The sequence below is a fragment of the Coffea arabica genome, chromosome 5c (genome assembly GCF_036785885.1).
Source record: "Coffea arabica cultivar ET-39 chromosome 5c, Coffea Arabica ET-39 HiFi, whole genome shotgun sequence".
Classification (NCBI taxonomy): domain Eukaryota; kingdom Viridiplantae; phylum Streptophyta; class Magnoliopsida; order Gentianales; family Rubiaceae; genus Coffea; species Coffea arabica.
This window is the reverse complement of record NC_092319.1, coordinates 43,459,995-43,563,761: the sequence shown is the minus strand read 5'-3', so window position 1 is coordinate 43,563,761 and position 103,767 is coordinate 43,459,995. Positions and strand designations below refer to the sequence as shown.

General features: G+C 36.6%; 13 protein-coding genes across 39 annotated transcripts; 6 read left to right on the top strand and 7 right to left on the bottom strand.

The window, feature by feature from the left end:
- Positions 1 to 4,229: 4,229 nt before the first annotated feature.
- On the bottom strand, positions 4,230 to 5,659 carry LOC140007775 (uncharacterized). The gene is made up of 4 exons (XM_072051039.1): positions 5,514 to 5,659; positions 5,267 to 5,424; positions 5,072 to 5,192; positions 4,230 to 4,976 (listed from the first exon to the last, which is right to left on the bottom strand). Exons 1-4 carry the CDS (start codon positions 5,637 to 5,639, stop codon positions 4,605 to 4,607), a joined length of 777 nt encoding a protein of 258 aa, XP_071907140.1. The 5' UTR covers positions 5,640 to 5,659; the 3' UTR covers positions 4,230 to 4,604.
- A 76-nt stretch (positions 5,660 to 5,735) lies between these two features.
- Positions 5,736 to 20,716, bottom strand: LOC113690469 (replication protein A 70 kDa DNA-binding subunit B-like). The gene is made up of 6 exons (XM_027208385.2): positions 20,581 to 20,716; positions 6,665 to 6,808; positions 6,310 to 6,580; positions 6,142 to 6,226; positions 5,909 to 6,033; positions 5,736 to 5,815 (listed from the first exon to the last, which is right to left on the bottom strand). The coding sequence occupies exons 1-6, from the start codon at positions 20,584 to 20,586 to the stop codon at positions 5,736 to 5,738; spliced, it is 711 nt and encodes a 236-aa protein (XP_027064186.2). The 5' UTR covers positions 20,587 to 20,716.
- On the bottom strand, positions 17,466 to 20,809 carry LOC113690471 (uncharacterized). 2 transcript variants are annotated; one of them, XM_072051037.1, is made up of 9 exons: positions 20,710 to 20,809; positions 20,058 to 20,629; positions 19,825 to 19,977; positions 19,665 to 19,727; positions 19,468 to 19,530; positions 19,295 to 19,372; positions 19,138 to 19,200; positions 18,133 to 19,044; positions 17,466 to 18,045 (listed from the first exon to the last, which is right to left on the bottom strand). In XM_072051037.1, the coding sequence occupies exons 2-9, from the start codon at positions 20,410 to 20,412 to the stop codon at positions 17,507 to 17,509; spliced, it is 2,226 nt and encodes a 741-aa protein (XP_071907138.1). In that variant the 5' UTR covers positions 20,413 to 20,629; positions 20,710 to 20,809; the 3' UTR covers positions 17,466 to 17,506. The 2 variants fall into 2 exon arrangements, with proteins under 2 accessions (XP_071907138.1, XP_071907139.1); XM_072051038.1 differs by lacking the exon at positions 20,710 to 20,809 and having other exon boundaries at positions 19,825 to 19,883; positions 20,058 to 20,197.
- A 5,595-nt stretch (positions 20,810 to 26,404) lies between these two features.
- Positions 26,405 to 28,841, top strand: LOC113689016 (transcription factor bHLH30-like). Of its 2 annotated transcripts, none has more exons than XM_027206848.2 (2): positions 26,405 to 27,159; positions 28,144 to 28,841. In XM_027206848.2, the coding sequence occupies exons 1-2, from the start codon at positions 26,890 to 26,892 to the stop codon at positions 28,594 to 28,596; spliced, it is 723 nt and encodes a 240-aa protein (XP_027062649.1). In that variant the 5' UTR covers positions 26,405 to 26,889; the 3' UTR covers positions 28,597 to 28,841. The 2 variants fall into 2 exon arrangements, with proteins under 2 accessions (XP_027062649.1, XP_027062648.1); XM_027206847.2 differs by having other exon boundaries at positions 26,415 to 27,159; positions 28,099 to 28,841.
- Positions 28,842 to 31,662: 2,821 nt separating this feature from the next.
- On the bottom strand, positions 31,663 to 33,542 carry LOC113690229 (ABC transporter G family member 10-like). The gene has a single exon (XM_027208065.2). It carries the CDS (start codon positions 33,540 to 33,542, stop codon positions 31,725 to 31,727), a length of 1,818 nt encoding a protein of 605 aa, XP_027063866.1. The 3' UTR covers positions 31,663 to 31,724.
- Positions 33,543 to 35,890: 2,348 nt separating this feature from the next.
- Positions 35,891 to 36,623, top strand: LOC113689527 (ABC transporter G family member 10). Its single transcript, XM_027207291.1, has 2 exons — positions 35,891 to 36,313; positions 36,384 to 36,623. The coding sequence occupies exons 1-2, from the start codon at positions 35,891 to 35,893 to the stop codon at positions 36,621 to 36,623; spliced, it is 663 nt and encodes a 220-aa protein (XP_027063092.1).
- A 913-nt stretch (positions 36,624 to 37,536) lies between these two features.
- LOC113690215 (putative disease resistance protein RGA3) lies at positions 37,537 to 51,874 on the top strand. 9 transcript variants are annotated; one of them, XM_027208045.2, is made up of 16 exons: positions 38,029 to 41,488; positions 42,105 to 43,347; positions 43,476 to 43,588; positions 43,977 to 44,026; positions 44,202 to 44,435; positions 44,699 to 44,851; positions 45,297 to 45,392; positions 45,479 to 45,503; positions 47,454 to 47,557; positions 48,758 to 48,789; positions 49,455 to 49,555; positions 49,662 to 49,734; positions 50,087 to 50,118; positions 51,020 to 51,110; positions 51,272 to 51,383; positions 51,474 to 51,874. In XM_027208045.2, the coding sequence occupies exons 2-16, from the start codon at positions 43,013 to 43,015 to the stop codon at positions 51,777 to 51,779; spliced, it is 1,857 nt and encodes a 618-aa protein (XP_027063846.2). In that variant the 5' UTR covers positions 38,029 to 41,488; positions 42,105 to 43,012; the 3' UTR covers positions 51,780 to 51,874. The 9 variants fall into 9 exon arrangements, 7 of the variants coding, with proteins under 7 accessions (XP_027063843.2, XP_071907137.1, XP_027063845.2 ...); XR_003448347.2 differs by lacking the exons at positions 43,476 to 43,588; positions 43,977 to 44,026; positions 44,202 to 44,435; ... (9 more) ...; positions 51,272 to 51,383; positions 51,474 to 51,874 and adding an exon at positions 41,666 to 41,982 and having other exon boundaries at positions 37,538 to 41,488; positions 42,105 to 42,539; XR_003448346.2 differs by lacking the exons at positions 43,476 to 43,588; positions 43,977 to 44,026; positions 44,202 to 44,435; ... (9 more) ...; positions 51,272 to 51,383; positions 51,474 to 51,874 and adding an exon at positions 41,666 to 41,982 and having other exon boundaries at positions 37,538 to 41,488; positions 42,077 to 42,539.
- A 1,510-nt stretch (positions 51,875 to 53,384) lies between these two features.
- On the top strand, positions 53,385 to 58,515 carry LOC113690962 (uncharacterized). Of its 8 annotated transcripts, none has more exons than XM_072051033.1 (7): positions 53,385 to 53,541; positions 55,854 to 55,979; positions 56,237 to 56,474; positions 56,583 to 56,963; positions 57,051 to 57,161; positions 57,809 to 57,981; positions 58,070 to 58,515. In XM_072051033.1, the coding sequence occupies exons 2-7, from the start codon at positions 55,890 to 55,892 to the stop codon at positions 58,259 to 58,261; spliced, it is 1,185 nt and encodes a 394-aa protein (XP_071907134.1). In that variant the 5' UTR covers positions 53,385 to 53,541; positions 55,854 to 55,889; the 3' UTR covers positions 58,262 to 58,515. The 8 variants fall into 8 exon arrangements, with proteins under 8 accessions (XP_071907134.1, XP_027064919.2, XP_027064918.2 ...); XM_027209118.2 differs by having other exon boundaries at positions 53,388 to 53,593; positions 56,264 to 56,474; XM_027209117.2 differs by having other exon boundaries at positions 53,389 to 53,597; positions 56,264 to 56,474.
- Positions 58,516 to 64,303: 5,788 nt separating this feature from the next.
- LOC113690269 (protein trichome birefringence-like 39) lies at positions 64,304 to 69,946 on the top strand. Its single transcript, XM_027208106.2, has 5 exons — positions 64,304 to 64,743; positions 64,843 to 65,014; positions 68,340 to 68,515; positions 68,619 to 68,777; positions 69,371 to 69,946. The coding sequence occupies exons 1-5, from the start codon at positions 64,433 to 64,435 to the stop codon at positions 69,657 to 69,659; spliced, it is 1,107 nt and encodes a 368-aa protein (XP_027063907.2). The 5' UTR covers positions 64,304 to 64,432; the 3' UTR covers positions 69,660 to 69,946.
- A 1,271-nt stretch (positions 69,947 to 71,217) lies between these two features.
- Positions 71,218 to 73,229, top strand: LOC113689248 (uncharacterized). Its single transcript, XM_027207048.2, has 2 exons — positions 71,218 to 72,391; positions 72,740 to 73,229. Exons 1-2 carry the CDS (start codon positions 71,441 to 71,443, stop codon positions 72,992 to 72,994), a joined length of 1,206 nt encoding a protein of 401 aa, XP_027062849.2. The 5' UTR covers positions 71,218 to 71,440; the 3' UTR covers positions 72,995 to 73,229.
- A 109-nt stretch (positions 73,230 to 73,338) lies between these two features.
- LOC113689250 (signaling peptide TAXIMIN 1-like) lies at positions 73,339 to 73,845 on the bottom strand. Its single transcript, XM_027207050.2, has 2 exons — positions 73,736 to 73,845; positions 73,339 to 73,587 (listed from the first exon to the last, which is right to left on the bottom strand). The coding sequence occupies exons 1-2, from the start codon at positions 73,843 to 73,845 to the stop codon at positions 73,464 to 73,466; spliced, it is 234 nt and encodes a 77-aa protein (XP_027062851.1). The 3' UTR covers positions 73,339 to 73,463.
- On the bottom strand, positions 73,339 to 77,568 carry LOC113689247 (uncharacterized). The gene is made up of 8 exons (XM_027207047.2): positions 76,855 to 77,568; positions 76,180 to 76,421; positions 75,972 to 76,068; positions 75,159 to 75,342; positions 75,001 to 75,082; positions 74,869 to 74,920; positions 73,736 to 74,768; positions 73,339 to 73,587 (listed from the first exon to the last, which is right to left on the bottom strand). Exons 1-7 carry the CDS (start codon positions 77,347 to 77,349, stop codon positions 74,697 to 74,699), a joined length of 1,224 nt encoding a protein of 407 aa, XP_027062848.1. The 5' UTR covers positions 77,350 to 77,568; the 3' UTR covers positions 73,339 to 73,587; positions 73,736 to 74,696.
- Positions 77,569 to 78,968: 1,400 nt separating this feature from the next.
- On the bottom strand, positions 78,969 to 83,970 carry LOC113690584 (transcription factor GTE4). 10 transcript variants are annotated; one of them, XR_003448464.2, is made up of 6 exons: positions 81,535 to 83,969; positions 81,408 to 81,453; positions 81,205 to 81,315; positions 81,020 to 81,092; positions 80,401 to 80,498; positions 78,969 to 79,418 (listed from the first exon to the last, which is right to left on the bottom strand). XR_003448464.2 is itself a non-coding variant. In XM_072051032.1 (6 exons), the coding sequence occupies exons 2-5, from the start codon at positions 83,116 to 83,118 to the stop codon at positions 81,052 to 81,054; spliced, it is 1,782 nt and encodes a 593-aa protein (XP_071907133.1). In that variant the 5' UTR covers positions 83,119 to 83,164; positions 83,503 to 83,969; the 3' UTR covers positions 78,969 to 79,418; positions 81,020 to 81,051. The 10 variants fall into 10 exon arrangements, 6 of the variants coding, with proteins under 6 accessions (XP_071907133.1, XP_027064361.1, XP_027064360.1 ...); XR_003448466.2 differs by having other exon boundaries at positions 78,969 to 79,351; XR_003448465.2 differs by having other exon boundaries at positions 80,401 to 80,495.
- Between the last annotated feature and the right edge of the window lie 19,797 nt (positions 83,971 to 103,767).

The following is a 103,767-nucleotide window of genomic DNA, read 5'->3' as shown; positions in this document are numbered from 1 at the left end:
TTAATTAAACTTTTTTCTATAAAATATAAGATCATGGTCTCTACAAATGAATCTTGTAAATAAACTATAGTCTCTCATATTTGTAATGCAATTTGTTCAATAAAATTACTTATTTAGTTCTTATTATTTTATAGTGTGTGTATAAAAATAAAAATAAAAAAATATATATATATGCGGGGCGGATCGGGTACCCGCGGACTTTTAATTATGTGACCCTAATCCGCTCCACATCTTAGCGGGTACTTGACCCTCTTTCGACCCGATCAAATAATAAAAATCGAATATCCTAATTTTCGAATCAGATCAGATCGGATATGACGGGTTTTTAGGTTAGGGGATAATTTTACCTACCCCTATTTGGAGCAACTAAAACCGTATGGTAGCACTACGCTTAGCCAAGTTTTGCACGTTTTTAGTGTTGAGGTGCCTTTACAAAAGCAAAAATGTTTTTAAGCATTAAAGTATTTTTAGAGTGTTTGGCAACTTCAGACGGATTTACACCTTTAAGGCTTCAAAATTCAAATTGATAATACACACATGAAGTTACCTTTCTTGCTATGGAGTTATTAGGAAGTACAATGGACTTTATTTCTGAAAAGAATTACTTGGACTGTTCACTTTTGCCCTGCCGTGCTCGTGTCCGACTATTCATTTTGCATTGTCAGCAGAATTTGGTACTTGAGTCTGAGTAACATGGAAAAGAAATGAAACGGACTCTTACCCTATATTGCCCCAAGCAGGGGTGCATTCGAGTCGAGGTCCGACTCGAGGTAAAATAACTAAATTCGAGATTGAGATTGAACTCATCAATTTTTAGAATTCGAGCTTGAGTTTGAATTCGATTTCAATTTATGTTACTCGAGTTCGAACTTGATTTTAATTTAAGTTACTCTAGTTCGAATTTAATTAAATCTAATCAATTCAAATCAAGTTTAATCGAGCTTCGAGCTCAATCAAGTCTAAGCAAGCTCACATAATAAAATTTAATATTTTATATATAATTTTAAATAAAAGATATTATTGATATTTCACAATAATAAATTAAAATATTAAAATATATATTATAAAAAACTCAATTACACTCGTTGAACCTTCGAATGCAAAATATTGAATCTCAACTCGATTCGCTACTTCATCAAGCAGCTCGAGCTTGAATTAAGCTACTCGGTCCAGCATCAACCTTAGCCTCGAGTTGTTGATGGCTTTGAGGTAAAAGAAATGAACCTGTAAGCATTACTGTAGCAAAGCTAGTTTTCCCCTCCTAAATATAACACCAGTCCCAATCAGAATTACTTTACAGCTGCACATGTATCATAGATTCGGATTCGTGATGGACTCTAGCTTTAGTAGGAACCAGAAAAGGAGAGGATTTAAGAATTGAAACAAGGATTTTACTTACATCACCTGATTAACATCTCGTACGAATTGAGTTGGATTTTTAGCACACAACCATAGATTGTATATAGCATAGGAATCTTTTGGAATAAAACTCCGCTTATCAAATGAGTTTTTTTTAGGTGTCTGTTAAAATTTTACTATAATTTACAATAAATTTTGTAAAAAAATGTTTTTGAAGTGTGTAAAAATTTTCTTTTTTCTTTTTCTTTCCTCTTATCTTTTTCTCCCCCATCCCATGACTGTTTTTTCTCTTCCCTTTCTTTTCACCATTCCTTTCCACTTCAGTGACAGCATCGATAATCTCTCTATTTGTTCTTCTCTCTCTCTTCTCTTCTCTTCCCTTCTCTTCCCTTCCCTCCTCCTTCATCTTTTTCTCTTCTTCCTCTCTCCGTCCCTCTCTTTCATTTTTCTTTTTCCTCCTCTCTTCTTTCTCTTTCCTAGGCTTACAAATGAATCGAATCACTCGCGATTTGATCCGAACTGAGTCAACATCGAATTCGAATCGAGTTCGAGTTGACCAAGTCAGACTCGAGTTCAAAAATACTATGTTCGTTAGCTTTCAAGTCCGTTCGAACTCGATTATATATATTTTATATTTTATTTTAATAGTAAATCTACATATATATTTCTAATATTTTATTATTTATCAAGAAAAATTATTATTTTATTTATTCTTTAAAAATAAAAATAATTTTTTATTTTTATTTTTTAAACTCGAGTTTTACATTTTGAACTCGCCGAGGTTGAGCTCGAGTTTGAATTTCATAAATCTAAGTTAAGACTTGACTCGATTAAGTCAAATCACGACTCGATTCGATTCTTTTACACCCCTACTCTCTTCTCTCTCCTACTCCGCCATCCTTCCCCTCCCTCTCCTCCCTAATTGGGCGATCAGGGGGAACTAGGAAAAGAAAGGATTTAAAAATAGAATCAAGAATCTTACATAACCTAATTAATATCTTATACGAATTGAGTTGGACTTTTAGGACCTAGCCATAGGTTGCATATAACATAGGAGCCTTTTGGAATAAAGGCCCCATTTGACAAATAAATTTTTTTCATGTTTGTTAAAATTTTACTGTAAAATTTATAAAAAAGAAAAATGGCCGTCTTGCCAATTGAGCCACTTGTGAAGAAGAGTGCCTCTTCTGCACAGGCTAGGGAGTGATATGACCACATCTGACATTTCCGTGTATTAGGCATTAAAATCTAGTCTCAGGAACTCTTGGATTAAAATAATTTTTTTCTGGACCTACAAAAGTGTTGGCCTAACTTATTCTGTAGAGTGGGCCGTGGAGGGGTCATCTCTCTCGTATACTGAGACTAGGTGCGTTTTTCCGCGCAATGCGCGGGCGGCAGGTTAGTGTGGTTCAGTACTGGTTAGTCTTAGTATTTAAAATCTGCGCCGATGCTTAAAATGTACAGTGGGCTGTATTTAATGCTTAGTATTTTTTTCATGTTTGCAGTTGTTGAATTTGATTTGGTTAGTATTTTTTATTGTCTTTATTAACTAATAGTGTATTGTTTTCATTAATAGGTAAATAATACTTCTAGCCAAATTTTTTTGGTCTGAGTTTGTTATCCTTTCATTTGTTTATTTTAAGTGTACGTCACATTCTTTAGGAGCAGAGTAATTTTTTCTGCTATTCACATGCGCACAGTTCGTATTTGTTTGAAAGTGAGATGTGGAGTATAAGTATGAGCTGGTTTGCTGAGTTTAAGTTGTTGGTTCTTTAGCAGCAGAGTAATTTTTTCTGCTATTCACATGCGCACAGTTCGTATTTGTTTGAAAGTGAGACGTGGAGTATAAGTATGAGCTAGTTTGCTGAGTTTAAGTTGTTGGTTTACGAGATTTTGTTTTCGTGACAGGTGAAATAATGGCGGTGAACGATGAAGTATTTTCAACACTTCAAGATTGTAGTGCTGTACAGATTTTGAAGTTTTCTTTATCAGATGCATAGAGTTTATAGATAGTTCACGTGAGCAGTGTGTAATAAATGGTTTTGTCTCATTGAGTTCAGATGCATGTGATTTTTTTTCAGGGGTGCATAAATGTTGGCTTTGGGAATCTTTGGGATCAGGCATGCAAACTCACTGTCTATTTTGTGTATATATATATGAGCATAGGATGTAGATGTTTTTTTCGTGGTTTAGAGATGGAGTATACTCATAATCGTTTTGCAGTATTACGTGATTTGCATCCTGATGTTGAAGTCATGTTCAATCGATTGTCATTAGCTGGTGTGGTGGGGTCTTTGCCTGGCCATAATGGAGATACCACCTGTTTGAATAGTTCTAACAGGGCCTTGGCAAATAATATTTTGCTGCGGAATGAGATATATGACTTGTTTAAGAGTTTTTATCGAAGATCTGAGAGGATTGCCGTGTTGGATGAAGTTTTGGGAGATATTGGAGAATTTCCTTTTCTTCAGATAATTGCTCACCGCATGCAAGTTGAGGTCGAAGAACAGAAGAAAGCTGCTGAGAGTGCTATGATTTAGTGGTTTTCTGGGCTTTTTTTGTGTTTCATATGTACTAATTATTATGTGAAGATGTTGGGGCCATTAGTTTGTGGCTTGCACTATGTTGAAGGATTTGGATCTGTGTATTTTGTTTTGGTACTTTGATATAATGTAAGTGTTTGTGTAATAAATTTACCATATTAGATGTTGTGATTGTGTTATTGAATTGGAGTTTAGATATAATGAAAGCATATGAGGTTCGTATCTAGTTACTGGTTATAAGTCTATAATCACAGGTTAATTATTTCGAGAAATGAGCTGACCATTTTTTAACAGTAACGTGAAATAGTATTCATCAATTACATGGTATTTCAAAATCATAGTTAGACATCTGATTTCATTTTCAGCACTTCAAAAGCACAGCTACATATCTGATGATGCTATACAAAATGTTCAAAAACATAATTGGAGCTGTGGTTTAGAGTAGGGTAGACTAATTCCCTGGCGTAGACCTTTTAGCAAGGCACAAACGATAGCCTATGTACATTGATGGAGATGGCAGTTCATCAGATGTTCAAAAGGTTGGTCAAAAGCTTTGATGCAGATAGTTTGGAGTAGGGTAGACTAATGCCTTGGTGTAGACCTTTTAGCAACCCACAAACGATAGCCTATGTACACTGATGGAGATGGCAGTTCATCAGATGTTCAAAAGGTTGGTCAAAAGCATAGATGCATATACTATATCTACAGCTCCATGTCAGTCGGGTCAGTGCGTTGTTTCTTAGTTGGAGTTTCTGTGATTTTGAGTGTTGTGAACAAATTGCTGTCCAAATTTGTTGCTCCCCTGTAACTTTGAGCAGTTGCATTGAGAATTGTTGAACTGGTGGTCAAGTTCGATGATTCTGGAGCTGTAAGTGGATTTGTAGAAGGAGTGGAAGTTGAAGCTGAATTTCTAGAAGTGCTTGATATTAGTTCTGCAGCATTTGCTTTGTGCACTATGATAGCTGCGTATTTTTCTGTGTCGGCAGGTCCACGATTTCCAGTCATTTTTTTCACGAAGCAGGTGAGGATACTACTCTCAATAGCCTGTTCAATAGCTGTGTAATCAAGCTGATGCTGCAATATTTGTGTTTGAGTATTAGTCTATACAATGTATATGAGTTTATGTTTAACTGGAGGTTGGTAAGTTTTGCATATGAATGTATACTGACCTTGCCTTCGAGTTCTTGAATCTGTGGCAGTGTGAAGGGCAGTAGTTGCTGTGCATCATTGTCATACAAATCAAGTGTGAGGTTTCCAGAGTAATCAGCCAGCTCTATGGTTAACCTACTCCTGTAATTGTTGTTGGTAATTAGTGAAACAATGTTTATTGAAGTAGTTTGTGAAGTTGCTGTTGTGATGGTTACCTTGGAAGAATGTTAACATTCTTGTTGCAGGAAGTGCAAATAATCTTCCATTGAGGTTTAGCTCTGAAGGATTTGTGACAGTTTGAGCATGCATTATACCATAGCCGTTGGCTTTTGTCAAGGAATCGTGGGCTTCCTTGAATCCAATAAGCTTTTTTCTGAGAAGAAATAAGACTCTAAGTTGCCTAATTTGGTAGATAAGTGAATGAGCCAAGAAGTTAGATTTCTGAAAGTTCCAGAAGCTCACCATTGGTAAATTCAGGAACTCTTTGATAGTGCAGAGCTCATCTTCTGTAGGTTGTGGTAGTAGGCTGGTTCGGTTTAGGTATGCTCTCTGTGTTATGAGGTCATTGATCTGTGTTTTGTTTTCCATAGCCCTTGTGAGCAGATATCAATTGTTAGTTATAAGAATATTGCAAATACTCTGTTATAACATATCGGAGGACAGTTTAATTGAAGCAAGCGCCTACTATTGCCTCAACATTGAACCTTGTTGTATTGGGGGGTTCACCAAAACACTTGAGCCAAACTTTGTTGAGAGATTTAGAGCTGCAGTTTTATGTAATTGAAGATGATATTAATATTCTAAGATGTGGTGAAGTATATGAATGGTGGATTTGTGATATTTTGAGCTATACTTACTGTGGTATGATGAAACTCTCAGTCGAAGGCCAACAATGAGTGGCATTGATTGAATCATGTTGGCAATTGCTTGGCCTTCATCTGTCTCGTGATCACCCCAGAGAGTTAGGATGACTGGCATGAAGCTGCAATGTATTTGATTAGATGTCTAAAATTAGTTTTTTTATATCTATCTATTGAATTTGGTGGCACAATCTATATAGACTGATTACTCTCTTTACAATAATGATTACCTTTTGTCTATGATTACAATCTCTCTAGTTGGGGTAGTGCCTTTGTGAAATCGTTGATGGACCTCTGCGACAATGCCAAGTATATCTGTTCTTTGCATTCATCAAGGAGAAATTAATTAGCAGTTTTTCAAATATGAGATAGTTATATATCTGAGTTTTGCATATTACCTATGTCTGACGTATCATCAATGTGTTGGTAGAATCTTCTGAAAGGAGTGAATCTGAAAACAGGAGGAATTTCTGGGGGATTTGGTTCATCCATTGCCTGGACAACAGTGGAGTTGTCAATATACCAAGTACATTGATTTTCACGTACACGATATTCCAGTGGAGTATATTCAACTCTTGCATTGGACAGCATGTAACGCATATACAGGCGAAAGTGGTTGCGAAAGAATTCTATGTCTGATTTGTATATCATAGCCTCCACTGTGGTGCCCTGTACAAAAGGTTTGGTTCCATTCAAATGTGAGATGTATTTTGAGGTGTAGTAAGAATTCAGGAAGTTTTGTAGTGTATTTACCTGCCCATCAATGAGTGTAAGCTTCTGATAGCGATTTCCTGCTTTTGATAGGAGCGGCTTCTGTTTGTCAAGAACCTGAACTATTGTTGTCCAATCTCGAAGTCCAGGAATAATTTCAGCAAATGCTATGACTTTTCTGTCTTCCTGTAACTTGAAAGAATAATTGGTGGATGATTTTGTGAAAAAAAATATAGAAACAGAATACAGATAATATAATAGAGTGGCACGTGTGTGAGTGAGCAAATCATTCATGTGCTAAATCGAGGACCTCTTTATACACTACATTATTTGTTATTGAGTCTTGTTCAGGATCAAATATAGGTGGTTTGATGAGCATTTTAATTGAGTTTTTATTTTTTGCTCTGGACATTGCCACATATAGCTGTCCATGTGAGAAAACTGGTTCACGTAAGTATATTCCCACAAAATCCAACGTCTGGCCTTGAGCTTTGTTAATAGTCATTGCGAAACAGGGTCGAACAGGAAACTGGATGCGTTCAAAAGATACTGGAGAGTCTGGATTGGTCTCAATTCTGAAGCATATTCGATGGAGAAAGACCTCTTTCCCAGTGAACTCTCCACAACTTATTACTGCATGTATAATGTTAGAGTTTAAAGATTTGCAGATGAGCCTCGTTCCATTGCACAATCCTTGGGGGGGATCAATGTTTCTGAGCAACATAATTGGACAATGTGGTTTGAGGAGCAGCCTGTGAGGAGGAAATCCATTGGGTGTTAAGGCATTCACGAAATCCTCCATGATTGTCTGTTCAGAATCGTCAATGCATTTGTCCCTACTGATGTATTCTTGGACCTGTCCAGGTAATTGATGTATGATTTTCTGGTTGATGTCATCAACAAATTCGTTCTTTGTTGTAAGTATAGCACGGTTCACGGCTGAAAAATCATCATGGAAGAATGCCATTAAATCCGGGAATACAGCCTTACTGAGCTCTGTGATGGAATCTTCGTCATTTGTGTATCTTATCAGCAATGCAGTATGTATTTGGATAGAGTTGTTATTGATAACAGGCTCTGTTCCATTTCCAATACGGAGTAGATATTCAATGAACTCAGGATCATGTCTTGCTCTCATATTCTCTGTCAGGTGAAGTTTATGAAGTTGTGGCCATATATATGAATTTACTATGGAAGCATCAATAAAATCCACTTTTGTGCCTTTAGTAACAACCGGTAATACCTGACGAAAATCTCCTCCAAAGACAATTACCTTTGATCCAAATAAGTCATTGCAGTCCATTAAATCTTGGAGTAATCTATCAACAGCTTCTATTGAGATTTTATTCATCATTGGAGCTTCATCCCAAATTATAAGGCTGGCTGATTTTAGAAGTTGTGCTGATGAACTTTGTTTGCTGATTCTGCAGTTGGTATTTTTGGTTGTATCTAATGGTATGTTGAATCTTGAGTGAGATGTTCTTCCACCAGGTAATATTGAAGCTGCTACTCCACATGATGTTGTAGCAAGTGCTATGAATCCTTTTGATCTCACTTCAGCTAAGAGTGCTCGATAGAGAAATGTTTTGCCTGTTCCGCCTGGGCCATCAATAAAAAAACAACCCTTCTTTATTTTGAACACTGCATCGATAATTATATCAAAAGCAATTTTTTGGTCACAGTTTAGTTGATAAATTGCTTGGAGATCAGATTCTTGGACAGTGATTGTTGTTTCTGCTGTTGTGTCTCTTGTGTTCTTGTTCATATGATTAAAGTTTAGAGCATGTGGAACCAGAGCATATGAGTTGATGTCTTTTCCCATTGATTGCAAAAAATTATTTATCTGTTCAAGTACTTTGTATCGTATTTGATCAGGTGTAAATTCTGACATTCTTATGAAATCTTCTGATAAAGAATATTCAAATTTTTTCCAAAGGTATCTACTATCTGATGGAGGAAAGTGTACCAGGAGAGTTGCAAATAGCCTTCTCAGTATGTATGGCATCTGGTACGAGCTAGCTTCTTCAAGACATTGCTCCTGCGACGTATCTGATTCAAAATAGCCTCTAAGGATAGCTGCATCACGGAATGTACTGATATATTTTCCATTGATTGTCTTGAGGTCATCGAATGATGTTGGAGCTCTAACATGTGTTAGGAGTAATCTAAGAAAGTAACGTTCTCCTTCTCCTATGCTTGCTGCGACAATTCTACCAATAGAATGCTTTTGTTTTCTGGGTTCCCATTTCTTCTTGCCAGGGTACCAAACGAAGTGTTCTGGGAATTCTTTGTACGTGCACTTAAGATGCTGAGCCAGTTTGTCCACTGAATTCATATAGAAGAATTCTGTTAACATGGTTCTTTTTGCATGCCTATTCCTCACCACATCTCGAAGGTCCTGATCGGGTGTGAAATTCATTGCTTGGAAATTTTCTAAGTGGAGCTGGAGGTGAATGACAGAAGGATGGATTTCACTTAGCTGGAATCTGAAGATTCTCCAAGTTGCCTCTACTGCACATACCCATCTAGCCGACTGGAATTCCCTTATTTCATCAATTGCAGATGGTTGGATGTTAGAATCTGGTCGATCAGAAGCATCTGAATTTACTCTAAAACGTATTCTGTCATGCCCCTTATATATATACTTGTATATATACTTCACGGCTTTCACTGTGGAGCAAATTTCTACATTTATATGACAGTCAAATTTTGCTAACAGATATCCATTGTATGGAACTACCCATCTATTATCCAACTCATGTCCGCGAACTATTATTTTCTTTCCATCTTTCCTTCTGCGATAAGTGGGATATGTATTCTCTCCATGGAAGGTTGTATCAGCAAATGGCTTTGGGTAATTATTTTTGCACTTCTTCTTCTGATTTCCTTGCATACAAACATTATCTGGATTTTGTTTTCCGCAAGGACCATGGATCATATGCTTTCGGACCATATTAAATAAATGTCGATTGGGCATCTTATCAGGAATTTCTGCACTCACAATGTTATCATAAGATTCTGTGGAGTAGAGCTTGGACCCTGCTTTCAAGATTATGAGAAAATGAGCATGGGGCAGACCACGTTTTTGAAACTCAACTACATAGGTATAGGCAGCTACTGGTCCAAAGATTTCTTTTCTGAAGAGTTCTTCTTTGAGAAGATCAAGTTTAGCATGGAAAATCCGAGCTAATAAGTCTGGTCGGGTTAATTCCACTTTGTCCCCTCAAACTTTGGGCGATTACCCACTTCAGTCCCTTAACTTCAAAATGGGACACTTAAATCCCTAAACTTATGAATTGCTCCCAGTTAAGGAAAATTGTTGACAGAATCCTGATTGCCGTTGGTGGTCGAAGTGCGTGGCAAACACTCTCCGTTAATGAAGATGGGGGAATATTGTTACTGAAAATGATAAGGACATAAACGTAAATTTGGGTCGTAAATTAAGGACAAACAAAGACAAATTCCAGAGAAGGGAAAGTGCGAAACAGTCAGAGAGTGGTCGTTTCTTTCCTCTGTCTTGGATGAAAAAATAGAGAGGAGGGGTAAAACCAAAGTGTGTAAAAATCCGAATGATTGTTGCTGAAAAACACTGAAGATTGCAAGAATGGGAAGAAAGCGAGTCAATGTGAGAGAAAAAGCGTCCGCGTCCGCAGCGAAACAATGGAAAGCAAAAGAGAAGACAAGTACTGGTATGAGAAAAATATTTTAGAGTTTTTTGTGTACTTTAATTGAATTTAATAATTGGAATTTGGGTAAGAATTTACGGTAGCAGTAGAAAAACGTTTTAAAGCCATAAGGATTGTTGAAAAGTTAGGGTTTTGGATGGTTGTGGAATGCATGTCCAAGGCATTATATATTTTTGATGGTACTGTTAGTGGGTCTGCATATTTTACTGAAAAGTGAGTGTTGTGGGAACCCTAATGTTCCTTCTGTTGAAGACATTGTGGTCCCAAATGCTAAAAATGTTGTTAATAATTAATGGGTTAATTATTAAAGATTTATTTTTTTATTTAACCAGAGTGTGGTCCAAATGACATTTTGCCCAACTCATTTTCCTTGGCGATACACCATCAGGGTGAGTTCAGAAGCTCTCCCAGCAAAGAATACGTGGGAGGAAGGGTAGACTATATAAACAACTGTAATGCTGAAAAATGGTCACTACAAGTGCTTGATGAATGTGCAGTAAGACTAGGATACCCGAAAGATGCTCGTTTTGGGTGGTATGGTAGGATTCCTGGTATGCCGCTTGAGACTGGACTATATTTTTGCATGTGTGATTGGGATTGTGATCTTCTAGTAAACACATTGCCACTGAATAGAGTGGCAGAGGTTTATCTACAAGTTGGCACTGATGATAATCCAGTGAGGTTTCAAACTCAAAAAACAGAGTATGTAGACATGCCTGAAGGCCACAAAACTTCTGCTAAGCAGGATACAAAAGATAAAGAAACATCTGAAATGGACAGTGACATAGCAATACTGGAAGAAGTTGACTTCAATGATATGGACAACAGAAGGAAAAATGTGGCTGATGACAACAGTAATGAAGTTGCTACAAACAGTCATGAGAATTTTGATTCCAAAAGTCCTAATTTGCAACAAGAAGAGGACAACAAGAGAGATAATGCAGGGGAAGAAGCACAAATGGCAACTGATAATGATATCCAAGCTGATGAGACTGATGTGCAGGCTGATAATAATGTGCAGGCTAATGATGATATGCAGGCTGACGACAAGTTCGATGATCCAGATTATACGGGGCAAGTTGAGAAGGATGTTTTATTTGATGAAGCCTTAAAGATTGGACAACAATTTGGCGTGCATAAAGGAGCTCCTGAAGTTGGACCTTCTACCAGCAAAGACAGAAGAAAGAAGAGAGCAAGTAGGGAAGGAGAAGCTGTTGACGAAGTAAATATTTGTGATGAGCCTGACATGGTTAATGTGGAGGATATGCAGTTAGAATATGAAACAGATTGTTCTAGAGAGTTGAAGAGTGAGAGTGAATCCGAAGACGAAGATGGTCGTAAGAGAAATAAGAAGCCTAAATTTTCAGTTTTTAATGAGAAAACTGAAATGAGAAGTCCAAGATTTAAGGTAGGCCAGAGGTTTTCATCAGTTGTTATTTTTAGGTTGGCTGTTAGAATCCAGGCTATTATGGAGGGAAGGGATGTCCAATTCATAAAAAATGACACATATAGGGTACGGGTGAAATGCAGAGGCTGTGAATGGCAACTTTTTGGCTCAAAAATGCAAGGTGAAAACACTTTCCAGATCAAGACACTTAGCAAGGAGCACACCTGTGGACGTGTCTTCCATAATAGAAACATGACATCAAAACTAGCTACCAGGTTGTTTGTAGATGAGGTGAGAAAAACACCATCCATGACAGTCCAGGAGCTCATGACTAGGGTGACTGAAGAATTAAATGTAGATTTCAGTCTTAAACAAGGCTATAGGACAATGAAAAAAGTAAGAGACATAATTGAAGGCAGTCATGAAAAACAGTATGCATTGTTAGAGGACTTCTGTGGTGAATTGAGGAGAGCAAATCCTGGATCGACAGTGTTCGTTGAGACGGATGAGGATGAGGATGGGATTGTCAGATTCAAAAGGCTTTACATGTGCTTAGAGCCATTGAAGAGAGGATTTCTAAAGGGCTGTAGGCATTGGATTGGGTTGGATGGGTGCTTCTTAAAGGATACATATGGTGGACAACTACTTACAGCCGTGGGTATGGATGGGGATAATAAAATGTTTCCACTAGCTTTGTCAGTTGTTAGAGTGGAAAATTATGACAATTGGAGCTGGTTTTTGGGATTGCTTGTACAAGATTTGGAAATATCAGATTCCAGTAATTGGTGTGTCATGACTGACAAGCAAAAGGTATGATAAATTGTATTAGCACTTATTTATACATCAACTTTTTATTTAATAACTCAGGTACAACTTTTTATTTAAGCCAAGTTGTATTCAAACGTGTACAGGGACTAGTTCAGGCAGTTAGAGACAAAATGCCACAAGCTGAGCACAGGTGTTGTGTGCAACATCTATACACCAATTTCAAACAGATTCATAGAGGCCTGGCCTTAAAAGAAAGACTTTGGAAATGCGCAAAAGCTTCTTATGTTACCCACTGGAAAGTCGAAATGGAACAGTTGGGGCAAGAATCTGCAGCTGCGCATTCTTGGCTTGATGAAAAAGATCCCAAAACTTGGTGTAGAGCCCATTTTAGATGTGGATTGGATTGTGATATTTTGGTGAATAATATGTGTGAGTCCTTTAATGCAGTAATTTTAAAGGCCAGGTCACTACCAATCATATCCATGCTGCAGACCATTTATTTGTACCTGCTGAAGAGGATGGAGAGGAACAGGGAAGCAATGTCCAAGCACGAAGGTTAAGACACATTTTATTTATTTACTAGTATTAAGGTCAGTTCATAATTTCTTTGAGAAATTTATGACCAATTTATTGTTTTCATTTTGTATTCAGGTCTTCTTTGTCCAGCAATATTTGAGATATTGGAAAAGGCTAAGCAAGAGCAGTGTATGTGCATAGCGTCATATGCTGGGACAATGAAGTATCAGATAAGCTGTCCATTTGGGGAGCAGTATATTGTTGACATGGCTGCCAAAACCTGTTCATGTAGAAAGTGGCAATTAAGGGGAATACCATGTGGCCATGCTGTAGCTGCCATCAACAAGAGACATGAAGCACCAGAGAAGCATGTTTCCAACACCTACTTGAAGATCACGTATCTACAAAGTTATGAACCTGTACTTAATCCAATCAATGGTCCTAATTTGTGGGAGCACATAGACCTTCCAGCAATGAAGCCTCCGACTTATAGAAGATTTGCTGGAAGGCCAAAGAAAATGAGAAAAAAGGCTTCAGAAGAAGACAGACGGGACAGCTGTGTCAATCCAACTAAACCTCACAAGGTTAGCAAGGTTGGCACCATGATGAGCTGCAGCCGCTGCAAAAAATACGGACATAACAAAAGAGGATGTCCGGATAAAAATAAGCAAACCACTGAGGGGACAACTACAAGTTCAGCAAAGGAGAACAGTGATATTGGAGATACAGGCCCATCTATGCAGCCAAGTACTAACGAGGCTTGTCCAAGTGATGTGACCGTTGACATACTTGGAGTAAGTACGCAACAGAGTCACACAGGTCCATCTCAAAATTTGGATGCCAATCAGCCAAAACAAGGGGCACAAGAACCAGTGACAAAGAAAGGAAGAAAATGCTCATTTTGTCGTAAGCATGGTCACTCAAAGAATAGTTGTAAGTTGAGGCAATGGACCTTTAGGAGCTCACTGGACATGACTGGAGACTTGGGATTCAAAACTGTAAAAATACGGTCTGATGATCTGGAAAACCCATATAATCATGCTCAAAATAGTTCTGGGCATGTGGAAAAGAATCCTACAACAACTCATGTAAGTGGTCTCCATACATCAGGTCTTTATTTATGGGTGTCATGTCTTATTGATTCATGTTATGTGCTTGTTTGCAGTTAAGCTCCAAAGCTGATGGTCGCAAACTTTATTCCCACAGCCACGGAGTAACGATGAGAGCACCACACTCATACGTGGACTTGGGGACAGCCTCTCATTCCAGCAGTGGACTTAAGCAAGCACAATTCACATGGCAAGGCAATTTGTGTGTTAACCTGTCTACATTACAGACAGCTGCGGGACATGCGAAGGAGTCACTTGGAATTGAAAATGTGCAGCTCCATGGGGATGGAAACCAATCTGTTAAGTTGGGAAAATTGCAGCAATAGGCCAAATAGCCTTCAAGCATGAACTAACTGATGCTGGACAAACCAACTCAAGAATTGTACAGGCATATAGCCTTTTTTATTTTGCAGATACAATCAAATTGGGCAGTAAAAGCCTCTGTTTTGCTAGTCCAGATGTGGCGAACTTTTGTTCAACTCATATAGTCCATTGGAACTAAGAATTTTTTTGTTAATATGGAATTTTTGTTAGCCTCTGTTTTTGGTAGCCTCTGTTGTGGAACTCATATAGCCTTTGTCTTGCTAGTCCAGATGGGTGAAATTCAGAGGCTGTTAATGTGGAATTTTTGTCATTCCTGGTATTGCTATTATGTATTGGATGATTTGTTGAATGATCAAAGGTTTTTGCTGAAAATTTTATGTTCTGAGTTGATTGCTGTTGTTAATGTGACATAGATTACTTGCAATAAACTTTACAAATTGGGACACTAAAATCCCTAAACAACAAATTCTGATTACATAGCAGGTCCAACGTTCACAATTATGGGACATAGCAGGTCCACTATATCCCTAAATTTGATACAATACATTTAAAACCCATCTACCACCACTCAGGTCATTTCACAAATACATTCATCAGACAAAGCTTTCACCAGTCACAAAAATTCAAAACAATGTGGTACATGTTCACAAGCAAGATGGTTAAAATCCCGACTGTATAATAACGCTGAAACCCGCAAGCGGGATTCTGTGTTTTTCCTACTTCAACGTTACCTCGCATGCGGGTTAATGTTATATTTTATGGCGAGAAGAAAAAATTGGTAATTAGGCTTTTTGGGCATTATAAGTAAATATTTAAATTAATGACCATTAAAAAAAAGGGTTGTATAAATTGGCAGTTAAGTTTTCAAAATGAATTTGGACGAATTTGTAAAAAGTTAGAAGAAATAGGTTGTAAACGAGTAATTGGGTTGCCAAACTCGTTTTCTGACTTGTCCATTGAACTACATTTACTCATATCGCCCAAGAATAGATGGGTATGGGAATCATAAAATTTTACTTATGGATATAAATAATTGGGTAACGCAACCGACCCAATTAACCCATCTACCACCACTCAGGTTATTTCACAAATACATTCATCAGAAAAAGCTTTCCACCTGTCACAAAAATTCAAAGCAATGTGGTACATGTTTACAAGCAAGCAGGTTAACATCCCGTCTGCATAAGAACGCTGAAACCCCCAAGCGGCATTCTGTTCCTTTCCTATTTCAACGTAAGATCGCATGTGGGTTAATGTTATATTTGATGGCGAGAAGAAAAAATTGCTAATTAGGCTTTTTGGGTATTATAAGTAAATAATTAAATTAATGACAGTTAAAAAAAAGGGTTGTATAAATTGGCAGTTAAGTTTTCAAAATGAATTTAGACGAATTTGTAAAAAATTAGAATAAATGGGTTGTAAACGAGTAATTGGGTTGCCAAACTCGTTTTCTGACTTGTCCATTGAACTACATTTACCCATACCGCCCAGGAATAGATGGGTATGGGAATCATAAAATTTTTCTTATGGATAAAAATAATTGGTTAACGCAACCGACCCAATTAACCCATCTACCACCACTCAGGTCATTTCACAAATACATTCATCAGACAAAGCTTTCGTCCTGTCACAAAAATTCAAAGCAATGTGGTACTTGTTCACAAGCAAGCAGGTTAAAATCCCGCATGCGGGTTAATGTAATATTTGATGGCGAGAAGAAAAAATTGGTAATTAAGCTTTTTGGGCATTATAAGTAAATATTTAAATTAATGACAGTTAAAAAAAAGGGTTGTATAAATTGGCAATTAAGTTTTCAAAATTAATTTAGACGAATTTGTAAAAAGTTAGAATAAATAGGTTGTAAACGAGCAATTGGGTTGTCAAACTCGTTTTTTGACATTTCCATTGAACTACATTTACCCATACCGGCCATGAATAGATGGGTATGCGAATCTTAAAATTTTACTTATGGATATAAATAATTGGGTAACGCGACCGACCCAATTAACCCATCTACCACCACTCAGGTCATTTCACAAATACATTCATCAGACAAAACTTTCACCTGTCACAAAAATTCAAAGCAATGTGGCACATGTTCACAAGCAAGATGGTTAACATCCCGACAGCATAAAACGCTGAAACCCGCAAGCGGGATTCTGAAAGTGCTGGTAATTACATAGTCAGCAAAAGCAAGAATTTCCTTCCTGCACCACTCAAAAGGTCCACTACTTAGCAATGACAGACAAAGGTGGTCCCATATTTGAGCAAACAAAACGGGCAGTCCGGCATAAGCGGTTGCTTCTTCTACAACTCATTTTGGACCTTCTCCCCCAGATTTGAAAAAAACAACCACATGACAATGGCAACCCAGTGGATAATCAAGTACATCCTTAGCTTCCTTACTTTCGATTGTTGGCACCTTGAATTTTCTTTCAACCTATCCAACTCAGCTTCCATCTTGTTCATCGACCTTAGCAGTCCAGGTATTATTTCTTTTGACCTTTGACACATCTCAGGATCAACCCAATCCCAGTATATGCAGCCTCCTTGTTCCTAGTTTGACAAGAACATTATGTTTGCAGACAAGATTAGGTGGCTGCAATTCATACAAACCCAAAATAAAAAACAAGTATAAACACAAAACCCTAATTTCCCTTACTCTGTACTTGGCACATCGACAAAACCTTCTTCCTGGGTTCATGGCAGTCCATGATGTCATCATCAATGTTTGCTTTCCACAATCACAAAATTGCCTCACCATTTCTCTTTGTTTGTTGAACCATGCGTTGGGTTCTCCTTTTCTTCTTCCTGCCCTGTGGATAGCAGAATGACAGCTTGGGTCTCTCAGCATACCGACCTGAAGTGCCCTTTTATGATTTGGATCGGGTCTACATTATCCATCTGAAGTGGGTAGCATGGAGGGAAACTTTCCCTCCATATTTCACCATTTTTTTTTAATCTATATATGTGATTTTTTGTGAATTTTCATTGTTGCCCTCAGTCAAAGGACAGTGTTTGCCACGCTCTTCAACCACCAACGGCAATCAGGATTCTGTCAACAATTTTCCTTAACTGGGAGCAATTCATAAGTTTAGGGATTTAAGTGTCCCATTTTGAAGTTAAGGGACTGAAGTGGGTAATCGCCCAAAGTTTGAGGGGACAAAGTGGAATTAACCCAGTCTGGTCTGTTATGAGCCTCATCAGTAGGAAGCATATGTTGTTTGATCTCAGGCCATGAAGGGTTGCAGGTCATTGTAATGAACAGATCTGGTTTGCCGAATTTTTGTACAAGAGCCATGGCGTCAACATATCTTCTCCTCATATCACGTGGACCACCTATAAATGAAGCTGGGAGGATTACTCGCTGCCCTACCCTTGATCCCTGGCAATGCCCTGCTACTACACTGTCCATTATACCTTGAAGCTGCTCTCTTCTTATTAATTCTTGTCGATTCTTGTAGTAATCAAGTCTCTGGGTTTCTATCTTTATATACATATCAATCACATATTGTTGTAGCAGTCTGCCAGTATTAAGTACACTTGGAGTATATTTTTCTCGCATCTGCAATTTATATGAATAATACTCACGCATTGATACAAACTCCTTATTGTTTTCCAGATCGTTACAACCTGCAATACAATTGTTCAATGTAAGCATCATAATATTTATAAGTATATACTGGAGAATATAATTCTAGATTATGATTCTATGCATACCTTGCTCCTCAGCATCTAGTAGCTCTTGTGCAGATCTGTAATTAGGAAAAGGAGTAGTGCAGCTAGCTTTTTTGTTGCATCTCTTTCTCTTCTTTGGATTTTCCATAGTTATCCTTCTTATACCAGGATGCCATCCAGTTTCTCCAAGCGGGAATAACAGTGGATACTGCAATGGATCATAGCATCCATAATAGTATTGTAACAGGTGGTCTTTACCCTCTTTTGTATAGATTTGAATATGTCTCGTGTATCCTTCTTTAAATTCCTGACCCTCCACCCATAAAGCTGCAATTTGAGATGCAGTTGGTTGGTTGAAGACCCTCTGATCATTTTCTGAATGGGATTTAAGTACTATCTGGTATGAGTCAAGATCTGGAACATGTTTTAAGCTTCGAAGAAAAGAAGCGTAAGGATTGGATTCCATCATATGCATAATTTTTTTTACTGTACTCTCTGTCAGCTTCTGTGATATAGCTAGTCTGTTTTCTAACTCATGGTCTGTGTCATGGAAATATAGCTGCAGATAGACGCCAGAACCTCCAGATGGAATCAGATCTTTGATGAAGTGATAAGTTTGTCCTTGGACTTTGAATGTGTAAATGCCATTAGTTCTTTTGCAGAGGGATTTATCATAATGCACTCCAAAAGAGGTGAAGCCAAACATGTTGTTGTATGTCCTGACATATGTTCTAAAAGAAGCAGCTTCATCAGACCGACCAGTATATAGTTCTATCAAAATATCCGGAAGTTTGTTTTGCTGGAGAACCACTTCACCATTAGAACAACAAAAATTTGGTGTTTCAGAATGGAACTTTTTTGCCTCACAGTAACTGCAATGTGGCTTTGAAGGCAACATGTCTGGTTCATCGTTAATGAATTTCAATGCTCCAATCCCATCTGGATTTGTTCTCCCTACAATACATTCAATGTAATTGTAACTATTGAACAGAAGAGTAGAGGTTTGGAACAGAACTCTACATGTACAATAAACTATATTCAAAATACCTTTTGGTCTCTTAGTTGTCTTATTAACGGTCTGAGTTTTTTCCAGCACTGATTTTGTGTTGGCTGTACATTTATTCAGAAGATTTTGTCAACGGTGAGAAGTAGACTGATGGTGTAGCAAGTATTACAATAATGAAACTTGGTGACAGAGGACAACCTAAACCTCCATTTTTGTTAGCAGTAGATCCTAGTAACTGTCGAGTAGCCTGATATCGTGTAACAAGTGATGACAGTTCTATAAAGAGGAACCCATCGTGTCACTTACAGTAAACAAACTGAATGTAATTTAAGAAGAAACAAAATATATGACGGTACTGAAGCATCAAATACCTGGAACTTGTTCAATACTCTCTGGAGAGAAGTTGTAGCAGCTCATACAGACAAATGAGTTAGCTGTAAGTTTAACATAAAGAATAAATGAATAAGTATGAAGAACCTGGTGGCCAGTTATATGTTCAAAAATACATTTCTATGGCCAATAAAATCTGGCAATATTTAATACAAAGTTAGGTAAAGTAGTGGTCCACCTGAAGTGTATGGAGTAGTATGATGTGAGCAGACATGCTTGTGGTTCGTGCCTGAAGAACTACCTGCAATTGAAGAATGTTAGAACAATACAATGGTATTTTGAAGCAACAGTTATGATAATGGTAGTAATACTTCTATAAAAGTAACAGGGATGAAGACCTTGTTCATAAGTGGAAAAGTGAGACACACTGTTCTTTAATTTTGATCCACCAGATTGACTGTTACATGCAGAGAGCTGAGGATTAGGAGAGGCAATTTTGGTGACATACGCATCAATTTTCTGAGCAGATGCATTTCCATGAAGATTTGGAGCTGCAATAGAGGGTAAACAGAAACTCAACATGCAGACAACAAAAAAAAAAGAAAGGGTGAACGAAGCTTGCGAAACATACATGTGACACATCGACCATGTTCACTTAATTCTGACATTAATATCTTCGTCCGTGGCAACAGGTTATTGCATCGGTGGAAATAGCTACCATCAGCACAGTTGTTAGAAATAGCTAGTAAACCAGAGCCTGGAGTATCTGATGGTCTGGAAATCTGCTGAGATTGTTCAGCAAGTGGCTTGGACAAGAGTTTGCTTAACTTTCTTCTGTGATACGCATCTCTATTTTTCTTTCGATGAGCTTCTTTTTCTTCTACCGACAGAGCAGCAAATCTTTCTCTCTTTTTTCTATTCTTCTCAGATTTTTTCTCACGGACATTCAGAGCATTGTTAGGTGGATGTAACTTAGAGGAACTCATGTTGTCCGTATTATAATGGAAGAGATTTTTTATAATATAATTACACAGTGAATAAAGTAGGAGCTTGTTAAGCGTGATAAGCAGAAAATACTGATAGCAACAACAGCAAAAACGACCGACATAAACTATGGACTAACAGACCTGTTAATAAATCTAGCAAAACAATACCTCCATTGGTAGCTAAGGCAGACAGCAGTGCAGCAAATTTGTTGGAGAGCTGAATAAAAGATATTAAAGCAGTAACCGTAGAATTTCTGATAAACAAAGAAACCAGAGAGACGGAAGTTCAGAGAATACCTTGCGTGGGAATTGTTGTATTCAAAAGAACCGAGAACAAGGTTTACATGGAAGTCAAAGCTGAAGTATGCAGTCGATTTTGCATGAAGACTGTTTGTATCTTACAAGTCAATGAAAGAAATGGGAAATTACAAATATAACCAAGCGGTGCCATGCAATGATGCAGAAAACAGATACTGTCCAGAAGAATTTGGTAAACAGCAAAGGTAAATGGCCGACAATTAACAAAAGCTAAGCATGAATTGTAAGCAAGAGCTGAATGATACATGACACGTATGTTTTTGAAATGATGATAATGATAAGGAACCTGTGTGTCTACATAAATTTTCGTTCAATAGTTGAGCTAAATAATACGTAAAAAATTGTAAACAATGACACGTATGTTTTTAGATGACAAGGAACCTATGCACTTACCTAAATTTTCGTTGAAGTGAGTGGATTGTTTATTTATCTTAGATATATCTCTAAATATACATATATATATGTATATACAAAATGCCTTCAGCATACACAATGGTTTTTTTTACAAACGAAAAAAAATATATATATGTATATAATATAAAGGAATATTATACGTAGGATATATATATATAACTCTCTGAATTTCTTAAAAGTCGGGGCCCATAAGTGGCAGGAGCACAAAACACAATCCAGAAAATATGCAGTGCACTTGAAGCTCCACCTCAGGTACAACAGCTCTAGCAAAGGTTTCAGCACTCAAAAGTACAACACATGGAAGCAAAGTGGCACTTGAAAATAGCTGCACCGTAGAAACACAAAGTGCTTCTTATGTATATGTAAGGAGATAATGAGATAAATTGCCTCAATTCACTTTATGAGTCTGGAAGTAGACAGGAGTCCAAGGACACTGGGGTTTTCATCGTGGGCTCCTCAGGTCGCTTTTATCACATTTTGTTTTCTCTGACTTGATACAATTGTCCGGCTAAAAACATTTTCTGCTAAAAAATAGAGAAGACTCTTCTTTTTCTCTAATCACCCATAACACTTTCTTTTTTGTGCCTTGTGTCTTGGGTATTGTTGTTGCATTTTTCTACTTGATTTAATTTGATAATTCAGTACAAAAAAAAAAAAGGCACAAATGTTCTTGCTTCAAATTTGAAATGTTGAGATATTTTTATTGTAACTTCAAATAAATTCGAAAAATTATAGTATTAGGTTTATGTGGTTGCCATGACAAATATTTCTAAAACAAAGAAGTTAAGAGTTTTTATGGCTCCCTCAAAAAACGAGAGAAAAAAAAAAAAAAGAGTTGTTATGGCCAATGGATTGTGGGTAACCAATGTGAAAGAGTGATACAGCCCACTGGATCCATAAACTGGGCAGAACTACAACCAGGATGCAAGCAGCCTCGAATGATTAACTTGTGGATTTTCATAGACAACATATGGTTTTCAGGTTAATTTCACTTTACACCCTTTAACTAAACCTAAATTTCTATTGTAGTCCTTAAACTTAAAAATGAGACACTTTAGTTCCTAAATTATAAAATTTATCCGATTTAAGTGATATCGTTAAGGATGTGAGACAGATTTTATGCTTAAGTGGGTATACTTTCCTTACTTTGGGGACTAAATTGGAATAAATTTTATCCTTTAGGAACTAAAATGAATAAATTATATATTTTAGGGATTTAAGCACAATGAATTTTATAATTTAGGAACTAAAGTATTCCATTCTGAAGTTTAACGATCAAAGTGAGAACTTGGATATAGTTTACGGGGTGCAAAGTGAAATTAACCCTATTGTTTTTTGTTTCCCAAATCCTATGTAAATATAGTTTTTTTTTTTTTTGCATTAAATAGAGTATCTAATTTTGGGGGAAAAGAAGTATCCAATTTTATGAACATGTTGACAATCATGGAAGGCGTGGATCTTATAATTTCTACCTAAGGTTTTGCCCTGCAAAGCAACAAAATAGCATCTTTGGATCCAAAATTTAGGTGATTTGAACAGAGTCAGCAACTTGACTTGAAATAATATTAAAGAAGCAGATGAAGGGAAATGGTTTATTGTCTTCTCAGGGCCAGAGTTGACTCCAAAAATATATTATGGTGGGCAGGTAATTTTGCAGGTTATTGCTGCTGTTTGCTAATAACGCCTTACTTAATCATTAGTAAAACAGAAATCTGATCCCATTTGGCTATCAATTCTAATGATGCTTTTTGTTTAATGGGATTATCCAACTAAACCGTAACTAATCACTAGGAATCCAAAGCTGGTTCTCTGTTTTTAAAGCTTTTTTTTTTTTTTTTCAATTTCCAATTATTATTAACCAAAGGGAAACCCCAATTATAGTCACTGAGTTGATAAACAGAAGATTAAAGAAAATTATGGTTGAGGTGAAACTTTGAAAACAAGATTAATACCTTCGGATTATATCAAGTTATAACTAATTCCACCGTCATTGAATTCCTAAATTAAAATGATCAAGTGCTCTTTTTTTTTTTTTTTCCTTTTTCCATAGCACAACAACGTTCTTTCTTGCAAATTTTGCTAATTGAATTTAAATATCATTTTTTTAAATTTATTTAAATTGACCAAATTTTGCATCCCAAGAGGGCCAACTATTTAGGAACTGTGGTAAGTTGACTTCAATTTGATGAAGCTCACAAATGATGAGTTGACTCCTGTGAATTATTATGTGATTAGTTGATGCTATTGTCATTCCAATTTATTTATATAAAATTTTGCATGAGCATGCAGTCATGATCTTCTAAATCATCTTTTGCCTCAACCAAACAGGCACACACATGCATATACACCTGGGTACTGCGTTTCTTCAAATTTTCTTTAATCAGAAGGGCCAGTGGATGGTAAAGTTAGATGACTAACCTTAAAATTTTGCTATCCCACTAATTTGCCTGGCTTATTTTATTTGTTCAAAGTTTTTCCAAGTCTCTGATGGGTCACCTTCTTAGTCTTTTTGTACTAATCAAGAAGATGTTCTCTTAGATTTCCACTATACATTTAAAACTACACCATGACCTATGAGCTTGTGCCTCTGTGCTGCTTCCCTTGCAGTTATTCTGAATCACGTTGGCAGGGAGGGAAAGCAAAGTCAGGACAAATCAAGCTTTAGTGATCATAAAGTTGAAGAGATCACAAATATCTTAGCCAAAGCCAAAATGAATTTGTTTTCAAAGACTAAAGGTATAAAGTTGCTCTGAAAACAAAAAAAGGGTCGCGTGAATTTGTGTGTTTGGATGGGTTCTTATTTGTCGAAAATTATTTGATTCCGTAGTAAATATGCATTTCAATCTCCTTTTCATTTTCTTAATTATTTTTTTTTGTCTCATATATATCACAATTATTTAATCGTGAGACGAATTTTTTGCCTTTTTTTTGTAGTGGGAGTGTCAAAAATTGTTCAATCAGGAGCTAAATACACAGTTGTACGAAAGCAATCTGCACATTTTTGAGATAGTGCTAGAGGTAGATCTTGATAGATAAGCAGTAAAGGCAAATAAAGGCAAAGAAGAAGACAGAATCAAGCTCAAGGGCAGATCCAAGACAAGTAAAAAGCCTCCAAAGACCAGTGAATTAGAAAGCATACAAGTAAATGGCTGAGGATTTGCAATATTTGAGCTGAAACTAATGTGTCTTTATCAGTTAAAGAGTCAAAGTAGGTAAGGGAGTGATTGGCTCAATCAAAGTGGCGATGAGCTGGTTACTTACTCTCCAGGGGCCCCTACCACAACTTAGGCTGATGGCCTACCTTTCTTGACCCTGAAATCTATTACGTGTTTAGTATAAAATTTTCCACAGACTACATACGGCCAAACAGGACTTCCAAAAGGAGTTTACAAAGAGCTGTGCAAGGTTCAAAAAGTATATCCTAGAAGACAAACATGTAATGGATGTCTACGTTGAATAATCATCCAATGGTCTCCAAAGTGCTAAAGAAAACATGTTTAGATTAATGGCACCTCCCACCCCTTTTTAGATTTTGAAGAACTTTCTTGGATTTATATGTAATTTCCTAAGTGTTGGGCAGAAAGTGCTAATTGATGACTTTAAGAAACTTAAGTCACCACTTCTTTTATGAAATGAGAAAATGCCAAATGCAAATCTGGAATCATAACCGGGCAACTTCGGCAGCTTCTTTCCTATGTTTTTTTATTTGAGGAACAAAGAGTTTGGATAGATTCGAGCTCTGGTCACCATCATATGTTAGGATATGTCTTCGGATCATAGGTCACTTACAATAATTTTTACAGATCATTCACTAATACAATTCTTATATCGACAACGGAATTCGAATCCATAACTTTTTGTGAGGAAATGATTCGTTTTTGCCAACTAAGCCAACACAAATTTTTACAGATCGTTCACTAATATAGTCCTCACATCGACAATAAAATTCAAACACACGACTTTTTGTGAAAAAGTGATCAATTTTTATTACCAACTGAGCCAACTTGTGTCGGTGATTCTTTCCTATGTGAACCATCTAAACTAAACCAAACGTCCTTTGTCGTAAGTAATTACATTAAACCAATAATTTGGTTATGTAAAATTCCAGAAGAACTTCATATACAGCAAACCAATTTTTTCACCTTTCTTTTTCTCAAAGCTCCTAGTGCAATTCATTCAATATAAGTGACCAAGATCTGATAAGTTATATATGTACAGTTAATACAGCAGTAAAATGTCGAAACACGTATGGATATTGACTCCAAATCCACCAAAAGATGTACAAGTAAAGTCCAACACTAGTGGGCAAAACCGATTACATGGATAATGCATTTGGAGAAATCCATTCTCTTTTTTGGTGCTAAGAGAAATCAATTCATATTCAGCATAAAAAAAAATCAAATCTATCACCAATCTTTCAGACGTTGTCTGAGAGCTACCCTGTAAAACAGTGCACTCATCACATCTATCATCATTTTACCATTTTACTTCAATTGAGAAAATTTCTGTAATTCTCTTGATTGCATGCATCACAGTCATTGGCTGCAGGTCTGATGAGCTGCAAGTAAGAAACTCAGTAATGAGTTTACTAATGGTGTATATATTTTTTATAAGGAGAAATATTTGTTTAAAATTTCTGTGCTATAAGGACCATGACTTCATTTTGCTTTCTGGGGCAAGTTGGTCAAGTTCTTGTGAAACTGTCCTTTTCTTCTTAACAGTAAATGGCAAAAGTTTATGAGTTTGGTGATTACTGATTAGCCGCCTCCTTTCAAAACCATTATAGCATTTTATTTTCTTTCATATTATCTCAAACTCAATACAACAGTGAATTAAACAAAGAGAAGAGACTTAAGGCCATGAAGGGAAAAAATAAAAAAAAAATTTGGATATCAAATTTTTGTAAAAAAAATATTTCGCTTGTATTATAAATATATTTTTCAATTCATTTTTTTATTTCACATGTATCACGTTATAAAAAGTGCTAAAATAATTATTTCAAGTAATATTCTATCCAAACAGTGATTTATTTGAGTATCATTTTTTCTGGTCTTAGAATCCGTGTTTAGATTCTTGCCGCCTTTTTCCCCTTTTAATAAAAATTTAAAAACCCTGAAATTCAAAAAAAAATTGTAGAAAAGATTAGTGAGATCATCCCAAACTCCAGAAAATAGACAAAAAATGGGGGAGTCAATTTCTAGAGGTATTAAACTAAAAGAAAAACTCCAAAAACTCCCTCCAAAGTGATGGCTAATCAACCCAGCTTAGGGTTTAAATACTGGGTGTGAATGCAGCAATTACTCATTTCCAATCCCACTGCTGGCTGCTAAACCAGCCAAACAACCAGCCACCCCTCCATCCCCGCCACCTTCTTCCGGCCACACCAGCCACCACTATACCTCCATTCTCACCTTCATTTTCTACCTTCTCTCTATCTGGGCTCTCCCTAGAATCTCCAGCAAATGCCTCAAACCAACCACAAAACTTAGTACTACCAGTGTCTTGTTCATGTTGAAAATACTTTTCTGTCCCCAAAGTTTCCCACTTTAACGGATGGAAGTCAATAAGACAGCTGAAAAAGTAAAGCTCAGTTCAAGAATTCTGAAATTCTCTCACCCTATGTTTTCTGTGTGGTCATCTCCAACAAACCGTCCACCTGGCTCACGCTTTTTCTGACAGAAAATAGCTTCATTTTTGCGTTGTTACTGTAAATTTTGAAGGGATTTTTTGGGGAGGGTGAAAAAGATGGAATTTTTTAATTCTTTCAATGGGTTTCCTGAGAATTATGGGTATCAAGGGACGGTGAAAAATGGGTCGGGCTCATCTTCTTCACTGATTTTGGATAATGAAAAAGGAGAGCTAGTGAGGGCTCTGTTAAGGCCAGGGCAAAAAGGGGTTAATGCAGAAAAGGCATTGGTTGCTTTGAGGAATCATAGTGAAGCTGAGAGGCGAAGAAGGGAGAGAATTAATGGTCATTTGACTTCTCTCAGGAGTCTAATTCCCGGAACAAGTAAGGTAAAGATTTTCCACTTTTGCTTTTGTTCTGTTTTCTGTTAAGAACTGCTTCCATATGTTTGTTAATTCATGTCAATCTTTTGATCTGATGTTTGAGTGTAAATTCACAATAATGGATTATTCTGAACTCGATATAGTCATGTTCCTTATGGATAAGGGATGGACCATGTATGTACTGTTGTTTATAAGTGCCACTCCAAGGAATACGTTTGCAAGAGTTGTCTGGATGATTTTGGATATACTCTTGGTGATGTTTTTATGCTTTGTTTTCTTTATACTACAAGTTATTAAGCTTGCTATTTTTGTGAGCATCACTCGTTTTATGCAAGGGAACACGGACTTATTTACACCAGCCCGTGGTTCAAAGATTGATCTGGTGCGGAAGTTCTGTTATTGATCTCCTCTTTTCTGTGGCGTAACAAATGCTATTTTGCACTATTTTAATTGGCAGCTGAAAACGGTTTGCAGTGCTTCTGTATGGAGCGGTGGTTTCAAACTCACGCTCAGAAGCTTTCACTGCACAGCTCTTGTAGGATTAAGTTGGGATCAAGCTTACTGTATTGTTTGATCTTCGAACAAAACTTGTAAAGTAATTTGGGATTCAAGTTCCGTGTGTTGTTAATTCATGAAATAGTTTTCAAAACTATCTTTTGCAATTTAGAGTTTCTTCATATGGCTAGATAATTCTTAGCTTCTAAAATTTCTACACATGGTTGAAGATTCTACAAATCCATTGTTGGTGCACTTTGTTGATTTACACTTCCAATATGCTATGGTGCGTTTGACTTTTATCATGAAACTTATACAGTTGTCAACTGGCTTCTCATTCTATAGGTCATGCTACTATTACATGTTACATGATATTAGATTGGTCAAATTTGCTTCATGTTACATGAATTATAGAAATGCTAGATTAGCTATTGTTTTGTTGATTACCAGATGGACAAGGCAGCATTACTTGCTGAAGTAATTAATCATGTGAAGGAATTGAGAAAGAAGGCAACTGAAGCTACTAAGGGTATGCTTGTGCCAACAGACACCGATGAAGTAAGAGTAGAAGAACACCAAGCAGATGCAGCTGGAGAACCTTCGTATACGATCAGGGCATTTCTTTGTTGCGATTATAAGCATGAGCTTTTCTCTGATTTGAGACAAGCTCTTGAAACCCTTCCTCTGAAAACAGTGAGTGCTGAAATTGCGACCTTAGGAAGTAGGATGGTGAATGTGTTTGAGATGACTGGTTGTGACCAACAGAATCTTGAGAATTCTGAGGGACGCGAGCTCCTTGTAAATTCAGTTCGTCAGGCTTTGAGGTCCGTACTTGATAAATTTTATGCATCAGAAGAGTTCTTGTCAAGAAATGCTCTCTCAAACAAGAGACGCAGAGTTTCTCTCTTTGATGCTTCAAGTTCATCTTCCTTAGAAAACTTCTGGTGACAAGGTGACGTTTACAGATAGGTTGGGTTGTGTTTTTTGTTTCTGCTACTGTAAGTTTTCCATTATCCAGTCGATCAGGTACAGAAAGAGACATATGCACTAGCATATACTTCTTCTGCTTTAGGTACAGAAAGAGATGTATATGCCATTGCATATGCCATCTGTTGTACGTGTATGAATCTGTTGTATTTCTTGCAATATATAGAACGAAATCATGAATCATAAGAAATATTCCTATTTATTTATTTACTCTATCATATGAAGTCATGTCCTCTGCCATGGCACTACTGATAAAACAGTCTTCAACAATCTTAACTGCACCTCTTTGTTCTTTATTGCTTTAAGAAGGGAAAAACACAGAAATTGGAGTTTAAGATATCTCCACAGCTTTGATGTAAATCAGGAACTAAAAATATATCATATTTACCATATGGAAACACAATGATGGCATCAGAAATTTACAACTTAGAAGGATAATATTCTTCTAGGATAGGAGGGGCATTAATATACTCCCACTATGATGGCTTCTGAGTGTCTGTATCATGGTCTGAGATGGCCATGATAGTGCATGGCGGGTGCCTAGAATGTGCTAATCCAGAGTGCATGGAAGTTTCGATCACGTTCATCTACTCTTATGCAACTCATAAAATATCTGAAGCAATCAGTCTATTCTATATTTTGATGGGAATAATTAACAAATTATTTGATCCATGCTCCTGTGCTTCTGAACTTCCCACGATTATCAACTCAAACCATGCAAGAGAATCTTCCCCCCGTTCTTCTTGAGCTTGTTAGAAAAGATGGATTTTATATTACCTTGGAAATCTCCGAACTCGTTTTATTGATTGTGGTAAAGTAGAGAATTTTGGATCCAGGGATTACAGTAAGAGGCTAACATGAGCAAACACGCAGTTGATCCCTTTTGTGTTGTGGAAAATTGTTAGCCAGCTCTTTTCTCTTGGACTTTTAAGTATAATCTAAGGTTCAATTATCAGTCTAGTAGTTAAAGATGTATAAAGCCACACAGTCGATTTTGTCCTCTCTCAGGCTTTGAAAGCTAAAAGGGCTAATTTAAGATTGGCCATACCGGATTGCAGGGGTCAGCACAGTACCTGCGGGAGAATTCTAATTATAATGCATTGTTATCCCTGCTACTAGACCATTGCATGTATGGTTGATGGCAAATCCAGTGTAGAATTGCTAGGCTCATCTGTGATGTTATCATCCTTCAATTTGCATGAGAATTTAACATGCATAATTTGCTTATAGACTAATTATGGTGTTGCACGAGTTATTGCATGTAACTAGTGAATTAAAAGATACAAATGTACGATGGGGAAGGGAGGCTAAACAACTTGCAGTTAATAATCATATCTTGTTGCTTACTTGCATTCTATAATTCCAGTCAATTGTCCTTTCCTCAGAGAGTTGGTACTGTTATCGTCTCAAGTATATGATTATTGCATATTGACTTCACTTCTGTAAAATAATGTGGTACTCTAGCATTCACAAATCTATGAAGAAAGCAATTGAAAATGATCCCAAATCATTGTTCTGATTCTAATATTTAGTTTGAAACTTGGCTAATGTTACATAACTGGTTAAAGAACCATTTGTAATTCTTACAAACGATAAACATAATAATTGTAACAAAGAAAGAAAGACAGTAAAATCTCCATAAATTAATACTCGACAAATTAATAACCTCTATTAAATAATAATTTTTCAGGTCCCGACTTGGACTAACGAGCTAAATTAATAATTTCGATAATAATGTTTTCAAAACTTTACCTAACTATTTGGTCTCGTTCATATTATAAATTGATAATTCACTAAAATTACATATACTATACTCATATGATGCTTTATGCATTTGATCAGTCATTTATGAACACTTTTTAATTGAGAAACCATAGTTTAACAATGAGATATGTAAGACAACTTTGTATTTATTTATTATAATAAGACTTCCTTCTCATTTATATACATAATATTGTTAAGCTGATTCATTGGACGCATTTAGTAAAATGGAATTGGAAATCTATCAGTTTGTATTTCTAACTCTTTTTGACCTTTTGATAATAGAAAAATGATAGCAGTTATGTACATTAATAGAATAAAATTATACTTGTAAATCAAGTAGATATGGATCAGTTTATATTCGATAGATTTTTAGTCTCCTTTTCTTAATAAAAGTATTAATATTTTTATAAAATAACATTGGTTGATTAAATGAGTGTGTCTTTGAATTGTAAGTATACTTGAAAAATTATTAATTTATCAATTATTAATATCTCTTTAAATTAATAGAATTTGTGTGGTCTCAAGGTTATTAGTTTTTATAGATCTTACTATAAATGTGTTATTAATTAAACATTAAGTTGCCCTTAAATGGAAATAAAAGACAAGTTAGAGAAAATGATCTCTTAATAATATATATATATATATGTCTTTATTTTTATTTTTATTTTAGTTTTTGACGTACACAAAGGGAGGAGGTCAACTTAAAATGTTAAGAAACTAATTCCCCAAAAGAAGATTTCCAAGCAATTCTTTATTAGCTCTTTAAAACCACCACGGGCCATTCTTAGATTTTTCAGAATTATCCTGGAAGGACAATACCATATCTGGCTTTCGAATTTGACCCCTAAACTAAAACTAAGTTTTGTCCCATTTTGCACTCTCACAGGGGATGATCGAGGTAATATACTAACACATGGATCTAGTTTCTGTATTAAGTAATCTGAATTCCAGATAATTTAAGGAAAAATAAATGCCAAAAAGGGATGAAGGATATGCCAAAGTTTTGAAAACGCAATTTGTTAAGTAGATTGCTGTATTTGTATTTCCAGTACCATCTTATGAGACATTCATGCCAACTCAAGTAGCAATAAACTCAGCGCTAAAAGGTGAGTTCTCAAGAATTGCTGGATTTTGTTCAAAAGATTATTTTCACTTTAACAAGCTGCTAAAATCCTAGGACCTCTTTTTTCTCTTCATTGCTGAATAACGATACAGCGGGACATCAAGAAAGAAGGAATCAGCAGTGATGATATTTGAGGTATTCACACAGGTAATGATCAAGAAACTAACAAGTTATTAGTAGTTTGAATGCTCAGATGCTACTTTTAGTTTCTGCTCCGGTAAGATCTGCAGCACAGAATCAAGAAACAGAGAAGCCTGTAGCCCAAAATGAAAGCCAACATTATAATTAAGTTATTCCATTTCTGTGATTCCTCAATGCCTTGCCTCCTCAAGAACTCATTACCATGCAGTATGCATACTCTTCCAACACTTGCCACGCATTTCCTTCGCCCCTTGTCCCCTCCAAACTGATTTATCAGAAAGCTCTCAAAAGGATATTTGAACAAGCTTAAGTAGTGCATAAAAATCCAACACTTGGGCGTATTTTCCTTGGGTATAAAGTAGCCTGAAAAGAGGAAGAATGCCCCTATAATGCCCGCAATCAAGGACATTCCTGAGATGAAGTTTGGTACTAGAGCGCTAAAACATGCTACGAAAGAATTTGACATCAAGACAACCATCCAAGCCACCAGAGAGAAATACAGAAATCCATCAATATCTCGTCTCAATCCAACTAGCCAGTAAACTGGTGTAGTAAATAGAAGAGCCACTAACAGAAGGAAGGGAAGAAACACTATAGTGTTTGCTATGATGTAAGAAGATAATCTATAGGCTCCTCTTGAGGTCTCTCTCATCAAGATTCTCCGCTCTTGCAAGAAGATTGGCAAAGCTTCTGTCGTGGATGACAACAAAAACGTCAGACTGAATGCGAAGAATCCAAATTGAGTTTGTACGTCTGATCTCTTTGGATTATTATATGCGTTTAGGAATATTGTCCCTATTAGGATCCCTGCAACCAAAGCTTGAATCGTCCTTGCAGCAAAAAGCTGCTTGGTTCTGAAGATGTTTTTGGAGAATCTCTGAGTCAGTATTAATATCTCCTTGAACATGGAATTTGAGTAAGATATGTGCTTTTCCTCCACATTGGAAATAACAGACGAATTGCTGTCAAGGTTAGTGTTATGTTCTGATTCACCAGTTTCGATATCAGTTTCTTCCACATGCAGGCTGTCTGAGACCTCAATGGCAAATTCGAGCACATTGACATGATGAGGGATGAAATGGCCTGTGGAAACGAGCCTCTCCTCTAGGCAATGCAGGGTTCCATCATGAAGACAAATGCCATTGGACAATAGAATGACCTTGTCAAATAACTCAAGAATCCGGTAGCCGGGTTGATGGATGCTTAACAAGATGGTTTTGCCTTGATTCTTAGCCATGGATTTAAGCAGCAACATCACATGAAGAGCAGAGGCAGAGTCAAGTCCTGATGTTGGTTCATCAATCAAAACTACAGCAGGATCATGAACTAAATCAACCCCAATTGATACTCTACGCTTCTCGCCACCAGAAATTCCTCTGCCGGATTCACTGCCAATTCTCACATCAGCAACATGGTCCAGTCCAAGCTCCTTCAACAGCTCTTGAACTCTTTTTTTGGCCACCTCACGCCCCACACGCAGCCTGAGACGTGCACTATACATTATAGTCTCTTCAACAGTAAGAAGTGGGAATAGAGCTTCATCTTGTGTCACATAACCAGACATTCTCCGGAAGTGTGTCACATTCAGAGGCTGATCATTCACAAGAACATGACCGCTGACTCTATTCGGGACAATGACTCCACCAAGAATTTCCAACAATGTGGTTTTTCCTGCTCCACTGGAGCCAGCAATGGCTGTTATCTCCCTCGGTTTGGCTTCGCAGTTCACATTCTTCAAAATACACCTAGGCTTCTGGTTAACGCCACAACCGAGCTGATCGTAGCTGGTTGTTGATATTTTATAAGAAAGATTTTTAGTTTTTATACTATAAAGAACTTGTTGATGACCAGAAATTGGTGTCACAGTAGGTAAATCCATGTGGAGAGAAAGAATAGGATGAAGTGTGGAGGAGGACGAACTAACTGCACCAAACTTGCCCCTCTTTATACACCTCAGCGTCCAAGCAGCTGATCATCATCATCATCATCATGTTATAAAAGCATGCATGCTAGGCTGATGCTGTTAAAGCATATCTCTGTAGACTAAAGTGATTTTTTTTTCTAGTAAAAAAAATAAAGTGTAAATTACAATGAATCAGTCAAAGGTTGGTTACAGCTATTTAATCTCAACTTGGATTTGCTCATTATACTCAAGAAGTGGGTTTTTACGTTTAGAATAAATGCAATTGAGTTTATAATCAATTGAAACGGCCACAATAGAAAGTTAATCACAAGAAGGAATAAAGGCAGAATGAATTATGAGTCTCTGACAAAGAAATAGGAGTTGTTTCCGTTAAATTGATGATATAGAACAGCCGTTACATAGGCAGTATAACCGATGCCACAGGATAAGGGGTGGAAAATTGGACAATTCATGGATGAACAATTCATGTATAAATTCTAGTGTACAGAAACAACAATTTTGCGTACAATTAATTGATCCACCCATTATTACAAAACCTTTTAGTGTTTTTTTTTTGATATAGACACAAGATCGTTACTTTTGCACACATTATTAGTGTACGTTACTCTTACTTTAAATGCAAGAAACTTGCATGTCCTGTACGTATGAACCTTTTCTCTCAACTTGGATTTTTTTTTTGGGGGCAAATTAGCACACTTGAATTTGATAGGGAAGAGAGAGATTTTCCAATTCAGTGTTTACATAATTTTCCATTTCTGTTGGATATTGCAACTCCCCTTGTTTCCTTCGTCATAATGGAGTCTTACTAATTAAGGAGAAGGAGAAGGCCAGATCAAGAGTACAAGTACGGTTTTTTACTTTCATTCTTTGTTTTTTTTTTTACCTTCTATTAATTGTTGTCCTCCTTAACCATCCAATATCAGAATATAATGCGTATGTATCAACACTAGCAAAACATAGAAAAAGCATGAAATATAAGAAAAATCACGCAATTAGTTGCTTACAACCATGTTAACTCTAAATTTCTTTTTTTTTTTTTTCTCAATACTAGAAATATCCCAATTTTGCCAGTTTCATCTCCATGCGCCTGTACACCCCGCCCCAAGGGTTAACTCTAGATATTCAGAGTTTAGCATGATGACAGAAATAACTTGCGTGTAAACAACCCTAAATGCTCCTTGATTGTCATACATTGAATACATTATTAACCACCACAAGTCATAGGTTACTTCACCAATGAAAATTCAGTTTCAATCACATGTCTAAAATTTCAATGGTTACAGCAATGAATGATATCTGTTGCAAAGCAATGGAAACTTATTTAGTTTTCATAACTGCAAGTAAATTTCAATGCCAAGATTGTTAACATATCATTTTCAAACATCTTCAAGTGGAGCTTGCAGTTTCAAACATCCTGCTTCAGTAGAAAATTTACTGTACTAAAAAAAGTTCTCCAACCATGCAAAATTTACGTCTAGATTATACTTATGACTGATGACAAAGGGGAGAAGCCAATATTTGATTAATTTAAGAGAAGAAATTTCTGAACCATTTCTAAAATATTCATTCTTACAAATTGAGGTCGAGTCCAGAAATGAACTTGTACGAGCCAAATTGACAAGTTGAGAGCTGACGCTTGTGGAACAAAGTAGATTTTTGAACCTTAAATAGTGATGGGTTAGATGCACAAGTCAACTCCACAGCCGCATCTTTGCTGAAGAAGAAGTCCCGCCGAAAATGTTGTATCAATTTAACTATTTTTGGTTGCGTTGTTTAACTTAATTAATTGCACGAGTTAGTGAAATGTCGTCATTAGAACTTTTTCATGTCTAATCCACAAAAGTTTGGGTTTTTATTTGTATTTTTTTTTTTCAAAGAAACCAGAAGCCGCTTATGCCGAGAAAGGAAAAGAGCATGTTTTGAGAGTCAATTAGGAGTCTCACTATTCATGAAATAACACTTTTATCCTTTTAAAAATGATGATCAGTTTTTGAGTGGCAAAAGCTATAGTTGTCATTGCACACGAGGTTTGCTGTAGAACTAAAATGTGTGCTTTGACGATATCATTTGCCGAGAATATCCCTTAATATAGGTTAGATTAGTGATTGTCCCCAAAAAAATTTTTTTTTTTTATTCAATAGCGCACTGGCATAAAGTGAAGAATTGTTACTAGACATAAAGTGATGCACAGTTGGCTATCCACAAATTAATTTATTTATTGAGGATTTGTCATTTGTGAAACAATCGTGATAAGCATCCATCGACCTGGTTTTCGAATTCTTGAGTTATTTGATAAAGTCATTATGTTATCTGGTGGTATCGTTCTTCATGATGGTTCCCCGGATTGCCTGGAAGAGAGGCTCAAGTCCACTGGCCGTTGCATTCCTCAGCATGTCAATATTCTTGAATATGCAATTGATGTTTCAGAAAGCCCGTCCATGGAAAAATCTGATGTTGAAAAAGGTGAAGTAAAACAGGATATGACTGATCATGTTATCAGAACTTCCATTTTGTCCAATATTCAAGAAAAAAACCTCTCTTACTCCAATTCCTCAAGAGGATCCTACAGAATATCTTCATATGCTATAGCAGACACCCTATCTCCTCTCTTTACTACTCCACTTCACTGGCTAGTTGGACTGAGACGCAAAATCGATGGATTCCTTTATTTCTGTCTGGTGGCTTGGATGGTTCTCTCAATGGCAAATTCTTTTGCAGCTGCTTCAGTGCTCTGGCACCGAATTTCACATCAGGAATGTCTTTGATTGCAGGCATCAGGAATGTCTTTGATTGCAGGCATCATGGGTGCATTCTTCTTTTTTCTCGGGGTACTTCATATCTAACAAAGAAATACCCAAGTGTTGGCTCTTCATGCACTATTTCAGCTTGATGAAGTATCCTCTTGAATGTCTTCTACTAAATGAGTTTGGAGGATACAAAGGCCGAGGGAAATGTGTAGAAGGTGTTGAAGCAGGATGTTTGATGTATGGTGATGCATTCTTGAGAAATCTAGACATAGAAGAGTCACAAAAATAGAGTAACTTAGTTGTGATGTTGGCTTTCATCGTGGGCTACAGACTTCTCTGTTATCTGACTCTTTGGAATAGACCTTGCAGGACCAGAAGTTAGAAGCAACTAATGATACCCATTGCTGATAAATTTTCTAGGGATTTTTTGGACAAGTAGAAGCAACTAATTGCTGATAAATTTCCAGGGTGACCCTTTGTATATGAAAAACATGAGGAGCAGAGTGTGTTGTTATGGATCTAAATTAGAGAAAATACGTAAGAAACCTAAGAGAAGGATATTTCTCCAGAGCTTATCCCCATATCTTGAGTTCATGTTGCAGGTTCGTGGATGGAAATTTGTTATGATCTTCCTCTTCTAGTTGATAATTGATTGTTGACAAATAAAATGAACAATTTCCGCAGTCGGTTAAATGTCAACTTACAGGTGCTGAGTATTCATGATCATGGGTGGTGCCGTGAGTCAGTAGTTGCTTTATGAAGATGTATTGGTGGAGACCACAATTTGGACGTATGGTTAGGCATTTGCATTATCTTGTCTGATAACTGGAGCCTACTTAATAATAGATATTGACCATTATGAGTATCTAGAGGTTGAAATTTCAATGTTCGGCAAAATTTTCCATTCCTTTTCTTTAAGTTTTCACACCCTTTCTCGGGGAATCTTTTACTCATCCCTTCTTTTAAGTTCCACATTGCATCCAAGGCTTTCACTAATTATTGTTATCATACGTATTTTTGCTTTAACATGTGAAGACCCTACCAAAAGCCAAGGAAAAAAACAAAAAACAAAAAAAGTACTGCTCGAAGATAATAATTCTTTCAGTGGAAGATATATGTGTGCTACTCTATTGCTTTGTTCAAGAAAGAAACAAAGCTTTTTTTTTTTCTTTTTTATGTTTTTAACACTTTTCTCCAGCTTTGGCAATGAATTATGAGAACATTAGGGCAATGAACAGATAAGTATTGTCACATGTACAAAAGGTGATTGAAAATGGATTACTCGATTGAAAGTGTGTAGAACTTGTACCCAGATGCATGAATGTTACCATGAAGAAAGAAAAAACCATAATTAGTCGTTGGTGATCCTTCCAAAACCAGCTCGTGTACTGTTTCAGCTTTCAACTAACATCTATACATTCAATTATTTCAATGGTACCCACAAGCCGTGTGGCCCTGGATTGGTCGTTGGATATCATCTCTAGTCTTTGCTTGGAGCACTACTTTTTTAAGTTTTCCCAACTTGGTAGGAAATTTCGTTTTGGAAAAAAACGAAAGATAAGTAATGGGTTCCCTACTTTGTAGCGCTAGCTGTTGAATGTTGAACATCTCTAGCTGCCAAAAATAGTCCAACTATTCAACCAAAGCATTTTACCTTCTTCTGTAAAAGAGTTTCGCTGAAAATGGCTGAAGCTGCTCTCAGTTGTGTTGGTGTAATCTTGAATAAGATACTTCCACTTGCTGCCGACGAGATCAGCCGGGTATGGGGTGTAGAGAAAGACCTTCAGAAGCTTGCGAAGAAAGTAGAGATGATGGAAGCTTTGATTTTTGATGCTAAGTGCAAGCAATCAACAAGCAAAGCCGTGCAGCTCTGGCTCAAAAGGCTCCGGTCCATAGCACGTGATGCTGAGATCGTGTTGGATGACTTCGGATATGAAGTTCTGCGGCAGAAGGTTGAGAATCGGAAGCGCGACAAGGTACGCAACTTCTTTTCTTCCTCAAATCCTATTTCCTTTCGTACAGAGATGGCTAACAAGATCAAGAATGTTAGCGCATCTCTAGAGGAAGCTTACAGAGAAGCAAATCAAATCGGGCTTCATCCAGCTCAAATACGCATGACATCTGCTGATCAAAAAGAGGATCGGTCGACTGATCCTTTTGTGGACGAGTCACAAACGGTGGGAAGGGGAGTTGAGGCATCTCAAGTTGTAAGCATGTTAATTAGCTCAGACTATAAGAAGGATTTACCTGTCATCTCAATAGTTGGGATGGGTGGCCAGGGTAAAACAACCCTTGCACAGCTGGTGCTAAAAAATGAGTGTGTAGCAAAGCACTTTGATAAAACAATATGGGTGTGTGTGTCTGATGATTTCAAAGTGGAGAGGCTGTTGAACGAGATGCTACAATCCCTTGAGGGAAAAAGTGCTGAGACGACAAACACGGAAGCACTGGTGAGGAAGCTTCAAGGAAATCTGAAAGGAAAAAATTACTTGCTTGTGCTTGATGATATTTGGAATGAGAATCGAGAGAAATGGGATGGCATGAGGGGACGTTTGTTGGCAATAGGGGGTGCTCCAGGAAGCAAAATATTGGCTACCACACGTAGTGATGAGGTAGCCACAGCAATGCAAGCATCTCGTTTACATCATCTGGACATCCTCTCAGATGATCATAGCTGGATGTTGTTTGAAAAACTAGCTTTTGCAGACGGTGGTGCAAGAAAGACTCAATATCTGGCGGACATTGGCAGAAGGATACTGAAAAAGTGTGGCGGCGTGCCATTAGCAATCAAAGTGATTGGGGGTTTGTTGTATTCCAAAAAGGATGGCTCGGAATGGTTGAAGCTTGAGAAGAGTGAAATATGGAATGAGTCTACCAACACTGAAGGTGGAGTCATGTCTGTCCTGAAGCTGAGTTACGAAAACTTACCTTCATTGTCAGTGAAACAATGCTTTGCAAGTTGTTCCATTTTCCCGAAGGACGCTGACATGAGAAAAGAAAGCTTGATACAGATTTGGATGGCCCAGGGATTGATTAATGATGCCAAGGGAGGAGGTCATTTGCAAATGGAGGATATAGGCAGCGACTGCTTCAACGTATTGCTTCGGAGTTCTTTGTTGCAAGCTGGTTATAAGAATTCCATTAACGGAATTCGGAGCTGCCGGATGCACGACCTTGTGCATGATCTTTCACTGCGAGTGTCAAATAATTGTTTCTTAAATACAGAGAATGGCATGGTGGTCAGTCATAATGATGAAGTTGTGCATTTGACCGTTGTTCTGAGTCGAGGAAAGATGTTAAAGAATATCGAAGGGATTCCTCCAAATTTGCAAACGCTTTATTATATTGGGGATGATGGTATTATGCTTGAAGACATCTTGGAAAGTTCTAAATACCTTTCTGTATTAAAAGTAGACTGCAGGGCTGTTACTCATCTCCCGAATGCAGTGGGTGATATGAAACATTTAAGACATCTTGATATCAGTCGAACTGGTATCACCGCTCTGCCAGATTCGATCACAAAGCTCTACAATTTGATGACCTTGAAAGTAAGTCGCTTGGAAGAGATACCTAAGAAGTTCAGCAATTTAATTAACTTGAGGCATCTCGAGTTTTCCATGGTTTTTGGGGGTTGGCCCCGATGTTTGTTCCCTGGGATTGGGCAGCTGGCTAATCTTCGGACGCTGCCCTACTTCATGGTAAGCCAAGACAAGGGATGTCAGCTTGAGGAGCTGGAACACTTGCGCAACCTCCAAGGCGAGCTAGAAATTTTTGGACTTGAGAATGTGAGCAGCTTTGAATCGGCAGCAAAAGCAAAGTTGTCCGAAAAATCAAGCATTCAAAGTTTAACACTTGAATGGGATGATACAAATGAAGATTGCGATGACGACAATATCAATAGTGTCATGGAAGGTCTCCAACCTCACCCAGACTTGAAAAGTTTAGCCATTAATGGTTTCAAAGGTTCAAGGTTTCCGTCGTGGATGGTGGCAAAGGATCACGTGACGGTACTCCTAAGGAATCTGGTACACCTCAGGTTGGAGAAATTGGGTAAGTGTGAACAAGTACCATCACTAGGGGACTTGCCTTGTCTCGAGTCCTTAGCGATGGTCTCCTTACACAATGTGAAGCGCATTGGGGCAGAATTCTATGGTCTCCTTACACATCTCGATATTAATGCAAGGAGCAGTGCTTCTTGTAGTAGCAGCACCAGTAGCAGAGAGGCGAAACCAGTCACTCTGTTTCCGAAACTACAGCATTTTAGGCTGCGGAACATGAAAAGGCTAGAGGAGTGGTCAGATGCAATGGTTCCCTCGGATTCTTCTTCATCAATTAAGGTATTCCCTAGTCTCCGGTACTTGGAAATCGAAGGGCTCCCCAAGTTGGCTTTTTTACCAGATATGGAGAACTTAACGTCTGTTACGGGGTTGTGGATATGGGAATGCAGAAGTTTGGCTTGTCTAAGGAATTTGAATAGCCTCACATCTCTTGAATCCTTAGTCGTAGGAGGCTGCCCTGCTTTATTATTAGATGCTTCTCTAGATATGAACAACCCCCAATCCCTACGTAGTCTAAGCGGATGTGATAAGTTGAATCCTTCATTGAGTAATAATCTTGAGAAGTTCACATCGCTCGAGCGGTTGATGATCCATTCTCGTGACCCTGGTTCTTGGCCAATTATGGCTCTACACAGTCTAGCCAACCTCAGATCGTTGGATCTCGGTGATGGCTTCTCTGACGACCTTGATCATTTCCCGTGGCCACACTCCATCACCAATCTCGTCTCGCTGGAGCATCTTCGATTGTATGGATGGCCAAAAATCACGTCTCTCCCAGACCAAATTCAGCATCTCTCTAACTTGAGAACTTTATGTATTGCGGAGTTTGAGGGGTTGGAAGTTCTTCCAGAGTGGATGGGTAGCCTTCGGAATCTTCGAGAATTGTACATTTGTAATTGCTCTAACCTCAGACAATTGCCCTCTGCAGAAGCAATGCGACACCTCACCAATTTAAATTATCTACATATCGACAGCTGTCCTCTTTTAGCAGAGAGATGCACCAAAGGAAGTGGCGCAGAGTGGCCCAAGATTGCACACATTCCCCATGTTGGTATCTCTCCTTCGAACAAAGTTTGACTCGTTCTGTTTTTAACTGGTAAGTTGTAAGTTAATATATTTCCAATGTTCTGTTTTTATTCTACTTATTCGGTTTGTTTATAATTCTATTAGTGTTTTAATAATTCCCGGAAGGAAAAAAAAAAACTGCTTCCTTAAAATGCTAGTACTATATTACTGCCAAATCCTGACTCGTCCTTCAATTGCTCTTTTACAGTTGTTGCAGCTTCATTGCTCCAACAAAACCATATATGGTGTCAAATTACCACATAGAGAGTCAAATTGACAAATCCTTTTATACACAGACAGAGTCAAATTGACATTAAATTGCCCAATCACATATGGTGTTAAAATCAGAAAATGGGGGGGGAAAAAAACACCAATTTAATTTACTAGTTTTTGCCTATAAATTGCCCAATCACATAAAGCCTCTGGGTTTACCACCAAGAAAAGATTATATATGAGATTTGAGGGGAAGATGGAAATATGATGAAAATGAAGAAAGAAAGGAGGATGAAGAGTAACAGTGGGAAGGTCAAATTGCTGCTATTCTTTTCGTCTCCTTGTAGCTTGATTTTGTTCTACTATTTTTCCTGATTCAGCAAATGACTGCCTATTTCTTGAGCAGCAAATGGTGCCTGTTATCTATGCTGCAGGGACTAGGACCAAAGTATTTCCATGAGGACAGACACCTGACCTGAGTTACAGTTTTACTGCAGTGTGTCATATGCAAGCAGACAACTGTGTGTGTTGGAAATTGGAATGGGAATCAGCATGCGTCCAACGATGAGTCCACATGCGGGAATCGACAATGGTGCAGCAGTGAGGAAAAGAGTTGCAAAGCATATAACCATGTTTGGGGGATTTTGATGAATCCTGTTCTATGTTGAACAGCAGCATAGCATACAAAGGGATTGTTTGTTGACTCAGTACCTCATAGTGTTTACATGTTTCTTTATTGCTGTTTACATGTTTCTCAATGTCCAACTCTGTATTCAATGGGTGAAACTACTAGTAGGGTGGAGAGAATTTCTGGATAGGATAGATTCTATCTAATTGCAAACCAATAATAGCCAAACAAATTTCATTCATGGACTTGCACTAGTGTGGAATTTTCAGGGAATATAGAGTAACTAATAAATTAAAATCAGCTAATTTCATTTTCACTTGCACAAATCTGGTGATTAGGTTTTCACAAATCTGGAATAACAGTTGGACCAAACTGGAATAAGTTAAAAGAGCGTCTTACAAACAATAAAATTTGCGCCGCAACATGAAAATTTGATACTATAATTTAAAGGTGGAATATACTAAAATTTACCCCATTTGTTGGACTTCTCTCTCATTTGACAAAAAGTTGTGGAGTATAGATAGACGCTCAACAAAGAAGATTTGGAAAACGTAATGCATAGGTGTCAGTATATAATTGGTCAAGAATATTTTGCTGATTAGATTTCCACCTTAGGAAAATTAACGTCTGTTCAATGGTTTGTTGTTCCTTGCCAATTGCCTCTTCTTCTCCTTACTACGGACGATATCTCTGAGAAGAAGCACTTCTTCAGCGATGGCCTTTTGCGCTCAATCAAAGCTCGGCAATCTGAATTTATGGATCAAAACATCCGTAGGAAGCAGCAGTACTGATAATGTAGGAGGCCATCATGACTCACTTAGAAGAAGAGCACCAAAAAGCCGTGCCAAAAGTAGGATGATGGTTAAAATGACAGCATCAACTAGCGGAAGCAGTGGCCAAGGGTCATCGAAGGTGGCATTTGAGGAGGGGCAGCTGGAGAGGCCGCGGTGGACCGGTGAAACTCCGCTTTCTCGGCTTGTTGGAGCCCTCATTTCCTTCAGACCTCTCTTCTCTATCATGAAATTTGGCGCAAGACAAGTACTCATAAGGTACTACTGTATTCTACATCAGAAATGCGGCTTCATTTTTTATTTTGGTGATTTTTGCTGCTGAAATTCTTGGGTGTAAAAAAGGTTTTCGGTTTCTTTCGGAATATTTTGGTGGGATTTTGAAACAGTACAGCTGAGAAGACAAATATTCCATGGAGGGAAATGACTAGACAGATACTGGAATCAGACGTATACAAAGAAATGGACAGTATTGAGGATCCCTCTCTTGTTTACCCTGATTGTAAGTTCTCTATTATTGTGGTACCGGTGAAGACTGGATTAAATTCTTGTCTCCAATATTCGTTCATTGGACTAGCAGCAGCTGTGTGGTTAGAAAGTTTGTACCTGAATTTGTAGTCTGTCATTTAATTAAGAGATTATGTTTCAACAGCAACAATGATAACTTCAATATAACATTGATGTTGATAATTCTACAATAAAAGAAGCTTGTTGTATTCCAGAATTTAAGTTGCTTAAGTTTCTTCTTTTTTCTTTCCTCAGACTCTACTAAAAGATTAGGGAAGTGACCTTGAATCAAGACATCAGAAAAAATAGATAAATAAACCGGCATTTCCTATGTGGACTAATTTGGGTACTGATTTTGTTTCATACTTGCGGTTCCTGTGCAGATTACCTCAATCCCTTCCATGCATATGATGAGGGCAATCTTTCCTGGCTGGTAATGTGCATAATGGTTGATTTAATGTTCTCGAATTTATTACTAAAATATGTATCATTGATTTTGTGTTACCAGTTGCTTCAGTAGTAATGCTGAAGCAGTAAGTGCAGTACTCACCAGTTTCGAGGTAAAGCATAGAGATTTTGATACATTCCATAATGAGATTCTCCAACAGGCTGCTGCTGAGGCAGAGGCTGCAACTATGTCAATGATGAGACGGGCAATACCATATGCTTCTTCATTGGATGAAGCTAATCAAATAGTTCGTGGAAATTGGCTGAATGCAATTGAAGAACATCATCAGAAATATTCAGAAGACAATATTGTCAGACAAATTCTTGATATCGGATGTTCAGTTGGTGTCAGCACAAGATGCCTTGCTGATAAATTTCCCAATGCTAGAGTGACTGTAAGTATTCTAGCTAGTTTCTCCACTCCCCAAGTGAAATGATCTAATATGCAATGGTAACCTACAAAATCAATGCAGCATCTACTTAAGTAACCTCTTCATGTTACAAGAAATAAAGGCTGAAAAGTAGAGCACGTCTCAAAATAAAGAGATCTAGCTAAAAGATTTTGCAATTGGACTTCAAACAGTACTTCAGTTGAAGTACATCTACGCTCTGGTACACTTTCCAGTGCTCTAAAATCTTATTGCTGCATTTTCTGCAGGGCCTGGATCTGTCACCATATTTTCTTGCTGTTGCTCAATATAAAGAAAAGAAAAGCAGCCCAAGAATGAATCCCATCTGTTGGGTCCATGATAATGGTGAAAGTACAGGCTTGCCTTCCAAATCATTTGACATTCTTTCTATTGCTTATGTGGTATGTCAAAAATTCCTGACAGAATGCAAGCATGTCATACATTTTCTGTTGGAATGAGTACTAAATCATCATCAGAGAGTCATGTTGTTCTTCCTAAAACTGAACATTTTAGGAGAAAACTCTCTTATAACATGTTGTGGCTCTTGCTACTCTTAGAAGTTTGAGCTGTAATCCACGCAACCTTACAATGTCATGGATAAATTACCAAATGAAGAGTAGCATCTTCGCTTGCTCAATTTTCACGCAAGAAGCATGTTGCATGAAAATTGACAGAAACATTCTTTGGTGTATAAGCCTTCACAAGTTTTGCCTAGGCAGCTGCTGTAGTACTCTTGCCCATGGTTGCACCTTTAGAATTTTAAGTGCGTGCCATGCTCTTTTTTCCGGTAACTCTTTGAAATAATAATGCTATGATTCAGAGTCTCAATCATTTGAGCTGTTACAGTTCCATGAATGCCCTGAAAGAGCGATAAAAAATATGGTGAGAGAAGCCCTTCGACTGCTTCGACCTGGAGGAACTTTTGCAATCACAGACAACTCGGTAAATAATATAACTCCTGAGGTTTTGAATTGTATATTTACCAAAGGATCATTTCAATCTGATAAACACTTGTTTCCTTTTTGCAGCCAAAATCAAAGATTCTTCAGGCAAGTTCTCTTCTCCTATTCCTTTTCTCTGCCTACAGTTTGTGCGATTGAGCAAACTAATAGCACTACATGTTCAAAATTTCTGCACATGTTGAAATAGGAGACAACATTGTAATATATGCAATACAGATATATAATACAGAGCAACATCTTAGATTCATATAACTTTGACCATGAAAGCGTTAGTTCATAGGTGTTTCTGTTCCCTACCATCTCCTGCTCTGCAAAAATTCTCAAGATGACTGGTATAATGTGGTTTTCCTAGCCAAGCTGCTGAACTAGATTGTCCTGATACATGTCTCAGGAATTATCACCGGTGCTATTTACGCTAATGAAGAGTACTGAACCATTCCTGGATGAGTATTATTTGACAGATCTTGAAAGAGTAATGAGAGAAGCAGGCTTTATCAATGTAAATACGGTTCTCACGGATCCAAGGCACAGGACAGTGACTGCAACTGTGCCTTACTAGCATCACCCTCAAACCGTCTCATCACTAGCGTTACCAATTGGAGTTCGTATCTACAGAGTTCATGTACTAAATGTTCGCGCTGAGGAATCATTTTTTGGCAGCATACTAAGTCAGCATCTCGGCTGTGCTCCTAAGGAAATTTATCTGTAAATCCATAGGCTATATAGGAATTTGAACTTTTGAAATCTTGTCAGAAGGAAATGGATCCATTTCTTGTTACAAACAAGCACGAAAGGTCACCAAAATCACTGTCTTGGTTGAGTTGTGGTGAAAAGAGTTGGCATGGAGCAACCGTTGCTCCAATGCAGCCTCTGGTCTGTGAACACCCTTCTGCTCTTCATGGCAAGTTGATAGCAGGAACCACTAAGGTGATTTTTGTACATTTTTACTCATCAACCGATTATACTTAGCTGCTAATGTTTTCTTGAACTTCTCCGGCTCTGAAGAAGCAGCAAATTCTCAACTGATCATACTGCCGACAGTCATTACAAGCAAAAAGACTGCTAAGCAAAATCTAGCTGAAACTATATGCCAAAGTCCAAACTATACACCACATATGTTGATGGCAGGAACCTCTAATACCATTTTTGTGTTCGATAATTTTCATCTTGATCTACTAATTCATAACCTTTGAAGTACCAATTGAAGAGACATCCCTTTTTTTCCTTTAATACAAATAACAACATATAGTACTAGTAAGTTGTTTTGCTAGGTGAACAAATGGCTATATGTTGTTGCAGAAGAGATGGGAAATATCCGGATATTCTCTACCAACTTTGGAATAATACCTTGACTTTCTTGTAAGTCAAAAGAGTGGATGAGACTTCCAGGTTTCGACCTCAATTTTCTTCATATACACACCCTCAAACTTCTTTCTATTTTGATGACCGTGCATGTATGATAGGAAATTTTCAACTCTTTATTTTAGTAAAAAAAAAAAATTCATTATCTATTTTAATTCCTATCCAAATTATTCATACATAAATCTGATTTCTTTTCTTTTCTTTTTTCTTTCCCTGTATCTAATCTCACCTAAATTCAGATAATCATAAGGACTTTACTGGATCTCCCTTGCTTAGAAATCAAGCAAACCACCATATCAACTCATGAGCAACAACTGGTTGACTTCCACAGTCAAAGAATCCGACGGCTGAAAGCCTACAGAATGCTTCAAACCTGCGGTCCACAATAATCATAATCAAATCGAAGTAAACTACTCGATCAGAATTAGATAGTCCCATCAACTCCGGCATCCTATTTCTAATAAAATTTTTAATATTAGTCACCCACCCTCTTGTTTTCCAAATTCCCAGCCTACCCCTATTCTAAAATTCTTTTTCCCCAGACACATTTTGCCAATTCCAGATTGGAAGCGAAACAGTCAAGAACTTCAGCGCGGTTAAATTACAGGGGGGAAAGAAAAGAACGCGCTTTTTGCTTGCATTAATTTTTCATTCCCGTGAGAAATTCCTTTTCGAATAGCAATCACATCAATGGAGAAAGAAAAGAAAACAGATGAAAAAGAAGAAATTGAAGAAGCTATTGAGCTGATTCTCTTCCAAGTCTCAGAATGCTACGTCTATTTGGTACTCCCTCTCTCTATTTGCCAGTCCCTTTTTTCCTTAATTTTTGCTGAAAACAGTATAAAGTTTCCATTTTTGGGTTACTTACTGAAAAGGGTTTTGGATAATTAGTGACTTTTTGCTGTTTGTAGTATAAAGTTATGAACTTGTGTTGGTTCGATTACAGGTAACGAATTGGGGTTTAGCTTACAAAAATTGTGGGTTTAGTCATTTTTTGTGTAAAAAAAATGTTTTTCTTCAACTGAGGTTTAGTTTTGGCTTTTTAGATTTGAATTGTTGAAATTACTTCAATGCAGGCGCCATTTATTTAGATTGTGTCGTTGAATGGTGAATTTTTTGAGATTAATGCTTTGTCTATCGGTGACTATTTTTGTGAATTGCTATGTAATGTATTTATCTGTGTTAGATGTTAATCAATCTAGTTCAATAATGCCCAGTTTTTTTAGGTGCTGCTGTACTGTGGTTTGCAAAGTTGCGAAACTAAATGCTTGATGAGCAAAAGATTGATGTATTCATTTCCAGAAGTTAAATGTATAACTTACATATACTCGTGAGGATGTGATATAGTAAGGGAAAACTGGCCGTTTTTCATTTGTTTCTTTGCAAAGGTATATTCTGATGAATGCCATTTGTGATGAACAGATAGAAAAATATGCTAAGACTTCTGCAGCGGTTGTTAGGGCAAAGTACAATTTCCTATTTGTTGGTCCATGAGGAGTGTTTTTGGTTTTTCCTGTTATTTAGTGATTTGAACATAATTCTTAATTTAGAACTGTATGGTAATCCTGTAGAAGCAGTTCATAATTGTTCTCAAAAAATTCTTTGCTGTCTTAGACGTTTGGTCCAGCCATTTGTTGTTTTGATACAAGTAAAGCACCTCCTCAGTGTGGAAATTGGATTGCATAGAGGTATCTTTGTTGGAGGATATAGTTCAGGAAGTGTTTATTGAACAAAAGGTTCTCTCAGTCATCGTGCATCTATGATCAAATCTTCTTTGTCACTGTTAAGTAGGTGATGATCCTTGTAGTGTGAAGATTTGGTAGATCATGATCGTATCGTAGTCCAGATATCTAATAGCAAGACAAAAATGAGATGCATAGAGGATGCTCCTGCCATGTTGCATCATTGTTCTATCCTCTATAAATTTGAGTGTAATTAACTCCACCATCAGTTTAAACTTAATCTTGTTTATTCTCTCCACAGATCCCTCCAAGAAAAAGTGCGGCTTCTTACAGGTATTTCAGAGTGATCTCTTTTGAATATGACTTTTGTTTATAGGAATAGGTCTTATTGTTTCTCTATGGTATCTTCTTCTGCAACACCGAGAGAGAGAGAGAGAGCTGTAACTTCGGTTTGATATTTTAACCTAGGTTTGAGTCCTAGTAATATGTCCATAAAATTTTCTTCAGCTTTTTGCATTTATCTTGACTGTGATTGCGTTTGTCTTTCCCCTGGAAGGGATACATGTTGTATTACTGTTATAGAAAGCTGAAGCAAATAGTGAAAATTTTCATGCATTGGCTTGATTAATATTCCGCCAAGAAAGTAAAAATGTAGTCCATCATTGGAGATTTCAAAAAGGTTTGGATGGACAAACTTATTCCAAAAATTTTATGATTGATTACTAAGGTGCTTGTAGGGGTATGGACCAATATTTTTGCCATTTGAAGGATAGACTCAAATATGAGTTATTCTGGTCATATCTTGCCAGATTACTGGGTTGCTAGGTCTAATCCGGTGCTGGAGAGTTAGATCCTTTAGGACCCATTTTGCATTTCATGCAGAGTTTTATACTTAACATGAAAGTTTTTGATGTCGACCTGAGTCATGTCAAAGTCAGAAAATAGATAAATATGCTTCCTGGATTCTATTTTGCTAATTGACTTGTTGCTCTTCGTAGGGCTGATGAGTGGAATGTCAATAAATGGGCATGGGAGGGTGCTTTAAAAGTTATTAGCAAAGGAGAGGAATGCATTATCAGACTTGAAGATAAGACAACAGGTAGCTTTTTGTTGTTTAGTTGCTACCAAATAGAAAAAGTTTGTGCAAATGAAATCAGTTTTGTCCATCAGTAATGATTTGCTGAAAATTGTTGTTTTCCAAATAGGTGAATTGTATGCTCGGGCATTTCTAAGAGATGGAGAGCCCCATCCTGTGGAGCCTGTGATTGACAGCAGCAGGTTTAGATAACTTGTCACCAACATCATCTCTTTCAACTCCCTCTTACAACAAATTTATTATTGCTCTAAGTTAGTAGCAGGCACCTTGTAGCACCATTTTGGGGGTGTATGCAAAAGATCTGCTTTTTGTGATTGTCCACTGGATGCCATCAGTTATGCTTTTACCAGTTTTTTTTTTCTTTTTTTTAATGTTTGCCCTGTTAAGTAGTGAAATGCAGTAAAATATTGGATAATGAGATCATACTGATTGATTTTTTGAACTTGGACTTGGGATTCATTAATCTCACTTACTTGGATAATTCAGAAATCATTCTGTACTAACTTGCTTGTTATATCTCACATTCTTCTGCAGATATTTTGTTCTGCGGGTCGAAGAAAACATTGGTAATCTATCTTTCTTATTCTTTTAAATTCCAAAACCTGTAGAGTATCACTTTTCTTCTGTTGGAGAATTAGAATATAATAAATGGTTCTCCTGTATTCTCTTGTCATACGACTTCTCCTCCCTAGGTTGAGCTTTCTTTAGTCCACTTCTTCGGTTTTGATGTTAAATCATTTAAATAAGAAGCATTATTAAGTACAAGAATAGAGTAGTTTAATCGCATCCCAAGTTTAAATATAATTGTTTAAGTTCAAGAATTGTGAAGTCAGAATATGGTTTTTTAAGAAAGCGAATGGGTTTCATAGGAAATGTCATGGTTGACTTGGCAATATATTTTCATTTAGTTGATAATAAATGAACTTCAATTTAAGTTAGTACCTTGTAGATAAAGTTAAGGTAATGTATGGCCAGGATTTTCTTATCTTGTTCTACATCATTTCCATGCTAACTCGTAATCTTTTTCACGAATTACAAGATATTCGACTTGATGAATGTAGATAATATTTTCGAATATACTAAAGTGGTAGATAAGAATTTAATTGTACATCAAGGAAGCCTTTCTTTTTCTTTTCTTTTCTTGTTCAAATAGTTCTGTACGATATTCAATTGTGTTTACATCTGCAATTGGTTTTAGCTATTAGGCATGAACTTTCTTCTCCAATATACTTCAAAATGGTACAGATCTTATAAGCACATGATGCTGAATTAATATAAGTTGGTCATGTTAACTGGTAGGAGCATAAATAGATCCTTTGCATAGTAGCACACGAATCTCTAAGGGCATTGGCTGCTTGCCTATGAGGTCAAAATGCACTTGAATTTATAATACAATTCCTTAAATAATTTCAATTTTAAGAAAATCTGCCCATAAAGATCATGCAAAGGATTGTTCATTCTTTGCAGGAGGTCGACTTCGACATGCTTTCATTGGCATAGGATTTCGAGAAAGACCCGAAGCTTATGATTTCCAAGCTGCCCTGCATGACCATATGAAGTAATCCTCTGCATTCTTGCGAACAGTACCATGGTTTTCTGTACTTTTACAAGGCTTGAAAGTAGCTTTGTTTAACTGGTTTCATTTTTATATCATGTTCAAGTTATCCTCCCCATGCATGGGTACGCTAACCAAATTTAGCCTGCTTTTTCTGTTTAAAGGTACCTAAACAAGAAGAAAACTGCAGAAGAAATGGAACAGCAACATCAGCATACTTCATCAGTTGATTACAGTTTAAAAGAAGGAGAAAAACTTGTACTTCAGATAAAAAATGTAAGTTCTCCAAACATTGAAGGAGTTAATTGGTACGTAAATTTGTCCCTCCATCATGTAATATTGTTTAAGCCCTCTTTTTATCAACAGAAAAGTGGTCGGAGTTCTGGGTCCAAGTTTTTTGAACAGGGCTTAAATGATCTCTCATTGGAGGAGAAGGGTAGTAAAAAGGAGCCCGTGATATCCATCAAACCACCACCAGCACCATTATCGCCCGTTGTGAGTCCTAAAACATCTCCATCAGAGCTGCCTTCAAAACTCAGTCTAAAGGAATCTTCAGCAGCAGAGGACTCCGTCTCACCTCAAGAACAATCTAAAGAATTAGAACCTCCGGAAAACCAAAACACACAAGACATTCCAGATGATGACTTTGGGGATTTTCAAGCTGCTGGTTGACATTGAAATCTAATACCACTTTGTTTCTCTTAAGTTTGAATTTGATCTTTTCTGTTGAATGTATTCTCGTATATATTTCTTGGTTTTGCGTCCTCTGTTCTTCTGTATCATATTGCATTTATCATTTTTTTTCCCGATAAATATGATCCCTTGGAAATTGAAGTCTACAAGCTTGGCTATCATTATCTTATCCTTAGATTCCTGCTAGGCGAATTTTATCCAAACATAATTCTCATGGATACGTTCCATCTGAAAACGTCAAGTATCATGGTTTCTTTATCTTTTCCAGATAGGATTTTTGTCCAAAAGGTCGAAAATGAAAGAAAACAAATTTTCGCCAAGAATTAGTGACAGGAAACTGTGGTGACGCTATGCTTGTAGGAGGGTGGAAATTGTAATGAAATTCTTCGAACTTCTGGTAGCAGTCGACATAACAGTAGTGGATGCTGGATAATAGGTCAAGGGACAGAAGCATTCATTATTTCCACATCATTAGTCGGCCTATTGACTTAGGTGCCATCTAAAAGTTTCTTCTTCTTCTTGTTCCTTTTTTTTTCTTGTCAAATTTATTGGTAGCCTAGGTAAAGCTTAAAAGTGTAAATCTTACAAGGGCTACAATTACAAGTAATCTGTATTACCTTCGGTTTGACGATAATTTACCAACCCTTGAATAGACAGGGCAAAAAGTTAAAGAAAGTGAGTTGGACTTTGAGGGTTCTCACATCATGGACTCAGGGACCTTGTAGTTGATCCTTTGTAAGTGGGCATCGCTATAAGCAGAATTTTCTTGGCAATGAATTCTGATTCTTATATTTTGAGGGACACTTTTTTGGGTCAAATTCCCTTCTTCTTCTTTTTGGTCAAATTCGCTTCTTTCAAAAGCAATCTTTCACTTAATTTCTTAAGTTTTGTTGCAAAAACTCTTAGGAATAAGGAATTCGAGATGGAATTAGTTGCAAGAAGTTGTGAATCCACTAAACATCATAGGTAACTTCACTACTATTTTGAAAGATAAAATATGCTCTATGTAAATAGAACAATACAATCCTAACCTTGTCAAAAATTAAAAAATTGCAATTTTGGATAGATTACACTCTTAAAAAAAAAAAATAACACAACATGTTTTATTCCATGAATATTATTTAGCCCCAAAAAGACCAACTACTCTTGAATTAACAAGAAAAAGTAAAAGAAAGCCAACATGTTTTGTAATTTTATTTTTTCCCACAATATTAGTATGAAAAAAAGACAATACTGACATTTATATGAATAAAAGAAACCCGAATATTTTTAGAATAATAACTTACTAGGTATTTAAATTTTTTAGTCTAATGACTCAAATTGAAACCTTAAAACGTCGAGATTTTGATCTCCCGACTCTTCCTCGCTTCTTAAATTCGCTTTACTTTACTAATATATATACATATATATATATATATATATATATATATATATATATATATTTATAGATAGATGTTTTAGGTTTGTACTATTTCACCTTTAAGTATATTCTAGGAATACACGTGTCAAAAACCCAAACCCAAGGAAAGTAGGAAACCAGGTGAGCTCCACCTGTACGTTTCTAATTCTCCTACTCAATTAAACTTATCTTTCTCTTACCCTATTTTATGTTAGTGATACCTCTGTTCCAAGTTACGACCTATTACTAATACTTCAATTTATCATCTCTGTCTTCAAAGCTAAAAACTTAACCTTTTTCTTGGCTTATCTTTCCTAATTATCTTCCGAAAAAAAAAAAAAGGTGAGAGAGAAAGATTACTTTTTTGCTTTCTGGGCCTCCCTGTATTCCCCAAGTATGTAAGTGTGCTGCTTTAACTTTATCCATGATCACCACTTTCTTTAATCGCGTGTTTCTAAAATATCTAGCATGTGTATGTCCTTTTTTGGATTCTTTTTCCATTTTTGAACTCGTATTTCTAACTTCTGATCAGGTTATCCTTTTTTTTTTGTGTTTCTGTAATTTCTTCTGGTAAAATTTTTGATTTTACGACTATAAAATTGTTTTTTTTTTCGTGTCGAAGCTGCTGTTTAGCTGTTGCTATGTGGTTCCTGTACCTTTTTCTGTTTTGTAAATTTGGATGGTTTCGGAAGCTGGGGACGAAGAAGGTGAAGGGGGGGGGGGTGTTGGTTTGGGGGAGAGAGTGGCCATGATCATGTGATGACTGATAAGTTTGTGGTCTGGTGGGTTTTTCTTTGTCTGGTTTTTGTGGCTTTAGGATGTTTGCTTGCTTGTGTTTGATGAATTAATCGATGGGTTTAGAATAGTTTCGGGGGAGATTTGGGTTTAAGGGTGGTTTAGACGAACATGATTATGGGAAAGCATAAAGATTGACTTTTTTCTGAAACATGGAAAGCATCAAATTATTCCTTGTATCTGGAAAGAAGTAGTAGTATATTCTAATCTAGGGAAAGAATTTTCTGACAAGATTTCTTAATAGAAGGTGAAGGTTTGTTATGCAAGGCGACAGCAAATTTCCAATTTTATACGCCAAAGTAATGTGTTATGGGATTTCTTCTTTCTCATGGGTTGCAGCATCACCAGAAGAAAGCCTCATTTTGCTCACTGTTTTCTTATGTGCATACCATCATATCGTGCAGTTTCGTTTATTTGATTGAGTACCTGTCTAGTTAGTTTTATAGATAGTGTTTAAGGTGTAGAATCTGACGAATCAAATTTAGGCCATTCTGTTTGCGGGGTGATGAACTTGATCTCTAGTTTCTTTCTTTTCAATTCCTTATTTAAACTGGTGATTGTGAAGCTCAAGCATGTCTGTCTATCCTGAAATTGAAAGTTCAATGTGGAGTTGGTCTATTTGAGGATAGGGTTTTTGGCTTAAGGGGTCGTGCAAATGAATATAATGGTCTTGTTCTCTAGAAGAACATCCAAAAACTAGAGTAGTTCCAGATCCTCGGGAATAGCTGTCTTATTTCCAATTGAAAGCAGTAAGATAAACCCTAGTTAATTATACTGACTAATTGAACTCTTCACTCTGATGCTTCCATGTTTAGTCATGCTTGATGAAGCCTACTATTGATAGCATTGGAAAGTACTAGCTTATAAAATTGTAGTTGTTATGAATGATTCAAATTAGCCAAAGATTGGCTGCAAATTCTGCAGTTCGGGTTTATGCTTTCTTCTTCTGCAAAGATTTCAGTGATATTCTCTGCAAAAAAAAATCTGCACCATGAATGCTGTGACAATCTCTATATTCTGTTTGCTTTTTGGGAAGTATATGAAGTTAGTAAAAATGCGTAACTTTTGAAGGTCTTAATTCATAATTACCTTAGAGGCCCTCTGCTGTTGAGATTGACAGGCATGAGTTGGAGAGGGGTTTTGCAATATGAATTAGGAATCTGGCATCCTTCTTCGTATTTGTAGGATCTTTCCTTTGATGTCTCAGCTAACCAAAACTATTTTTCCCTGAAAATTTTCTTTCCTCTGGTTTACTGCTCGAATTATGTGTTATTGATGATATATTTGTGCTAGATTTCTGATGGATATTTGGAGGATTTGCTTACATGAAATCACTCTTTTCTAAATTTTAATTTCTCTTTACGTGTAGATTATGAATATGCAGCTTAGAACAATGCATCAGGTTGAACTACTAAAAATTTTTATCACAAACATTCAACTAACCTTGATATTATTCCATACCTTTGTTGTGCATGGACCTTTCTAGCCCTCTGCCTGATATGTATTTTGGTGGACTTTTTCTTCCCCATTTTAGCTAGAATGTTGGTTCCTAGTTTGATCTTGCAACTCTTCTACTTATGTTATTGAGCATCAGGGAACTGTAGATTGTCAGACTAAAGAACATTTACTGGAACTATGACTCAGAGGACTAAAATTGTTGACTGATTGAGTTCATTATGCTATAATGATTATGATCAATTTTGATGATCAGCTTGTATACTGTTTTGTCACTTGGTAGCAAATTTGCAATGGATGCTGCTATAATAATTAATAAAATGTGTCTTAGTACCCTATGGCTTCTTGCTATTAGGCAAGCTCTTGCTGTAAATCTTACAAAAGTCCTTTGTTGAATTTTGCAGCTGAGCATTAAAGCCTTGACGTGCTGAAGTAACTGCATGATGGACTTAAAAGGTTTAGCATGGATTGGAAACATATACGACAAGTTTGAAGCTATGTGTCTGGAGATGGAAGAGGTTATGTATGAGGTAGATGTCCTTACTTGTGGTGACTACAAGTTATCTTTTCTATTCTAAAGTAATCTCTGGTGCCGCTGATGTTCTTATCTTTGCTTTTGGTGATGCATTATGAAGTTGGTTAGTGGTGGTTTTCACGGACAAAATTACTGATTTGATTATCTAATAATGCGCTATGCATGCTTTGCCTTGGGAGGTCTTATCGAATCTAAGTGTATGTAGTCTCAAAGTGTGGATGTTTGTATTTTAAGTGGTTTAATTTTTGACAGGATGCTGTCAAATATGTTGAAAATCAGGTCCAGACTGTTGGTGCTAGTGTTAAGAGGTTCTATTCAGAAGTGATGAAAGATTTGCACTCAGATTCATATGTTGATCCTGTGAAAGTGGCTGCTGCTGACTTGTCATTGAATCCTTATGCTCACTCCAAAATGATACTGAAAGCAAATGCTAAAAAAGATGGTAGAGATACCAATTGGGAATTAAGTGATGAGTCTAAAGTAATTTCTGGTAAAGATTTGGACTTTCTGTTCTTTTTCAAAATTTTGGTGGGATATGCTTCTTTTCATTCTTTTCCATCACAGTGAAAGTTATAGCTCTTACTCTTGTTGCATACAGGTAAAAGGAAAACTGGACTTTACAGACGTCCGGTAACCAGTAGGAAAAGCAATTCTATGGTAAATTTTATGCCCCCTGTGACTGGGCCAGTTGCACCATTTTCAGAGAATTTAAGAAACCTGTCCTCATTTTCTCAAATGAAAAAGAGTTGTCAAATGGCCTCTGGTTGTGTTGATGTCTTATCGCCATCGGCTGGCGCTGAAGAATGCTCTAGAATTGCAAATGAGAAGCTTTGTAAACCTATGGATGATACCAGTCTGCCTATGTCTCGTGCTTCATTTAATTCACCAGCTACCGCTACTAAAACAATTGTGTCAGTTGTATCAGCTGAGCAGAAGCAAGCTGATTCCTCTTCTGATGGCTTATCATCCGAGTCCTCTGGTATCATCTAAAACTGGATTCAGTTTTGTCTTTTCACTTATTTCATTATGAATTTCTGCATTTGACGCACCCTAACTACTGCTTTAGCTGTAGGCACATGTACAAACAGCAGAGTGGTTTCCCAGACTCAGAAGACTATTGCAACTGGAACAGACAGCATGAAATCTGTTGAGCAGGAGGTCTTCATGGCCCACCAAGGTATTAATAAAAGCAAATTGTATTCCAACCTTTCTTATGGCTAAGTTATTGGAAAGTCGAGTTCCAAGTGATGGAATGTAATTCAATCATTAAAGGTCTCGGTCTATTGCGTCCAGAAAAGGGTTAAACTTTGTGTGAGAGGATCATTTCTATAAGTCATTCTAGGACTTGCATCTATGCAAATTGAGATGAAGTGGATCAATTTTTACCTAAAGTGAAGTCAATTATGGCATTACTAGATGGGATTACCTGTTGTCTTCTCAATCTGGAGACTGAACTTGTTGGACGAGGGATTTTTTTAGGACTTCATATTTGATGGATTGTCATCCTTCTATATTGTGCATTTTGGCTGAAAATTTTTCACGACAAACAATCATATAATCTCATGATCTCTATCTCTCTCTCTCCCAGAAAATTGGATAGGCAAGATCATGAAAAAAATTTTAGGATAACTGTAGCATTTTTTGTGATTTGATATAAACAAAGTAATTGGAAGACGTGTTTACGACGCAATAAAAAAAATCTTGTCCAAGCACAGTATGGGCTGACGCAACCTAGGCACCAAATTTATGTACCAGTGACTTTCCTGCCTCTTCCTCAGTAGGTCTCTGCTTTTGCTAATATTGTTCTTTCTCTATGCTTGACAGAAAGATTGGATGACTATAGCGTAAATGCAGCCAAGAATGATGATACTGTGGACCCGGACGTGGAAATTATTGAGCCGTTTAATGAGTCAAAATTAGAGGAAACATGTGTCTTGGTGGAGGGGGATCAGCCTCATTTTTTACCTCAAGGGAAGGGCAATCACAAATCCTACAAGGTTCTCTCTCTCTCTCTCTCATCTGTTAGAGTTGAAGGATTTCTTGTGTGAACTTTTCTTCCCTGACTGGACAAATTTCTTCTTGTAGAAAAAATTACGCGAAGCTTTTTCCTCCAGGATGAGGTTAAACAAGAAGGAATATGAGCAGCTTGCAGCGAGGTACACCGAGCAAAGCTCAAATCAAGAGGGTGCAGAGAGAGCAATGACCGATCGTCCTGCAGAGTCTAACACCAAGTCATTTCCAGTTCATAGTTCTGAAACTGAGTGGGAGCTTGTCTAAATGTGCTGCTGCCGTAAATAAGATTGCCTTAGTTCGTACTATTTGGTTTCCACCTGCAGCAAATGGAAGCTGACAATGTGTTAAAAGAGTGTAAATAATGGCCAGCGGAGATGTTTCGCCTTAAAAGAGTATAATAGGGTTTAAGTTAGTTATGTATAGAAGGGGAAATCTTCCATTTAATGGTCCTTACTATCATATGATTTGCAGAAAACCCAGTTTTATGAATGAATGAATGAATGGCTTCTAATAGTAAATCCCTTGATTGTCTGGTCTGTGGCATCCTGTAAATTTGCAGTTAATTTATTAATCTTTATTTACAATTCAAGTTTCATGAATACTGAGGCCGCCGCTATGTTTCATCCATTAGGAAGCTGGGGGAAAATGATGGTTGGATGCCATTCTGATCCAGGAAAGAAATTCCTGATTGAGGTTGGATCCAGCTCCTCACAGAAGTTGGACAGCAGGATAACTGTTAAATCAGATTTTTATACTGTTTAATCACCTTTTTATTTCATAAATATTAAATTGTTACGGTACATTTTTTCTGCAAAAAAAAAAACTTAAAAAAAATAGTAATCTAAATGGGCTCTTAGCGTTCCCCTCTCATTCTTTACTGTAGTCCTCCGTGTATAACCAAAAAAGTAGTTAAAAACTTCAATAGGGAGAGGAGAGGATAGAAAGTAAGGGTGAGAGGGGACAAAATAGAGATAAAAAAGTGATTCTTGGAACCTAATCCATTATCCTTTTGGCTTCTAAAACACCCCATTCGTTACTTGGTAAAGTAAGTTTTGTACGTTTATTATAGGATGCTATCAATTGCAGTCAAGATTTCTTGTTTTAGCCGATCCACCATGTTAGATGGTGCTATCAATTACGATCAAGATGGCTGGATGACTTGACGTTGCAAGAAGACAACAAATGAATGTTACAAATTACATGTGGCCAAAGTTGCCCTAGCTACTTGCTTTAGAAGCAATATCTGTCATCACCATTCAAATGTGACAAAAGCTTTAAATAAATCGTAGACAGTAAAAAAGAAATGGTGCATGTCTCAAATTCAAGTTCTAAAGAACTAGATATTTTGCTCTTAGGCTTGCCAAGTTAGCCATGTTTGGACAGCAATTTTTCAAAGAAAGATTGCTATGTTTTCCGTGAACACATTTTTCAGTCATCTTTTATCTCACATATATCAAATCGCTACAGTAATTTTTCTATAATTTCAAAAGTTGATTGCAGAGATTATAATACCTAGTTCTAAAAACTACGTGACTTCTCTATAATTGTAGATTACATTAACGTGATCTTTGGTACTCTGGCCAAACTTAAATTTGGGTGAAAATCTTCATTTTGGGCAAACCCCCAAGTGGATTCAGTTCCTCATTTCCCTGATCAAGATCTCAATACAAAGTTCTTTTTTTTCAGGCCTCACAACTCACAAGTTGATAGTCTTAGTGACCAAGCCACATGTGAAGCACTATACAAAAAAACTACAAGACAGTGTGGCTTTTTCCATATGGTTCTAAACTTGACCCCATCCCCCACAATTCATAAGTAACTAATCAATGTTACAAGACTCCTTTATTCCACACAAAAAAAAGTACCATTTTGGGGCCACCAATTGAATGATTGGAATTCATTTTATTTGTTCTTTAAGAAAGCCTCTAAATTAACGTATAGATTAAGAAGTGTTTCTTATGGAAAATCAAGTGCAGCGATTTACGTTAAAAAATTATCCTAGACTAAAGGTTTTCCGTATTTGCCATACAACAAAAAGTCGAGTCACACCATTTTTAGTCCCTTTTCGCTTCTCCCTACATCTTTCCTCTTTTTGCACTTTCCTTTCTATAAAAATTTCAGAACAAGTAATATTTAACTAGCATTTTATTTCAAAATCCACCTCAAATAATTCCCCCAAATATTGTTATATATATATATATATATATATATATATGTATGTATGTATATGTATTGTGTGCGCCATTGCCCACCATGCGTGTGTGCAAGGGTGTTAGCACCAAGAAGTGGTGGGGAGGCGGCTTTGGCGGCACTATGAATTATTACATGAGGTTGACTAGGTGAGGGAACGCCGAAAGAGAAGTATGGAGGAATGCCGCCATGCAAATGGCTACTGCTGAGTTTTCATTTTTTTGTGGGGAAGATCGATTCTTGGGACAAACGGCAGACCCTACTACATGAGCCCCTTCTTCAATTTTCATCATGTCAAAACTCAATGACTCCTGAATTGAATTCTGTCACGTCGAAAACCAATCAATTTTATACTCTATTAGGTACTCATTTCTTGATTTTCCACTGTTACTTGACAGACCCAAAGACACCCCTATTGACACTTCAAAATTTGCCCAAAATTCAAAATCAAAAGGTACCACCATTACGTTCTGTCTACGACTGCTCCTTGTTATATTATGTATGGGTTGAAAGTTGTTTGGAAATTTTTTTTGCATTGGTTATTATGACACTTTTGTGCTGTAATGATAGTGATGTATACAAAATATAATTTGGTTGGAAAACATATTAAAAAGAGGAAGTTTTTCGGACAAACCCTGCGCTATTGTCTTTGCATGGTTTTTGCCTCTCAACTATAAATTGTCACAAATAAACCCTTGAACCCAAAAAAAAAAAAGAGAATGCTTAGTTTAAGGATTTTTGTCAATTTTGGCCATTAGATGTGACCGAATTAGGGACAAAACAGACCAAAAAAAAAATCAACCCACAAAAACAATCTAAAAAGTCTAGTGACTGATTATTTCATCAAATTAAGGCTAGAAAAGGTGAAAGATGAAAGAAGATGATAAACCATTAAATTTCACGTTATCAGTTGGCTTAACATTGTAGGTTTTTAACTAAATCATGGGTCGGTTTTTCTGTTTGATTGATTTTGCTCCTAGTTCTGTTACATTTAACACTCAAATTTGATGGAACTCCTTGAACTAAGCATTTTTTCGTTTAAGGATTTATTTGTGATAACTTGTAATTTAGGGACCAAAACCATGTAAAGTGAATAGTTCAAGGGCCTGCTAGAAATATGAATGACAATTGGGATGGATTCCCGCAGCCGATGGGGGTTAGGGGGGAATTTTTTTCCTCTCCATTAAGGACCCCCGCCCCGCCATCCGTTAAAATATATATATATTATTTAATTTAATTAGTTTCAAACTTATAATAATATTATTATTAGTTATAAGTATTATATAATATATATAGGTATATGTAATATAATTGATATTATCAATTATGCGAATAATTATACATGTCTACTAATAGAAATTATTAATTAGTTATATTAAATTTACTAATACATTTACACTAAATCCTCAATTACACTTAACACAACAATACTTTTTTTTTTCAAATAAAATACAATAATAACTTAGTGATTGTATTTTTTTCAAAAGTGAAAACTTGACTACTTTAGTTGTATTTGTTTCATCATGTTAGATTATATTCAAATAGTTTTTGTTTGATTATTTTTATGAATTTTAATTATAAAATTACAACAGATAATGATTTGATGATGTATTGATGTTTTAGCACTTAATTATTTGTTAGAATTTAATTATAATAAAATTATATAACAAATTTTTATTAACCCCACAGAAGAAGCTGAGGCGGAGCCCCAATTCCGCCCCCCGTTGCCCTCACTAGCCAGAAAGTTTCCTCTATTAAAAAAAATAATAATAGAATTCTTGTCCAAATAATAATCACAAATGAACCCCTATCCCTCAATCCAAAACGGTGCCTGAAAACAGTCCCCTCCATGAATTGATTAGCTGAATACTACATTTTACAGGTGTTGTGCCACTTCATCATTTTTATCCACTTTCGCAAGAAAATAACCAGAGTACGTAACCAAAAAACACAATAATTTCCAATCATAAGCCTTTGAGTTATTAAGGTTCACAAGTGTCGAGCACATAGCAGGATGGTTGGTTAGGAGATAAATAAAGAGTGATGGCTAAGCAAATAACTATTGGATACATGGCAGAAAGAAACTATCATCCCTAAATTGCCATATCATATCAGCTCTTTTGTCCAATTAATTCCATCCATCTTTCAAGTACTCTTACTTAACTAATGACAACAATATTGTAAACACAATACCAATTCAGACTTCTAGAGTGATTAAAATTAAAAAGAAGAGACAAGAAAAGAAGAAATAGAAAAAGAAAAGCTTGAGGATGGTTCCATGATGTTGGATTGATTGTAACTTCAATAAGATAGAAGTCAGCCGATCTCAATTGGCTGAATTTTCAATCTTCCAAGACATCAATTTCATTTTTGTTATCTTTCTTTATCTTGCCATGTAAATAAAGTAATATCATACTCAAACAATAATAATATGTGGTGTGGCCTGGTCTCGATCAACAGTCACTAGTGTCCTCCACTACTTTAATTGGACGAATGTGATTATGGTAGCAAAGAAAATTCACACGGAAAGTTCTAATATGTATGATAAAGAAAGAAGAAGAAGAAGCACGAGCACGGCAGGGATTTTTAACACTACTACTATCCACCCTTGAGCTTTGTCCTAATTACAAAGACACCTCGTCTAGTTCTAGACTTAAATTTTAATTTCCCACAACAAACTCTTTAAACTCATGATTTTGCTTATTTTTATTTTCTATATTATGTGGGTTAGTTCAATGATACAAAAGCGTTAGAGGAAATGTGCGTGTAATTATTCAATTTCTAGGATGGATCAAAGAGTAAAATAGACTAAGATTAAATTCTCACCGTTGGAAAAAATGTCGAGCTTTTCTTACATGTGATTTATCTATTCACCGGTTATCCCAGGAACTTGATTTTAACAAAAGAAACAAATTGAATCATGGCCCCCATTTGATTTGTTGAAGTTTTTGCAAAAGTCTAAGGCCTTGTTTAGAAAGGAATTTTTCACTAAAAAATCTCTGCGTTTTCCGTAAATACGTTTTCTGATCGTCTTTTTACTTCACATATATCAAATCGTTACCATACATTTTTTATGAAAACTCCAAAAAATTACAATCCAAACATGACCTAAATCAGCACTAGATCAAAGGATATGACCGTAGTCTCGTTGGGCTTGGATCTGGCGGTCGAGACTTTGTTGTTTATTTGCATTAGATGTTCAATCGTTTACCAAATTTCAAGGGAAAAAAAACCTCGTTTACCAAATTTCAAGGAAAAAAATTTCTTTTCTGACAATATTTTCAGGTACATTGTTTTGAAATCTAAAGAGAGATTCTAAATCTTACTAAAGAAAAGAAAGGAAAGAGGAGAATTGAAAGTCGAACTAGAAAGTACCCCAAAGCCATGAATAAATCGATTATAGATAAGTTTAAAAGATCCTTTATTACCCCGTATTTGTTAAATGGTCGAGTTTGTTCAAAAATTTTCATTTCCTAAAATGTTTACAAGGGAAAAAGAATGCTTAAGCCACTAGTAGTTAATAAGAGCAAATGTGAGAAAGAGAAGGAAACAGAATCTAATATTATGTATTATAGCCCATGGTTTTGAACAGAAAGAGAGGCAGCTGCGAGTGGAAGTCATTAACAAAATGTGCAGCTTAATTAATAATGATGCTAGAGACAATTAACCTTAGCATATGCAATTAATAATAATGTTTATTGCCACCTTTACCAAAAGTTTTAGAATCACCTACCAAACACAAGAAAAGTACACAAAGAGAACTTTATAAAAAAGGCCATCCTTTTCTTTCAAGAAAAAGAACACTCAAATGAGGTTTCAAAATATTTCAAATGCAACAAAAAAAAAAAGAAAAAAAATTACCAACCCCACAGGCTAAAGTCCAGCATATAACCCAAACAAGATCAGATTAATCACAATTCTTTTTAATTCTGCTTATAGAAACTCACAATTCACAAATGGATATATATTAGAAAAAAAAAAAAAAAAAGACACTTGTTTGTTGGCGCCTGGGGGAGGTGGGGTTCATCTAATTTTCAAGGGCATGTGCAACTGGGAATACTTTCTCATCATTCTCTCTCCCTCCCTCCCTCCCTCTCTCTCTCTCTTTCTAACCAGAGTCCATCAGTATCACACAATATTAGTATATAATGTTGTACACTATATAGTACATGAAACACATTGACAAACTTTACCTCAAAACCTCGTTATTTAGCTCCGACAAATCTGCTGGGCTAGAAATCCAAGATGAGATTTCTGTTCATCCCTTCAGTACTTTTACTCTTTCTTTGTTCATGTCAAACAGCAAAAGCTGATGATGAAATCGACAATTTCTTGAATGCTGCCAATATTAGTACCACTAGTTCAGTTGGAGCCACAATGCTTGCTTCTGGTTGCAACATTTTCAGAGGCAAATGGGTATATGATGCTCAATATCCCCTCTATGATTATGCATCATGTCCCTTCATTGATACAGAATTCAACTGTCTCCTCTACAAGAGGCCTGACAAGTTGTACCTCAAATACAGGTGGCAACCATTTTCATGTAACCTCCCAAGGTACAAACTCCACGAGTGCTCTTCAATCTCAACTTTGGTTTCTTGAATTCTCTTCTGGTCTGGGATTGGAGTTCCAACTCTGCTACTTTTTTTTTGCAGGTTTAATGGGCTGTATTTCTTGGAGAAATGGAGGGGGAAGAACATCATGTTTGTTGGCGATTCATTGAGTTTCAACATGTGGGCATCTTTGGGTTGCATGATTCACTCTTGGGCGCCGAAGGCTAGGTACAGTCTGATAACGAAAGAGGTGCTTTCTGAAATTGCATTTCTGGTAAGTTTTAGTCCTAATCTCCGGCCATGTTTCTTTCTTCATGCGTCTTATCTCTTGATGGTTCACCGCCTAATGTTTTCAAGATTTTGAGCTACTTTTCCTGTTGAATTGGTTGAATGATGACTTGATTTGGTGCATGCATCACCTGTCTCCTGTCTCTGTCCTAGCTTTTTGGAAGGTGAAGTGATAGATGTTCATGACTACACTTCCCTTCTGTTATTTCTGCCCCAAATTTTGTCACTTGCGCTCCGTCAAACAACCATTTTCTTCTCCATTCTGCTCGTACTGTACCATGTCCTCAGCTAAGCCAGTATGACTGACGGAGAGGCTACTAGTAAGACCATACTCGCTAGCTCACGCGATGCACTAAAACTAATCATCTGTCATCAAATAATAATCGCAAGTGTTTTTCAGACAGATTAATGCTATGAATTTTTGTTAACACTAAGTGCATCACGTAATATTACCACATAATGGGCATGTCGCACCTAATATAGTAGTATAACTCAAATTTTTATAGTTCACGTCGCAATTTTTCAGCACTTGATTTGAATTCAATTGCCATTGCCTTCGTGGCTATTGTCAGTTTCTTGATTTCTTCCGTAAATTGATAATAATAAATGTTTGGTTTCCGAATGTCACTGCCGTCTTTAAGATGGAATTCGAGTTGGTAAAGGAAATATTGGGACCCCATATGCTCCTGAGACCGGATAGATCAGGGCATTAATTTTTGGGACACAAACTTTTTGCTGACTTCTTTATTCCGATGGTGAGTTGCCAGTTGTTAATACCTTTCTCATTTTCTCCATAGTTGTTTGGCTAGAAAGTTTCTGGAGTGATGGCGTGCTTGGTGAATTGCCAGTTGTTTTGAGGAAGAAAAGAATCAATTTTTTTGCAAAGTTGTCGATTGGTCCATGTCCATGAAACTTTCAACGCATTTAGCCTTTTCTTTCACATGGAGAAAGCTATGGTAAAGAAGAGGACAAAGAAACGCATCTGCAACATTTGAGACTTCTGTGAAAAGAACTTAAACTGAGAAGAATTTAAAAGTCTTGCTAATGATTACATGTTGTAAATTTGTCCCAATTTGTCTTGTAAGTGTTTTGACATAAAAAACAAAAAAAGAACAGGAATCTTTTTGAAAATGGTGATGGTAAAAAATACTAGTAGTAGTAATATGCACCATCTTTCAGGAGTAATTGAGGGAGGCCTGATTGAAAAATCTGGTAGAATATGAGGGTGTCATTATGATTGTGGAAGAAAACCACGCATAAAGTTGAAGCGGTAGTCCACAAGAAAAAAGAAAAAAAGAGAAGGACTTTTGGCTTATTTTTTAAAATAATTAATGATTTTTTGTCTTTTTATAGAGGGGAGGAGGACTGCTGGAAAATGACTAATCAATTAATTAATTCGGGTTTTGTTGTCTTCTTTGGTAGAATTAAATTTGGTGAAAGAGGCATTCTGGCTTATTTGCTTGCTTCCTAATAAATTCTGGACTTGTTCAATCAATTTTATGCTACAACGTCTCTTTTTTATAATTTCGCATTCAAATTTTTTCATGTTTCAAATCCTAAAATATAGAAAATCGATCATTGGGTTTTCTGCAAAGTTTTTTATCTTGTCAATTTTGACAAATTTTGTATTTCGACATCACCATCCGGGTTTATCATGAAATTTTGACTATGGAAAGCTGCTGTAATGTAGGGTTCTTCTCTTCTATAACTAAAGGGCACCTATACAGCCATGGTCCACTTATATTATATATTATCTGCAAAAATTAAATATTCTAGACAAAACAAAAGGGGTGGAGTCGGATGACGTCATAATTTCATATTTGGCCCCTTCCTTCTTTTTGGTGTGCTTATATTGTACTCTAAGGGCGCACAGTAATTGAAAATTTTGCTAATAAAGAAAGGGTTGACTTTTTATATATTGATTGTGTAATGTTTTTTTTTATACTAACCGTTTTAGATATATGTCATGTATTCATGATTTGAATTTCAAATTTGAATTTGTGTTAAGTGTCGTGTGATTTAAATCTACTTGCATAAAAAAATTTTTACACTCACAATGTATATAAAAGTTATCCGTGAAGAAGTTGAAATTTAATGTATAATACAAAATTATCCAATCTTGGTAGACTTTATTCATCAGTCCATGAAGGCGAGTATAGAAGGAGTATATATATATATATATATATATATATATATATTTTATCAGCAACGATACATTTGTATAATTTACTTTATTTTAATTTAAGAAAAGTGAGAGCTTAAGGAGGCTGTGATAGGAGATTAGTGGATAAATTATGTTGTATTGATGAAGAAAATCGGACCACCTACCCTTATTTGTGGAATTTAGGAGTGATTTTTGGTCAAAGTGATGGCGTGATTGCCTTGTTGGCAAAAACAGAAAGTAGGGACGGGACAGCCGGACAAGGACGCATGTTGGTAGAAACGAACTGAAATACGGAATCGGGAAAAAGAAATCCCACAGTCCCAAACAGCTAATCCATGGACCATCCTGTCTGCGATTTGCTTTCTTCTAAGCGTCCATCTGGCCTACTGTGAATCCTATCTTCAACAACTCGTGAATGGCAATGGGTGCGAGTAGTGTCATCTTTAGGAAGATAAATATTTTTCGAATTCTTTTTTGAAAAGTTAAACGTTTTGAGTCGTTACTATGATGTTTTAGATTTAACTTTAATTTGGATTGTCATTTTTAAAAGTTTTTTTTTTATAGAAAAATATTCAGTAAGAATTTGATATATGTGACGACGTAAACAAAAGATTGAAAAATAATGTTCACGCAAAATGTAAAAATTTTTCTAAAGAAAACCACATTCCGAACAATATAAGAACATTAGTCAAGTGATTTTTAAAGTATTTGATTCAACTATCAAATCTTTTTTTTTGCACACTCTCCCCTTTAACGGACGGTTTGTGTTCTCTCTTGGATAGAAGGAACCAAAAAAAAAAAAAAGAAAAAAAGAAAAAAGGAATATGTTAAACATCAATGGAATGTTAAAGAATTATTGTATGCAATTTTGTTGATCTAATTTAAGGTAAATGTAGCCATCAAAATTCTCAGATAAAGTAACAAAGATGGTTGACTTACCAGAACATACAAGTAGATTTTATTCTGTGTGAAGGAATCGAACTCGAAATCTTTCACTTACACTTTCTCGACTAATAATTCTGAGATTCTTTTTATGACTCTTAGACGTTGTCATGTGTATTCTTTTGTAGCAAAAAAAAGAAGAAGAAGAAAAAAGAAAAATGGAGGCCTTGTGGTAACAATTGTGATTTGTTTTTGGTTTGATTAGGATTATAATATTAGGATACTACTTTATCGCACCCCATACCTGGTGGATATGGTGAAGGAAAAAGAGGGCGTAGTTCTAAAGCTGGACTCCATTAGGGATGGAGATGCATGGAGAGGGATGGACCTTCTAATTTTCAACTCTTGGCATTGGTGGACCCATACTGGAAGATCCCAGCCGTAAATTCTCCAATTTCATAAATTTTTTATGATTGAAATTTTTATGGTCAATTTATATTTTAGGCTGTATTAATTGATTTCAGTGCCCTATGATCAAACGCAGATGGGATTACATACAAGATGGCGTCAAAGTTCAGAAAGATATGAACCGTCTGATTGCTTACTACATAGGGATGACAACATGGGCCAGATGGGTCGACCGGAACGTCGATCCTTCCAAAACTAAAGTCATCTTCCAAGGAATTTCCCCTACTCACTACTTGTAAGCAATTTCTCTGTTCCCAATTCCTCACCCAATTTGAGATTAGTTTATTGCAATTTTCCTCCAATTTCATTGTAAAATCCAAGTACGCAAATTATGCATATACATATCAAAACCAAAAGGCTCGTAGATAAACATTATGGTTGTTTGTAGAAGAACCAATATATTTAGTTTGACAAGAATTTAGCATTCCATTTTTTTGCTACTACGAAATCACCACTAACAAGTAGCAATGCCTATTTTTTCCCTCCCCGTTGTAAAGTTTAGAGTCTCTTCTTGAACAAATTAGAAAAAAAAAAAAGTTGCAATATCTATTTTTCGTGAAAAATAATTCTTCAAGAGTTAACCCTTCGAAGTTTTGTTTAAAAATAAATTAATTTTATACACACTGATACAGTAAATATAGTATCGCCGTTAAAAACTTAACAATTAATCTAAATTTAAATTTTGTATAATTATCAAACATCTAACCACCGTAACAGTGTATGTACATTGTCAGTATACTGACATAAATAAGATTAACACTTTAGAACTTTGCCTTTGAACTAGTCTACAGAATCTTAGCGGTTGTTAATCTCTGCAATTGAATTCAGGGGCAGGGAATGGAATGCACCGTCAAGATCCTGTGCTGGCGAGACACAGCCATACTTTGGTGCAAGGTATCCGGCAGGCACACCATTGGCTTCAATAATTCTGAACAAAGTGCTGAGCAGAATCAAGAAACCAGTTTATTTATTGGACATCACAACACTTTCACAATATCGCAAGGATGCACATCCAACATACTACAGTGAGAACAAAGGCCTGGACTGCAGCCATTGGTGTCTGCCTGGATTGCCTGATACTTGGAATGAACTTCTTTATGCAGCTCTTTTTGGTTGATGGGGAAGATACAGAAAAAAGGGGTAGCAGGAATGAACTCTGACTGATACTTAGTTCATCAACAGAAAGAAATGTCCATTGTTTAAGGGTAGAAATTGGCTCTATTCTATTTATCTCATGCAATGCAAGGGAATAATTTGATCACTGTTTGATTGTTTCAATTGTAAAGTGGAGACTAAAGGGGCTTTTTGGCATGAGAGGATGCCTGACTAAGAAGTTGTTCTCATTTTTTGAGAATTTTTAATGTTATTGGATTATTTTTAGGCCAATTTCAGGCAACTATAGCATACTCTTGTCTTGTGTCAGAATTGCTCCATCTTTTTGTTCTGTTAATGCGGTTAAAATTCTACCATTCATCGATATCGCCTTTTAAACTGGAAGTTTTGCAACACAGGGGCTTTGACAAGTCATTCTTTAGTACTCGAACGTGTTAACCTTAAATTTGAAGCTCTTTTGGCACTTCAGTTGGAAATGCATGTTTTCAAACTGCCAAATTTCATCAATTCAACATACTGATTATTACTTCAGTCCCTCGAAAGAATACCAGTCTCTCTTTGGGGACTTCCATTAGTCTACAGCACTAGACTACGGGCTGATTGGCAACTGCTTTGCAACTTGAATTATAAACGCATTAGCACTTTGGGCTAGTTCAATGAAACAAGTGGACAACAAGCCTCATGCCATCTAGGAGGATCCAAGTGGATTTGATTAAACCACAATTGAAACACCGTCCATGTCTAGTTGGATCCAGGCCAGTGAGTGGAAACCAGATTTTGACTTGGAAATGGTTCTAATATTTATAGTTACATTTACTAAGTTCTAGCAGCAGGTCCTGTGGAGGTTCTATCCCACATCGACTATGGGGGGTTAGTTTATAAGTCCTCTGGACGCCTTCAAAAGTTGCCGGCTTTTGAAGGTTGTTCAGGGATTTCAATTTATATGCTAAAAGTCTGAGTTCTCTCAGTAATTGACCAAAAAAAAAAAAATATTAAGTTCTGTAATCACCTTTTCTGCTGCCTGTCGTATAGGAAAGATCATGTATTTGGATCCCATTATGAATGTAAGAATTGTATTAATAAACAATTCGTAAGAATTTCTGTAAAACGATGTATGATTACAGGGGTATGCCGTGACTCATGATGATGACTCGAAATAATTCATCCCAAACGTTTTTGTGCCAAAAAATTGTTGGGAATCATCAATAGTATGTTCCTGCTGAATGCTGGCACTTGGGCTTTCCTTTGTGATATTAAACAAAACAGCACTATCCATTTCTCGGTCCGTTTTGGTGTACACGTTGACCCATTTTCATATTTGCCGCTATTAATCATTTTCATGCAGTCATATTTACATAAGTTTGAACTTGGAAATTTTTACATATACATCTTCTTTTTTCTAAATTCCAATTATCCACACAATTTTTCAAAAAGCATAGCCGATTCGTTGTATCATTCCTGCTGAAAAAAAAAAACACGTGTACATCTTTGCTTGACTCGATTGCTGACTCACACAGGCGACCACCCCACAACACCACTACATTGCATGAGCTTTGCCCACCTGTCATTTCCTCTTCTTTCATCGATCTCCTTGGAAACCGCCATCACCTCTGGGCCTCAGTTTTTATAACCATTTTCCAAACTTCCTGATGTCTCGAATTCTCACACACTGTCACATTGCATAGGATACATCCTAGTACTGCATTTTTTTTACTACATAAAATCCATTTGTGTTCCAAAAGAAATTTCCAAAGATATCTATCATCTTTTGATCAAGAATTGACAATGTCGTCAGAGCAAATGAGAAGGGAAGATGTTACGGATGAGCGAGCAGTCGATGTAGAGAAAGACAGGGTCCCAAAAATGGCTACCCATTTTGAGTCTCTGGCTGTGAAAGCCGGTGGAGGCACAGATGAAGAAAGGGGTGAAGGGATCGAAAGGAAGAAGGGCGAAGAGGAAGGTAAAGAGAAAGAAATGCCTTCCTTGGAGGAGATAACCGAGTATAGGCAACAGGCGCAGCAGAATTCCATGGAGGCCATCAGGGCTGCCGAGGAGCGTTCGCGGCAGGCAAAGGAAGCGGCATGTCAGAAACCTGGTGCAACATCTGAGTATGCCGCTGAGAAGGCAGGGCAAGCCAAGGAAACAGCGAAGCAAGGAGTTCAAACTGGATCCCAATATGCTGCAGAAAAGGCAGGCCAAGCCAAGGAATCTGTCAAGCAAGGTGTTGAACGTGGAACTCAAGTTGCTAGTGAGAAGGCTAAAGCCTTGAAGGACGCCGCTGTTGAAAAGGGTCAAGAGGCCAACGATGTTACAGTGGAAAAGGCGGTCCAGGCTAAGGATGCTACTGTGGATGCAACCAAGAAGGCGGCTGGTTACGTTGGAGAACAAACAGCGGTTGTTAGGGATATTACAGTGGAAAGCGGCAAAACTGCAGTAGGATACATGGGAAAGGTGGCCGGGGAAGCCACAGATATGGCGGCCGTGGCTGGCTGGGGTGCGGCACATTACACGGCAGAAAAGGCTGCTCTGGGTACTAAAGTGATGGCTGATGTAGCTGGGGTGGCCAGGGATAAGGTGGCGGGTGCAGGACAGACAGTTGTCGGGTATACTGAGAGTAAATTGGCTGCTGCCAAAGATGCTGTAGTCGCAACTGAAGAAAGTGCTGCCGAGCATGCAGCTAGGAAGAAGGCTGAGGCTCAGAGAGAATTAGAGGAGAAGAAATCAACTCCAGTTAAGGTAAATCAGTGAGACATAATTTTCATTATTCGCACATTGGACTGATTATGATTTTTTACCATGAAGATACGAGTAATTGATTTGTTTGCACCACTTATTTATGATGCTCACAGGACAAAAGGTAAAGCAAATATCTGGCTGAAGAATTGTGCTTATGAATCACTAATAAAAGACAAATTTTTACATTTGAGGTATCACCTATCAAGTATCAAAGTATTTTCTAGGCGATTTTGCATGTTGCATTGTCCTAGAAAATTGCAAAAGCTGTGGGAATTGTGTTATACTCCGTGCCTTTTTTCTCTTTGGCTGGCTTTTGCTGATTGATTTTTGACCCTGAAACATATGTAGGAAGGTGGATTCATCACCAAGGAAAAGCAATACGAGGAAGAGGGAGGAGAAGCCAAACCAACAGAAAAGGAGTTTATCCAAGAAGAAACGAGACAAGAAGGACAGGGCGGTGGAGTGCTGCATGCAGTTGGCGAAACTTTAGCAGAAATTGGTCAAACGACGACAGATCTTCTCACCGGACAGGGCCTGCCTGGTCAGACTCACACCTTCGATAAAGATGAATCACACAAAGAAGAGCAAAAAGGGCAATCTTGACTGAAATTGATTTAGTGCTTCGCATATATTAGCATGTTAAAGCTGTTGTGTATGAAAGGCCTTCCAATGATGCTGTTTTTTTTTTCATCATGTTTGCTTATGTTTTGTGGCGAAGGAAATTTGGGTGCAGTTCAGATGTTCAATTCTGTTAACTGTTGTATGTAATCCTCTTTGATACGTGGTTTCTTATGTTCAAGAATCTCATAAGGTTCAGTGCAGTTCATATGTTCGAAAATCCTTCTTTCTACTTTCAAATGTTGTCTCCTCTCTCTTCATGAGTATTTTCCCCAGCAAAAAAGCAAAGAAATTGATAAGCATGAGATAGAAGGATTAGAAATAGCAACTAGGATGAAGTAAATGATTCAATAACGACAAGAGATGCAGAGGAAGACAAAACAGGGTCTACAATTTCCTAACAAAGATGTGAAAAAGATGAAGTGAAGTTACAAAAAGAGGGAGAAGAATTAATCTAGCAGGGAATCTGAGAGGTGAACCACTCCATAACGTGGATGGGGGCTTTGATCAATTGCAGGGCCATCTCCACTAGCACAGTCACGCACAGGCAACATGGGCATATGATGCTCAACAGTATACTACACCAATCAATAAAATTCAAGAAAGGGAGAGAAAAAAAAAAAGAAGAGAGAATCAAAACATGATTGACAAAATAAAGTCAAGAAAACGACGCAGCAGCCGTGAAATTTGCAAAGAAAAGAAGAAAAATGAGTCAAATGTCCGTACCCGACAATCCAAATGATGACGCCCACAAGAGAGACGAGGAGAGCAAGAAAGGCGAAGGGCAGGCTTAATAGGAAGGCCAAAGGCCTACAATCTCCATCTCCACAGCACATTTCTTTGTGATGTTTTCTTCACTTCTTGATGTTCTGGGATTTTTCTTTGGATGTTGAATTCTTGATTCTTGTGAGATTTATGCCTCCCAAAGGTCGGTCCCCTCTAGAAAACTCTCTCTTCTTTTCTTCTTTGAGTATGGTAATAATAGGACACGTAGCTATAAAGTGTCATCCTATACTAAACATAGTAAGCAATCAGGCTGTGATAATTGATGGGTTTAATGCAATTTTCAATACGTAATCTAATGAGGAGTATTTGTTGGGGGACACGTGAATCAAGAATTAGGTTCTAGATGCTAATTTCTTCGTTGGCAAGAGATTTACTTTCCAGATTGACAAGCATAATGTGACGTAGACGCACTCAGGTGTCTCTTCCTTCTTTGCTGGAAAAACAAATAGAAAAAAGTTTTCCTTTCCACTTCCTTGACTTGTTTGTGGAATAATTCCTGTCCATCTTTTGTTCTGGAGATGAAAGTGTTGAGATAACAGAACATCAATTGCTAACTTCAGCTAAGAGGAATATCATAGGACGAGTACTATATAGCGAATTGTAGCTCCGAAGTATCTTCTATCCCTGATTAACGTAAAAGAACCCCAAGAGAAGGGAACCTGCAAGGATGTCTTTGATTGGAGTTGTGCTGGTGCTATCATGGGAATCCTGGACCAGGAATTATAAAACACTAACAAGCCAAGATAATTCATCACAACCAGGCCAATGACCTTGCAGGGCAGCTTTCCTAGAGAAGATTGATAATCACCATCCAGTAAGAAGGGCAATGGAAGTTTTTGTTGTTCCACATGAGGTTTGACATTCATGAAGTTGGATTATATACAGCTTCTTAACGTAAGATTCATCCACGAGACGCGTCCATCTTTGAGTTTTCTTGTTCCATAGAAATTATGCATGCTAACCTATCGTAAACCTGCAGGCGGTTTCGATGAACAAACTTAGAAAGGTAAGCATATGCTTCAAATAGATGCATTTTCAGTTTCTGATAAAGATTGAAGCTTCAAATTAAATACCTCAGAAAGCCCGTCTTTCCCATCTCCTTGTCTTGAAAATGAAGGATCATACCTGTACACCAAGTAAAATTATTTGTTCTGCTTCCCATTAAGTTAATTGGATTCAATGAAGGGAAATTTTCCTACACTTACCAATCTCGAGGAATTCCAACTTCATCTCGAGCTGAGTAATTGAAGGGTCCTTTTATCTCTACATTGTACTCTTCCAGCAAGACTGCCACATAAGTAACACAATATTTAGAGAAAGACTTGCAACAGGTCTGCTTAAATTAAGTGTAACCGTGTTAGACCTTTAAAAGTAGAGCAAGGCGCACGACCCATCTTCCGGCAAACTGAAAGAAACCAATAAAGACCAACTGCAACATGCGCAAGTTCTTCATCGGCAATCTTAGCCACAATATTTGAAGTCCTAAGATCACCAAATCCAACCATTTTCTGCACAAGCCGAGGCCCAGCATCAAGTCCTCTGGCCTCCTAGAACATCAGAACAGAAGATGTGAACCATTCGTTATCCTAACTGCATATCTAACTGGGAAAATTTCTCTTCGTTGGAATCAATATGGAATCATGCCATGTGGAACTAGTCCTACTTGAGTCAATCAGCTTGCTTTTTTTTGTTTCAACTGTCAATTTAGAAATCCGCTAAAAAAAAAGGGTAGGGTATTGCTCCTCCATCCCAATTCATCTCTACCTCACTGCTGAGTCGGGAGCAGTTTGGGATTAAATAGTAGCTCTTTCAGGGGCCCTAGTGCTCTTCTAATAGTTGAGTGGACCTAGGGCAATAATATGCAGCTAGTTTCACAGCCACCTAAGGCTTCTGCTGGGGAAGGGAAACTTCTCTGGTAAGGACATAATGACCATATTAGATAGCCTTTTTGTGTTAGGAACCCGACAACTTTCTTACAGTTAGGCAGCATTAAACATGTCTTGGCATTTAATATTATCCAGTATGAGACTTTCTTCATAGAACACTCTGAAAGAAGAGAAATAGATTCAGGTACAGCTGTTATGGACATCGGAAATAATTTTGGAAAATCATAATCCCATAAGCATCTGAATTTCAAATGATACTAAAGATGCAAAAGATACATCCAACAGAGTACCTGGACAAGTGGAATTGCAGCCAGACGTGCAGCAACATTATCTGATGTTTTATCACACTCCCTCCAGAGCAAATTATGAGCTGGCATATCCCCATAGCTGCCCGGGGCGAAAAAAAAAAAGAAAAAAAGAAGAAGAAGAACGATAGAGGCTGTTAGTCACTATATGAACAAAGACAATTATCACAAAAAACAAAAATACCATACCAACCTAAATCCAAGCTCTTCTAATCTCTGTAAACACCAAGCAAAATGTCGACTTTCATCATCAGCCACATGAGCAAAGTCAGCAAAAAATCCCTCTCCAAGATGCTCACAATGAGGAGAAAAGCGAACAACGGTGTCCCAAGCCAAATCAATCGCATTTAGTTCCACGTGAGCTAGATTATGCAGCATATATGCATTAAGAGGCAAACCAGAGTGTTTTGGGGATGGAATCTCCTTTGGAGATACCTGCATTCTCATACAGTAAACCAGTCCTAAGAGCAGACAGTGTACTCAGCTTGTCACACTAATAAACAGTAGAGTTACTAAATTAAAACAAACCCAAAGAGAGTGGTGTCAATTATTAACAGCGAGAGCATTTCATGCAGCTGCCATAATAATATTGTTTTGTTTTTACATTGCCAATTCTCTAAGAGGAAACTAAGCTTCAATAAAGACAATTCCTAAACTCTCCAGCATACCAAATTCATCAAACACATGGATTACCATCTAAGCAGAAGCACAAACTCCAACTCCAATCCCACCAATTCAATCAAGAACATGACTATCATACACAAACATATCTGCTATTCCTCACATTAACTCTTAAACTCCAACAAAAAGATCAAATTTTTAATGTCTCCGTAACCAAAATGGCCAAAAGGACTCTCAGAAAACAAACCAGTTGCGGATTCTGGGGACGAGCAGGCTTAGAGGGTGCCTCACAGACTCCAACAGGAAGGCTCTCCTGGCACCATCTGGAGTAAGCCAAGTGGGAAAGCTTTGATTTTTGAAGAGGGTCAGCTGTAGATAGCACCACAGCCCCCATCTCTGCTAAAGAAGAGCAACAGCCCCAGTCAATAGAACATGAAATTGAACCACTGTCGCCGGTTTCTCCAGAATTCGAGAATGATGGTTGTATCGGGGGTGTTTGTGGGCCATTGGCTCCCCAGAAACGGTTGTGATTAAGAGGGCTACTTCTCCAGTTGTCAAGACCGGACCAGTGTACTATTTGTGCTGGCTTTTGTGCAGGCGTTTCTTCTTGGTTGGGATACTTTACAGCAGAAGCAGAAAAAGGCTTTCTTGGATTAAAAGGGTTGTGTGTTGGGAAAGTGTTTGACCAAAATGTGCATTTTAATGTAGTGGCGAGCATGGTTCTATGTTTTAGCGGATGCATTTCCTTCAAATAAGGCAGTGAGGACTGAGGAGGGTACTGGGAGGGAATAGTAGGCAAGCGCTGTTACAGGATGCAATTTGCGGGCCATGACGAAGATCGACCGGGCAAGGTGCGCGCGTAGAATAAGAGGAACAGCAATTCAAAGAATTGCGAGCCATGGGTTGCTGTAATCAAGAAATGGGGAAATTCAAGTCACCTCGCCGCAACTCAGAGATCGATCTTGGTGGCATAATCATGTCTAAGCTAATTCTCGTAATTAAACCCCATGACATAGTTTATGCATTGTAAATATTGCATGATGATTGATAATACAATAGGATGTATACAATAGTTGTGAATGTTGAATAATGATTTAGATTATGAAACATGATGTACTAAGTTTAATAGACAATATTGAGTAATGAATTATAATACGAAATACTCCCTCTGTCCCAAAATAAGGGACGTTTTTGGAGATTCTAACTTATTATGCACAGTTCAATCAATTTGAATGTGAGACATTTTTTTCCAATCGTACCCCTTTGACCGATATCAAATCTTAATTGCTGTCTATGGTGATGTGAAAAGAATCTGTGGGTCCATGTAAAATGTAAGCTCTTTTTCATACGGTTGCCAAGCACGCGCCTATTTATGGCCATCAAAATTTTTGGTGCTGTCCACGCACCTTTTTTTTGGATGTCTATTTATTGCTTTTGTGAGTTCCATTATACTTGTTTTTTATTTTATCAATGTCTCTTTTGAGGCTACAAATGGAATGTTAGAGAAAAAAATTATAGTGTGACTCAAATTTTGGGACATGAAAAAAGGTGAACTATGACAACAACAATGGGACGGAGGGAGTACTATGTACCAAGAGAAATGTATTAGTATAACTTTATACTCCCTCCGTTCCACTTTGATAGTTCTGTATCTCTTTTTCATCTGTCCCAAATTATAACCCACTTTCCAATTGAAGAATATAGTTGTATTTTAATTTTTCTAAAATATCCTTATTCAATGTAAGTAGTTGTTACTATAAACCTACCCCATTTAATGAAAGTTGAAGTTATACCATATTTAATGTGAGAGTATTTTAGAAAAATAGCAATCCAAATTTACTTTTCCAACAAAGTTAACTACTTTTTCTTAAATTGTGTAAAAAAAAAAAAAAAAAAAAAAACAGGACTATCAAAGTAGGACGAAAGGAGTATATATTTTTGTCGCTTTTTCTAGCAATACTCGTGATTATTACTTGACAAATTGGTATGGTACTAAGTTTTATTTCAATTAAAGAAGTTTTAAGGGTTATGGTAAGTGTAAATAATATTGCAAATACCACATAATGAGCAGCGATAAACTAAGCTCTAGGGACACAAACAGCTGGAGAATTCAAGGTGGAAACGCAGGATAGCTTGTTGCAATGTCCACCATTCTGGATTTGGGGGCTTTCCATTATTTTCCCGCACAATGGAGGGGATGAGGGACTGACAGATGGGGTTTAAGGAAGCAAACCCGGAATATCATGAACAAAACTTAATGATTACCCTTAGTTTTGGTACCACTCAATCTAGGGAACGCCAAAATTTAGATTTGAGTTAGCAAGAAACGAGCAATTATAGGAGTGTTCATAGCAAAAGCAGTAAGCTAAGGGCAATATGTAATTAACTATCGAGAAAGATCCACGACCAAGAACAAGACTTTACACAAAGAATGCCTCTTAGGTCATCGACAGCATACCGCTATTACTAATACATACATGCAATTGCAATTAACTGCGAAATGTTTTATCCAACGCTGCTGTAAACCACCAGACAAATACACAGAAAACTGGCCAGCAGTAGTTAGCTATGTACAAAAGCTACAACAATGTACAATAAAGAAGCATCTGCATCATTCTCCAGGTTGTCCAGAAACATCTGTTGCTAAAACCGTCACCTAAAACACCTTACTGTCGATGGAGACCATTGTTTCAAGAGGAGATCGATATGCAGTCAAGCTCGGCCACAGGTTTGTAACAATAAATCTAGGCAAGATGGTAGAAACATGAATATTAGACTTAAGCACGATTCTTCGTTAAAACAAAATGAGACCTGAAAAGGAATAGCAGCATCAATCAGGCCACAATCCTGTTGGAATTATTGAAGACAAAAACGAGCCAAACTTCAAATTAACATTCAGGCATTCGCCATAACCATGACAATCAAAACAGAAAGAGAAACAATAAAAAAGAAAAGTGTGTGCTTTGTGTGTGTGAGAGAGAGACAGAGAGGACCAAATTACTCGACCTACAGGTATTACGTTCTAACTGCACTACTTTCACCTAAGATGACTTTTGCGAAAGTAGGCATTACAAACATGGAAACTAATGTAGTATAGATAATTCCTAACAGTAGGTACAAGTTCTTACCAACACTCTAGTACAGAAAGAATAAGAAAAAGCTGAATGCTTGATAGCTTGATAATAGAGTGTTTCCTACACCTGTTAGATCTGATGCTCATAAATATCACTGCACCTTGATCACTGGTTTAGTTCACAAGCTCGTGCTATCTTAAAGCTAAAGGAGAGCACTCAAATAAGCGCTTGCAGCCACATGGTGTATATGTTGATTAAACATTTGGGATTCTTTGAGCGCTTATGGAAGATACTAAGATAGAAAGATGATATATACCGAAAATGCTGATCGACCATTATAAAGCTCAAGGAACAACGGACTTATGTTGATCTCTACAGCCTCCATAACTAACTTCCCAGTTTAAAAAATGTAAAAGAAGTGCCACAGTGTTGGAGCCAACAAAGGAAGTAAATTTAATAAAGCTTCCATCATTATACCACAAACCTACATATCTATATTTAGCTGAACTCTAGTTTGTTACACTTGCATTCATGCTTAAGTTTTGCATATTCCTACCTTTCCCTCTTTTCATTTAACTAGTTAAGGAAAGTCATTTCACACGTAAAGTCATGCAGACTGTTTAACAATGACCAGCACTTCCTCTTAAAGCAAAAACTGTACAAGTCACAATAATTTGTTTGATAAGTCATATCTCACACTTGTGTTAATATCCACTCACAAAGAATTTAATGAAATCTCTATCCTCTTCCCTCAATCTTTGACAGCTTTACAGGCACTCCAGAATTATCAACATTTGGGGAGTGTCAACAGCAGCTTCTAAAGCATAAACAAGATACTGCAGTATTATTGTCTAGGAAAATGCCACTTTCAAATTGTAGATAGACAAATTCGATGCGCTCAATATATGCTCCGAAAAAAAAAAAAGTTTAACTACCATGCATTGCTGAATAGAGCAAAAGAGCACAATCATCTTTTCTCATGATCTACAAACTTCCCAGTAATTTGGAAATTATAAAGCAATTAAGACATTTATTGTTTACAAGTGCACTTTTTACATGCTTAACTATCATATCTAGATCTTAATGAGCATTCTTAAGTTTTAAGTTAAACTCAAGTAAAGCCAGCAACCATAAAAGTGAACAACACGCAAAATTCACAAAGAGAATTAGAAACATTAAAGAAAAGGCTAACATAAACAACAACAGGTTCGTGCTTCGATAAATAACAGAAAATTAATTAAATATGAGCAAGGAAACAAGAGAAATCAATAAAAGCAGATTCAATTCCACGATCCATGAAATGACAAATAAATAAATCCACAAAGAAACTTATCTTACATTGACAAGTAACTCTAATTCCTAGTTCAATGTCATGCATCGGATCCATCTGAAGCACTTCCACTATCAGAGTCTGCCAAAAAATGTAAAGTGAGAAGACAATTCAGTAACATTCTCTCACTTTGGAGATAAGTTTGTAATCATGAATCTCCAGACAGAAAATACAAAGTAAGAATTAGCAATACCCCCTGAGGAAGATCCCGAGTCCGCGTTCGAGCCGCTTGAGTTAGTTGATCGACTTGCATTATCTCTCTTCTTTTCCACTTCAGTTTGAGATGAATAATTTTTCTTAGCTTCTGTTCAGAAAACACATTTAACTTCACTATGTTTGAAAACCAAGTTTGCCGTTATTTCAAGAGCAAAGGAGACTTGAGCTCAGATAGCTTACCCATCTTCCTTTCTTTCAGAGTTTCTGCTGCAGCTGGGGCAAGGTCCTGCAGAAAACGGAAGCTAAGTGCCTATAACCACCGAAATTAACAACAGAAAGGCATCAAATAGAAATTTCAATAGCTTACCTTTTCTGGAACACTCCGGGCTGCTTCTCCCTTTCCTTGATTGGCAAGCTCAGCTTTTCGTTTGTTCTTGCTCAGACTCTTCTTGAAGTTTGTTACAAATCTATCCAGCTCCCAAAGAGTTTCAGTATCAACACTGTCAATGTCAACTTCAATCTCATCCTCATTTTGGCACAGAGAAGGGTTCCTCTTCTTTATAATCTGCACAACATTTTCAAGCTTTTCAGAAGGCAAACTCTGCAAATTTGTGCTAAGTTTTTGTTTTTCGTCGTATGTCATTTCCCTTTTATTGGGCTCTTTTGCCTTTGGCTTTTTTGGGGCTGCAGTTCTCCCTGAACCAGCAGAAATCATGGTTTTGGTTTTGGGATCAACAGGATTGCTAATAAACTTTGACCTGCTTAAAGTCCTCATTTCAGGAGGTTCCATTACTGCTGGAGGAGCTTTCTTAGATTTAGGAGTCGGTAAACCCACTTCAGAATCCGGGCCATGCATCATCTCATGCATATATTCCGCCTCAATAGCAGCCCATTTGTCCTGAAAATTCTTTAATAGCTCCTCAGCCATCACGTGAACATCTTGCCCCTTAGGGTTATATGTCATAGCATTTTGAAATGTAAGTCTCACATCCTCTGCAAACTCCTTAGGAGATTTATACCCGTTATTGCTAAGCCTAGCTTTTACAGTACCCAAATCCATTGGATTCTTAATAATGTCAAAGTAATCGTGCAAACCAAGATGCACAGTATCAACAGGTTTGTTGAACACCCATCCATGCTTATGCTTCATCAATCGATCAAGCAAAGAGCTACAATTCTTCAACATTTGATTAGAAAACTTCCCTGAAACAAACCCATGTCCTGATTCACCCCCTCCAGCTTTCTTCCCAGCACCAGATTTAGACTTCTTGTTGCCTTCTGCAGAAGGAAACTTATCCTTTGCAAGCAAAAAGTCTGTATTCTTGTAGAATTTATTTGCCTTAGGCGTCCGTTTCTCTTTATCCCCATTGTCATTGCTGTTCTCCAACACTGATACGCTCAACTGATGCAAAGGCTTGGAAATGCGAGGCGTTCCAACAGAATCCACCTCGGAATGGACCCGTTTCAACTTCCCACCATTATCAACACCACGTCCAGCTTTACTGCTCTTTTTCCCCTCCTGCCCTTCAATCTTTTTCACCAATCTCCTAATCTCGTCCAACTCGCTCTCGAGCCTTTTCCTCAGCTCCCGTGCCTCCCTTTTCGACTTCATCGCCAAATTGATGGTGACCTTATTTTCTTGCCTCAGAAACCCACCTTTCCCCATCCCATTTCCCCCAGACACTTCACGATCTCCCAGTGGACGACTCGATGAGTCACCGGACGCCACACCAAACACAGGTTCTTCCAACAGATTCCCATCTTCACTCCCAGGTTTCCCAGTTTGACTTTGCCCCAGCTGGGCACCATAACTGTTGTTCTTGTCACTACTATCCTTTAACCCCTTGACAGACTTCCTTTTATACACCTTGCTCTCTTCAGCCCACCTCTGCTTCTCTTTAGACCCTTCTTTTTCTCCGTCTCCACCACCAACTGTTGTTCCAGAAGCCATTTATCCACCTCCCAAAACCCTAGAAATTTAATCTTTTTCAACTAATCTACATACAAAAAGCACATGCATAAACACAACTCACACACATAAATCCCAAGCTTCACCTTCTTCACCGGGAAAAATTCAATCTTTTACCTCGAAATTAGCTGCTGCATGCATAAACACAAAAGCCCACAATTTTACAACAAACCCTGTTTCTATACTTTGGTTCTCTACAATCTTAAAATACAATTACCCCCATTTCACAAGAACCCAAATTCTATTTTTGGGTCCTCTACACTGCTAAAGTTAAATCAAACCCTTTTACACATACACATAAACAATAACTACAGGGAAATCCTTGAGGGGTTTTCCCAAAAGTTAAATTAGGAACAGAAGCCATACCTTTTTCTCGAGATCTCTCTTTTCACACACTATCACAGACAGTTTGAGTATGAATCCTCACACTCTTTCCTAACTATGATCCTGGGGAAGAAATCTGGGTGAGTTGAGAAAGAAGAAGCCAAGAAGGACAGTGAGAGAGCTGGGTGAGGGGAGTGGACGAGGAATTTCACGCGCTGATGGGGAGCGTGATATTTAAACGCTTATCTAACGGTTGGGAGTTCTGCTGCGGTACAACCGGGTGAGAATTTGACGGTTGAGATTGTTAGATGATGGGTCCAGTAAGGAATGGGGTGGGAAGATTTTTGGTTGACCAACGCGTCCATGGTGGCGCGTTGATAACAGATGAGAATTGTAGGTTGCTTTTTGTTTTGTGGTCCTACCCTAGTTGGGAGCCACTTACAGGGAATAGTAACTGGGCTGGGCCTAGCCTACAATGATTTCATTTTTGTTTTTTTTTTTTGGGTCAGGTAATTTCTCACCAATATTTTGCAGGTAGATATGCACAAAAAAACTTGATACTGGTTGGTTTAAACATTTTGCATGGTTGAACAATAATTGCACAAATAGGTAATACTACATTACACTTTTTTTTTCTTTTTTTTTATGTTTAGCAGGTGAGGGATGAAATTTAAGGTACGCAAATTTAAATCTAGCGCCTCTAAGTTCGTATTGAATAAAGATCACTCTCATAAATTCATATTACACTTATTTTCTCCCTTTATAAATTCATTCCATTGTAAGAAAAGACCCAAAATTAGTGCAAATATGTTGGTTAAACATCAATGCCAAATTGTTTAGGACATTGTATATGACTTATAGTCACATGGATCATTGTTATCTTTAGAATGGTGCTTCACCTTTGTTTTTCTTCTTTTTTTTTTTTCAATTTTATTCTATCTGTTGTACTGTATGTGTGTCATACATGAATAATTTCCCAACTAAGCCTTTTGATAAAGTATTGATCCATGCCTAGCATGGATCTTTGCTGCTTATTATATGATTGAAAGTGATCCATCAAGGGCCTCAAAAACATTTATTACTCATTAAAAAATTCATTAATTTATAAATCAGATCGAGGATTTGAGATCTCTATGATTAAGCTTAATTGTCACAGCCCTCCTGCAATTGTTTACCTAGCATTGGCAAGATATGCGTAGATGTCACTAATATTTGTTTTCTCTTCCACTATCCCCCTGGCAACAACAATCACAATCCCTATTCCACATCCCTGCTTGCAGAAAATGAATTCCTGCCATCTTTCTTTCGTTATTTTTATTTCTCTTGCCCTAAGATTTGCTGTCCATATGATTAAATATTAGCAACTTTTCGAATGTCCGAAACCACATCTAAAAGCCACCAATCCAATCATTTTTCATCAACTTTTGGCTGGTGCAAAAGGACAAGAATCACTTAGGACATAGGGTACAAGTCACAAATGGATAAAGCACCTTGATTATCTGACTAAGTTAAAGGGGGGTTTTTTGTGTTAACAAATATAACTCCTGTACTGTATATACTTTTCCCTTATATACTCATGGATTTGACTTTTTCCCTCATTTAATTATGATCATGTTGAAATTGTTTAGTAATTATCTCTCACAAGAGCATCCAATTGGCTGAAACTCTCTGAATCTATCCATTTACCCTAGTCAACACCATGCTTATCGTTTTGAGCATATATAGTTAGGATCTTCATCAAACGTTCTTCAAGAAGAAGCTCTTTAATCTTTACGAAGCCATTCTAGTGCCTTTGCCATATATAGATGTGGCCTCGCTAGCTTCTTCTTGTGACAGGAATAAATTGCAGCAGTATCAAGAAATTAATGCTATGAATTTTATACGTGCCTAGTAAAAATAAAATTAACAACTCGGCATTGACATGGACAACCCACGTAAAGGTGATTTATTAACTGATAAGAAACTATATAGTAATATAAATTGAATCGATTTTTCTTTTTTTCTTTTTAGTATCTGAACTTTTAAAAGAATCCGTTTATGGTTTTAACTTATCAAGTTTGGAGAAACTTGAGAGATCTTTTAACTTTCTTTTGAGTGCATCTAACTGCAGCTAAGTCATGTTTCTTGATGTTTCTTCCATGCAAAAGGGACACGTTTACACATCAAAAATCGTTCTTGCAATCAATGCGGCAAACTGTATGAGATATTAGAGGCATCTGTTGTGGATTTGTACGACCAAAGTAGAACCTGTTCAATTTGATGGGAGGAAAACAAATTTATTAATTAATTAGTCAATATTAGCTGTGGAATTTGCTAGTTTCAAAGGGAAAGGTAGTATTGTTTCATTAACCAGTTATCATTTTAGGATGATTAAACTGGAGTACTGGTTGGCTGTAAGTAAATGGACTTGTTGGATGATTGAATTCGTTTAGAGATTGATTGACCAGGTTATAAGCGCTTTACTAACATATCATGAATAGTTTAAATCTTACAAAAACAAAAAAAAAAAAACAAACATATTGTGTATAGTTATATGAGTTTTGATAATCCAATTTGCTTACTTGGCTAAAATGACATTTCGTTAGTTAGAAGATTAGGGACAACTTAATTTTGTATAGTTTGCTCTCAATCTGGAGAGAAATGTGGATTTCTGTCTGTTGTTTCTATTTCTTCTGGTAGGAGATTTCCGATTAAATTTTTTTAATTACGTCAAAAATACTTTTTGGCTCTCGTGAGCTTAGAAAATGTGATATTCATATACTACTGTTAATCATAAAGTCCACTATTAACTGCATAGAAGCAGACAAGGTAGAGAGCCCAAATTAAGTCGTCTCTTATCCTTGAACCAAAAACAATTATGATCATTTGGTTCTTTTATACCACAATAAATTGTTGATTCCATAAATGTTTCATGCAAAATTATTAAGTTTATGAGTAAAGGATTATGATCCATATTGATTCCAGAGAGATGGAAAAAAATCACTTAATATGTAAGTAAGGATCTGAAACATAATACCTTAAGTTTTTTTGTCAGAATTGAATTCCTGACTCATATATTGGATTCTCTTAAAGTGTTTCTTTCATAATAAAATGAAGTTATTATTGTTACCTCGCCTATTCTCCCGGACAAAAAAAGGAAGAGAGAGAGAGAGAGAAAGAGGGAGAGAGAGAGAGAAGAGGTTATTAATTTTATTTCTTCACTGAAATGTAGACATGACTGCATGCACAAAGGAAAATAAGGTGAAAAAAGAAAAAAAACGCACGCGCACACACACACAAAAAGATGAAAGATCTAATCAGAAACCTTGTAGGGACAGAATCTTGAAATGACAACAATGAATTAAAATGAGCGTTGCGCGCAAATATTTGCTATACCCGATTTCAGCCGAAACGATGATGAACGCTGGTTCATCACGAAAAGCAAACATGCACGACCAATAGTCTGATCTTCTTCTCTAACAACATATCAATCCTGCTAAACCCTCCACCGAAAACCCAAGAATTGGGCCAAAAAACAAAATGACAAAAGATATAGAAAAGGATATTGTAGATAATCACGCATGGTGATGAGGATCTGGTCCACCAGGAGCCACTCGATCAATATCATTAAGTGACCTTCTTCTGTAATATTCAAGCTGTGAAGGGCTGAAGCCTATTCTCATCAGAAGAATTTGGCTGTCAGGTTTCAACTTTTCATGCATCGTGGAAATAGCCTCGTGATGATCAGCCACAAGAACCCGTGCTTCCAAATCACAAGTGAAGAAGCAAGCAAAGAAAATAATGATCATGAAGAAATACGGTAGGGTGGTTAACCTTGCATTGGTAGAACAAGCCATGGTAAAATGGAGGGCGAAATATTATTGAGAACAAGTCTAAGGAACCCTGATAGCTTGAGCTACCTGGAAGAAATAATATAAGCAGTGGTTAATTGGGTGGAAGATTAATCTGACAGCTCTGGCTATATATATAAGAACTCAGAAAGATTCATCAGGAGAGTAGGAGAAACGGAGAATAGTGGGGGAGAACATGTAATTAAGTGGTACGATTATTTATTTAACCCACGTACCAATCCGACAAAACTCCTGCATCAGATTGTTCGTTTGCTCGAAAAAAATTGTAATCATTCGTACAGTGTTAATTGAAGAGCTTATCTTTTAATATTAATTTACAGGTAGACAGATTTTAGTCTCTCAAGAACTCCTACTAAAGCTCTTGATTGATTCAAACACGTTTATGTGATTTGACGCTTACAAATTCGGATAAGCAAAGGTCTTAGGGAATGCTCAACTTAAAACTAGCTAGAGTTACTACTGATTACCATAATATTTGTTCCATCCCTTAATAAAAATTTAAGGACATATCCTCTTATGAGCATCAAGCCTTGTGCAAAGTCCAAATTTAATCAAATGAACAATTTAGTGTTTAAGTTTATTTACTTATTTTTCACAAGTTTAATTAAAACTAAGGAAAATGATCTGTTTCATTTTTCACATTTCATAAAAATATTCTTTTCATCTCTCACTTTTAAAACGAAGCAAATTCATCTCTAACATTTAAAAATTAAAACTATTACATTCCTGAACCCAACTATCAATATGAATCAAACCATCTAGTAATCTAGTAATAAATTTCGAGGATAGAATTGATAGATCATTCGATCAACCCCATCACATTCACATGACATTTATTGAACCAAAAAAAGGAAAAAATTAAAAATTATAACATAAACAGGCCATTTTTTTTTGACTTGGAATAGTAAGGTTTCTTCCAGGTAGTATGTACATTTGCGAGTCTAGATGTATATCATACATAAAAGATTGGTGTTTAAATTTAAATTGAAATGATGTGACAAATAATTAGAGCCGTCAGTGTATACAATGATAATGTAGAAAAAATTAATCTTTTTTTTATGTTATACTTTTTTATTTTTCCTTTTTGGATTCATTAAATTTCACTTGAATATCAAGTTGAGTTAACCAAATGATATACCACTAATTATATCTTCGAAATTTGTAATCAGGTTGATGGGTAGTTAGATTCAGATTGAAAGTTAACTTTAGGGATGTAATAGATTTAGTTTTTAAATATCAAGGATGAATTTGTTTTATTTTAAAAATGAGGGACGACAAAAAATATTTTTGTAAAATGTAAGGGATGAAACAAGCCATTTTCCCTTAAAATTATGCTTAAATGTGAACCGTTTATTCATTAAGTTGAACTAAAATGAGTTTTTACTATCAAACTGATTTAATAGTCTACATTTTTCATATGTGTTTATGCTAATCAAGTCCACTTTTGAGTAGTCTAAATTTTTTACATATATAGATTTCAAAGTTAATACTAATCAAGTCAAGTCGAGTTTAATACTTTGACAGAAAATAAATGTTGTTTATTTAACTTAATTAGTTAGCAAAAAAAAAAAATCTGAATGAGCACTTATTAGCCCAATTCAAGTCAAGTATTGCATTCCTCCTACTTCAACTAGTAGTGGATTGGAATTTGCAAGCGGCAGCTGATAAGTCATTTCATCCAAAGTCCTTCACCAACCTTTACTGCTCATCATGTTAGGGCCAATCTCAACCTGGGAACCAGATAAAACCTTACTACTTTAAGCCCTTGAAGATTCTTTTTCCACGTCAAATGGCACAATGCTTTAACTGAACTCGCTAAAGGCAACCAACTTGTGATCCTTCCGCGTGGCGACATTCTTTTTTGCTAGCTTTGGTCGGGAAATGAGAATGATTTGCGAAAGTAAATAAGCCCTTCATGTAATCTGTATGAAAAATTCCTCGGACATGGGCTGAAACAGAACATTGTCAAGAAAAGATTCTTGTAGTTCCCTCCTGGATGCATTTTAAAAATGCTAAAATTCTTGCAGTTGGAGTGCAAACAGGAACTATCAAATAGAACTTGCAAAAAATAAGGATTGTGTTGTCTAATATCAAGTTTGTAATACTGCGAGCCATTACTCTTTTCCTATAATTACCCGTACTATCATAAAGGGTAGCAGATTCACACAAATTCTCGCTATGTGAAAAAACCAGGATCGTGTTTTAGTACTATCGAACAGGAAATAATAATAATAATATCGCAAACTGAGTTCACAATAGTTATTTTGAGTAGCGAAAATGTCCGGTTCGCTTATATAGTGTATTTTTGGATGTCTATTTAAAAATTTTTGGTAGTAGAAGAGTACGATTTAAGAAGCATAGGGAGAGAAGGGAGACTTAAATAAAATTGTCTAAAACTTTATTGTAATTTAACGTAACAATTTAAAAAAAAAACGTTTGTATTTCTCCAAAACACCCCTCTTCCCCCACCTTCCACCACTCGTCACCTACTATTGGTAACTTCCGTCGTCCATCATCGCCGCCCATCTCTATCAGTGATACCTTATTTAGTATAATTTTATTTTTCTAAATCACTTCTAAAACAGTGCTGCCAAACAAACACGCACGTACTCACCTTAGTGTTTTTCCACATTTTGCTAACGTAAAATCAAACCAAGACCGCAACATAAGAAAACTGCAAATCGACAAGTGGCTCTGATTAGACCGCACGGTGCATCACACTCAGATCTTTTCCACAAAAAATGAAGCATTATCCAACTGGCCCTGAAACCAGCACTTGATTAGAAATGATCCGCCTCAATCTCACGTGCCCTGTCGGCATAATTAGCTAGATAGCACGTAAATTAGATAGTGTCCTCCTTGGAAATCCTATAAGGAAAGCTTACATTGGTGGGACGGCCCTCATTTGTAGTTGACCATGCTGTTCACCTTGTCAAAAATCAAAAGGGCTTTTTAGTTCTTAACCTGTTGACCCTCCAGACTTTTTCAACTTTGTTGTTATCGTAGAAGTCATAGTTCTTGGCTTTCCAGTTAATCTTTCTTTTGTTCTCATGGGAAAATTCCCAATAGAAACGCCTGTATTTCTTGTTGTGATGCATGAACATAATGGAACCCTACACTAGAACACATCACAGACTCATGATAACATTGTCCATCTTCTTTACCCTTTTCCCTGTGAAGCAATATAATTAAGACAACAATTTATCATGCTGCGGCGGCGCCAAAGTTTTAAATAGATTGTAAAACGTGTAAGCAATAGTAGTATTCTTGGTGAATATGGCGTGGCGGCAAATGAAGAGACAGTTGATCTTTTCAATTTTTCTTTTGGTACCTTAACAAAGTTAGAGAGTCGTGTAAGTTCGTTTCCTGCAATTGTAGTCTAGCTAATAGTCGATAGTTTTTTTTTTTTTTTTTTTGGTTGGATACAGATAAGTTAGGGAGTCTTGGGAGATTTTTTGCATTATATATAATTTGCCATGTTTTGGAAATGGTCAGTGTATGCTTGCTTATCGAATACTTTAGGAGAGCATTCTTACAACATCTGAACTTCAATTTGAAGGCCATATGTTATCTTTTTCTTGGCAGACTAATTAACCAAATTCGTGTCATCAATTAAATAAACAAATTCAGAAATCCAAATTTGATTAGAAGATTATTATATCAATTTTGTCAAAAGGCAATTCGAACAAATGGGGTCGTTTCCCTTTGCCTCTAGCCAATGTTCAGATTAATACATTGCCGGTGATCGCAAGGCGTTGGTCGGAAAGTTAGGAAAATGATTATTGTGGATTTTGTTTGTACTCGCCATGCTACTCTGGGCGGTGCATATATAATTGTCTCTAAAGCCAATTATCAGAAAATAATAATAATAAAAACATCTCTCAAATATATGAATGGCTGACCTTTAGTCTTTAGAGAGCATTCATCAAGCCAGTGTTGTGATCATCTCAAACTTGATCAATCAACCAAGAAATTTAGTTTTCCATGAATTTATTGACACGTACAAAGTTGGAAAAGTTGGACTACTTAGTTAGATTATCCAAACTCATGATTCTAATTGGCTCCCATATGATGTTGAACTTGGAAAAGCAACGACATAATGAAATGAATATACTAGTACAATCACTTCAAATTGGAGCCAATGTAAGGCCAAGAAAAAAAAGAAGTTGGGATTTTAATACATTAGACTTTGCTTAAAATAAAAGAACCATGATTCCTATACATGGTCACTGCTTTGTGTCTGTTGTTGAAGATTTAAAATTTGGAATCAATTTTCCTCTTCGAGAAAAGAGACAAAATATATGGACCCTAAAGTCTTTCCAGTTAGGGTAATCACTTTATATCTATTGCTGATAGCAGTAGAAGCATAAGCAAAATCCGAGTGTGCATCACAATAACAATTGCAGTTTCGGCCGAAAGCATATCATAGCTGATCAGGAAATGTATACTTGGAGCCTGCGAGGAAAGATAAGGACACATTTGACTAATTCACAGAATAATAGTTATGTTCACATTTTGAAGTCAGAAGATGTGACTGATAAGTGTTATATATATATATATATGCAGAAAAAGTGGGTTTGGGTTGAAACTTGTATTGTATATTTGTATAGTATCATTTAGGGATAATCCGTCACTCTTGTGTCTAATCTATGACTGACTAAGCCTGCCTTATCCAAATTCAGGACGCATATATATGGTTTTACAGGGTTCATGAATGTCAACAATTTCAATTCGAGATAATTTGTCAAATGATGGAAATGCTTATCTAATCTTCTAAGTTTGATAAACCCGTCGAGTGATGTTGCTTTCCTCCATGTTTAAGAATTCCTTTTGCATGGAGACACGGTACAGGGAAGTACAGAGATCAAACATATGCCTGCAACCCTGAATACTTTATACATACATCAAAGACACCTATCATATGGTTGGTGGCTTTGGTGGGGTTTCATGGTGAATAGGATTAGGACCATTAGGTCCGCCCGGTGTTTCTTGCTTTACCTATCAAGAGTCAACTATCAACTATCATGCAGTGATGTGAGGTTGGTGGTGGTCCTTTATATAGGGGTCATTTCTTGATTTATTGTTGATTCATATTTAATGCCGAATTGATGAGTCTTAGCCAAAATGGAAAAGCGGATTGTCCATGTTCAGTGACATTGAGTAACAAGATTTAGTGGATTGTATGTCAATTTCATCTGCAACAGATTTTATTCCTTCTATGGAAGATAATAACGTGCCGTTACTTTCTTATAATACATGGCAATGTACATTTAACTTGCCGTTTTCACTTACATGGAAAAAATAAATAAAGGCTGGTATATTATTTTTTAACGTTTTCGCAATGGGTGTTTATTGGACACTTATTAACATCCCTAAATTTCACCTAAATTTCACTTAACCTATAATGTATATCCGTAGTAACAATTATTACTATCATATATATACTAACAATTATTATTTTTCTTTACATTTATACATTTTTCCTAATTACTCTTATGTTTCTAAAAATTTAACACCTGAAGTATATCTTAAAGGAATACCCATTGAACACCCATTAAGCAGACCCTTTAACTTACATGTACACAACTAAATTTAGGGAATGAATATGGCACGTATACTGTCTAGGTTAAAATATCTTCATCCATTATTTTCATGTTTTCCAAGAAAATATGTATTTTATGAGGATGCCAGGACCTATAAAAGCTCAATATATACATTGTTTTCCATTAAAATGTAAAATAAATGGAAACTCATTAAGGAGAATTATTTGGTGTTGTGTATTAAAAATGTCCAAATAACTAATCCAAGCTACTGGACAAAACTTTTACTCCTTAAGAATGAAAGGCATGCTTTAGGCTCTTATATATATATATATATATATATATATATATATATATATATATATATATATATATATATATATATATTTTATTTATTTATTTATTTATTTATTTATTTATATAACTCTAAACCTATGAATTGCTATTATGACGACTGCACCATTAACTTTAAACCCTATAAATTAAAAGAAAAAGTTTGACATGTGTTAACTCTCATACCATTTTCTTTTTCTGTTCAATGTATTATATACTTTAACGCAGGCTAATGTATTTAAAAGAGAAAACAAATGATAATGGTATGGGTACACCTTTGTATTTTAGCTGTTTTAGTATCACAATTACCTTATTATCAATGAAGAGGTCAAGTGACTAAAAACTAATACCAAGGATAAGGTGAAGAATAATACGGTCACAATATCTTTTATGAGTTTTAAATAACAAAACGGTTTAAATGGAATTTACTAACAATTTCACGAATGTCAACAATTTCAATTCGAGATAATTTGTCAAATGATGGAAATGCTTATCTAAATTGCTAATCCTCTAAGTTTGATAAACCCGTCAACTGATATTGCTCTCCTCCATGTTTAAGAATTCCTTTTGCATGGAGACGCGCATAGGGAAGTACAGTTGAGATTTTTATGCGATTATAGGTTTGGAATATATTTCTTACATAATTTGTTGTATTATCATATAATTTTGTTATACGCAGTATAAATATAATTTGATTTCTAGATGTCCACAAAAATTACAATATATATATATATATATGTATGTATGTATGTATATAGCAACCATACATAATCGCATCAAACTCAAACATAATACTCCAAAACCAAGACGTATTACTATTACAAGGGAATTTCAGTTCCATTAAGGATCCGTTTGTTTCGGGTGAAAATGTTTTCCAGAAAAATAGTTGCACAAAAGTTACTGAAAATATTTTCCTATGTAAAACATTTTCACTCATCTTATGGAAAATAACTTCCCTTCCAAACTTACTGAAGTTGTTTTCCGAAATACATGCATCTTACCTGTAGTATGTTCCAAACTGACTGAAATCATTTTGTAGTATGTTCTTTTTTTTTTTTAGTGTAAACAGGAGGACTCGAACCCAAGATCTCTTCCTTATACTCCCTCCCCCGTACCACCCAACCCAACCCAACCCTCCCCCTAGTATATTCAAAATAAAAAAAAAACCTCATCTTGCTCATCCTATGCTAGTAATTAATTATGTATAATAGGGACATTCTTTAATTTTCTAAAGAAACTTTCAGCAGTGAGAGTGCAAGATATATGTCACAATAAGCATTGCATGTGATTGATATTTGACACTAAATGGCCAACAATTTGTTTATTGTTTAAGGAGATATTTTTTATTCATATATACATTTCTCCAAGATTTTTTAAAGTTAAACAATGAGATAAATTTTCTTATTTTGCATGGGAAGAAGTATGTAGTTATAATGTGTAGAAAGTAAAGATAGAGATAAAAGTGAAATATTTCAAAAGTTAAACAAACACCAAAAAAATGAAGTAAGAAAATATTTTCAATAAGCTAACCAAACACCTGAAAATGATGAAAGAGAAATGATTTTCATGAAAAATTACTTCCACGAAAAATATTTTCCCAAGAAAAACATTTTACTTCCAACCAAACAGATCCTAAATATTACTATTACAGGGGATCGAAAGATCAAACATATGCCTGCAACCCTGAATACTTTATACATACATCAAAGACATCTATCATATGGCTGGTGGCTGTGGTGGGGTGGCATGGTGAATAGGATTAGGTCCGCTCGGTGTTTCTCTCAACAATCGGGCATTCTTCTTCTGGTATTCAGCGACATCAAAGCCCAGCTTATGAAACAGAGTTTTGCTATCAACTGAGCGATAATTCTCAGCAATAATTCTTGCATTGCAACTCATGAGAAATCCCCAGAAATTTAACATCATGAAAAAGATCAAAATGGTTGCTTTCCAACTCATTTTAACAGCCATTTTTCTTGCTCTGCCTATCAAGAGTCAACTATCAACTATTGTGCGGTGATGTGAGGTTGGTGGTGGTCCTTTATATAGGGGTCATTTCTTGATTTATTGTTGATTCATATTTAATGCCGAATCGATGAGGCTTAGCCAAAGTAGAAAAGCGGATTGTCCATGTTCAGTGACATCGAGTAACAAGATTTAGTGGATTCTATGCCAATTTCATCTACAACAGATTTTATTCCTTCTATGGAAGATAATAGCGTGCCACTTACCTTCTTATAATACATGGCAATGTACATTTAACTTGCCGTTTTCACTTACATGGAAAAAAAATTAAAGGCTGGAATATTATTTTTTAGCGTTTTCTTATTAACGCATCTAAATTCCACCTAACCTATCATATATATACATATTAACAATTATTACTACCATATGCATACTAATGATTATTATTTTTCCCTAGATTTATATAATTTTCCTAATTAGTCTTACATTTCTAAAAGTTTAACACTTGAAATATATTTTAACGAATGCCCATTGAGCACCCATTAGACATACCCTTTATTTTACATATACACAACTAAATTTAGGGAATGAATATGGCATGTATACTGCCTAGTGTACGCGATAAAATTTCAGTCTACAAAATGACAAGAAAAATACATGACAAATATGTAATATATAAATTTAAGGAAATATGTTAGTACAATCTCCAGAATTTTCTCGAACTTGTAGAGAGCTTCCTTGGATTCTTCTCCTCAAACGCCAATCCAAGGGTTTCATAGCTTGTTCTTGGATCCACCAATGATTCCTTCAAATCTTGATATGAAAGATTTCAAGAAATTTAGAAGATATTTGAAGACTCAAGTCTTGATATATGGGAGACTTTGAGAGTTTGAAGATCCAGACCTTTGTAACTTGAAACTTTAATGCTTGAGTGTAAGAGATGCCTCTTGGTGTCCCCTTGATTTGGTTGAAAGATCTCTATTTATAGCTGTAGCAAGAGGTAGAGGTTGAAAACATATATACCACTCTACTTGTCTTGCAAGACGTACAGTCATATTAGGACTGTGCTAGTTTAAATATTATCTCTTTATTTTGTATTATTAATAAAGAGATAATACTAATAAGTAGTCCCTTGATTGGCCAAATTTGTAGGAACCTATGACACTGCGCCATTTGATTGGATAAGCTATTGCAGTATATAAGACATCTATATGGTTAAATAACTCCAGATATTGTCCCTTTAATAAAGAAATAATTATTTAGATATTTATCCATAATTTTGCCAAATCATATAGACATGTGACGTGGCATAATTTAATTGGCAGGGATATCCTGACAATTTTAATTGGCCGCAACACCTCATCTTGACATGTAGAGAGACATAATTGACTGACAAATAACCAACTTCCAAGTGTGCATGACATATGGCAATATCCGATTGAATGAAAATAAGCCGTAAAAATAATTTATAGACCAATGGTAATTTTAAGAATTAATTAAAATTTCATTATCTATAAATGCCCCCTCGAAACTTGTTCATGAATGCCAAAAAAAATTGAAGCGGGATTTGAGTGAACGAGTTTCGACATTTTTTTTGTTTCCCAACTTAATTCGGTTGTCCTAGGATCAAGACAACATTAATCTCCAATTCAAGTTCATTAATGTATGAAACTTCTTGAAACTAGTCATGGCCCTTAATTGATAACATGGAATGATGATTGCATGCACTAGTGCTTTCAATTTCCCGAGGCCGGATCACTTCATTTGGAAGCTTTATGTCCACTTACTCGCATGTAGCTTTCCTTTTGCTAGTATACCATGTGCACAAGAATTCTTGTCCTTTGTGAATTCAATCAAATTCCATCTCTGAGAACTTGGGAAATATTTCGGTGATGACTCATAGATAAGAGGTCAACTTCCAATTGTAAAAGAAGACCAATCCCCCAAGCCTGTTAACTAAATCTCCATGGGAAAGAATCTATTTGGATTCAAATTAGAACATTATTCAACTTGAACTCTCCTTGAACGTGCGGCGCAGATCTATTATAAATACTCAAGACCAAGGCATCAATTTATTCACAATCAAAATAAGAGCCAACTCTCCCCCTTTGTTTTTTCCTTCGCGCTGATATCATCAAGCTGCTGATGCTTGTCCTTTGCAAACTGTTCCCGTGTCATCTTTAAATTGCTACGCCGTCGGACATGAGCCATTGCGAAATTTAGCTGCTGCTATCACTGCAATTTGAAAGTAATTATCCGAACCCTTTGTTCATAGATATTCATATATTAATGGCTTGCGTGCTTATTTTAATTCTCTTTGCCACCTTGAGTGTGACTAATACTTGGAGTTTACATGCATTTTGTCACATTTGATGTGACTAATACTTCGGGTTTGTGAGCCTGTTGCGTCTTATAGGACAATATAGTTTTGTAACGTGATTCCAATTCAAGTCCAATCTTCAATGTCATATTTGGCTCACTTATTTCCCATCAAATAAATATTACTCGTTAATGCTCTTGACTTCAATCATTGCAGGCTAGCCCTCTTGTAAAAGCCATCGACGAGTTTGGGAATCAAATTCAGGATCTTGGCAAAAGACAGCCACTTAGGTAATCTGATTACCAAAAGTTTGTAAGAATTTCTTTTTTTTTTTTTGTTTTTCAGCAACTGATTTTTTTTTTTTACAAAATTTCAACAACCGTGCAAATTAAAGACTACACCACGCCGTTACCCCATATTTCATTGACGGATGAGAGAGGAGGGTCTCAATCGAAAAGTTTGTCATTATATGTGAACAAACCAACAATTAGCACATTTGCCGAGTCTTTTATGCCCCTTGAAGGATGCTTTCATCTTGAAGATTGAACTAGCAAGTAGACTAAGGAAGTTGTAGCACCATTGACTTTTTCTACTACGTCGAAGGAAGAAGAAATAATCGTATTAAACTCGTCACTTCATAATAGAGATCCAAAAATAGCTAAATTCACGCTTCCATTCGTGGGATTTAATATTGACAAAACTACATAGAAGATTTTTTCGTCTTTCTTTGGCGAGGCGTGCTTCACCTCTCATTATTGGGAGTGGGTCGAGAATATCCTTGGAAGATATAAAGAAGTGCTCACACGTGCTGGCATGTTTGAAACCGTCTACGTGTCGAGATTCTTCTACGATAGCTGCAAAAATATCTTACGAGTTTTCTTCAAATATTGGTGTCCCTCGACAAATACACTTCATATGTCCGTTGGGGAGTTGTCCATCACACTTTGGGACCTTTATCAACTTGGTAGCCTTTAGATCGATGGCTCGTTCTTTGATGAAGTTGTTCGTTCAGCGCAGGAACTTTTCACTCATGATAAAGAAGGAAATCCACTTCTCCCTAAGAGTTGCAGGCATCTCTTTTCTGCTTACTACCACCTTTGAACGAATGACCAAGGAGTATGAATGAAAGACTGGATCCGCTTCTGGTTCACAGGAGAGGCTAGGTATAGGGCTTCTCAGAATAGGGTGAATAGAAGAAAGACCACATCTAAGCCAAAAATGACCTACAACCCTTCTCGAAGCGTAGAGCCTCCTGATCTTATTGATACAAAGGATTTCAACGTCCCTTTTGACACATTGGATGTCCCAGAATTTTTAAGAAAGGAAACTTATATTACGGTATTCATAGCGTGTTGGATTTGCAAGTTTCTTTTGCTGAGCAAAAAGGTTAATCGCATTCGCCCAAGTGTTTTCAAGGTTGCATGTTTAATGGCCATAAGAAAAAAATTTTGTCTTCCAATTCCCGTTCTTGCAAGCATATATCATGAGTTGAGAGAGATCGTCTACGCCCCTAACCTTAGAGAATGTGGGGTAACTCTTCCAATCCATTACGTTTATACTTGGATTGGCCAATATTTTGATGTATATTATGAGAATCACCAAGTGAGTAGCCACCACGCGAGCATGACGAGATTTAGTGGTGAGAAAATGACAATATTTTATGGTCAAGTTGAGGAAATCTTCAAAGAAGTGAATCCTTTGATGCTTCCCAAACTGTGCTGAACTGAAAATGAAGAAAAAGTGTTGATCGATGATGGATCCTTATCATCAAGACTCATGAGTTACTTTATTAGTCAACGTTCTTGCCATTTAACTCTACGTAAGGACAATACTTTCATTAGTGAAAAATATAATCTTTGTAGGTCTAGCAGACAATTCGACATCTGTCAAGATATTCCAAATAATTTGAAAGAGATTACTCACACTTATACTTTTGGTGAGACTATTCAATTATAGAATTTCTCAGTTCGCACGCAGACGCGATCTCGGATGACTATACCCATGCATAGGAAGCATCCATTGATCACAAAAGACTATGATGCCTAGTGGTCAACTCGGTCAAATAGTGTCTCTTCAACTTCCTTTAAATTCACCGTTAAGATCCCTCAGCAATCATTGAAAGAAATGTAAGGTTACCTTTGTCAATGAGTCAGTGCATCATAATGGAGCGATAGAGATTAGAACGGATCTTACTACATCCACTTTACAGAAGAACAAAATTACTAGCAGTCCCTCGAAAAATATTGTCACAAAAAAATAAGTTTTCGAAAGACTCTCAACAGGCCATCAAAGAGGCACAACCAGCGATTCCAATAAAGAAGACGCCGTCCAAAGTTTCAAAATTTTTATCCATAACTCACATGGGAAAAGATGTCGAAATTGAAACGGTGGACGATCACGATTATATCGACGCAATTGAAAAGGAAGGGACTCAAGTTTAGGGCACCGAATCTATCCAAGGAGGAACCCATTCATTGGCGAGTGGCAGTAGTAGTCAAAACCGTCATTGGAACCGATCAAAGAAAAGGACATCTTCTGATTTGGCGTAGGTTTCCTTTATACCATTACTTGTTAAAATGTCGTCACTTAAAGTAATCATCTCTCCATTCATCTTTCTCTTCCTTTTTGCAACTTTTTTTCTTTTTTTTTCCTTTTTTTGTAACCATTTCTCTTTTTTTTTCTTTGTTTTTGTAACATTTTTTTAGCTTCCATTTCTTGAATTCTGCCAAGAAAATGTTGGTAACAATTCACCAATTGAACTTGAAACTGATGGTACAATTTCAAACAAAAAAAGTAACGAAATCGTTATCAGTATTCCAAGACAGTTTGCCACCAGTGAATGTAATCCATCAATGCATAAGGAGTTGATTAGTTCGCATGCGATCCGAAAGAGACCTAAGGTAGCATTGGTTTTAGAATTTCATGGACAAAAATTAATCCAAACGCATCGAAGAAAATACTTGCAAAGTTTGTGGATGAATTTTCGTGAGCAGATTATTGACACTTCTATTGAGCAGATCTCTTCTTTAAAAGAATACGCAGAAAAATTTATTGCAAAAATCACAAGGATGGATCCTACGAATAGCCTCCGTTTAAAAGACTACCCGATAGAATTGTTTGCCAAGATGGGGGCATATGATATTTTGACAACTTCATCATGAAAAAAAATAAGTAAAGAAACACATGCAGAACTTCTTTTCAAAGTGACCGCCCAACTCGGGAGAGTCAAGGCAAAAGAAGAAAAACTAACTTGTCATCTGCAAAGTCTTGAAGAAAAATTGCAGTCCATTGAACACAGGAAGAAAGTTCTGCGATAGGAACTTATCAATTTGAAAAAACAAGGCATGAAAATCAGCTCAACTATCGATCAAAAGTATGAAATTTTTAAAAAAATTCAGACTGAAATAACCCAAGCACATGATGAGTTCTCTTCTATTGAGAATGCTAACGTCTTAACTGATGACACAGTGAAAAAACTTGAAAACATGGAATCTGCACTCGAATCATGTAAAATAGTTGTAGTAGATTGCAAATTTGACATTTAAGCTTTTTACCATGTCCTTCTTTTTTCCTGAAAAATTTTTTTATCTATTTTTTTCTTTCTGTAATGAAATCTCCTATAACTAGTAAAATGTTTTTCGTTCCTTATTTTCGATTTTTTTAAAGATAAAAGAACTCAAATGTAGCATTTTATTATTATTTTTTTTAAGAAAGAGAAGATCCCCTTTTTTTCAGGGAAAAGGGATTTGATTTGGAGTGGTGTAATTGAACATAGAATTGTCCTCTAAACTGCCTACGTATCTCAAAAGGAGAATCAAATCACACGTAATTCCTGCCGTTCACATTTTAATCTCATGCAGGTCAGGAGTATCTATTTATTTACCACCTTAGATTTGGTGGAGTGTTTCAACAGTTTAATCACATACTACACTATTGGTGGTTGTCATCCACAGTTTTAGCTCATGCGGGCCAGGAGCACGTGCGGTTCCGATTACGCATAGTACTTTTTTAGGTATTTACCATTGATGGGGCCAACCATTAATCCGTCCTCAGCAACCAACTTGTATGAACCATTTGTATACATTTCTCGAACAACATATAGACCATCCCACATACAAGTAAACTTTCTTTACCCACCATGAGTGAGAATGATCGGTCTCCGAACTAACTCTCCAATTTGAAAAAAGTGAGGTCGAACGTGCTTATTGAATGCTTTTGAAAGACAAGCTGATAGCACTCAATCCGTTGTTGACCTTCTAATCTCTTTTCATCGAGTGTTTCTAACTTCTCAAGGTGAAGATGAACGTTATCTTCTTCACTGAGTCCTTCATGAATCGCGATTTTTAGCGAAGGTATCTGATATTCAATTGAAAGAACAGTTTCAACATTGTAAACAAACGCGTATGAGGTTGCCTGCGTGGGAGTTCAAAAAGTAGTTCTATATGTCCAAAGAGATTCTCTAATTCGAAAATGCCAATCCCTTTTTTATTTATCCACGATTTTCTTCAACAGATTACATAAGGTCTTGTTGAATGTTTCAACGAATCCATTTTGCAGCAGCGTAGTACATGAAAGAATTGTATTGTTTGAAATGAAACTTTTTGCAAAGTTTATTCGTTGTTATATTACAAAAAAATTTATCATTATCGGTGATGATATAACGTGAGACTCCATACTGATAAATGATATGGAAACTAATGAAAACTACTACATTCTACTTTTATATCTCTTTTAGAGGAACTGCTTCAACCCACTTTGAGAAGTAATCTATCGCCGCCAAAATAAAAATATGTCCACCAAAAAATTTTGGAAGCGGTCCAACTATATCCAAATTCCAAGCATTGAACAGTTAAGAAGCCACACTTAGGTGCAATGGTTCAGGAGGCTGATGGATGAAATTGCCATGGAATTGAAAAGGTTGACATCTTCTAGCAAAATCAATGCAGTCCTTCACCATCTTGGCCAGTAGTACCCCATTATTTTAACGCAAAAGTGTAATTTCGGATCAAATTGATGAGCACCACATATTTCAGAGTGAGCCTTCTCCATTGCTTGCATAGCCTCATCTTCTTCAAGACATTGTAAAAACACTCCATCAAATGATTTTTGGCAAAGCGTCTCTTTGTAGTAAATGGACCGTGACGCTCGACGATTATATAAACCCTTTTTTTGAAATTTTCTGATAACTTTGCATGATTAAGGTAGTCACCGATAAGATGACGCCAATCATCCTTTTCAATTTCATGAACAAAAATGTGATAAACATTTTCTTCCCCACCATTATCTTTTTCATCGAACATTAGAGGTATGACCCAATTTTAACATATTGAAATTTGATTTCGATGAGAAGGTAGAGTGATCATGGACGCCAATCTTGCCAAAGAGTCAGTTTGTTGGTTGAATTTTTTAAAGATATGTTCTATAGTGATATTGTCTAAATATCCCATGAGTTATCTTGCATACTTATAATATGATATCAATTCAGGTTCTTGATATCATAAATAAAAAAAAGTTGATTTATCACTAATTTGGAATCACCATAGACTCTAAGATACAACTGTTTCATGTCTACAGCCGTTTCAAAATCGAGAATTAATGCCTAATACTCGACCACATTGTTTGAACACTGACATATTAAAGTGAAAGAGTACGACAATATATCTGCTTCAAGAGTATAAAAGACAACTCTCGTACCAATTCCATCACAGTGAGCAGCTCCATCGAAATACATCGACCACGAAAATTCGACCATAAACACTTCTTCATCGAAAAATTCATCAGTCAACTCCTACTCGGCAGGCATGGGATGATCGGCTAGAAAGTTTGCCAATATTTCTCGTTTGACAGCTTTCGCAGGTACATACATAATTTCGAATTGTTGAAACTGAAAGTACCATCTCGTAAGTCGGTCAGACAGTACAAGTTTTGCCATGACATATTTAATGAAATTAGACTTGGATATGAGTCGAATAGTGTCTTTGAAAATAATGTTTCAACTTCTGAATGATAAACACAAGTGTCAAACACAACTTCTTGATAGGTGAGTAATTCAACTCGTTAGATGTCATCATTTGACTCAAGTAATACAGCATATTCTCCTTACGTTCATCACTTTTTTGAGCAAGTAAGACCCCAACCGATCGTTCTTCATCGAAAATATAGAAGATTAATGGTTTTCCTGGAATTTGCGCAACTAACACAGGGGGATTCATGAAGTACGTTTTAATGATCATAAAAGCATTTCTACACACTTCATCCTACTCGAAGGGCTCCCTTTTTTTCATCAGCCGACTAGAGG

What these genes read in the sequence shown, in the direction of transcription:
- LOC113689527 (XM_027207291.1), top strand. Translation starts at nt 35,891, where the DNA reads ATGTTATCTGGTGGTATCGTTCTTCATGATGGTTCCCCGGATTGCCTG. An exon ending in ATTCTTTTGCAGCTGCTTCA is followed by an intron (nt 36,314 to 36,383) that starts GTGCTCTGGCAC and finishes CTTTGATTGCAG; the next exon opens with GCATCATGGGTGCATTCTTC.
- LOC113689016 (XM_027206847.2), top strand. Translation starts at nt 26,890, where the DNA reads ATGGAATTTTTTAATTCTTTCAATGGGTTTCCTGAGAATTATGGGTAT. An exon ending in TAATTCCCGGAACAAGTAAG is followed by an intron (nt 27,160 to 28,098) that starts GTAAAGATTTTC and finishes GTTGATTACCAG; the next exon opens with ATGGACAAGGCAGCATTACT.
- LOC113689247 (XM_027207047.2), bottom strand. Translation starts at nt 77,349, where the DNA reads ATGCATCCGCTAAAACATAGAACCATGCTCGCCACTACATTAAAATGC. An exon ending in TTAGAAGAGCTTGGATTTAG is followed by an intron (nt 76,069 to 76,179) that starts GTTGGTATGGTA and finishes CGCCCCGGGCAG; the next exon opens with CTATGGGGATATGCCAGCTC. An exon ending in GCCTTGCTCTACTTTTAAAG is followed by an intron (nt 75,083 to 75,158) that starts GTCTAACACGGT and finishes CTTATGTGGCAG; the next exon opens with TCTTGCTGGAAGAGTACAAT.
- LOC113689250 (XM_027207050.2), bottom strand. Translation starts at nt 73,845, where the DNA reads ATGTGCTGTGGAGATGGAGATTGTAGGCCTTTGGCCTTCCTATTAAGC. An exon ending in GTCATCATTTGGATTGTCGG is followed by an intron (nt 73,588 to 73,735) that starts GTACGGACATTT and finishes TGATTGGTGTAG; the next exon opens with TATACTGTTGAGCATCATAT.
- LOC113689248 (XM_027207048.2), top strand. Translation starts at nt 71,441, where the DNA reads ATGTCGTCAGAGCAAATGAGAAGGGAAGATGTTACGGATGAGCGAGCA. An exon ending in AGAAATCAACTCCAGTTAAG is followed by an intron (nt 72,392 to 72,739) that starts GTAAATCAGTGA and finishes AAACATATGTAG; the next exon opens with GAAGGTGGATTCATCACCAA.
- LOC140007775 (XM_072051039.1), bottom strand. Translation starts at nt 5,639, where the DNA reads ATGGAAAACAAAACACAGATCAATGACCTCATAACACAGAGAGCATAC. An exon ending in AATGTTAACATTCTTCCAAG is followed by an intron (nt 5,193 to 5,266) that starts GTAACCATCACA and finishes CAACAATTACAG; the next exon opens with GAGTAGGTTAACCATAGAGC. An exon ending in TTCAAGAACTCGAAGGCAAG is followed by an intron (nt 4,977 to 5,071) that starts GTCAGTATACAT and finishes CAAATATTGCAG; the next exon opens with CATCAGCTTGATTACACAGC.
- LOC113690215 (XM_027208042.2), top strand. Translation starts at nt 38,017, where the DNA reads ATGGCTGAAGCTGCTCTCAGTTGTGTTGGTGTAATCTTGAATAAGATA.
- LOC113690269 (XM_027208106.2), top strand. Translation starts at nt 64,433, where the DNA reads ATGAGATTTCTGTTCATCCCTTCAGTACTTTTACTCTTTCTTTGTTCA. An exon ending in CATACTGGAAGATCCCAGCC is followed by an intron (nt 68,516 to 68,618) that starts GTAAATTCTCCA and finishes GATCAAACGCAG; the next exon opens with ATGGGATTACATACAAGATG. An exon ending in ATTTCCCCTACTCACTACTT is followed by an intron (nt 68,778 to 69,370) that starts GTAAGCAATTTC and finishes AATTGAATTCAG; the next exon opens with GGGCAGGGAATGGAATGCAC.
- LOC113690471 (XM_072051037.1), bottom strand. Translation starts at nt 20,412, where the DNA reads ATGAGTTCCTCTAAGTTACATCCACCTAACAATGCTCTGAATGTCCGT. An exon ending in ACATGGTCGATGTGTCACAT is followed by an intron (nt 19,978 to 20,057) that starts GTATGTTTCGCA and finishes CCTCTATTGCAG; the next exon opens with CTCCAAATCTTCATGGAAAT. An exon ending in CTTTTCCACTTATGAACAAG is followed by an intron (nt 19,728 to 19,824) that starts GTCTTCATCCCT and finishes CTTCAATTGCAG; the next exon opens with GTAGTTCTTCAGGCACGAAC.
- LOC113690469 (XM_027208385.2), bottom strand. An exon ending in ATTGTAATCATAGACAAAAG is followed by an intron (nt 6,034 to 6,141) that starts GTAATCATTATT and finishes AATACATTGCAG; the next exon opens with CTTCATGCCAGTCATCCTAA. An exon ending in GAGAGTTTCATCATACCACA is followed by an intron (nt 5,816 to 5,908) that starts GTAAGTATAGCT and finishes ATAAAACTGCAG; the next exon opens with CTCTAAATCTCTCAACAAAG.
- LOC113690962 (XM_072051033.1), top strand. Translation starts at nt 55,890, where the DNA reads ATGATGGACTTAAAAGGTTTAGCATGGATTGGAAACATATACGACAAG. An exon ending in TGGAAGAGGTTATGTATGAG is followed by an intron (nt 55,980 to 56,236) that starts GTAGATGTCCTT and finishes AATTTTTGACAG; the next exon opens with GATGCTGTCAAATATGTTGA. An exon ending in CTTATCATCCGAGTCCTCTG is followed by an intron (nt 56,964 to 57,050) that starts GTATCATCTAAA and finishes CTACTGCTTTAG; the next exon opens with CTGTAGGCACATGTACAAAC.
- LOC113690584 (XM_072051032.1), bottom strand. Translation starts at nt 83,118, where the DNA reads ATGGCTTCTGGAACAACAGTTGGTGGTGGAGACGGAGAAAAAGAAGGG. An exon ending in CCCGGAGTGTTCCAGAAAAG is followed by an intron (nt 81,454 to 81,534) that starts GTAAGCTATTGA and finishes CGTTTTCTGCAG; the next exon opens with GACCTTGCCCCAGCTGCAGC. An exon ending in TCTGAAAGAAAGGAAGATGG is followed by an intron (nt 81,316 to 81,407) that starts GTAAGCTATCTG and finishes TTTTCTGAACAG; the next exon opens with AAGCTAAGAAAAATTATTCA.
- LOC113690229 (XM_027208065.2), bottom strand. Translation starts at nt 33,542, where the DNA reads ATGGATTTACCTACTGTGACACCAATTTCTGGTCATCAACAAGTTCTT.